Below are 144,179 nucleotides of genomic sequence, written 5' to 3'. Positions count from 1 at the left end.
ATCTCTGGTTTTTGTGGTTGTTGCTTGCTATTAGGAAAAATAAGCAGTGATCCCAAAGGTGGAAGTTTATTCACGGTGCTGACCATTGTGTATCCATGCCCTGTCTCATTGGGAATCCAGGCAAGGCTGGGTGTGCTGCTGGTTCTGGCAGAGTTCCATCTGAGAAGATGTCCCTGAGCTATCTAAAGCAATCAATGTGGAGGAAGAGACATAAATCGCACTGTTCCTTGCAAGCAGAGGGGGAGTGGGGTGGAGGGAGAGAAAGAGAGGTTGCAACCTAAATGATTTTTAATTATTTTCTGATTCACTACATCATTAGGGAGACAGGGAAAACTCTTAAGACTTAAGACACAGTGATCTAATGTCATTGATTTTCACATATATTTTATGAGTGATGAAATATGACGAAGCTGGGAGAGAAAAGCTTTTCAAATATGATAAGACCAGAGAATTACCAAGCCCATTTATTAAAAGAAGTCAAGTTATAGGCTCAGGCTGAGTTTGCAAAAGTCAGGCTTCAAGATGACTCCATGTGGGTTGGGCCTAAATGCTCACTGGCTTCCCAAACCTACTCTGAGTGTGCGTTGACTGCCCCCTCTCAATTATAAATTTAAGAATTATTTAGTCTGTGTCTACTAAAATGTAAATTTCCCCATATCACTCACCATCACATCCCCAGCCTCTAGCATGGAGCATGGCATATAACAGGCCCTTAATATATTTCAAATAAATGAAACTCAAGTGTCTAGTACTGCACTGGGTCCTTCAGGGACAAAGGCGTATGACTCTCTTACTGTCTTCATTGAGCTTATAATTATCAGGAGGCCTCTATGCAAAAATAATGTATCAAGAAACAAATAGAAAATGGAACAAATTATGCAATTAAGTATCAACAAACAGTGAGGTACTAGCAGTAACTAAGCAAAAGAAAAATGACTATTGGCTAGAATTACATAGCATGACATTACAGATGAAGTATGATGTATACTTAAACCTCTAGTGCCTACCATGCTGTCTTGAGCAATTATGAAGTCTTTAAACATTCAATCAAGTGGCTTTATTTCCAGTCAATAATCTCTCCATTTTTTTCCAAAGACGAAAGTAAGGAAACTTCAATCAACCCAGCTAAAGTACAAATTATTAGTCACGTTAAAATACCTGTAGTGAGGTTCACCATGCAAGGGCATATCTTGCATTCCAGCTCTGGACTTAGAATAAACTAGGCATGGCTGGAAAGATAGTAGAGTAAGAGAGACCAAATATCCCCATGAGAACAACACCGCCTGCCTGAGTTGGCGGCTCCCTCTCTAGAATGAGTCCAGGCATAAGCTGGGAGCAGACATAAAGAGGAGAATTCGGAAGGAAAGGGCAACTTCGCCATCACAAGGTTCATGTCATTCACATTGTTTTGACATTCTTGTCCTCCCCAACCATACCAATATCAAAAACTTAGGAAGAAATATCTATGAAACAATAATGTCAACAGCAACACTGTCATTTATTTGAGTACCTTCTACTCCAAACAATCAAGGATTTATTTTTAGTTCTTGTATTCTGACAACAACTCTAAGGGGCAATCAGTAAATTGCCCCTAATTTACTGATAGAGAATCTTAGGAACGCAAAGCTTAAGAATCTTGCCCAGAGTCATATAATCAGTAAGTGATAGAACTAGGATTAGAACTCAGATCTGACTGCAGAGACAATGCTCTTAACAGGATGCTACACCATTTTTCTCTCCTGCTGTGTTATTAAACTAGAGGTTTTGTAAAAAGAGAAAAAGGCATCACTTCTTTAAGGCCTACTTGGAAACAGAGTGCAGCCCAGGTAGGGAATGGAAGCCATTTCCTCTTCTTCTTTAGGGCCAAGAGACTCTCTCCAGTAACCAGGGATCCTGTGGTCCACAAGGCAACCATAGGTGAACTAGGTTTCAGAAGATAACTGGAGTTTACATGAGCAGTGAATTAAGCTTGGAGCCCTGGAGTCCTTGATATGGTGATGCAAAGGCAAAAAGGATAGTCACTTAAGAGGATGATTTCACAAAGCCAAGAGAATGATTGGCTACCTCAAATGAAAGAAAAAGAATTCAGAGTTCACTAAATGTCTGTGTTTGTGGCAGAGTGTGGAGGAGAGAACTGGAGAATTATAACTCCTTTCACAGAATTGGGGAATTCACATAAAAGCTTCTGCTATGATTGGAGACACATATGTGTGCATTACTTCCAGGCAATAAAGGTTAGAAGAGGTCAAAAAGTTTTGAAAATATGATCAGTTGAAAAGACTATTTTAAGAAAATGAATTTATTAGCGAAGTACAAGATAAACTAAAGAAAGAAGAGGCTGGAGTGAATGCCTTGGGTTTTCAGCAAACTTTAGCTAAGTAACAATCCATTAAAAAGTTATTATAATGCAAGAAATGTTAAAAATGATGATTGATAAAAACCTTTGGAGTGGATATAGAGTAGAATAGAAAGGTTTACCATGAGGTGTATAGCCTAGATTACTTAGAGAAGACTGGCATCCCCAATTTTAAAAAACGGAAAAATAAAGACAGATATCCAGTTAGGAGAAAAATTCACAACAATAATGGCTACCATTTATTGAAATATCACCATGTGTCAGCCATGATATCACTCTATAGAGTGATATCCAGTAATCTATAGACACTTTCTAATTTAGTCTTCACAAAAATTCTGCACTTTAAACATCATTATTCTCTATTACAAGCAAGGAAACCGAAGCTTAGGTTAAATCATTTGCCTGAAGTCACATAGGTGGTAAGTGACAGTGCCAGCATAATGAGGTCTGTTTTAGGTATGTCGAGACGGTGATAGAACATCATAAAGGACATTTTTAAAGACAATTTGGAAAATGAGGGAGAAAGAAAATCAACTGGAATTATCACTGCAGTGATCTTGTCACCTGAAGGTCACAGGCCGACAAAGACACCACCAAGAGTTGATACTTAACAGGGCACCCAGGTGAGGATGTAAGGCTGGAAAGGCAAATTAGGGAGCATTTTTGTGGACCTGAACCAAGAAAGATGATTTCTCTAAGAAATACCAAAAAACGGTAGAGGAGAAGGCCACGTGATAGGATTTTGTGAATTCCCATAAATCAAAGAGTAGTTGGCCATTAGGATGGCCATTACCAAAAAAAAACCAGAAAATAACAAGTATTGGTGACTATGTGGAGAAATTGGAATGCTTGTGTATTGCTGATGGGAATGTAAAACGCCACTGTGGAAAATGTATAGCAGGTCCTCAAATAATTAAACAGAATTACCATATGATCCATGAATTCCACTTCTGGGTACGTACCCAAAGAATTGAAAGCAGGGACTCAGACAGATATTTGTACACCAGTGTTCATAGCAGCATTATTCACAATAGCCAAAAGGTGGAAACAACTTAAATATTCATCGACAGATGAAAAAATAACCAAAATGTGGTACATACATACAATGGAATATTATTCAGCCATAAAAAGAATGAAATTCTGTTACATGCTACAACATAGATGAACCTTGAAGATGTTATGCTAAATGAATTAAGCCAGACCCAAAATGACAAACATTGTATGAGTCCACTTATATGAGGTACCTAGAGTAGTCAAATTCATAGAGACAGAAAATAAAATGGTGGTTGCCAGGGACTGGGGAAGGGGAGAATGGGAAGTTAGTGTTTAATGGGTACAGAGTTTCAGTTTGGGAAAATGAAAAAGTTCTGGAGATGGATGGTGCTGATGGTTGCACAACAACGTGAATATGCTTAGTGCTACTGAACTGTACCCTTAAAAATGGTTAAAATGGTGAATTTTATGTTATGAATATTTTACCACAATTTAAAAAAAAACTAGTTGGCCAAGCATAAAGTTGGAAGTTGAATGCAGGTTCTCCCACTCTGTGTTGAGTGTGTTGTGAAGAGGTGGGAGAGATCCAGCCATACTCACCCAAAGGACAATCTAACTAATCATCTTAAAGAGGCCAGTATTAGGAAAACAAGTTACAGCAGTGTGGTTGCTGATTTCTATGCTATGACCCAACTTATTAAAACAAAGAGACTGGGATTAACAAAATGATTTCAAGAATTTGATAGCAAATTCATTAATTTATACCCCCAAGAAATGTCACCTTCAGTACAGCACATAACCAGCTCTGGTCCCAGCATGACATCAGAGGAAAAGGCACTATAATTGGGATTAAGGAATTAAATAGCAAGACTAAAAATAAGGCCAAATTTCTTCACGGTGAGATTCTTCATCCTGGCACTGAGTGCTTCGGAGAGTATGCAATCTTGTTTACTGGAAGTATTTAGGCACAGGATAGGATCAAATCTTCTAGGGTAAGATAAAAAACAAGGAACGGATGTGATCACTCTGCAGCCTCCTCTCTGCCTTATGATCCTGTAGGTCATTTAGCTACATTTTGTTTTCTGTTAAGTGTCTCATACAGACTGGAGATTCCTCAAACCCTCTTAGCTTGAGCAAAAAGACCACACAGTGCTCCAACGCTATGCAAACACTTAGATAGGGGCTGTGGGAGAGGGCTTGGCATTTAGTGGAGACAAATCTCACAAACATTTCTCCTCTCAGAGATGTTACAACTCCTGACGGCTTCAATCTTTCATTTTAGAGATTTCTATTGATTGAGGGAGAATCACACACATTTTTGTCCACTGCACAGAGATATCAAAGCAAACTTTTCCCCTAGTGCCAATTCCCCAGGGGATGAGAATGATTGATTTTTATTGGTTCAGCTTCTAGGATACTCACATCTCAATCCAGCCAATTTTCTTTGGAGAAAGCCCGCTCCAGTCCACTTAATTGTATTTTCTAACCAAAGAGTTGAGAGAGATTTGTCATCTTTACAGTCCAGAGGAGACGAATCTCCAGACTCCTCTTCCAATTGTGTGAGCTTGTTTCTGAAGTTGGTAATCGAAGAAGGGAGCCAGTGCTTAGACGAAAAAAAAAAAAATCACATAAAAATATAAAGCTGAAAATACAGTGACTGAAATGCAGGCAAAAAAAACTAATCAGGGAATGAAGGAATTGAAAGGTCTGAGGAGAAACAATTTGCTCCACGCTTTCCTAACTTTTATTGGACAGCAATTACTGTAAGTAGTCTTTCATCGGGATCTGAACAAAGAAGCGCCAGGCATTGGCCCGCAATTCTGTGATCACATCTTTCTTCCTGTTTGCTTTTTCTCACGGGTCACTCTGTACTGCTAGGAACCTCTCATCACCCCCACCTTCATTTTAAGCTTCATTTAATCTCATATCAAATTTCCCATGTCTCACCTGTCTCAGCCATAGCTTTCTCTGGAATGTGGAAATGAAGATCCAGAGCAAATTAGGAATGCTAACCTATCTTGCGACTTTGGAAAAATCAATGCCTATGGTAAAAGGGAAGGTCTCTTCCATTCTCTTGGCAAATGGAAAAGGCGCCCAACCTGGCTTTCTTTTGTACGCCGCCACTTTCCAGCCCCTGACTATGCGTTTTTCCATGTTAAATATACAACAAACCCTGATAATTTGTTCACATTGAACCTCTCCAAACCTATATATTATATACTACGTATTTCTACTTTGTGCATGAATTTATTTTCATCTTCTGTATTATTCTGTAGACCGTAATATTTCTGCAGACCCAGTAATGCTGTTTGCTTCTTCCACAGCATCTAGCAAACACAATATGGGAAAGACGTTGGAAATGTTATGAGATAGTACATAAAGTGGTAACATCACTTATGTTCTTTTTTTTGGAAAAGCACACCAGAAATTGTACAAACCAAGTAGTACTAAACTTCAAAGAAATCACCAAAGAGTTGCTCAATTTTTCCATCAATCCTGTAATTTCCTTTTTTTTTTTTTTTTGTAACCTTCACAGCCAGTTTGTAAACCCAGAAGACAAGTTGTCTTGGTTTATGGTCAATCATAATTTTTGACGTATCGTTATTAGTTTATTTTTGACCTATATTTTTATATTACTCAAGTTCGTCTACTGTTTTATTTACCCCACTGTCTCAAAATTATTATTTTGATGACTTCAAAAATTACTACTGGTGATCTCCTCCAAGCAGAAGAATTTACCTTTACCAGAGTCAAAACGATGTAACTGCGGGTCTGAAGGTCATCCCCAAACAGGAATACAAAAGATTCTGAACACTGATAACATTTTTAGAGTACGTATGTGGCTGCTGAAGCTGGCCTGTGGAAGAAGTTATTGGGAGACAACTCTCCATGAATATTTTCACCTTTCTGCATGGTCCAGGCTTTCTGAGCAAAAGTACTACAACCTGTGTTAAAAAGATGATTGAATGGTAAACAATAAATTAGAGATAATGTATTGCTCCAGAGACTTATCTTTCCCAGAGCTATTTTCTTACATTCTAAGTGCAGTGAAGTAGAGAGTTCCCTCTCTCTCTCTCTTTCTCTCTCTCTGAATGTTAGGGTGGGAGCAGATGTGCCAGATATCCTGTATAAGCTCCAAGTCGCATAATTTTGGGGTCTATCTTCCGTGGTACTAAGGGTTCTGTACTCAATTCCACCATGAGTGGGAGGTTTCCCCATACCAACCAATTATCTGTGAGACCAGCTGGATGTCCTACAATTCAACTCAACTCTGACACTATCTACCTGGAGATAGCATCAGATGCCACAGCTTAAGGGCTCAGTCCTCTAAGACTGCCCCTCCCCCACTTTAGATGCCAGTCACAAGTCCAGATTGACACCTGGCCTTCTAGCCAACTGGCTATAAACTGGAGGCTCCAATGAACCCCCTCCTCAGGTTGGATTAATTTCCTAGAGGTGTTCACAGAACTCAGAGAAACATTTTACTTACTAGATTACTTGTTTATTATGAAAGGATATAACTCAGGAATATCCAGATGGAAGAGATACATAGGGTAAGGTATGGAGAAATGGCATGGAGCTTCCATGCCCTCTCCAGGCGCACCACTTTCCCCACATTTCCATGTGTTCACCAACCTGGAAGCTCTCTGAACCCCCTCCTTTTGGGTTTTTATGGAGGTTTCATTACATAGGCATGATTGATTAAATCCCTGACCGCTGGGGATTGATTCCATCTCCAGCCTGCTCCTCTCTCCAGAGGTCCAGGGAGTGAGACTGAAAGTTCCAACCCTCTAATCACTCAACTCCTTCTCCTGGCAACCAGCTCCCATTGTTAGGTGAGTTCCAAAAGTCACCTCATTAACATAACAAGAGACGCATTTAAAGCTCTCATGGCTTAGGAAATTCCAAGGGTTTTAGGAGCTCTGTGCCAGAAATGGGGACCAAGACCAAATATCTATTTCTTATTATAATTCACAGTATCACAGGTATAAACCCTCCTGCATGCTGAGGTAACATCAGGCCCTTAACACATCATCTCGTGGGTGATAGGGACATAGGGAACCAGCGCTAAGATGCTCTATGAGTAATAAATGATATATTCTCTAATACAGAGGTCTGGTGTTTCTGTTAGTGTGTGTATATATACACTGTTAGTGTGTATGTGTGTTTATACCTACACACACAAATTATATGTATACTCACACACACCCGTACATGGCAGGTTGACTTGTTAGCTTGCAAGTAGGCTAACATTTCAGGCCCATCACGATTTGGATGTAACAGAAGACAATAATCATTGTCACATCCTTAAGTATTAAATAAACTACATAAACAAGAGCTTAATGATGATGTAATTATTTGGGAGCCTTCTTTGGGGATATCGAAACCTCTGCCCTGGGTCCTGTATTCTTTCCTGATAAATGGTTTCCCACTAGGTGCAAGGTTGTATCATTGCCTTTGGGGCTACAACTTGAAATGAAACACCTTCTCAGTCCTCAAGGAGTTTATTTTCTATAGGTGAAGATAAGATATTTACCCAAATATCTTTAAAACAAAAGAAAAATTGTTTCTGTGAGAGGAATACATTTAGTACCAGGAGAGATAAAAGAAAGAGGCAGTTGTTATTTTTAGCTGTGTCCATTGTGGGTAGGAAGGGGATAACTGAAGTGTTCTCATGAAGGGAAATTTTTAATATCTATATCCATCCTCTAGGTAAAACCACAGAAGCCAAGTTTCTTGACTTTGTGGATAACATAAAGCAGGACGTGATAGCCAGTGGACTGGTTAGCAAAATCAAAATTCTGAAATGTTTCTACAAACCAGAATGACAGGAAAAGTTAACAAAATGAAACTGTACAGTTATAAATGTGGTGTAATAGGTGGGTTAACAGCAATGCTTATGGGGAAAAACAAAGAGTTGTAGCAGACTACATAAGCTCAATAGCAGTAAAAGTAAACCCAAACATTCCTCTTGGTGCTATTCCAAACCCCTTCATGTATCTGTTTACCTTGGAGGCTCACACAAACCCTATTAGGGCCACATCAGATAATTTTCACTGTTCCTACTGAATTGAAGGGGAGACATGGCGTCAGAACATAAGTGACTTGACCAACGTTGTGTAGCAATCAAAAAAGTGAGAACCATCTTTGGTCACATTAATTGAAGAATGACATCATGATCAAGAAGTCTCAGCAATAATCAGAATTCTGTGGTCAGTTTTAGGTTATGAAGGATTGTTACTGCACCAGGTCCATTTTTGCCCGCCACCCAGAAGCCAATCACCGAGACAACGAGATTGCAGACAGAGAGGGTTTATTAATCACAAGGCAGCCAAGTGTGGAAATGGGAGAATGAATCTCAAATCCACTTCCCCAAAAATAGGGTCTCAGGGATATTTATAGGGAAGGGGGCAAGGTGGTCTGAAATGATTGGAGGTGAGGAGAGATGAGATAATTGATGATCTGCGCAAGCGTAGTCCGGCTTCATGCCTCTTCTTAGGACTCATGGTCACAGAACGACGGCATTAGCATGCCCTGAGAGTGGAGTTCCAACCTCTTGCCATCAAAAGGTGGCTTATCGGACACTTGTCTGTATGTGCCCAGTAGATGGGTTGGTGGTCTCAATGTGGCCTGAAGTGGACAAGGGGTTCAGTTCCTGAAAAAATAGCTCAAACACCCATTACCATGGTGACCCTGGCTCCAGGAGGATGTTACCTATAGGAACCTAATGGGAGTAAGATAGCATATTACCTAAACAACACAATTAACAATGGGTAAGTTTATCATACAGATTTAAGTCCTTATCTTCTGTTCTGATAAATTTCTAGGTAAGGCCATCCCCCCCTTCTTCCTGGTACAGAGAAGAAGATACCTTTACAAATGGAGATTTTCTGTACAAATGTAAATGTCTCTCATAAAGGGTAACCAGAACTAAGAATGGGCTTAGCAGGACCCACCCAGGTACCCAGAGATGTCTATGGTAATGGCCTTTTCTGGGGGCAGGCCTCCCATCCCAAACTCCTTTGGTCAGTTAGTAGGGGTGGGGGTCAAATTGTCATTCAGGCAGAGGCGTATTTTGAGTTGGCAAATTCCAATCCCCCATAGTTACTAGCTGCTTAATCATCAATGGCTGTTTGCTGGTTTCAGGATGTTGCCAGTAAGGCTACACTCCATCCAGTAGAGGCAGTCAGGATGACAAAGGGACTGGACATCGTGGCATGTGAGAAATGTTTGGAGGAACTTGACCAGGAACAGAAAAGAGAGAAGAAGAACTACTCTCTGCAAATATCTGAGGAGCTGTCATATGGAAAGAAATTAGATTTGTTTTATGGAGGTTCATGGGGCAGAACCAACACCATTGTATGAAAGTTGCAGAAGGAAGACTTCAGATTACTGTAAAGAAGAACATTCTATTATTTAGAAGGGGGAAAGATGAGCTTGCAAGAGAGTAAACTCACCATCACGAGGCCGATTATAGCACAGGCTGCGACCAGTCACAAATTGCAGTTGCTGTAGGAGGAATTCCTGCCTAAAAATAAAAAGTCCATGGCTTCTCAGATCTCTTCCAACTCTAAGATTCTGTTACTTAAATAAAAATCTACAATATCAGGAAATTCATGTCCCAACAATAGATCTTCAAAATATGCTTGGACATTAAGGGCCCTGCTGACACGGTGAGTTAGCACCGTATTCATCTGAGTTCTAAAAACATCATAAATAGTCATAAGGCCACTCACATACCATGACTTTTGGGTTTTGCTACTCTTCATATCCCTCCGTGAATGAGAAAAGGGCTTGAATCATTATCCCAGAGAAGGTAAGTGATGAGTTTAAGGTGATATGGCAAGTTAGTAGTGAAATCAGAGCCAGAAAGCCAGTCTCCCCTTAGATTCATTGAGATCACAGCAATAATATCAGTAATAAAATGACTAATAATTATATAGATAGGATTTATTGTGGGAAATGTACTGCTTTAAGCCCGTTACATCTATTAGCTCACGTGACCCTCACACAAAAACTCTATCAGATGAGACCTATTATATCCCCATTTTATAGGTTAGGAAACTAAGAGGCAGAGAGGTTAAGTAACTTGCCTAGGATAACAGATACTACATGGCAGAGCTAGATTTCCAGCCTTGGCCATATGACTCCAAAACCTGTACCCTCAACCACAGGGCTATGATTTCCCTAGATCCACTTTATTTATGAGCGAGAAAGTGACAGTCCCTGTATTTTTTCTTCACAGCTTCTGTGGAATATGTTGCCGAAGGAATCCAATAATCAAGATTGGAACTATGAGAGCTGGAAAAAACTCTGCCTTAGGAGATATCTCCCTGCCTCGCTCAGCTCATCCCTCCAAATATGAAGCATGGCTGCAGAAGCCTCTTCTCACCAATGGGATGGCAGAAATTAACCAAGCAAGCTGCAAACTTGAGACTCAGCGGTTCTGATAATCAGACTGGACTGAAATGTGGCCAAGATTCAGCCAAACATGATGAGGGAGGGGTGCGCAATGTAAGAGTAGATAGCAGAATCCACATTTGACCCTTAACTGGAGTTTGAGAAAGACAAAACTGAAATAATAGGTACCCACAGATAACCGTTTATTCCCTGCCAGCACAACAGGCAAATAAACTGCCATTGGTGCCTCGAAACTTCATATAGGGTAATATTCCTTTAATGGAATGCTTTTAGAGAAGAGTCATAAAAATAAATTGAAAAGTGCTTTCTGCTGGCTACAGCTGGCATAAGCAGCATCTGAGCAAACAGGATAACACAAGGCTTAACTTAGCTGCGCCATTTTTATTACTCACCCGCGACAGGTCCTATGATAGTATAAATTCACTTAAAAAACGGACTCTTCCCTCTATCTTCTCCCCTCCTTCTCTCCACCACCACACACCCAATAGCCTTCTGTGTTAATTCTGAACAGCATAATTACAGGTCTTTTTATGATTTAGCTTTGAGACCAATTAGCTGATACTGCAAGCTTTTCAAACGCCAGCTTCCCTCTCTTGGCACTCCTTGTTCTGCTGGGATTTATCTGTGTGCTTGTAAAAGGCAAATGTTTTGTGAGGAGTGGAGAAATCGTGTCTGTTTGGGGATGGGTTCCCCTCCTCCCCCTCCTCTCCCTTTCTCATCTGCCTGTGCATCTTTGGTGCACCTGGTCTCTAAAATTGTCACAGTGTGAAATACACACCGAATATTCACGCTGGGTGCCCACGCTGCTTCTGATAACAGGTAGTTGCATCATAGAGCCGCCAGTCACGTCCTCCATGAATTGCCTTTCCTACCGGTGGAGCTGCAGACTCATGCTGGGCAGTGTGCTGCCACCATTTTGGAAAGTGTTAGCCACTGGCAGGAGGGGCAACAGTTCAGAAACTCAAAAAGGCACTGCCTGACAGCCCTGCCTCCTCCACTACATCTGCCCCTAACATCCTCTGCCCCACATTCATCATATAATAAAGCTACAAGATGGGCCTTGACATCAGATATTTAGCAAAAATCTACATAATCAACCAACAAGCATGAATCGTGAAAAGCCCTCTGTATCACTGGAGGATCCAGAGGTGAATAAAATAAGTTTCCTGCCCTCAGTGTGCTTTCGATTGAATGTAAGAAGACTCAACTTATTCACATAAAAAGATAACTAGAATACAAGGAAGGATGTGGTAAGTGCTGTATGGAGCAGGAAATAAACTCAGAAAGATTTTGCCACGGGGTCCTGAGTCATCAGAGTCTCCAGGCATCTACTCTGTAGCAAACACCTTACGAGTGTTGTGTTTAATCCTTACACAACACTTCAAGATACATAGAACATATAACTATATATGTTACACCTCTAACATTTTCCAGATGAAGAAGTCAAGGCTTACAAAATTAGGTAACTTGCCAAGTCACAGGATCCCAAAACTAGTAAGTGACAAAAACAGGTAATTTGATTTCTGTCCTGACACCAAAGCCTTTACCACCATTTCCTCCCTAGCTCAGCAGAAATGAAGTGTAGTGGGTATTCCAATGGGGGGGGGGGGTCGTTGTAGGGGGATGTGGAAGAATATTTGAAAAAGGAAAAGTAGACTAACTTAGAATAGAGGGATTAAAGAAGACCATAACATACTAAAATATTAAGCCAGAAAGGGATATAATGAGCTAATCCCAGATATATCATTAAATTAACAATTCAACAATATATTGGGATATTATGCAGCTATTAAAATAACTGTGAAGATCAGGTAGAACTGTGAGAAATGCTAACGCTATAATGTTAAGTAAAAATAATAATAAGATAAAGCAGGATACAAATTACTCTCCTGTTGCAACTATGTGAAAATAAGTATTGATAGCATTTTCACATAAAACTTAGTTAAAATTGTTTAAAAGGAAAAAAATAAGTCCATCCCCTGGGCATAAGCATGACTATATTTACACTGTTCCAGCCAGATGGTTTTCTCTCCTCTTCTAACAGATCTCCACAGAGGGAAATCTAATGCCCTCCCTCTGTTATTTTAGTGCCTTGTAATCCCATTCCCTCAAGTCTAGCCTCCATCCCCCTACTGATACAATTTCACCCCACAGTTGGTTTCCGTCTCGGAGAACAAACTGCTGGTTTAATACTTTTAACATGCTTTGGGTTCCAGAGACAGAGAAAAGAGATTGGCATTCTCTCCACCCTCTTGCGTTCTGCGTACCTGCTCTTGATACTTTTGATGTGATTGAGGGGGTGGAAGAAGGGGAAGTGATGACTGAGAAAAAAAAATTAAGCATCATAATTCACCAAACCTATTATTTTCCTGTCATATGGTTTTTCACGCTACTCACAATGATTCCACTTAATCTCCCAATATCATTTGTCTCTAGTAATTTTTAAAAGCTCCCATGCTCTAGAATCTCCACCTCTCCTCTGCTGTTGGTCAGTGGTAATGTCATATACCTTGCTGTTCAGATGTAGTTGCTATTATCGCCTCATCTCCTCCCACCTATCCTCATCCTAGAATAACATGACCCTTGATGAAGTTAAATAAACCACGTCCCATTTCCTTTTATGAGTATATATCAATAGGTCCTATCAAGAGAGGTCTTTGCCAGAGCTATCTGGTTCTCTGTTTCCAGAATGGCACCCAGCACTGTCACACCTGGTCAGTGCTTAGCTGGGCAAATGAAAACATGACCTTGACTGTGAAAGGATACAAGAGAGGATATGAGTAGATCAGTAGAAAGGAAGGAGGGAAGGAAGGAGGAAAGGAAGGAGGGAAGGGAGGGAGGAAGGAAGGAGGAAGGGAGGAAGGAAGGAAGGAAAGAGGGAAGGAAGAAAAAAAAAAAGAAAGAAAGGAATCAAAGCCTGGGTTCACCCGAGTAGAAACAGGGAGGCTATGAGGCAAAGCCAATAACAAAACCCATTGGTAAGTCCCCATATCTGTGGCAGCCAACTGGGAAAGGCAAAGTCAGGAGAGAAATCCAAGCTCAGAACCAGCTGTAAAATTTTCAAAGGAGAGAAAAACAGAAGCTTACTAAGGAGTGGCTGAATTATTCGGAAAAACTAAATTTTGCTGCTGCCCCTGTGGAAGGTCCACAGTCTCTCCCTGCCCTTGTCTTACCAGGAGGCACCCTGAACCTGATTTCTGACTTTCACCCAGGGGGAGCTCTGATACTGCCAGCCCCCAATCCACCTTTCCAGGATGCCTCTTTACTCCCTTTGCCCCTACTCACACCTTCTGCCTGCTTATACAACACCGCTTGTCATTCCTCCATGCTTGAGAGCTGCCTCAGCCTGGAGTTCAGTGCTCCACCTTCTCTATCCCAGTCATTCACAAGGCTCATTCTTTGTCACACTGTCCCCAGTACCCCTCAGCAATTTGTAACTCCATCTTCGAGGCTCCCATAGCATTTTGTAGAGACTTCTGTTGGAGAGCTTATCAGCGTGTTATAATTGCTTGTCTACATGTCTCTCACCCCAACTATACACAGAGGTACTTAAAGACTGACTGTACTTTTCTTATTCATCTTTGGATCTTAGCACGTTGCTTGGCACACCATAGGTACTCAATATATGTTTCTTAGACGAATGAATCAAACATAATTTATTCCATTTTCACCTATTGGCTCCATTCTCCTCTAGAATCTTGCAAATCAAGAGAGGTAATTCTCCTAAAACAAATAGTATGACACCTAGTAGATGGATTTATCACAGTTAACAGGCAGCCAATGGCCTCAGTGAGGAAAAATAGTTAGCATGCCCAGATACTGTGTTTCTGTTTAGCCCTTTATTTCCAGAGCTACTTGTCTAGGTAAGGACTCTGTCTCTGGGAGCACATGCAAATTCATTTTCTGAAACTAGTTCTGTAGAGTACAGTGCAAGATTGTGAAATTCAAAACACACCTGGGAAATTCAGACACGATCTCAATAATAAGAGCTGTAATCAAGGAAGGAGCCCTTACTTAGCAAATAATTTGCCTTGGGAGTAAAAGGCTGAACACGATGTTCTTCATACACAGGGACTTTAGCTGGCATTCCGTCTTCATTCTGCATAGACCTCGCTGAACGAATCACAAAAATAAGATATTTACACTATGCCCACCATCCATAGAAATGACCTTCCAATCAGAGAAGCAGGCAGTGGGGTGGGAATGAAATGTTTGAATCCAAAGAAAATGAAAAAAAAAAAGAGAGAGAGAGGACAAATTTAAAATTAAAACAAGTGTCATCCAAAGGCAAAGCAATTTGACTTGAGGGTAACATGGATGGTAATGAGTTCTGTCTTATCTCTGTGGTTATGGGGATAATTTGCAGACATCAGATTTTGTGATGTTACAGACACGATCCCCAACTTGGAAGAGAGGGGGGAAAAGTTGACGCAGAATAATATACTTGCACTGGATAAACAATAGCCAGACGATTGTATATCACAGGAAGATATAATGTCAGGTGTAGAATCAGATAAATTGCAAATAACAATGGAGAGACAAGGGAACTTTGAGGACTATCAGCAGATAAACCAGATGAAGTGGATAAAGACTCACTGGGTGGAGATAGGGGGGCAGGGTGGGGGTAGGGGGTAGGAAAGTGGGAGGAAGTAGATGGAGGAAGTAGCGGACTGGTGATGGAACATGGAGCGTGAGCAGCTAGATAAAACGCTACCCTCAACTTCCCAAAAGTCAGAGAAAATAAGAGCAAGAAATAATAAAGTAGAATGGTAGTAGTGTCGACTGTGATAAGCAGATAATTTGTTGCTCTGTACAGCCTGGGACCGCTTTCCAGAGGCAGGAAGAAGTCCAAGTTCCTGGACTTATCAGCCTGTGCAATCAAGACCAGAAGATGTAATGCAAAAAAAAAAAAAAAAAAACCACCCAGCAGGAATCATGGAGTGTTTGCACTGAAAGGGACCTTAGGAACTATTTAGAGCAACTTCCCTTTCCATGACGCCACACTCCTTTGGTTTTCTTCCCACCTTACTGTCCATTTCTTCTCAATGCCTTTTCTGGTTTCTCTTTCTCTATCCCTCTTCTAAATGTTGGAATGACAGCCCTGGGTCCCTTTCTCTATCAACACCCATTCCCTAAGTAATCCCATCCAGTTCTATAGATTTAGATATCTCAGTGCTGATGACTTCCATATCTGTATTGCTAGCCTTGACGTCTCTCCCAACTGAGCTCCAAACTTGTATACTTGGTATCTCCACTTCAATGGCTTACAGAAATCTCCAATATAAAATGTCTAGAACAGAGGTCTTGATTCTGCTTTTTCCACCCAAAGCTGTTCCTCCCTGGTCTCCTCCATCTAAATCAATGATACCTCCATCTACCCATTTGCTCAAGCCAAAAACATAGGCACCATCTCTGGTTACTTTTTTTTTTTTTTTCTTTCTTTCTCTCTTCCACAAACCATATCCCATCTATTGGCAAGTGGTGCTAATCGATTTGTTAGTGATAAATAAATGTCTCCATTCTATATCCACTGCGCCTACCCTAACTCAAGTCATCATCAGAGTTCATCTAAAGTAGCCTCCCAGCTGGCCCTTGCTTCTACTCCTGTTCCTTAAAGACCATTCCTTACACAGTGGCCATGTGATTTTTTAAAAACATTTTTTAAATAGTACAAATCGGATAAATATTTGTTAAATAATAAATGAGACAGAAAAATTGGGTGGGCAGAACTTCAGTGGAGTGATAACCATGAGTGAATGTAATTTCACTCCAGCAAAATGTTTCAATTGCGTAGTTGCCCAATGAACACCCAGTATCTCCGCTGGCCCTGCCATGTTCTCTAACATCACACCACTGTTAGGGGCTACTTTGAGTCTACATCTGTCTGCTCAATTAAAAAAAAATAGTAAACATTCTTTCCATTGGTCTCTCCTCCCTTACTTCTGGAACATCATGTCTAAATTTTCATATGAACGTTGCCAAAAGTCCGAACTTTTAGAAACCTCTGGATGGTTAACAATCTTGCTCACTTTTGTTTCGGATACTGAATAAAGCACAGTCATAGCTACAGAGTCTCTTGGCTTAAAAGAAAGCAGAGCAATTCAGGATTTTAGGGACTGTCTCATTCCCATTAACCCCTCTTCCAAATTGGAGCGGATAGGTCAGTGGTTATATCCATAGTTGCATTAAACCCATTAAGCTAGGGATGAGGAGGGGCGGGAGAGAGAGTTGTGTGTTTGCTTGCTTACGATGAGTGCTAGAACAAGGGCTCTAAATGCCTTGGAGGCTCTGGATTCTGAATAATATAATGAATGTGCCAGCACATTCATTATGTCATTATTCAGCCCAATAATGCTATCGCTGTAGATACTAAAATCTCTATTTTACAAAAGAGGAAACTGAGGCTCTGAGGGTAAAGTAGCATGCTAAACGTTACAGAGCCATGCTCTTTTATGACAAATCCTGAGTACATTTTAAAATGAGTGGATGGTGAAAACACCTCGCATCTGTCCCCTGAATGAGGTTATGGAGAGGTACTTTAGCAAGTTTACCCATTGTTACTTATTGGAAACCAAGGAACGCCCCTCCCTATCAAGGAAGTCCCTTGGCTGGCACTCTTTCACCTAGCTTCTGTGAGCAACAAAAGGGTCCCGGGTCATTGCATCACCAGAGTGTCTGTTTTCTGGTGCGAGATTTCCCAGCGGATCTGCAAATTGTCTTTTTGCCTCCTCATCTCACCAGGGCTGTTTCTGTGGGCCTGCCAACTAGGTGTCCTTGCTGCAGGGATAACCTCACATTCACACTCCCCGACCCACCCCGGGGAATGTCTGCTGATTAGACTGTGGGCTCTTCCCACTCGCAATTCAGTCTGAGGCCGGAGGCATTGTCAGACGGCACCTCCGTCATCTTCGGCTCTCTCTGCTGTGTGTTACCGTGCAGACAGAGGAAAATGACAGTTTTCATCATTTCCTGTTAAATGATTCAGTGCTGATTCAGCCAGTTTCAACTCCACAGCAATGCAATGAAGGAAAAGACAAAAAAAAAAGACCCAGAATAGAAGAGCAAATGTTTATCAACCATTCTGAAGTATTGTTACTGGTGGGCCCTTTCTTCTCCTTCTCTCAGAAAAGTCCTTGTCACCCTCTCCAAGGGCGTGTGGCTGCACTGGGGAGGCGCCTCCTCAGGTCTGTACCTTTACTTACCCTGTGTATGTCCATTTCAGGGGTTCTTTCTTGGAAGGAATCCATTGTTTCTAACGCCCCAGCAATGGGAACCTCATGCTGGAGTAAGAGTCAGCAGACCAGGAATGTACTGGCTCTGCCACAGAATGGAGCCATGACCTTGGGTCACTCATTTGCCATTTCTGATCTCAAGTGTTCTCTATAGAACAAAGATAACCAAACCCTCTTCAAATGTATGTGAAATACTTTGCAAGCTATAAAGTATTGGAAGAAAGCAAAATACAAGTGGGTTTCTCTCCTCAAATCTCGAATTTACTTGTCCTGTAGGGTCTCCCTGAGTAACGGCATGAGGGCAAGCTGGCCAAACAAGGGTTTCCATGCCTGAAAGACATCAGAGGAGAGTAATGCTCTGGACAGGCCCTGGAGGGAGGAAAGCTTGTCTTGGCCTCTTCTCACTGGCTGAGGGCAGAAAGGAGGGATCCTCACATCTCTTTTGCCTTTTAGGACCTTGCCTCCTCCGAATACTGTTTACCATACCCCAGATGGCTCATCCTATTCTCCTCTAGCCACTCCCCAAAACTCTACTGCTGTACGCACTCAAATTCTGCCTTCAAGAGATAATCCTATTTCTTTAATCCCTTCCAGCTCACTCTAATCCACACCAAAATGTATATATTCCTTCTCTGTCCTCCTCTACCTCAACTTTTAATTTGATATAGCTGATTAAGTTGTTCAAATAAGTTCATAAGTTTCTCCTTGAGTACCACAATTTACTTTGTCCAGACATCAAAGCTAAAGAGTAATTCCACGGGTGGGATTTGCCCTTTCTTTCCTCAACATTTTCATACGTGCTGTTATTCTTGCATGGGATAGCCTTCTCTCTTTCTTTTTCTCCCAACCTCTCCTCCTCCCTATCCCTAGTTAACTTGTATTCATATTTTAGGTCAATCTTAAAATCGTCTCCTCTGCACAGTCTGCCCTCACCTATCAGACGATATTCCTATGATACATCCACAGTACCTGCACTAATTCATAACGACCAGCACACCTGTAACTATTTCTCACTCTCTGTCTGCCCCACTGGGCAGGAAGGTCCATGGGAGCAGGGTTTATGCCTGTTTGTTGACTCCCATGTCTCCAAGGCTTAGTACTTTGGCTAGCACATAGTAGGGGCTTAATAAGGAAATGCTGAATGAATAAATTACAGTGGCATAGAAGATATTTTTATACAAACTTGGAATTGGAAGGACCTCAGAGGTCATCCAGACAAGTGTCTCCACTCAAGCCTGGCATCCCCACACCGCATCCCTAACAGAGAGAGGCAACCGGCTTCCACATGTACAGGAGCAGATATGGAGACATTACTCCTTCACAAGACCATTAATTCTCTCCTTTGGCAGTTCTAACTATTAGCAAGTTCTTCTTCATCCAAACTGGCTCAATGCACTAACTATTCCCTTCCTACCTTCAGGAGAGGTTACAGATGTTCTGTAATAAGCCCTGCAGTTGTGTCTGGCACTGACGGGAATAGTACCACTTGGGATCTCTTGATTTCCTTCTGAAGTCACTTGCTTAGTCCTGCTGCCTCCTGTTTCTATCCCACTGCCTGGTGTTATTTTTCCATCTTTCTCCCCCCTTCTTTCAGATGCAGGCTTCCTTAGGACTGTCTGACTTTTATTTCCAGATTCACCCCTAGACACTGTCTTTCACATCTCCACTGCCTCCATCCTCCCCATTTTATACACAGACACAAGCCCTGAACCTCTAATAGAATGTAGCACCCTGGATGCTCTCTTCCCTGAAAGGTGATTTGGGACATTGCTTAGAGTGAGAGTATTTTCTCTTGTGAAATGTAGACGTTGATCCTGGTGTGCCTTCTGGAGCCACATGTCCTCTCCATAGGGGACAAACTCCTACAATGACCTTCTTCTCCTCACACTTCCCCATCTGAGATTGTCTCTCTTCTCCAAGTCAAACAGTACATTATTTCTCATACGGCACGCTTTCCAAACCTTCCACAGCTTTGACCATCCTTTGCAGATGCTTATTAATTGGGACGTTCCCCCAGAATCACAAACCTCCAATCCTGACCCCAGCCACATCCAGCTGAGTCCCTGCAGTAACAAATAGGGCTGTGAACACTACTGGGCAGGTCTCAGGTTTTCATTTATATTCACAGAACACTAAGAAGGGTCCCATCACTATCAGATAATTATTCTTTCTCACAGTGGAATATGTTATGTTCAGCAAGGCAGAAGTTGCCCTGGGGGAGGACTAGGATATATACAATCTGCTCTATATTTAAAAAATGAAAAAGAAAGTGGAAAAAAAAATCCACAACTTCTCCCTTTCTGCGCTGTTAAGATAAACATCCTTTCCCCCAGTTACATAGCTTGAGCTGATGGTGAATACTTTTCTCCCCACAGAAATCACTTCTGAAAAGCAGACATTTAACATTTCCAATCTGTCTCTGAAGCTGAGATTAAATTACATTCTGTTTTGAAGGAATCGAAAACACACTTGTTAATATAATAAATGCTTTCTGTTAGTTCTAGAATTTGTCTTTGTTAGGCACATAATTCAAGAATTATCTATTATGGTAAAAAAAAAAATTGAGCCATCTGAGTCTGTGCTAATATCTGTAAGCAATAAATCTTCGATTTCCTTCATACTTCATTACTGGCGATACGTGGAGAGCAATCATTCCAAAATCAGGGCTTGCTTTCTGTTGTCAGACTATTGTTCATTAGGATTTATGGAGCAACAAAAAGGCATTTTCTTGATTTTCATAAGTTAAGCTAACAGTCCGGTGATGACAACCCCATTAAAACTCAGCAAGTTGGATGTTGAAGCCATGCAGTTTTATACTGTATCTATCATTTTTACAAAGCTGCTTTCTTTCCTCTTTCAACTTTCCGTAGAATCTTTTATCGATAGAAAGGACAGGAAAAATGTTTATTTACCATATATTTGTTAAGTCAAATACATTTACAGTGTATCTTACCTGACAATGTAAAGGATATAAAGCATTATGAAACTGACCGATTTTGATGCTATAGACGGACGAGATGGTGGGCAAATAGCATTCTCTTCCAAATGGACTCTGTAGCACTGGCTTTCTAATGCATTTCTCCCAGAGAAGGAGAATGGAGACCAGGGAAAGGGAAGCTCACTGTTAGCTGGCGTCAGCAACACACTTTCCTCTAGAAATAGCAGCCCTGCTCATCTCCAGGTTACCAGGTATACAGTCTACAACTTCACAACCTGTAGACTGCATATTGTGAGAGTTTGCTTGTGACTTAGACTGCTGGAAACATTCAGTGCCAGCTGAGACTTTGGGAAGAATGTGGGAAAGGAATCTCCAACTGGCAAGAAAAAGAGATTTCTTGGCTTTAAAGTCTTTCATTTAGAGAGCTCCCATTTGTGCTAAGGGAATCCTGTTAGGTATTGAGAGCATAGTTTATGCTCTGTGACTCATTTCTTCCTCAGGGCTGCCTATTGGATTTACCAGCAAAAGAGTTACCCAGGGCAAAATGTATTTTTTTAGGAAGGGAGTTCTTGTCATCTAAGAGTCAAATAGAAGGCTCTCAGGTCAGTGCCATCTTAAGTCAGCCTACAGCTTGCTGGTGGCCATGAGCTTGGTAGCAGGAACCTGAGAGACACATGTGGATGATGCTAGAAACAGAAAGGAGCTAGAAGAAATTTCATTGTAAGAAGAGGTGAGCTTCCCAAGCTGTGTGAATTAATTGTCAACTTGTATAGAGTCAGAGAAATGGGCTGAGTTCCAGAGATCCCAACAAAGTCTTGTGTCTAGGCATCTTCCATTATCTTGCCATTCTCGAGACACAGTGGGAAAGGGAAAGGAAAATGGAGACTAACATTTGTTGTACCCATTGTATTCTACACACTGTACGAGGCACGTTTATATTCGTGATCTGCTGTTTTCCCAAACATAGCCTCCATGAACCCAATGCTACAAATTCCAGCTGTGATGGTGAGACATGAGAAAAATGTGTGCCCAATTGTGCTTGATGTTCTGCCCCTGGGAGGTGACGGATATGGAGCCGGCAAAAGCACAATCACTTTGATAGATGACTGGCTCCTGGAGGCTTGTTTCTAAGAAATTCAAAGTCTTCCTGTGGGATTGCCCAAGATTCCAGAAAGCCTGAGCTTTGTTTCTTTCTGCTATCATTGTGGCTGAGGTCAAATGCCATCTTCTGTGTGACTAACTCCATTTCCTGAAATGAAAACCAGTAGAAACAGCTACCCAACACAATTGGCATGGGCCAACTGGTAGTTTAATTCCCCTATATACCAATGTGTGCCTCTCGCTCTCTCAGCCTAGTGGGTTAATGCCATAAAGTTAATTCCCATTAGTTCTATTATTACCCCTTATCTGGCTTCCCTTGGGGCACCCAGTGGAATATTGGAACACAGACTTTATTTTTGTTTTTTAGGAAACTGCCCTGTAATAAAATAATTTTAAAATGATAGATTATATCTTAAAATATATGAACAGCTTATGTTATCGCTTGCCTGAGAGGCTTCACCCCCTCCTGTTGGTTCTGACTCTGTTTCTGATTAAGGAAAAAAAATTGCTGTTGTGAGCATTTGGCTTCTGATTTTCCATAATTCTTATTTGTAAGCACTTTTGTGCTGGTACCTCCTTATAATTTACTAAGTGCTTTGCTCTTAAAGAGCACTTAGCAGAAAGAGGTGCAGGGAAATTACATCTGGCAATTATGCCAGTAAATTTAACTCCAGGACCGCGGCAGTATAGGTCATTCCTTGCTTCAAGTTTCCTATCCCTGCCACCAGCAACAGGTTGCCTACGGGCTGCTCCTGACCACAGTGAAGGAGACATGGGGTGATTGCCTGCTGTTAAGCTTTCATTTAGGGCTCTGATGGCCCTTGGAATGCATTAGCAAGACTCACTCAAGAACCAGAACAAAGATAATACAGCCAAGACAAAACTCAAGAAGCCTGCATTCCAAGAAGTCATGTGGTCTTAGTTTTTTGTGGCACCCACTAACTCAGCCCTCAAAAAAAAGAATGTAGCCAAAAATTTTTTCTCTGCCCTAAAGAATGTGCCAGTAACCTTGCCTATGACCTGTGCCTCCCCCTTGCCTAACCATTTCCCATGCCTTATGCATAGAACAACCATATAATATATCTCCAAACTTGAGCACTTTTGACAGTGAAAGAGGGAGCTACTGACGGTTACAAAGAAAATGAGTGCAGGGGCCCACCCAGTGGCGCAGGCAGTTAAGTGCGTGCGCTCCGCTGCGGCAGCCCAGGGTTCACCGGTCCTGATCCCGGGCATGCACTGACGCACTGCTTGGCAAGCCATGCTGTGGCGGCGTCCCATATAAAGTGGAGGAAGATGGGCACAGATGTTAGCCCAGGGCCAGTCTTCCTCAGCAAAAAAAGAGGAGGATTGGCAGATGTTAGCACAGGGCTGATCTCCTCACAAAAAAAAAAAGAAAATGAGTGCAAATAAGACCGCTGGGCAAACTGGAGGTCTGTGGACACTGTCTCCCATGCCTCCCACTTCTAGAGTTAACACGAAATAGGGATATAAAACAAGATCAAAGAAAGAGTGGTTTGAGTCATCAGCTCTGACTCCATTTCTCCATGCTGCCTTTCTCAAAGAGCTGGTGGTTTCAGCCTTCTTGCTGCCAAGGAGAGGGAAGACATTTGATACCATGTGTACTTCATCTTCTGAAGCATTAGCATGGCGAAGCATCAAACTGTGTGGTCTCTGAAGCCAGACTGTCTGAGTTTAAATCCTAGCTCCCCACTTACTAGCTGGGTGACCTTGAGCAAGTTACTTAACCTTCAATTGCTGAACCAGTGAAGAACAGAAAAGCCAGGAGGGTTACACCGATGGAAACCCATCTACCTGGAAACAAGAGGCAAGAGGAAAGGAGGTGGTCTCCTAGCAAGGGTTACCATAGATTAAATACCCACCAGCATCAGACCCTACATGATAACTTTAACCTTAACAACAGCTCTGCAAGGTACATATTTTCATCACCTTCATAATCATCATCACCGTTTTTTTGTCTATTTCACAGATGTGAAAATGGAAGCACTGGGACAGTAAGTATCTTCTTGCCCAAGGCCATACAGCTATCAAGAATTAGAATCCCAAGCAACCTATCTCTGACTCTAAAGCCCGCAATGCTTCTAGAATGCAATGTCTCTCAACTGGAGTAACATGTATACAACAGGGCTTTTCTGTTTCAGTGAGACCCCTAGTCAAACTTAGCTCTACTCGCCACCAGCACACACTTCCTAGAGAAGTTTAGCCTTAACCTGGAAGCTCTGCTTGTTTGAAGTATTTCTTCCTCCTCAGGACTTCAGTGACATACCTGTGTGACCTAGGATAAATTACTTAATCTCTCCTTGCTTTGGTTTCCTCCTCTATAAAATGGAGCTTATATTCACATCTCCCTCATGGGAGTTTTGTGAGCATTGAATAAGCTAACATATGCAAAACCCTTAGAACGATACCTGGTACATAGTAAGTGCTCAATATCTATTAGTTGTCAATATCATGCTCCCAGCTAGTTGGGGGGAATCAGAGAACTGAAGAGACAGTAACCTCCTGATTGGTTTGGGAAGAATGTGGGGAACTTCAGGATTCCTATGCCAAACAAGAAAGAAGTGGGCAGGACAAATAAAAAGATTCTCCTTTCCTGCCCTCATAAAGAAGCCCCTCAAGGGTATGGCCCACAGGCAGCATTCTCCCCTTCGCTTACATGGTAGCAAGCCATTTGTATACATTCAGCGTCATTGAAATCCACGTCTGCAATTTCTGCTCTTGCTGACACTCTCCTACTTCCATGTTGCCCACGTATTAGTGACATTAGCAGGCACAAGAACCCCACAGCCTTGCTGCTCCGTGTCTACCTGGAAAGAGCCAGAGAAAGCAGAATAGCCAAGCCTGAAAGACACACACACCTGGAGAAAGGTTCCTCATTTGTGAAATGAAGAGGTTGGACTCCCTGATGATCTCTAAGGCCCTCTCCGCTCCAACATTCTATGGGTCTGTAATTCGGAGGCACCCCTGGATTACCAGGGCTGAGCCAGCTGCATTTCTCATGCATAATGGGCTAGAGAGAAGCAATTGGTGGGAATTAAAGTCTCAAGTCCTGAGTGCTGCAGTTTGTCCTTGCTGCTTATTGGGAAGCCGAAGGTCATGCTTTGCCCGAGTCTTAAATATCAGTCTCATCCATAAACCTCATTCAGGATGCCTGGAGAGTCCAAGTCTCTTATTCAAGAAGAGAGAAAGATGGGGAGAGGACAGAGTGCAATGGAATATTTTAATACAGGCACTCAGCTTTCAGAGTCAAATCGCCTTGTTCAACTTTCCTTTGCAACTGTGCTGTTTGATCCCCTTGCCATTGGGCTGAAAATTGTAAAAATATTTAACCTGAAAAATTACATGCTGGATGTGGTTTTCTATCCACCAGCTTTTAGGAGGTATTAAATGTACTGGAGCACTATGATAACCAGAGACTATAGGCTGAAATCATCAAGGGCAATAGATCCTAGAAACAGGGATGAAGGTCGCAGGCTTTGTATTGTCCAGACTGTAAAGTGCAAATTTGAGAATGAGTGGGGCTAGGCGGGGTGCGTGCGTGTGCTGATTCTCCGTAGGGCAAAGTGCTGGTTTCCTGGATGTCACATTCAGTATGGAACTGGGCCAAGGGGGAGAGAGGTCTCTCCTAGTCCCCGAAGACCTAATTCAGTTCCACCTGCTGTTGGGATTCCACTTACCCTCAAGCAAGTCATGTCTCCACCATATAACAGTGGCATATTCAACAGTCTAAGGAGAGACCTTTGCCATGACTCCTCCTGCCAGCTGGTTAGGGAATTGCTTGATTCTGTCTATTCCAAATGTGTCTGATTCACATCCTATAACTTGGCTCTGAAAACACACCAGCAAGGTTCACTCACGATTTCAGGAGGTCAGCGATCCAGACACACGTGACCACAGCACTGAGAGGCAGTGTGAGGTTGCTAAGCACTGAGACCCACACCCAGACCGTCTGGGTTCAAACCTCAATTCTGTCACACCTTGACAAGTTACTTAACTTTTTTGACTCAGTCTCTGCATGTGTAGAATCCCCAGAGAATCAAATATAATTTACTTCAGCAGGTTGTGGAAAGGATTATATGAGTACATATGTATATATCACCTGGTTTTCTTCCTTCATTATCGTCAAGTGTGGGCTAGGCATATTGTGTCAGACACTCCTGGGAAACTCTTATAGAGGACTATAATGACTCTTAAAATCCTCCTTCACCACCTGAGGGATTTATCCCCTCAGCATCTGAAGTTTAATTCCAGTCTTTGCTGCTGCAGAAGAGAGAGGTTACTTACCTAGCGATTACCAGCGATTATCTCACTATCTTGGTGAGATCAAACTCTGTCTTGGTTTGAAAGGAAAAGGGAAGAAAACAGGAAGGTACTAAGTGCTGTGAAGTAAGGGGTGGGGAAACTGGCCGCAGGAAGAGGAGAAGGAGCCAGAACAGAGTTGCCTGGGGATCTGCAAAACACTTCGTTGATTTCACGGACTTGCTTCTCTGGTCCCACTGACCGTGCTCCCCTTCCATCTGTCATCAGAAACTCCCATGTCTATCCTTGCCTTATGCTCCTCGCCTCCCCTCGCCAGCTCCATCATGCCTTGTCTCCCCAGAGGCCCCTCAGAGCGGAGGGGAAGAAGGAGGTGGGATGAAATGGGATTTCATATGACTTCGTGGCCACCATCCACAGCACCAAGCCCTGCTGGTGATTACTAAACATTCAGAAATAAGCCTGGGAACACACTTTAAAATAGTGCTCAGACTCACACTTGAGCTGCATTCTCACAGCTGTGCAGTGAAGATTGGCAGGGAGGATGAAACCTGCCAGCTAGAAGCTTCTAAGGAAGGGGGCTCCCACCTCCAGTGGAAAAGGAGAGGGTGTCCCCTCCCATTGTGTCATTTGATTTCTTCCTCTTTGCAACTCCAAGCATATAGAGTTCTGCCAATGGCACACTTTATTGACTAGGAGATAGCACTTTCTCTGAAAAGTTTCAGATACCCAGGTGGGCAGGCAATGGATCCCCCATATTTCATCCCCTGTGTTGGGTTCCTTCTCCTCTTCTAGCTCTTATTTCTTTCCTCCTCCTCCAGAAAAAGGCCCTGGTTGTGCAGGGGACTTGAATTTTTGGAGGCGGAATAGATTTACAAAAGTAATACATCTTCATTGGGGAAAAAAATCAAATGGAGAATTTGTGAAGAAAAAAGCAGATCATTCCCCTAATGGCCCAACCCAACAAGTCCCCTCCTCAGGATCAGTCTTGTTAAACAGCCTAGCAGATATTTTTCCAGGCTTCCAGAAGCTTTTTATGTACACATAAGTTCATGAGAATAAATATAGCAACTTTTTTCAATAAAATAAATTTACATTATACTTATTGGTCTGCAACTCCACATTTGGCTGCATAATAGATCATGGGTATAATTGTTTCCTAGAGTTGCTGTAACAAAGTACTAAAAACTGGGTGGTTTAAACAATGGAAGTGTATTCTCTCACAGTTCTGGAGGCTAGAAGTCTAAAATCAAGATGTCCGCAGGGCCATGTGCCCTCTGATGGCCCCAGGGGAGAATCCTTCCTTGCATCTTTTAGCTTCTGGTGTTTTCCAACAATCCTTGGTGTTCCTTGGGTTGTGTAGACACATCACTCCAGTTACATGGCTGTCTTCTCCCTGTGTATCTTCACATCCTCTTCCCTCTGTGCCTGTCTCTGTGTCTAAATTTCTCCTTCTTATAAGGACACCAGTCGTATGGGATTAGGGCCCACCCTAATGACCTCACTTTAACTTCATTGCCTTTGTAAAGACTCTAGTTCCAAATAAGACCACATTATGAGGTACCAGGGATTGGGACTTCAACATATCTTTTTGCGGGGGACACAATTCAACCCAACACAATGGGCATCCTTTTGAATCTACTTCATTTTCTTAATGGCTACCTAATATTCCAGAGTTTTGCTGTGGTATAGTTTCCCATTCCCCAAATGATGGACATAAATTCATTTTTAATTTTCTGATATGCCAAACAGGACTGTAATAAAAATCATTATATCATAGCCCACATATTCTTATATTTGTCTTAGAATGGGTTCATAGAAGTAGAATATCTGGGTCAAAGGATATGACATTTTAAATTTTGATGGATATTGTCCTGCATAAAACTATATCCATTTGTACACGCACCAGTAGTGGCTCCCTTCCCTCCACATTTCCATTAACACAGGATAGCATCAATCCTTTATATTTCTGCCAATCTGATGGGTAAAAAGAAAATTGTATCTTGTTTAATAGGCATTGTGCTGATCTCTAGCGAAACTTCACATAATATGTTTATAATCCATTTTATTTCTTTTATTTAGTGAACTGGGTTTTGTAATATTTTACCCATTATTCCATGAAGTTGTTTATTCATCCAACAAATATTTCTAGAACATAATGTGCCAGTTAGAGTGCTGGATTGCTTCTATGTGTTTTTTTCTTATTGGTTTATAAATTTTTAGAAAGTATCTTCATAATGGAGAAATTAGTCCCATTTCTACAATATTCTTAAATTCTTTTCTTAGGTTTTTGGTTTTTATTTTGTTTCTGGTGTCTTTTGTCCTGTACAAATTATAAAAATTCACTTAAATTACTCCCATCTATTTTTTTCTTGTTTATTCTGAATCTCTGTTTAGAAGGTTTTCAGTAGTCCGAGATTATAAAAAGTATTCTGATATTTTCTTCTATTATTTTGTAATTTTGGTGGGTTTTCTTTGCATTTAAATTTTTAATCCATATGGAATTTGTGTATGTCTGATGTAAATTCATTTTTTTCCAAAATGGTTTGCTGATATTTAAATAGTACTTATCAATTATTCTGTCCTTTCTTTTACTAGTTAGCAACAAAGACATTAGCTTACATTTTATTATATACTTTCTGTTTTAGCCTCGGTTCCCTGAACACAAAACCTGAGAAGAAAGCTTGTGTGCATTTGAAAATGTGATCCCAGGAAATAGGAATTCATAAGCGGGGACTGAGACCAGGCAGGAGGGCAAGTTAACACTTGAATGCAATTTCAAGTCAGCCATCCCTACGGGCAACTGTTGCCTAATTCCCCTGAATCTTCTGAGAAACTTTACCAAATATTCTGGGAATATTACTAAATACTCTTGGAATGTAGGGGAGAAGCATTTATCCCTTGACTCCCATTCCTCATTGGCTAAAGTTGGCCCAGTGAACATTAACTCTTTTACAATTCCAGGTTGGGCATGTATGAGTGCAGAATGCTTTCTCACCTACATTCCACATGATATCTGACAGCAGAAAGTGAGAGTTACGTGGTGGGGACCAGAGACAAGAGCTGTCTGATTGCACCTACATGAAGCTGGTCAAAGCTTGCAATGCTTGCAACTTGTTTTTGCAGAAAGCTCTTGAACAGTGCTGTCTAATAGCACTTTCTGCAGTGATAACAATGGTCTATATCTGCACTGTCCAGTGTGGTAGCCACTAGCCCCATATGGCTGTTGACTCTTAACATGTGGCTATTGAAACTGATGAACTGAACTGTTAAATTTTTGTCAATTTTAATTAATTTAAATTTAAATGTACATAGCCACATGTGGCTAGTGGCTACCTACAGGACAGCATGTATCTGGAATAAGAGATGGAGGAAGAAGATTTTGAAATGGTGTATGAGTGGTGCCCGTACACATTTTATGATGTACCAAGCACCATCAAAATTTAGCATCTTCTATGATGTACTAAGATCCTTACACGTATTATCTTACTTAACCCTCACAACAACATTATGCCGTAAGTATATTATTATTCATGCTTTATAGATGAGGTGACTAAAGCTTAGAAAATTTAAGTAACTTTCCTGTGTTTGCAGAGCTAATAACTGGCTGGGGCCAGGATTCAAAACCAGGCAGTGTAATTCCAGAGGGTGTACTTCTAATCGTTATACTGTGAGCTTCCTTTTGCACCAAATTCCCTTATACACATGAATTCATATCAGATTTTTTATGCGTCTATTATGCACCAGTACCACACCATTGAGATACTACAGCTCTAGAGTATGTTTTGATTCCTGGCAGTTTTTTAGCACTCTATCATGCAACGTTTTAAAATATTTTGGCCATAACTGTCTTCCCCGTGTAGGCCAGAAGTAATTGGAAAGGCAGAGGTCAATTAAGATGCTTTGGGCTTCAAGTAATAGAAAACTCATCTAAAAATAGATGTTCGTAATCCCACATATTAAAAAGTCTATAGGCAAGCATTTCTAGAATTAGTTAATACAGCTGCTCAGTGGCTTAAGTTTCCAGATTCATTTCTTTTTCTACTTTTGCAGATTATTGGCATTTGCCCTGAAGTTTGTCCATCGTCAAAGATGAATACAGCACGTCCAACATCACCTCCTCACACAGCCAAGACCAGAAGATGTGGATTTGAGTAGGCAACTTATAGTGTCTGCTATAATGACAAAGGAGATCATGATTCAATTCAGAGACTATATAGATTTAATATTCAACAGAACTGAAAATATTCCAAGTTTGTTTTCTATTGACATATGATCTATAAGTAAAAAACAAAATAGGGGGAGAGTATAGGAGTTGGTTCAGGAAATCAAAGTAATTCAATTAAAGAACTTGATTCTTCTATATGTAAAAGGAAATCGTGTCTGAGGTCAAAAATGCACTGTAACTATGTCTTTCTTAGAAAAATTCTATTTTGCCACAACATCTTATTAATGCAAAGAGTTTACTTTCAACCCACTCAGCAGCAGCTCTCAGTTCAGATTTAAACCATAGCATCTTAAAATTTTAGATCTGGGGAAATCTGGAAAATCATATGATCCCAATTGTTCAAGTTACAAATGAGGAAACTCAAGCCCACTCAGAGTCATAATGAGGACTAGAACCCTGTTCCCTAAGGACCCTACCATGCCCTCTACCCCCTGGACACTTTCCCCAAGTGGAGAGAAAATGAACCCTAATAATTTATGATTACGTCTTTTCTGTGACTAAAACCCCTTAAACCACTTTTGACCCCCTCCTAAAACGAGCACTTGCTAACAGAGTCTTCAGAACACTACTACTGCTGTTATTCAGAGGATCTGAATATTGTCTAAATAATTTAGATTGTGTCTAACTCTTACAGACATTCTATGAGATTATTTGGGCATTCGATGGATGTTGTCATTTTAAAATCTGAAAAGACAAGTGAAAAGTTTGTTGTATATTTTTATTTAAAAAGGTCATGTGTACAGACTGTAGAGAACTTGGATATTTTAAAATAAAATAAAACTCAAAGAAACAAGAAGCACCCATTATCTACCATCCATAATCACTGTTAACATCATGGCTTATATCTTTTCATACTTTTGTAGTGTATATTTATAAGTGCATTTCAAAATAAAGAGTTATCATATTTCACATTTTTGCAGCCTCCTTTTTTAAAAATATGTCAAGATAGATCAGGATCATTTTCCAATCTCAATAAATAGTATACAGTTTGATTTTTTTAAATGCAAAGTATCATATATAAATAAACCACACTTAACCTAATCAATTCTCAATGGTTTAATATATAGGTTTAGTACTAATATTTTAATAATTTAGACACAAAATTCCATTCCAAAGGTAGAAATATGTATTTCCAAAGATATACACCTTGTTAAGGTCATTAATACATTTTGCCAAACTGCCCTCCGGAAAACTTATATCAATTTACACAGCCTCTAGCTGTGTGTGAGGGTGCCTGTCTCCCCACTCCCTTAGCCACACTCGGGGTTTGCATTCATTGTAACTTCAGCCAAGGGCAGGTTTGTAAAAGCCAGGCTTACCTTTGTGACTGCATTTTACTCGTCCCCCTTTGCAGCTTTCATGAATCCTTGTCTTGGCCAAAGCCAGGTGAAGGGTTTCTATCCTCCCTCAGCTGCACTGACATTCATTCAGCTAACAGTTTTGTCAAAAGGGCAAAGCTACCAGGTGTGTTCACTAGCGAGACCTGTTAGCAGTGGATCATGAAGAGGGTTTGAGGGGGAAATAGCAGCTTCTCCAGAAGCGCCTCTGACAGTCTGGAGAGAGGCAATCCTTCTTTAACTGCTTTCACCTTCCTCTCCTGCAGGTGATTTCCCTCCTGGCCTCAGATTTCCCTAGGTAGAGGCTCATTTGCATTTCCTTTTGTGCTTCTTGCTGGTGGACACACAGAGGTGAAACTGGGAGCAAATTTAACAAACTGGCAGGGGAATCTATTCCAGACTGTTCTGGAAAAGCTTGGTAGAGTAAAATATTTTATCCCTGCTAAATCAATGCAAACAACAGGGTGCTTTATTTCTTTCTATGCAAGCTTTAATAACCCAACCCAGTCATAATGAATTCTGGGGCAGAATTAATGTAAAAGAGTAATGGTGATTAGGTAATTATCAAGTACGGAGAGTATTTAACCTTCCCAGTGACAGGACTGCCTAAGACTACCTGATATCATGGATGCTGTCTGGAAATAATTAATAATTTAAAAATTATCCAATCTCTACTATTAATCAAGAAATAAGGATCCAGGAGCAGCGTCAATCATGCCGAGTTTTTCCTCCGTTTAACGTCTGCCAATGGGCTCCTTCTCTCTAGTGTCTTTGAATGTTTTGGCTTCTTTGATTTTTATTTCAGGCTGGCCAGATGTAAGCTGTTGCAAGTCTCTCAGAATATCTCAACAAGCGGAGACACATCACCCTCTAAAATTATCCACCCCGAGTGAAATGCCAGGGAGTGACCTCTGGCCTCTGCCTTTTTTAATTGCAACTCAAGCCATTTTTAAGCCACAGGCTGTGACAGTTCCATGTTCTGCTCTCCTTCACCCACCCTCCACTCCCCCTACCCTTCTTGGGCGGTCTACTCAAAAGAGGATGTGTGTGCGTGTGTGTGTGTACTTGTGTGTGTGTGTGTGTGTGTGTGTGTATTATGCACCATATTATGTCCTGATAAAAAAAAATAGATGTGCCTTCTCCCTGCAATATAATTTAATTCCACAACAAAGGCAACTATACGTAGATGGGCCTTACCAACCCATACATGCATGCGTGCCTCTGTGTACCCACAATTACGTGCACACACACATATTACATGGAGAGTAGAACAATTCATTATGCTAAGTGACAAAGTATGTGCTACAGGAAAATTCCAAGTACAATAACTAGAAGGGAGTTTAAAGGTCATTTTCTCCAACCCCCCTACAGAAAATAACCAGAAGACACTGAGAAAAGAAGCAACTTTTCCAGGGTCATACAACTAACTAAAAAGAGAAAAATAATTAAAATACAGTTTCCTAACTCGTGATCTCAGAACTCTTTTCCCTAAATGCAATAGGGTCCAAGACCAGGATATTCAAATAATATAGGGAATCTAATTACCAAAATATTTGCTTCTACTCATGCTGCGTCCTCCACCTAGAATGCCCATCCAGCTTCCTTCTTTGAGTGGCTGACTCCTTGAGACGCAGATCAAGGAGCACCTCCTCCAGGAGACCTTCCCTAATAAAACCAGGGTTAAGTTGAGGCCCCTTCCGTGAGCTCCCATTGCATTCTACGCTTAAAGTAACGCTTTTTGCATTGTTTGGCCAGTGTCGGTTTTCTGCTCTTTCATTTCTCCCTAGATTCTAATCTAAGGAGGATGCATATCATATTGTTCCGTGTTGTATCCCCAGCTTCTAGCCCAGGGCACAGTGCTCTATCAGATATCATCAAATTTTGCAAAATCTCATGGATCCAGGTTGCCATGACATGGGCAAGGGGGTGTATTCTCAGAAGAGTTTAAGCCAGATAATTCGTCAACAATCTGGGACAGGTAGACAAACAGGAAAGTAAATGGAGGTCACCACCCAAAGGTGTTCCTGAGAGGCAAACACAGCACTACCTCAGACAGTCTTACTCCTTCATGAAGCAAAAATGCTCATCAGAGTGAAGTCCACTATGGGCCATGGTAGGACAAGAAAGTGACTCCACTGAATAGAAAAGCAGAAAGGGAGCAGAAGGCAGCAGGGGAACATAGACGCCAATGGAGAGAAGTCGGGATGCCTACTTGGGACCTACAGCTTGTTTCTCTGGAGAGGACTATTTTAGGGGAAGGAGAAGGATCTAAATTTCTGCCTGTTGAATCACCTGACTATCTGCTTCCTATAGATCCAGGAGCCATGTGGCTAGTCATGGGATATAGATGGGGGGTGGGGGGATGAGAGTCTATGAAGTATACTCAGTCCCTAACCCAGTGCTGGGCTCTCAGAAAACAGACGATTACATGGCTTTTCCCATGTGTCCCTCTCTTCCCAGGCCTGAGTCATTAATCCTGCATCCTGGAGGTCCTTTACTCTTTGCAAATATCTGCTGAGGACCACTGGTGCCAGACATTGGGATGGGCACTTGATTCCACAGATCAGTGTTTCCTCAACTTCTGTGATCATAAGAATCATTGAAGTACTTTTTTTTTTTTTTGCTATTAATTACAGCTTCCTGGACAACCATTCTATATCTACTGATTTAAACTCTAGGGAAGGGGCCTGAAAAAATTTTGAACTCCTTGGGGAGTTCATACCATCAGACAAGTTTGGGAAACACTGGTAGAGATAAATAATATCAATAATAACAATGATATAAATAATAAAATAAATAAAGATATTGGCTCCTTCCTCCAGTGAGCACACAATCAGGGGAAAGAATGTTCCTTAAAATAATCATTCCTGACTCACAGGACACTCACCTTGCTTTCTAAGAAAACACATGAAAACAACTAGATTCTATTTGTTTAACTCCATGCTATTCATTTGTGTGATTCCCATGCCAGCATTTCTTGTGGGGGCCAACTTGGAAATCCCCAAATGGGGACAGGTAACCAAGGAGAGGACTCCAGACTAGCTCTTGAGAATGTTGGCCCAACTGGAGGATCCTTTGCAAAGCAGAGCTCAGGAAACAAAATGTAAACCTTTATATATAGAAAAGAGCTTCTTTGGGTTCTGGGGAACACTTGCAGGTAGTTTGGAGAATGAGGAAGAGTAAAAATCAGTCACCCCAGTGTAAAAATCAGTAAGAGTAAAAATCAGCTGACCCCAGTCAGCTTATGATAGATGAGACACTTAGTACACATTATGGAGATGAAAAAATCACCCAGCTTCAGCCAGTAATGCAGAACTTGGAGCAGCTGGGCAAATATTTGTCAGAAATTACTGGACAATCAAAATCCTATTTGGTTATAAAATGCGCATTGGCACCACGCTGGTTGCCCAGTGTCCTCCCTCTCCTCCCTCTCTGCCTCAGCTTCTCTGCCTCCTTATCCACCATTATCCCCTCCCTCTAGCAAACTCCTCCGCTTTCCACCCACTGGGCTTGGCTCTCTTTCAAGTGCTCTAGCTTATCATCAGTCCATGAGGCATTAATACATGGACACAATGAAGTTATTTCTACACGATGCCAGGATAATCAGAGCACTTGTTAAGGGGAACAGAATCAGTCTGAATGACAGTTGGTAGATACAAAGACTAAATGATGGACTGCATTTATCACCTTTCATCTAGTATATTTTGGTGTTAAAAATTATTAAATGTTGGGGATTACATGGTCCAGGACTTTTGTTTCAAATTTGTTTGTTTGCTTGTTTGTTTTGCCTTGTTTGGCAATGAGATCTATTTTTCCAGTGAAATATTATGGAGAAGCCTAACATACAATGTATGTAAGTCGAGCTGCTCTGGATAGATGAGGGGAAGGGATCAGATTCCTGCTACTTCCTGCCCTTGTTCTCACTCAGTGTTCCCTAAACCACCCCACAGGTGCCTAAGACTCTGAAACATCCTGTCTATAGTCCTCCATGCCCCTTGTCTTACAAATAAGGAACTCTAGACCCAGAGATTGGAATTGCCTAGCAGAATTCTTGCTAGTGACAGCGGAACTGGAGGCAGAACTCAGGTCTCTTGAATTCCAACTCATTGTCCTTGCCTCCATGCCAAGAAGCCAGCCTTAGCCAATGAGCCAAGGTTCCTCCATAAGTTCTCACGACCCCAGGATGGTGAGGCAGAGAGGCAAGAGGAGGAAGCAGATGTTTCTTAGGCCAGCCATCTAGTGCACACTGCATCTATTCACTGCTTTCTGTATAAGGAATCTCATTTCTTTGAGGTTCTGAGCTGGATTAAGGTCAAAAATGATGAGCTAACCCCTTCTAAACTAGACAGATATCCTGAAAGAAAATAAAATGGAAAGTTGCAGTTTTCATCCCTAGCCCACCATCAATTTCTGTGGACTCCAGACCCACCTATCAAAGAGGCAAGTGTTCACATAGCTCTGTGCCTTCCTTTTTTCATCCTCCTACCTCCTTCTCAATTACTGACCCAGTCCACATCTCTGCATTTGTATCTGTCACTATTCCCTTCCCCATCAAATATTCTTAGCTTCTGTTCAGATTCTTTGCCCTGCCTCAGAGAGCCTCTCCTTTTATTATCTGCCAATAAGGTATTAATACATTAGTTGCCTCAAAGTGCACTCTTTAATGAGGGCCATGGACATTCATTTAGCTGAATTTGATAGTGACAACACATTGACATTGGTAAGGTTAATGATCCAATGCTTTATTTCATTGAACAAGTTGAACAACACTTAGCACATTGATCCACAATGTCCTACAATTCGTCTTTGCTATTACTTTAATGGTTCCATGGCATCGATGCCCTTTAAGTAATTGGCGCCGTGAAAAGATGGACTTGGCCTTGTCACGTAGGATTAGAGTTATCCTGAATTGTGAAAGATTTTTGTCTTTTCTTTATTCTCTCTTTCCTCTCATTTTATGTTCTCCTGATTGAAGAGGCAAGAGAGGGCTCATAGTGGCCAGGAGGGCGAGTCTGGCTGGATAGTGAAGTGACAGAATTGGGCATGCAGAGATACAATGATCAATGTTTTCTAAGCCCTCGTATCCTTTCCAGGTCATCAGGCCTGCATGACTTTGGGCAGCCTCCTTAGACCTCAGGGTCTTCGTCTAAAAAAATGGGGATAATTAATGAAATCTGCTTGTTCCTACCTGCCTACAAATGATAGGTGCTAGTTTCAAGACGTGATGTTCTACCCCTGGTGCAAGGAGATGACAGAAGAAAGAGAAACAAGTAGGCTGGGATTTCACCTGAACCCTGCCCACGAGGACAGGCAGATATCAGTTTGGGGACACCATGTACCGAAGCTAACTCTAAGGTGACACCTGGGAAAGCTAGAAATAGAGTCTAAGATCTTAGTGAGCTCATGAGTCTGCCAGGGCAGGACAATGAGGTCCTGACCAGGTAGGCAGAACACACTAGTCAAGATTACAGATGAAGTCAGACAGGCCATCATTACTGGGGAATATGTCCTTGAGACACAGTTGTTGAGCAGGGCTGAATTCAAGACAGGCCTTCTGACCTGAAGGTGGGCCTTGGATGGATGAAATTTTGAAAGAGAGGCCCTGGCTGATGGGAAGATGGGCTCCAGCTGGGAGACCACACAGAGCTCAGGGTCTCTCTGAGTAGAGATATCTAATTATATTTTGGTAAGTGGGATTCTAATGGTAACTGGGCCATTGAACCTGGTTAAGTCTTAAACCTATAAACTCACTAGATTAAAAATTAAGTCTATTCAATGTCTTGCCTTAGTCAGGACTGGCTAAGTGTTTGGGAGAGGATGCAGAAACGGGTGAGCTCTGAGCTAGCGAGGGAGAAGCCTCATGGCCCGTGAGGGCTAAGGAGGCCCACACACAGAACCTGGCTTTACCACTTGCTTGCTGGCTGACTTGATTAATAAACAGACTACTAAAGAGCCCTGAGTTTCATTTTCCTCCTGTGCAAAAGAGAGAGTAACTCTATCCCACAGGGTTGTTGTGAAATTGGTTGGTATCAAGTGTGGGGTGGAGCCTGGCTGGGAGGAGAAAGAACCAGCAACATCAAATTTTTGTTTGAAAGGAATGAAATGAGGCAGAAGAAAAAGACATGAAATATGTCTAACATCATTCATTTCACAGACCTGCTATGTACCAGACACCAAACATGGAGTTGAGAAAACAAAGATAGACCATATGGTGTTCCTGCCCCCAAGATGCCCACAATCTAGGAGGAGACAGACTGTATATTTTGATATCAACTCTGAAATATTTAGTCCCCAAGAAAGGAAAAAATTACCAATCTACAGGAAGAAAAAGTGTGAGGCCTCTTTCTTTCTATCGTCTCACTCACCCCACCCCAACCCCAGCATATTTCTGATTCTGCCTAAGACTGGATGGGTGAGTTTAACTCTGGAGGAAATTATTAGGGAGCCACACTTGGCTGCAGATCTAAGCCATGGTCTCTAGTAAATTTTACCAATAAAGTTTATATTTCTATTTCCATCTCTTTGACAACTGTGTCTTATTTCTCTATTGATTCTGAATTCAATAGGGGAATAAAGGGGGTGTTGTTTATTGGTTTTCACAAAATCCAACATGATACAGGTTATTTTACTGCAGAAGTACATACAGAGTATAGAAATAATCATGCAGCATGGAGGGATTTATTCTACATGGGGTGTGGGTGTGTGTGAGCGTGTATGCATGCACATGGAGAAAGGATAAGTCAGGAAAGACTTACAGAAGCAGGGCTGGGCTGCTAACCAAAGGATGATTGGAAAAGAGAAAGAAGCGACCCAGACCAAAAGGACTGCATGTACAGAGAACTGAATGTGAGAAAGGGCACATGTAAAGAAACTTCGGAGAGGGTAAAATGATGTGCAAATTTTCAGTAGGAGTGTTAGCATCATTTTGTCAACATTATACTAAAGGATCCATATCTCACAAGGTAACATTTCTCAAAGTTAACAATGCCCTACTTAGCCAATGAAATACCCCATCAGAGCTGGCTCTGTGCAAACTGGAACGACACTGAGGTATCCTTTTGGGCATTGTTTTGCCTCAATGACTCTGAATCTTGGATTTGGGTCTCACCATGCCATTATCAGGGCAAACTTTGTAAAACTACAGTTTCTCCAGGTGGAAAAGGAACAGTATGACATAATCTCTAAGACTTCCTCTAGCCTTGACATTCCACGGAGCTCTTATCCTTTCACACTTTCTTTTTCCAATGAATTCTTCCTTGACCTTTCCAACTCTCAACAGAGCTCTCCAATCTCAAGATCTATATAGATTAATTATCAATATTTCAGATCGTACTTTGCCAGCTCTTGGGAGCATATCTCTGTAAAGCATCACTTGGCACTCATTTCATCCCTTCTTTATTATCACATACACAGAGGGGTATGGTCAATTTTGTAGAGAGGAAGCAAATATTTGGCGGAGCCAGTGCTTGGTTTTGAAATCAAATACAATTCTTGAAGCCCTTCTCTTTCCTTTAAGAACTCCATTACTCAGTAGTCGTACTTATAGATCCATAAAAAAGGTTAATGCCAAGATTGTCTCTATCCTGAAAATAGGGCAAGTACGGAAATGTTTATTCTTCTATGGTAGAGTTTCTCAATGTTGGCACTAGTGACATTTGAGGCTGGATAATTCTTTGTTGTGGGGGCTGTCCTGTGCATTGTAGGATGTTTAGTAGCGTCACCTGTCTTGACCAACTGGATGCCAGTAGCACTCCCTCTGCAGCTGTGACAACCAAAAATGTCTCCAGACATTGTCCAATGTCCGCTGGGGGTCAAGATTGCTCTCTTTGAGAACCACTGCTCTTGAAGGTTACATTCCCTCCACTAAAGTGATTGAATTGATCGTTAAGCACATGTGCATGTCCTCAGGGAGAAGCTAAATAAGGTTCTTCTTTTTGATACTATCCATTTCTTTGTTCATTCAACTAATGGAGTTCTTACTGGTTGTTCGCTACACTTCTTGGTTATTTAAATTCTCATTTCTGGATGCCTGACTCTATCCATTTAAGCCTGACAATGCTGATTTTCACCTACGTATCCTCAGTTGTTTCTTACAACAGGACCAAAATAGCCACTGCTATTGTTCGTCACCCTGAGGCTCACTCAGTTCCCGCTCTGTGCTTCCACACCTGTCACTCATCCACAGGAAATCGTATGCAACTGTGAAAACAGCAAGGGCCTGAAGGTAAGGCCTTGAATTCTAGTTCTGGTGCTGCCACTTCCTAGCTGTGTGACCTTAGAAAACTGTGAGCATCCCTGAGTGTCACATCCTGGTCTGCAAAATGGGAATGATGATGGCGCATTCCCGCCTACCCACCCTGTTGTTTTGAGGGAAAAGAACACGGCAGAGGAAGTGTTCTGAAAACTATGAAGCGCTGTACAAGAGATAAAGATTGTTATTATCATGATCATTATCTGTAACACAAAAGCTTCGGAAAGGAATGAGTATGAGCACAAGCTGCTTATCAAGCAGAGAGAAAACCAGCTGAGGGAGCAAAACAATAACCACCTAGATTGGAGGCAGGATAAGAATTAGAGGAGAAAGACACAGTCCCTTTGCTGATTTGGGGGCAACTAAACTCATTTTCTCAGGGAGTGTGAGCCTAAAGAGGCCCCAGTGTGGCTGTGAGATGGGGCTCTACTAGGCCCCTAGAGCAGAGCTGCTTGAGGGAGCCTGGGGCTCAGGCTTCCAAGTGCAGCACTTCCATGGAAAGGAATAATCATGAAGTTAGTCTGTTAACATATATCAGGTGCTTACTATGTGCCAGGCACTAAGCAAGGAGTGTTCCTGAGGATGATTTTATAAGCATTGCATCTAGAAAGAATGGTAGAGTCTATGCTCCTCTTATGGCCCAAGTGGTCCTGTCTATGCTAAAAGTCCAGTCTATACCACCCTGGTTGTCCAATGGAACATTTCTATACTCCATAAGGAGAAAATTGTGAGCTTTAGAAACACTAGAACATGAAACAGTATAGTCCATGAAACCGCTGATGTAAATTATGAAGTGCGTGTCATGGTTCTGTTATTTTTCTTTTTTTTTTTGGTAAGGAGGGTTGACCTTGAGCTAACTTCCATGCCCATCTTCCTCTATTTTGTATATGGGATGCCACCACAGCATGGCTTGATGAGCACTGCATAGGTCCGCGCCCGGGATCCAGGCCTACAAACCCCGGGCCACTGAAGCAAAGCGCATGAACTTAACCACTACGCCAGCAGGCCGGCCCCCCATGGTTCTATTTTTTATGTTATAATGATGATTTTGATGATAGCAAGCATGTGTGTAATGCTTAGTATATGCCAGGTACTAACCTGGACACTTTAAAGTTCACCCATTAATTAACACAAACTAAAAGTGAAAATAGATATGAGCACCATTGCACGGAAAGGCCTGCAACCCTCCCTCCCTACTTTATAACCATTTCCATGGTTCTATGCCTCTGGATTTTCAATGAAAGGAGAAGAAAATATGTCCAAACTGGGCAACTGTCCAGGCAGTATGAAGTAAGGGCACTTCCAGCAGTGGTGAAAATGACCACATCACATTCAATAGACCAGCGAGAGGACAGTGATAGCGGGTGAGGCTCGAAGGTGCATCATGCAGGGACAGAACCAGGGAGTAGCCACCTCGGGAAGAGGGACGAGACTAACTCATCAGCAAATCTGGAGTTAGAAACTCCACAGGAAGCTGGAGAAGATGTCAGTTTACAAGATACCACAGGAACTTCCCCTGTTCCACTCAGGTTGACATTTTAGGGGACAGAATCTTGCAAGATTCTTTGAGTGGGAAGAGAATAATTTAATACCTGTTGTTTGCGTGTGTGCAAAGGAGCATGACCTACTAACAGGAACGTCAGGGTCCCGTAAAGAGACATTTTCTTGACACTGAAGGAAAATGTTCTACCTCCCGACAAGAGCAGCATGGTGTTCCAGTGACATTTACTTTATGCCCTCCCCTCAACTCCTGACTAAAGACACCATGGTACCCAGAGATCTCAGTGTTTGTAGAGAATTGGTGAACACAAGTCATTCTGTGCACCTGGAATTTGTGATTTTTTTTATTTTGCCTAAGGTCAAGCCCTTCTTTCTGAGCCACCAAACATTTCATTTTCACTAAGACGAAATAGGAAGGAGGGGCAGCACTCATTGATGCACTGTCAGGAGGCATTGGTTTAAATCTGGAAGGATGGTCCCATTCATTGTGGGCGTGGCCATTGCTTTGGTCGTTTACCACCCTGACTTGACGGTCAGACTTAGGCCCAAGGAGATATCTTTGGCAGCTGAAGATTCCTTTTTAATGAAATCTCATTCCTCTCATATTTAAAACCACCTAAAAATTTATCTTTTTGTATGTGTGTGTACTCCCCAGTTCATCACTTTACATATCATTCCACTTAATCCTTAAAACAGCCCTGAGAAGCCAGGCATTATCATTAGTATCCCTATTTTACGACTGTTAAAATGAGGCTGTGAGCAAGCAAATAACATTTCCAAGATCAAGAAGCGGTGGAGCAGAATCTCCCTCTGAGCGATCTTCAGAGTTCTCGGACTCCGAAGACCTTGATCTTCACACCTTGCCGCACTGGATTCATTCCTTGGCTATAGGTTTGGCAACTTCTTTGAAGGCCTAGTCTGCTCTTCTACTAACCATGTGATCCCTTCCATGGCCCAGCTGAGTTTGGCGGCATCTATACTCCCATAACTCACACCTCTTAGGGCTGCTGCTTTCATACTTGCCTGTCAAACTATCAGAATGGTGCCTGTGGCTTCTGGTGCAGTTGCTTGAGACATAAAAAGCACCCAGGAGCCTCAGGATGGGGACAGCAGTGGCACAAAACCTCCTGATGTCAGATATGGGGCCTGTCCTTTCCTCACCTTCTCTTTTCTATCTAAATTACCCTTGATTTTGCGGCATCTGCTTCCTTCTGAGATGCATATGCTTCTCCCCCTAAATCTGAATGCCTGTTGAGTAGCCCATACAGAGAGCTGCATACAAATACACAGCTGAAAGTTGTCTTTAGAAGCCTTCCATAAATCAGATCTACAAGCTCAGCTAGTACATCTCCGGAAGTGGCAGATAGCAGTACAGATAGAAAATACCAGACCTCCACAAGTCATCTGATAGCTCAAAAGCTTGTCATTGTTCTAGGCACAGTCAGTGAGCAAGGCAGTCAGCAAGAAAACTCTTTCCCTGCTTCCATTGGATGGATCTGCAACCTTCCCGGCAGTGGAAGAAATAGGGAATCTGGGGTGTCAGGATGAGCCCACAAAACTCAAAGAGGGAGGATCAGATGATGCTCTCGTCTCAGTAAACCCCCATATCAGTTTATCTGCGGATCCCCCTATGCCAAGCTCATTCTGCCTCTCAATAAGTCACTAATGTTTCCACATCAGCCCACAAACCCTTCTAGGCTGTGAGGTCCTTTTGGACACAGGCTCTTTCTCACACATCTTTGCCACATGTCTTACATATACTCAGTATTGAAAAAAATATTGGTAAAATGAATTTGAGTTAGATGATTTGACGGTGTTGGTGGCCATGAGAAAATTCACAACAAGACAAACAATAAAGGAATAATTATTGAAGCCAAGACTACCAAGAGGGCCTAGTGTGAGCAAAGAAACATTATGGACTGAAGAAGTTAGCCTTTCTTGGAGAGCACAGAGAGAGGTCATTGCTGATCCCTTTCCTCTAATAAATGTCTTCTGGGAGCAGCCTGGGCAGCCCTGAGAGCCAGAGCTGGCTTCCAGGGGCCTATCCAAGCCAGGGTGGGAGGGTTCTCCTGCCTGTAATTTCAGTGTGTGGAGCCAAGGGGCAATTAGAGAAAACAGACTCTTACCGCAAGCCAGGAACTTTAAGCAGATTACCTTTGTTTTTACAGCTTTATTGAGGTATAATTGACATACAATAAACCACACATATTTAAAGTACACAATTTGATATGGGTGACCTATGTATATACCAATAAAATTATCACCACAATCAAGATGGTGAACATACCCACAACTCCCCAAAATTTCTTTTTTTTTTGGTGAGGAAGATCAGCCCTGAGCTAACGTCTATTGCCAATCCCTCCTCCTTTTTTTTTCCCCCTTTTTTTCCCCAAAGCACCAGTAGAGAGTTGTATGTCATAGTTGCACATCCTTCTAGTTGCTGTATGTGGGACACGGCCTCAGCATGGTCAGAGAAGTGGTGCCTCGGTGCGTGCCCGGGATCCGAACCCGGGCCGCCAGTAGCGGAGCGCGTGCACTTAACCGCTAAGCCACGGGGCCGGCCCCCCCACAAAATTTCTTTATGCCTATCCCCATGCCCCTCCTTAACCCCTCCCTGGGCAACCACTGATCCGTTTTCTGTTGCTATATATTTGTTTGCATTTGCTAATGTTGTTTTGTTTTGCTTTGTTTTTGCTAATAAGGAAGATTTGCCCTGAGCTAAAATCTGTTGCCAACCTTCCTTTTTTTCTTTTGCTTGAGGAAGATTAGCCTTGAGCTAACATCTGTGCCAATCTTCGTCTATTTTGTATGTGGGTCACCAGCACAGCATGGCTGACGAGTGGCGTAGGTCCTCACCCGGGATCCAAACCTGCAAACCCGGGCCACCAAAGCAGAGCGTGCCGAACTTAAACACTACACCACGGGGCTGGCCCTGCTAATGTTTTTAAATAGATGGAATCATACAGTATGTACTCAATAGTTCATTCCATTATATTGCTGAGTAGTATGTACCACAATTGGTTTATCCCTCCACCTGTTGATGGGCATTTGGATTGTCTCCAGTTTTGCACTATTACAAGTAAAACTGTAATTTTACAAGTAAAAATTACAAGTGAATATTTACGTACAAGTCTTTGTATGGACATGTGTTTTCATTTCTGTTGGATAAATACCTAGGAGTGGAATAGCTCGATCACGTGGTAGATGTATCTTGAACATTTAAGAAACTGTCAAGCATTTTGTAAAGTGTTTGTACCATGTTACATTAGCTCCAGCAGTGTATGGGAGTTCCAGTTCCAACACATCCTTGCCAACACTTAGTCAATCATTTTAATTTTAGCTATTCTAATAGGTAGTGGTATATCATTGTGGCTTTAATTTGCATTTTCCTAATGACTAATGACGTTGAATATATTTTCATCTGCTTTTTTGCCATCTATATATCTTCTTTGGTGAGTGTCTGTTCAAATTTTTTGCCTGTTTTTTAATTAGGTTGTTTTTTCCTTATTATTGAGATTTTAAAATATCAACTTTATTGAGAATTACTTTACATACATTTCAATGAGGTTTGAAAAACTTATACATCCCAGTACCTACCACCACAATCAAGATATAGAACATTCCCACCACCCTAAAAAGTCCTGCCTCCTTTTTGAGGGTCCATCCCTCTCCCTCTACTTTTACTCCTTTTTAAATGATGGCTTTATTGAGATATAATACAAATATCTCAAACATCAAATAATTCACCTATTTCAAGTGTACAAGTCAGTGGTTTTTAGTATATTCACAGATTTTGAAATCATCACCCTAATCAATTTTACAGCATTTTCATTACTTCAACCAGAAACTTCATACCCATTACCAGTCACTCCCCATTCCCCACCCCCAAACACTAATCTACTTTCTGTCTCTATAGATTTGCCTATTCTGGACATTTCATATAAATTAAATCATGTAATAAGTAATCTTTTGTGACTAGTTTCTTTCATGTAGCGTAATGTTTTCAAGATTGTAGCATATATCAGTACTTTATTTCTTTTTATTGCCAAATAATATTCTATTGTATGGATATACCACATTTTATTTATCCATTTATCAGTTAATGGACATTTGGGTTTTCATTTTTTGGCTACTATGTATAATGGTGCTATGAATACTGCATACAAGTTTTTGTGTGGATTATTGTGAGATAATCGAAAATATATATATTGGTCTCAGCCCACAGTTCCTGGCACAAGGATCCTAAAACCCTTGTAATTTCCTAAGGGATACAAGCACAAGGACCATCTTTTGTTCTATTGAGGCAACTCTGGGTGGGCTCATGGATGGCTCCTGGATGGGAGTGGTCACCAGAATGACCAAGCCATGATTAGAAGCTTGGAATTTTCAGCCCCACACCTTGCTTCTCCAGAGAGGGGAGAGGGGCTGGAAATGGAGTCAATAATTGGTCATGCCTACATGAGGAAGCCTCCATAAGATCCCAATACTAGGGGGTTCAGAGAGCTTCCAGGTTGGTGAACACATCCACACTGGGAGGGTGACACACCCCAAGTCCACGGGGGCAGAAGCTCCTGCACTCAGTACCCTTCCAGACCTCGCCCTATGTATATCTTCATCTGGCTGCTCCTCTATATCCTTCATCATATCCCTTAATAAACTAGTATATGTAAGTAAGCAGTGTTTCCCTGAGTTCTGTGAGCTGCTCTAGCAAACTAATCAAATCCAAAGAGAACCTCCGGTTTGTATCCAAGTCAGAAAGAAGTTGTGGGTAACCTAGGGACTGACTACTTGCAATTGGCATCTGCAGTAAGGGGTAGTTTCAGCCCTTAACCTGTGGGATCTGAGGCTATCTCCAGGTAAATAGTGTCAGAATTGGGTTAAATTGTAGGACACCCAGCTGGTATCATGGAAAATTGCTTGGTGTGGGGAAAACTCCCCACACATTTGGCGACCAGAAGTGTCAGAAGTGAAGTGTTCTGTGTAAAAGTAAAGGAGACAGAGGAGGAAAGACAGTACAATTACGTTTTATTTTTCTTATATACATACCTAGGAGAGGAATTACTAGGCCGTATGGTGATTCTACATTTAATCTTCTTTAGAAATTGACAGACTGTTTTCCAAAGATCTGTATCATTTTACATTCCAACCAGCAGTGTGTGAGGGTTCTGATGTCCCCACATCCTTAAAGACACTTAATATTATCTGTTTTTTTTTATTATAGCCATCTTAGTGGATATTAAGTGGCAACTCATGGCTTTGATTTGCATTTCTCTGATGGCTAACGATGTTGAGCATCTTTTCATGTGCTTATTGGCCATTTGTATATCTTCTCTGGAGAAATGTCTATCAAATCCTTTTCCTATTTTTGAATTGAGTTTTTTTTTTATTATTGAGTTGCAAGTGTTCTGTATATATTCCGGATATAAGTCCTTTATCAAATATACAATTTGCAAAAATTTTCTCCCATTTTGTGGGTTGTATTTTCACTTTCATGATGGTATATTTTGAAGAACAAAAGTTTGAATTTTGTTGGTGTCTTACTGAGATTTAAGAGTTCTATGCATATTCTAGACATACTCATATTCAACATATATATCCTTTATCAGATAAATGCTTTGTAAGTATTTGCTCTCAATGTGTTTTTTCTTTTCATTCTCTTAACAGTATCTTTTGAAAAACAGAAATTTTAATTTCCGTGAAGTCCAATTGATCAATATGTTCTTTTACAGATTATGCCTTTGGTATATTATCTCTGAAAATTTTACCTAATCCAAGATCACAAATATTTCATGCTATGGTTTCTTTTAGAAGTTTTATAGTTTAGATTTTACATTTTGGTCGATAATCCATTTGAGCTAACTTTTCTATATCATGCAAGGTATAGGTTAAAGTTTCTTTTCTTTTTAAATATGAATATTCAATTGTTCAGCACCATCTGTTGAAAAGACTATCCTTTCTTCACTGAATTTCCTTTGTACCTTTGTCAAATTTGTTGTCCAGATATATGTGGGTCTATCTATGGACTCTCTCTTATTTTCCATTGATATGTTTGCCTGTCTTTATATCAATATCACCTTGTCTTGATTACTTTAGCTTTATTAGCCTTGAAATCAAGTAGTGTTAGCCCTCCAATTTTGTTCTTTTTAAAAGTTGCTTCAGCTACTCTAGATTCTTTGCATTTCCAGTGAATTTTAGAATCAGTTTATCAACTTCTACAAAAAAAGCCTGCTGGGATTTTGATTGGGATTGCACTAAATCTATAAATCAGTTTAGGAACATTGACATGAGTCTTTTGACCCATGGTAAAGTATATCTCTCTGTTTAGGTCTTTAACTTCTCTCAACAATATTTTATGGTTTTATTGTACGGATGTTTCTCATCTTTTGTCAGATTTGTCACTAAGTATTTCATATTTTTGATGCAACTGTAAATGGTACTGTAACTTAACTTCAGTTTCTATCTATTCATTGCTACTATATAAAATTATAATTTATTTTTTATATTGATCTTATATCCTACAATCTTGCTAAACTCGTTTACTAGTTTTAGTAGCTTTTTTGTAGATTCCCTCAGATCTCTGCATCAGTGGTTCTCAACTAGGAGTGGATTTTACCTCCCCGGGGGCGGTGGGTCATATGGTAATGTCCAAAGACATTTTTGGTTGTCTCACCTTGGGGTAGGGGGTAGGTAGGCAGTGATACTGGCATCTAGTGGGTAGAGGCCAGGGTTGCTGCTAAACATCCTAGAACACATAGGACAATCCCCCATGACAAAGAGTTATTGGACCCAGAATATCCAGCAGAGGTTGAAAAAAATCTATTCTACATAAATAAGCATGTCATCAGCAAGTAAAGACAGTTTTACTTCCTCTTTTCCAATCTGCATGATTTTTACTTCTTTTTTTGCCTGGTTGTACTAGTCAAATCTGCAATGTTGAATAGAAGAGGAGAAAGCAGACATATTTGTCTTGTTCTTGATTTTAGGGGAAAAGTATTTAGTCTTTCACTATTAAGCATGATATTAGCTGTAGGTTTTTTGTAGACGGCCTTTATCAGGTTGAAAAATTTCCCTTCAGCTCCTAGTTTGCAGAGTTTTTTCAGGAATCAATGTTCCATTTTGTCACGTGATATTTTTGCATTTATTGAGATGATCATATAGTTTTTCTTTATTAGTTCGATAATATGGTGAATTACATTGATTGATTTTCAAATGTTAAACCATCTTTGCTTCCCTAGGATAAATCCCACTTGTTTAAGATATGTTCTTTTTTTATATTGTTGAATTGGATCTGATAAAAGTTTGTTTAGAAGTTTTGCATCTATGTTCACGAAAGATATTGGTCCGTAGCTTTTTTTACCTGTCATGTTTTTGTCTCGTTTTGGTGTCGAGGTAATATTAGCCTCAAAGAATGAGTTGAGAAGGATTGCCTCCTCTTCAGTTTTCCGGAGTGGCTTACGTAGAACTGGTATTGTTTCTTCCCTAAATGTTTGGGAGAATTCAGCAGTGAAGCCATCAGAGCCTACAGTTTTCTTTGTACAAATTTGTACCTACAAATTCAATGTCTTCATATGATAGATGGCTGTTCAGTTTATCTATTTCTTCTTAAATGAGCATCAGTAGTTTGTTCTTTTCAAGGAATTTGTCAATTTCATCTAGGATCTTAAACTTATAGGAATAAATTTGTTTACAATATTCCCTCAACGTCTTTTTACTATCTGTACATCTATAGTGATGTCACCTTTCATTTCTGACACTGGTAATTTGTGTCCTCTCTTTATTTCCTGATCATGTGGCTGGTTCTTAGAGATAATCAAATTGAAAAACCTTTAGCCAGACTGCTTTCTATTTTGGTGATTCCTGCTTTGATCTTTACTATTTTCTTTCTTTTTACTTTAGATTCAGTTGCCCTTCTTTACCTAGTTTTTTAACATGGAGGTGAGATCATGTGATCTGAGACTGTTCTTTCCTAATATTGATGTTTAATGCTATAATTTTTCTCCTACATACTGCTATAGAGCATCCCACAAATTCTAATATATTGTGTTTTCATATTCATTCAATTCAAAATACTTCTGATTTCTTCTTTGACCAATGGGTTATTTAGAAGGGCATTATTTAGTTTCTAAATCTTTGAGGATTTTCCAGGTATCTTTCTGTTATTGATTTCTAATTTGATTCCATTGTGGTCAGAGAACATATATTGTATGACTTGAATCCTTTTAAATTTATTGAAACTTGTTTTATGATCCAGAACATGGTCTATCTTAATGATCTGCAACAGAAAGCAGGTCCCTAGCCCCAGGACAGGCATTCAAGGGCAAGCTTCCATCTCTGAGAAAAACTTGATAATTTTCTATATACATGTAAAAAATATATATTCTGCTGTTATTGGGTGGAGTTGTTCTATAAATGTAAATCAAGCAGGTTGGTTGATAACATTGTTCAAGTCTACCTGTTCTTGCTGCTTTTCTATCTGAGATCTGTGACTTTGTAGTTTTCATCAACTTTAGAAAAAAATTTCTCCATTATTTCTCCAAATATGTTTTTTGACTCCACTTCCCCTTTCTTCAAGGACTCCAATCACATGTATATCAGGCTGCTTGAAGCGGTTCCACAGCTCTTTCCATTTTTTAAATTCCCCTTTTTTCTGTGTGTTTTATTTTGGGTAGTTTCTATTGCTATGTCTTCATATTTAAAAATCTTTCCTTCTGCCATATCTTATCTGCCATTAATCCCATCAATGTATTTTTCATATCAGACATTGTAGTTTTTGTATCTGGAAGTTCATTTTGGGAGCTTTGTATATCTTCCATGTTTCTACTTAACTTTTTAAACATGCACTACAGTTATGATAACTGTTTTATTGTCCTTGTCTAAATCTATCATCTATGTCATTCTTGATCATTTTCAACTGATTATTTTCCTCACTATAGGTCATATTTTCCTGTTTCTTTGCAAGCCTGATCATCTTTTATTGGATTCCAAGCATTGTGAATTTACTTTGTTGAGTGCTAGAGACTTTTGTCTTCCTAGAAGTATCCTTGAGTTTTGTTCTCAGTCATAGTTGAATTACTTGAAAACAGTTTGATCTTTCTGTGTCTTGCTTTTAAGATTTGTTAGGTGAGACCAGATCAGTGCTCAGTCTAGGGCTAATTATTCTCCACAACAGAGGCAAGACCTTTCTGAGTCTGCACCCTTTGCTATGCCTCGTTAATTATGAGTTTTTCCAGTCTGGGGGGTGGGAACAGGCACTATTTGCAGCACTGTGTGAGCTCCCAACACTATTCTTGCTAATACATTTAGATGTTTATTTTCTGGCCTCAGGAATTTTCCAGACACACATATGTTGATTAGTACTCTGCTAAATACTTAAGAGGAGCCCTCTGCGGATCTCTGGATCTCTCTATCTGTGTAGCTCTCTCATCTTCAGTTCTCTGCCTTGCAAAGGCTAACTGTGGACTCCTTGGACTCTCCAACTATTTCCTCAACTGAGCAAGTTTGTTAAGCTCTGCCTGGATTTCCCTGCCTGCGTCAGAGACTAGAAACTCCTCAAGGCAGTAAGCTGGTGTAATTGGAGGGCTCACCTCATTTGTTTCCCATCTCTCAGGGATCACGGTCCTTTGTTGCCTGATGTCCAATTTCTTGACACGATTGTTTCACATATCTTGTCTGTTTTTTTTTTTTATTGCTTCAGACAGGATGGTAAAACCAGTCCATGTTGCACCATCTTGTTCAGAAGCAGAAGTCTTTAACTACATTACTTTTAGACCTCACAACCACTTTATAAGTACTAAATCTGTATTGAAATTGTGCTTCTTTTACAGAAAGATAATTTGAAGGACGGAGAGGTTAAACGTGCTCAAGTGTGCAGAGCTCCTAAGTGAGGGATTTAGGATTCACACCTAGATCCATGTGACTCCAGGCTCTGTGCTCAGAGGCATCATAATACTTGTCTTTCTAGACTTGTGACATCATATTTGTGGACTTGCCTGTCCCCTGACCAACCTCAAGTCATGTTCATTTGAGGTCTATTTCTAACCACACTCAAACACCCTGTTACTTCTTTAATTCTGGTCCATTCAAGCAATGAGAAGTAAGGGAGGAGGGGATATGAATAAGTAGCCTCAGATCCCAGCAAGTAAGTGAAAGTTGGAAAAGGAGCTCTAGATAAGTGATACCTAGTGGTCCCATCTGGCCTTCAGCAATAGAAAGCCACAGGACAGCCATTCAAGGGCAGGCTTCCCATACATGATAAAAACTCAGTCAAATTAAAAGCAAGGCTAGAGAGAAACTTGGCTGAAGACCAAAACGGAATTGTTGTTTTATAATATGGTTTGCAAAATTGTAATTGGGCACAAGATAAAGGCAAGAGCCTGTTATCAGAACAGGTGTGCCATGGGTTAGGGGGTGGATGGAAGAGGAAAATGAAGGGCCAGAGTTAGTACTTGACATCATATCCTCAGCCAGAATAACAGGGAAATTGACTCAATGCTAAACCTACCATAAGACCATGTGAGATGGTTTAAGTCCTTCTTGCTCTAGGTCAGGATCTCAGAGCTAGGCAGACCTGAGCTAAGATGAAGAGAGGAAGATAGATGGGAGACCAACTGTGGAGAAGTGGAAATGAAGGTTTTGAAGACTTCTTTGCCCCAGACACTGTGCCATGGTCACTTTGGGTATCTCAGTGGAGACACTTGCATCATTAAAGAGCTTGGGGAAAAAATAGAGTCAAGGATATGCAGGAAGAGACTGAGAATAGTTCAATCCATGAGGCTGTGGTGACAAGTTCACACCTACAGGGGTGGTGAGGATTTGAGGAGGCAATTTTCATGCAGAAGATACATACAGCTGAAGGAGGACTGCAAAGTCTATGCTCCTACCAGAGTTTTCTGACTTGGGCTGGGGACATGAAGGCTTTGAGGGAGAAGGAACCCTTAGAGCTGCTTCAGTTCACAGAGACCTGAAGTTCTCTTCACAGAGAACTCACAGACACCAGCGAAGGTTCCTAAGTCAGGCTGGTTCCCAGGTGATATTTCTTCCGGGAAGTGGCAAGGAGGGATGCAAGAGGGACCATGACCCCAGAGGTGGTCACTAGGAAGGACATACCTTGGGGGATGTGGTTTATACTCCTGGCATAAGAAAATTAGGAGGTATCCTTGTAGATTTGAGAGTGTTTGACAAATGATAGTGGCATTTCTGAAGGTCATTTCATGGCTGAATCATTCTCATCCTTCAGGTCTCAGCTCAAATGTCTTCCTCTGAGAGGCCTTTCCTTACTACCTATTCTGAAGGCCTTCACTAGTCACTCTCAGACTCCTCATCTTGTGTACATCAACAGTTAAAAGCATGGCTCTCAAGCCAAGTTGCCTGTATTTAAATCCAGATTCTGTCACAAACTTGCTTTGTGAATTCAGGCAACTTATTTAATCTTACTTAGCTCCACTTCCTATGAGTAAATGGTCATAGTAGTACCTACCATCTATGGTTGTTGTGAAGATTAACTGATGTAATATTAGATTGAAACTATGAAATTTCCATTTTGAAGGGATCAATAGTGGCCAAATATCAATAATTTCATAGGGTTCAGCCTAAAATATATGTTAAGGCCATAGAAGAAGGCTAGTAAGCTCTACATAGAAGTGTTATCTATTGTAATTCAATCTGTAATTATTTTGTTTATGCATTGACTTATTGCTTATATCCCTCATTAGAATGTAAACTCCTAAATTAAACTTGGCCATCTTCCTTGCTATTGTATCCTGAGCACTTGGTGTAGTCCCAGGTGTATGACCATTGTCCAATAAATATTTATTAAACAAATGAATGAGCTATTTGTCCCTACCCCTGTAATGAAGGAGGGGCACAAGGATTCTGGGTGGGAGTCATATACTTAGAACCAAAAGGAACTCCTTAACTGATATGTCTCCATGGAGATGTAAGGACAAAAGTAAGGACTGCAGTGTTGTGGGCCCTCACCTCCCACCCTCTTTGCTTGCACTCTCAGCCCCCGCTGGCATGGACAGGGCTTGAAAAAGCTGGTTGGTGTTCCCCGTGGCCTTCGGCACAGTCATGTGCTACTGGGCTGAGGACAACAATCTTCACTTTCCCAGAAGAAGCAGAATTGCAAAACGAATAAATAAAAAATATGCACTGTGTCTGCATGTTTGTTTGATGATCTGGGTTTGTGTATTTCATGGCCATAATGACAGGGGTGAGCTCGGCTTTGGAGCCAAGTTCCCATCTTTATCTGGATCGCCTGGGAGACAGCCTGGTGGGACAATTAGCGAGCAGAACCACAGTGGGTATGAGTCCCCCTTATTAAATACGTGGCCCAGGATCTAGTGGTTCACGTTTTTCTGACATAAAAGCGGCCTTAGTGCAGGGTAATCTGTGCCAGCAGGTAGCTTTGCAGTAAAACATCAGTGTTTTCCTTGACTGCTTTCTCAAGGCCTGGCCACAGAGCTTGCCAAGGGGTGGGCCTGGGCTCCCTGCAGAGCCTCTGACCACAGATCCCAGTTTGCCCTCCCTATGCACTGGGTCCTCTTCTTTGCTTTGAAGAGTAGAGTTTAAAAAACAAAATACCACTCTGGTTTGTCTACCCACAGACACTTCTTGGAGGCAAGATGGGGGCTGGGTTTGTCCCTTTATGGGCAGGCTTTGTGGTGTCGTTACCCTAACATCCGTGCTGAGTCCCAGCGGCCCTGTAACCATGAGTCTCAGCCACAGCTCCCAGGCCCAGAAAGGCAGTTAAGGGAAGGCAGACTGTGTATGTCTATTACACCTTGCAACGGTTCTTTCGAGAATTTTGCTCCTCTCTCCCCATTGATATCTATGTCTCTGTGTTTCTCCTGTTTTCCCTTTTTCAGTTGGATTGTTAATTCCCCACACTTTTCCTCTCCCCTCTCAGATCTTTAGAGTTTCCCCTCCTTTGCCATCACTGTACTTCGACATCTGGACCAGCAACTCCACACAGGCCAGGTTTAATTTTCTGCCACTCACTCTTGCCCTCCCTGCACTGGGCCCTTCAGGCCAGGTAAGCGTTTATCCCTTTCCCAAACACTCCACATCCCTGTTATTTATTTTTTTGTGTGTGTGAGGAAGATCAGCCCTGAGCTAACATCCGATGCCAATCCTCCTCTTTTTTGCTTGAGGAAGACTGTCCCTGGGCTAACATCCATGCCCATCTTCCTCTACTTTACATGGGATGCCGCCACAGGATGGCTTGACGAGCACTGCATCAGTATGCGCCTGGCATCTGAACCCGCAAACCCCGGCCGCCGAAGTGAAGCATGCGCACTTAACCGCTGAGCCACCAAGCTGGCCCCCTCCATGTCCCTGTTATATCTCAGTTCCTTTCTTTATCTCACTCTCTCTGCCTGAAAATTCTTTCTTTACCTTATATACTTGTCAAACCCCAACACACCTTTTAAGTGTGAGCCCAAACGGTCACTTCCCTGACTCTTCTTAACACATTATCCCTTCCTGTTTCAACACTTTACTATTATAGGGGAATTTCTTAGAATTCTCCTACTAGAATGTGTGTTTCTCCAAGATAGGGACCATGTTTCATTTATTTCTGTATCTTTGTTTTAGGTGTGGTGCCTAGCTACCGGTAGGTACTCAATTAATGAAAAAGTAAGTGAATGAATGAATGAATGAATGAATCTGAGGTCTGTGGAGTGTAAAAGCTCAATGCTCCTAGATTCTCAACAATACCCTTCTCTCACCTAATGTATCATCTTGAAGAAAAAGACCTCACTTAAAGACATTCTTGGGCCTGTATTTTTCACTTTATTGCATCCAATATCACCCTTATGTGTGGAATACAAATCAGAAGAGACTATAAGGGGGTGTCCCCCAAATGGAGAGCCCCCATCCATTACTGAAAGTCATCTACCAGAAATCCTCTGCACTCTTAGCTCTTCAACCTCACACGTGGCATGTTAGAATGCTTCTATGTATCGTAGATTGCCCATTCCTGACAGATGTCAAGTGTGAGGAACTTTGCCTTTCAGATAGATGAAAGGATTTCCATAGGGGAAGGGAGGCAGTTGCTGGCCTTCAAAAGGAGCAAACAACCTACTGCCCTGGATCACTCCAAGTCCACATGGCTCATGTCCTCCAAGCACAACTCTTGTTAGCTCTTGTTTTCTTTTAAGTCTGCATTAACCATGGAAGACCTTAGTTCTCTCATCTGCCACATTCGGTTTCTGCATTTTTCATTACATTATTCCTGTATGTAGCATGGCCATGCTCCTGACTCCATTCCAATGGAAAGGCTAGGTTCTATTATATGACTGTTCTTCTCCTGGCATTTTGACACTTAGCCCATCCCCAGGCTCGCTATTCATCTCAGATTGTCTGGGGCAGTCCCAATTTACACACATTGTCCCAGTGTAATTATTAATAGCACCCCCCTTTCATTCTCATAAGTGTCGCAGTGTGGGTGATAAATTATATGGTCACCCTACTCATCTCTGGGTTTTCCTACTTCTGCCTCTGAACTGACAGCTCACTCACTTGTCACACCCACCTTGTAATATGCTGAGATAGGACAATTCCCATCCTGACCTACTTCTGTCTATGCCACAGCTTTTGGGTTGCTGGGCAGAGAGTCAGTGAATACGTTAGAATGAAATTCAGGCTTTCTGTCCATGCTCCATAGACAAGTATGTCTGTACTCAACACACACACAGACACACATTCACAGTTGAAACAACATTAGCATCCTGTTTTTAACAAAGGGACCTCCACATAGTAAAAAGAGAGGGAGGAAATTGTCTGGCAGCATTATAATGATAGATGTCAAACAGTGACATAGAAAAGAGTTATAAAGGACAAAAAAAGATACAGCCAACGGTGATCAGACCCTTTTCCTCCAATGGGAGGCCATTTTCCTTTCAAACCCCACACCATAAAGGGAAGAGATATTTTTGCACAGACAGTGGCACAAATAGCGCTCACAAGGTCTTCTCAGCAGATGCTCATTACCTAAGACAGCCACCAAAGAGTTCTCACCTAAGTCAAACCCTGTGAGCTGCTCACTTCACGGCAAAAGGGAATATTTGTCTGTTAACAGTGTTTCATCAGTGTGGCTTTCCATTCTGCCTCTTCTGAACCTTGCAGAAGCCTAGAGGCATTTGATCTGTTAAGCATTTTAGGCTGAAAATATCTCTTATTTAAAACGGCTTCATTACACCTCCAAAATGGCTCCAAACAGCACTCCAGGGTTACAAGCTGGTCTATGAATTATAACGTGGTGTGGGTATCCATTCCCACTCTCTAAACATTGCTGAAAACCTAATTCTTCCAAGAAGCCTTCCCTGATCAAGTGGGCTCAGGGTGAGGTGACTTTTTTCCTCTTAACAATCACTTCTAACCAATACTCCTTTCTAAGTATTCAAATCAGCACAGATAAATATGGACATAGTTCTGACCCCAAATCCAACTAGTCTGAAAGAGAAACTAATGTCCATCTCAATGCTCTTCTCTGAATGCCAGGGCTTCCCAACCAATACATCGTGACTGAGCCAATGATGTGCCAGGGTACTGATCCTCAACTCCTCAGGTGGCCAGGCTGGGTCCTGAGGCAGCCAGAACACATTGGCTATGGTCTCAGGGATTGAGCAGCCTCAGCAGTTTGACTCCACTAAACTATCCAATATTAACATTTCTATGTGTGCCACAGCACAAAAACATTAGGAAGCACTGCCGTGGATCAACACATGGCCCTAGGACGAAATATGAACCTTCAAGGGAATTAAAAGAAACAAATTTGTCATTAGTGTTATGATTAACAAGTCAAAAATAATAACAGCAGGTAGAGAAATGGAGGAATAATGTAAAAATATATCAGTTCTAAACAGAGTAATGAATACCTTGGGTGTTAACACTGAAAATAAATCATAGGCTGTCCACTTTGTCATTGATTCTCATAGTGTCTCATGTTCATTGTTGGTCAGGCTTGCATGACATTACCTCCTGATATCATACTGCCTCCTGATGCCATCCAAGGAATGTAACAGAAAGGCAATCTGATGTGGAGGAAAGAGTACTGGCCTGGAAATCAACCTGTCTCTGCTAATAGTGGTAAGATCCTGGTCAACTTACAACCTCTCTAGGTCTGTTCTTTCATCCATTCAATTAGGGAGTTGATGCAGTCCTTCTATCACTGAAATCTTTTTACCACTGAAATGGACTCTTTGACCATATGTGAACATCACTTTGACCGTTTGTGGAAATAAAATGAAATGGTAAGTATATCGGGTTTATTTAAATTTCAAAAACCACTATCACTCCATTCAGGTCTACTTTCTTAAGCCAACCAATAGTAGAGACATAATACAACAGTAATAGAGTCTTCTAGGGTTCAGCTATAACCAATTCTCCTCTCCTTCTAGGCACACAAGAGGATTCCACTCCCTTGGCCCCTTGCACTTAGGAAGACCATGTGACTGGTTCTGGCCAATAAACTGTGAGTGGTAGGGATGTATTTCACTTCCGAGTCAAAGAATTTCAATGCCAGTGGGAGACCCTCCAGCATACTCTTCTTCTGCCAGAATTATTGACAAGTCCGTGTGTTCTAGAAGATAAAGCAACAAAATTGTGCTCCATCCTGCTCACTATTGGAGCTAGGATTATCAGAAGGAAAAATATAAAAGAATAGAGAAAAGCAACCATATTTTTTATTATTGCAAAACACTCATCTTTGGTCCCCATCACCCAGTGTCATACTAAGACCCCTTCCTTAGTGAAGACCTGGAGTGGCCCTGATGAATTTGTCTTTTGCTTCCCTGCACTTCCATTATGATGTGGAATTCCAATGCCAGAGCCCCCATCAGCACCTCTCCTCAGTGGTTCGAAGTGGATTGAATTGTAGCCGGCAGCAGGGGGTGATAAATGTAGCGTGAGCTGCCTTTCCCTCAGCAAACTGCAAATTGCCTGAGCAGTACAGCCCACAAAAGGTTCCCGTGGAGTGAATTTATCTTGCATTGTCTAGTGGAGAGGGAAAGAGGAGAGACCAGCCATTCTATTTTTGCAAAGTCACATTCGATCTTGTTCAACGTGCAGTCCACACATCTTTTAAAGGGGGCTCCAATGGAAAAGAGTACCAGCCCAGGAATGTAGAACAGATAAAGGGATTTATTTTTAACGCTGTTGGAGTTCACGATCGTGTAAGCATTTCAATTTCAAGTCACTCACTCCTGAATAATAACAATGTGTTCTGCTGGAGTGCATGTTACATCACCCAATAATTCAGGATGGAGAAGACCATGCCATGGACCAGAGGGCACAATCATCAAAGAGAAAGCTCCTCTTTCTATAACACCTATTCATTCAGGAGAGGAAAGCTATGCTCCTATCAGTGACCTGAGTTCTCCTTGATCCTTGCTTCTGAGTTAGTATGCCTAAGTAGATTATTCCCTTCCAGATAAAATTCCATTAATACTTCATAGGACTGTCAGAGCAGCTGCCATTTTGGAATCCTCCCAAGTGTTGAAAAGTAATAAGAATCCTGGTATCTGACTAGCTTCATTATACCAAGCTTTCGAACTAGGTCTTTTGGGTAAATCTTTCAGGTATAGATCTTTCCCTGTCTCCTAGAATACTGATAATATTAACAGCTTTTCTTGAGAAAACAAGGCTTGTCATAGGATTTCATAATACTACTCTAACCCCAGGTCAGAAGATATGCTGTTCCCTGATCGTCTTGTCTTTTTCATGTTTTCAGATAAGTCCAGGGATTTTATTTAATTTTCCTTACTATCTGGAAAGCATTCTCTTCTCCAAAAGGCAGGACCAAATCCTCTCCCATTTTCTAGATCCACCTACTCAATGACTTCCCTTACAATTCCAGCCCACAGAGATATCCCTTCCACCTAAGACTGAGTACTTAGGGTCTGAAGCATAAGTCTTAACCCTCCTTATAAACACATGCTATCCCCCTTGTACCCTTCTTGGCGCTTTATACATAGTAAGTGATCAAAACTTGAACTGTCTCAGCTGGGGAGGCAGTTAATATAGTGGTTAATAGCTTGGGCTCAGGAATCACACAAAATCAGATTCAACCCCAGCCCCTTGGGGAAATTAGTGATCCTCTTCAAATTTCAATTTCTTCATTGTAAAACAGAAATAATGATCATAATATCTACCTCATAGGGTGATTGAGAAGATTAAATGAGATAATGTATTTAAAGGTTTAGCACAATGTTCAAAAATATTTGTAATACTTAGTAAGTGTTAGTTGTTACTATTGTTCTTAATCATAATTTATATAAACTCCTTTTGTTGCGCTGTGTCCTGCCATCCATAACCCTTTTAGCTGGAGCCTTCGGAGGCATATCCGTGACTCCACTCCAGAACTTATTGTACCTAGGGTTGGATTTATGGAAAATAAAGGCAGAAACTTCTTGTTACCATATTCTGGGACATTTGGTTAGAAGAATACCTCTGGAAAATGTGAGAAAAATGATGCTATAAAGAAAACCTCCAAGACAGAGTAGTCAGACAAATATCTGACCAGAGCAGAAATTATCAAGTGATCGGGACAGGAATCTTGAATTCAAGTTGTTGCCCCAATGAATTGGAAAAGCCATCACATAGATTATAAGGCCCACTCCCATAGATACTGGACACATATTAATAGCTGAGACAACTCACCAGCCCAGCACGCTGCTCATAGGTAGAAGTCTTCAGGGGAATCCTGAGACAGGCCTTACTACAGATGCCTTCCTTTGTTTAGGTGAAAACAGACTGACCTTTTCCCAGTTCACTGTGGCATTTGGGGAAGATATGGGAAAAAATCCACCACTCCATGGTGCATGGTTATTACGTATAACTATTTTTTATAGATGTGTCCATCTATCAATGGATGCCGATATTTTTTCCCAGATACCATAGCCTGGGAGGGAAACTCTTCTTGTACACCATGGATTTAGAAAGCAGGAACAGTCAAAACAATTCTCTTTTTTTACTTCAAGTCAGAGGCTTTTCCATGAAGACCATTCAAACCCCAAGTGGAGTGTTGTGCTGTCTATACCTGATAAGGGGAGAGCCTCCTCATCAATTAGCCAGAATCGGCTAAAACTCCTGCTCCAAATGCCAATTGGTCTAGCAGTGCTCTCTTCAGGCTTGAACATAACAGATCTTTTTTCTTCTGGCCTTTTCAAGCCGCAGAACCTGACTCCACATCCCAGCAGATCACATCCTGCCATCTGCTCCAACATCATCCAATCTCACCTGCACGGCCCAGCCGCTAGGGAATTTGCCTCTCACGCATGTGGTTATTTTTAATTAAAGATTTTCAAAGCAATAAACATTAACTCTGAAAACTTTACAAAAAAGAATGCTGAACAACAATAAGAATACACTGCCCCTTAGGTATGTCAAAAACCACACAGAGACTATAGCCCATTTGCAACTTTTCAAAAATAATATTTCAACCATCTTTATAATTAACAAGGTTAAAAAATAAGAAATGAAGAATAACAATCCAATTGAGTTAAAAATTGAGACTGTTTCACTATTTTAGTGGTGTTTGAATTCACCAATTTCTAGTCAGTAAGATGCTTTACTAAATTAAATTCCTTTCGTTTTGAAGTTATGAAATACGTTTTCTTTACATATAAGAAAGTTCCATTTGTCAATTTGCAGATGGACTGGCCCATTTATAATGGTCCTTGCCCTACACAAAAATGACCTGTGTGGCTCACCCATGCCTTGTTTTTCTGGAGGTCGAGATGGAATCAGACTCTCACCTCTCCGGTACTCTCCTTTTTGAGACCAATCAATGGTGAGGCCATAGACTGGTTTCCCCTGAGCTACATATTGAGGGGAACTGTCATACACCAGACCAGAACCAAATCCACAGCCCTAATGACAGTGATATTCTCTAAGCAGTGGGATTAGCCATCAACAGGGAATCAACAAAACTAGAGCTAGATGGGGTATAACTATACAGTGAGGGTGCTTGTGAGACACACCATGTGTAACAAGAACTATTATTTGTCAGTGACTCTTCCATGGGCAGAATCATCCTACACAGTTCACAGCATGTAAACAAGTTTAAATACTAGACATATTGAGGGACTTAAGTTTTAATATTTGTGGGGATGGAATAGGCCACAAAACACTAGAAAATATTATTCATTAAAGATAGAATAGACAAGTCACAAAAAAGGAAAGGAAATCTGGACAGCTAATAAGTATATGAAGTTATGATCTGCCTCATAATGAAAAAGATGCAAATTAAAACAAAAAATGCTGGGGCCGGCCTGGTGGCCTAGCAGTTAAGTTCGCACGCTCCGCTTTGGTGGCCCAGGGTTCGTGAGTTCATTTCCCCACATGGACCTACGCACCACACATTAAGCCATGCTGTAGCGCCATCCCACATAAAGTAGAGGAAGATGGGTAAGGATGTTAGCCCAGGGCCAATCTTCCTCAGCAAAAAAGAGGAGGATTGACAACAGATGTTAGCTCAGGGCTAATCTTCCTCAAAAAAAAAAATTGAAAACGTTTTAAAAAGGTGCTGTTTATGTCTACTATATTGGAAACATTTGAAAATAAAATAATAGAATAATAATAATAGCACCTACTATGAGTCAGGCCCTGCTCTGAGAAAAACATATTGACTCATTTAATCCTCACAATACCTTTTGAAGAGGAGGCTAGTATCACTCCATTTTACAGTAGAGGAAAGAAAGAGAAAGAGATGTTAAGTATCTTAACCAAAGTTTACATAGCAAGAAAGTGGCAGAGGCAAGATTTAACACCAAGCACTGTCAAGGAAGTGGGGAAATGGAACATTCATGTACAGCTAATGGGAAATCAAACTGGTGTAGCCATTCTAGACTGCAATCTGGAAACCCTTAGGGGCATTAGATATGCTTCACCCTATTACCTAGCAATCCCATCCTGGATGTATATCCCAGAGAAACTTTTGCACGAGTCCATAATGAGATATAGACACAGATATTCATTGTAGCTCTGTTTGTAGTTATTCATAGCTAGGTAAATGGATAAATAAAATATAATTTATTTAATATCTCTATTAATATATCTATATCTACACATTGCTACATATTGGCCAGCAATAATGAACAGAATAGATTTCAAAATATGATTTTAAGCAAGGAAAATAAGATTTATAACACAAAGCTATTTCTGTAATTTTTTTAGTACACACAACCCAATTTTTAAAGGCTATTCCTGTAAATAAGCAAATGAAAGTTGGGCCACAACGCTTGGCAAAGCTATGAACTCCAAGAAGATTCCACATCCTAATCCTCAGAACTGTCAATATGTTAACTTATACGGCAAAAGTCCCTTTATAGTTGTAATTAAAGTTACTAACCATTTGATCCTAAAATAGGGAGATTATCCTGTATTGCTGAGGTGCGTCAACGACCCCTAAAAAGCAAAGAAGGAAGCACAAGAGGAAGTGGGAGAGATTCTAATCGGAGAAATTCTAAGCACAGGAAAGATTCAATGCACCATTGCTAGCTTTGAAGATGGACAAGGCTACACGCCAAGGAATGCGGGTAGCTTCTAGATGCAGAGAATGACTCCCACCAACAGCCAGCAAGGAACTCTATGCAACTGACAAGCTGAAGGAGCTAAGAAGCAGAATTCCCTCCAGAGCCAAGGCCTGCTGAAACCCTTGGTTTCGACCTTGTGAGACCCTTAGCAGATAACCCAGCCAGTCTGCCGGACTCCTGACCTAGAGAAACTGTGAGATAATAAATTTGTTTTGTTTAAAGCTTCTATGTTTGTGGTCATTTGTTAAGGCGGTAATACTAATAGAGTCATCAAGAATATATATGACACACACAAGTGTTGGTGCCTACGGAGGGAGGGGTAGAGACATGAAGAGAGGGAATGGAGCAGCAAATGATGGAATAAAATAACAGATGTTGATATTAATATTGTGTCATGAATGGAGGATGCGGATTAACTCAATTCTGTGCTAAGATCAAAAAATATTATGCAGGAAAAAAAAAAAATGGCAACTCTTTGTCCAGAAAATTTCAAGAGCACTTTCTGGTCTAGGCAAGGTGCAATTCTTCGTGGAAGAAGAAAGTTATACTCGTTGTTTCTGGACAGGCCTGACATTCTCAGCCTATAGGACTTGGAGGGTTTGCTTCTGCTAGAAGTGGTCTTTCCCAACAGTATTGATGGGAAAGCTCAACAGCTTTCCTTAGGCTGACCTAAGGTCTCAGGCCCATGGAGAGTTTCCCTCATTAACCTCTGTCTATCCATCTTTTCTTCTTCCCCAGTTTCATTCTGGATCCTTCTCTCTGCACTGTGATATTTCTTATCAGCCTAGCTCATTAATTCTATGGACAATTTCATTCCTCTTTCTAACATTACCCCCAATCACACACAATTTCAGAAACCTCCTTCTTGGTCTTCCAAACAAGCATTGCATCTCTGCTCACAAATAAATGTGGATAATTAGAGCGGGGTTTGAGCGATTTGGAGTCAAGGCCTCTGTATGTCATGGCTTATAAAATTTAATCCACCAGAAGCTTCTGGCCAGATATCAATCAGTGTCCCTAAAGTGAGAGACGGGCCTGATGTTTCCACTGAGCAATGGCTATGCATGTGAACACACATGCTCACACACTCATACACACCCAGACCTACCATGGCTGTCCAAAAGACCAAGGGCAGGGAAAAGTCTATCTTGGGTTTCCAGAATCCCCAGGGGAAATCTCTGTCCCTGTCACTCATGAGTTCACTTTCCTCTGTCAAATCCAGGAAAATCCTACAAGCTCTGAGCCCTTAGTTGATCTGTGCCCCAATCCCAGATGGAGAAAGCAACCCAGAGCACCCGTCTGATTGCATTTGTGACAGTAATGATTCAGGAATCGGACACCAAGTCATTACCAGTGAATGAATTATTACTAGAAACAGTTACTGTCCAATAATGAAGTTAATGGGAGGTAATATGACAGTCATTAGACTGACACAGCTCTCTTCATTGTTGAAGAAAAAGGAACAGCCATCAAAGGCTGGCAACAGGCAGGCAGAATTAATCTATGCCAGGCAGTGTTTATGACACATCGCCTGGATTCTGTTCTTGTGGTCTCAGGAATGGGCCGAGCTATGATTAGAAGGTTCGTATTTCCTGTTGGAAGTCAGCATCAGCTGGTCAGAGGAGAGCTCCCTAGGCTTCAACAATGCAGACAGTCTTCAGTTCTCTGACCACAGGATGACCTTACACAAGGCTATGTTTTTGCATAAACTGTTCCCTGTGCCCACGTCTTTTTTCTTTTCATATATAAAATTCTTATACTTCCTTCTATCCTTAACTCAAATATTACTTCTAGAGAAAATTTTCTATAAATCTTCCATGAGGATTTAGCCTTCCCCCTCAGGATGTCCCACAGTGCCTTGTTTAAACATGTATGGTTACTTCCTGACGTTGCATTGTACTGATGTGCTAACACGGCTGTGTTTCCTGCTTCACTAAGGATGCCTCAGAGGCAGGAGCTGTGTGTTCCTCATCCCTGTATCACCAGCACCTAGGAAAGTACCTCTAGATTCCCTGCAAACCTCTGATGAAGGTGGAAAGGGAGGAAGCTGGAAGGATGGAAGGAAGGGAGGAAGGATAGAAGAAGAAGAGAGGAAGGAACCAAGTTTTTAATTCAGACTCTGCAACGTGTGACTGACAACAAATCATTTAATCCACCTAGTCCTAAATTTATTCATATTCTACGTGAAGGGGATCATCCTTACTGCTTCTGACTGCGTGGGCTGGGGGGTAGATAAAAGGGATAAAGTAGACATAGGATAGCACTCTAGGCTAAGACAAAAGAATTTATAAATACAAAGGATTTTTATCTCTATGTTACACTGGATAGAAACCACATTTTCTTGATATTGTATAAGAGTATCCTTCGGTGTGATTCCACACATCCTCGTTTGTCCCTATGTATGCTCACTGATGGGACTGTGAACAAACAAATCCAGCTTGACTCAGCAGAAAGAGCCAGAACTGTATGAGTAACCATGATACTCTTGCACCTGGAGAGTTTTCTTTCCCTTTAACTTCATTCACTGCGGTTGGTACAAAGTGAAAATCTTCAACGGAAAATTTCTAGTTAATGGCAAAACCTTTTGATAAGATAGAGAAGAAGAGAAAAAATGAAAGGCAATAATTATTCTCCTTTATTGGTGCTGGTCTATGGTGGTTTCCTGCAACACCACAAAATAAGACCTTGTTTTCCAGATGACCTACTGTGCCCTGGGAAGTGAAATCATAGAATTTTTCTGTAGGTCTGTAGGATCCTGAAGTGAGGAGGCTCAAAAGACTTGGAGGTGGCCTGAAGGGGGGAAGGAGCCAGAGAATGGGGGACTTCCTGTCATCTTTACCTCCACCCCCATTTCCTACAACCAGAGCTTTCTGACTGCCAGGCAAGGCAGAGGATGAAAAGAGACATGTCCTGAACTCTTTAGAACTGAAAACACTCCACATCATGAAATTTGAAAAGTAGAGACTAATTTCTTCTTCTTGAATATCAACTGGGCTTACATATTAATCAGGATTCTCCAGAGAAATAGGACCAATAAAATGTGTGTGTGTGTGTGTGTGTGTGTGTGTGTGTGTGTGTGTGTGTGTGTGTATGGAGAGAGAGAGAGAACAACGAGAACGGCGAGGAGAGAGATTTATTATAAGGAATTGGCTCACACAATTATGGAGGCTGAGAAGTCCCAACATCTGCAGTCAGCAAGCTGGAGACCCAGGAGAGCCGATGGTATAAGTTCCAGTCCAAAAGCCAGCAAGTTCGAGACCCAAGAAGAGGCAATGTTTCAGTTCAAGTCTGAATGCTGGAATAGACCAATGTGCCAGCTCAAAAATCAGACAGGCAGCCCGTTCCATCTTACTCAGCCTTTTTGTTCTATTAAGGTCTTCAATTGATAGGATAAATCCCACCCACATTACGGAGGGCAATCTGCTTTACTTAGTCTACCAATTCAAATGTTAATCTTATCCAGAAACACTGTTACAAACACACCCAGAATACTGTCCGGCCAAATGTCTGGGCACTCAGTGCTCAATCAAGTTGATGCATAAAATTAACCATCACAGCTTAGAACTCCCTTCTGTCAACCCAGAATCCCTACTGTGGCAGCACCAACAACCACAGGTGGGGATCCCAAGGCCTGGAGGCATGAGGATTTCCTAGTTACAGTGCACATAGCATCTCCTCTAGAACATTGCTCAGGGTACAAAGCCTACTGCCTCAGCAAACCTTTGCTGCTGCTGTGACGCTACATGGAAGCTCATTTCAACATGTAAGCTCCTTGCAAATAGGGACCATGTCCATCTCATCTTTATATGCTCCCATTTCTCTTTATGTTATTCATAACATCAAGAAAGAGCCTGGCAGGGGCCAGCCTGGTGGTGTAGTGGTTAAGCGTGCGAGCTCCGCTTAGGCGGCCCGGGGTTCACAGGTTTGGATCTCGGGCACAGACCTATGCACCACTTATCAAGCCATGCTGTGGCAGGCGTCCCACATATGAAGTAGAGGAAGATGGGCACAGGTGTTAGCCCAGGGCCAATCTGCCCCAGCAAAAAGTGGAGGATTGGCAACAGATGTTAGCTCAGGGCTAATCTTTCTCACCAAAAAAAATAAATAAATAAAATAAAAATAAAAAATAAGAAAGACCCTGGCAACCAATAGGATCTGTTTCTAAAACTGGTTTCACTTCTCCTTTTCATGCACCCAACACTACAGCCCAGTTAACCACTAGCTATTCCTTGGGTAGTTCTCTTGCTTTTATACTTCCTTGCTTTTGTACAAGTTGTCCCCTGAGCCTGGAACATCCTCAGCTTTACGTATTTCACAGCCCAGTTTAAATACCACCTGGTGACTATAATGACATCTACTATTTGTAAGCTCATCCAATGAGTTACCAGCCTGGTGGTTGTGATGATTAATTTTATGGGTCAACTTGACTAGGCTATAGGATGCCCAGATAGCTGGTAAAATATTATTTGTGGGTATGTGTGAAGATTTTCCTGGATGAGATTAGTATTTGAATAGGTAATCTCATCACCCTCATCAATGGGGGTGGGCATCATTCAATCTGTTGAGGAACCAAATAGAACAGAAAAGCAGAGGAAGGGTGAATACTCTCTCTGCTCAAGCTGGGACATCCATCCTTTCCTACTCATGAACATTGGCACTCCTGCTTCTCCAGCCTTCAGACTTAGATTGGGACTTCCCATCAGGTGCCCTGGTTCTCAGCCTTCAGTCTTGGACTGTAACTACATCACCAGCTTTCTTGAGCCTTGAGCATGCAGAAGGCAGATAGAGGAATTTCTCAGCCTCCATAATCACATGAGCCAATCCCTTGTAATAAACTCTTTCTATATATCTCGATATATCCTATTAGCTCTGTTTCTCTGGAGAACTCTGACTAACACAGTGGTACAACAGGATCTCATCCTAGCTGGAAGCTTCAGTGTTGAGTATTGAGTGTGCCCTGGGCCAGATTTAGTCTCTCATACTGGGTTGTGTGAACTAGGCTGCCACTCTGAAAATTTTGTATTCTTCTCTGCCTGGTTAGTCTATTTTTCCTGTGTTCTAAGTATAAATACTCCAGGGACTAGAGCCTCCCCTGAACTCCAGCTTCTACCAATCTATGTGGGTATAGACCAAGTAAGACCAGGGAGCAGAGCAGGAAGCAGGAATCTACTCCCCTGACACTGACACAAAGCCTCTCAAATAAAGAAAACACTCTGTTCTCACCCAGTTCAGCTCTAGGCAGGAGGATCTCAAATTACATCACTCTAAGGTGGTACCAGGTTGGTTAAGTCAAGGCCAGAGACAGCCCTGCAGCTTCAATTTTCACAGGGCTAAGACAATTCTACAAAGTCGTTGCATGGACCTGGTCCAGACTTGGCAACAGACACTGCTTATGTGTTTGGGTGATTGGGTGGTGGTATTAACTTCCCAGAGGCCAAGGAACTCCAGGATATAGATATATGAGCTATTGCAGTGAAAGTGCATATTCTTGGACTAGTGCTAATGGCCCTAAGGTGTATAGTATCTTGTTAAATCCTCATCTATGCAAAATTGCAAAAGATACCTTAAGTAACTGCCGTTTATACCAAACCACTCACCAACATGACTTTATTAGCAGCCACAGACATGACTCTGTGCAATAGCTTCTTCCTCTAGGGTGACTGTGGTACCTGTGACCCCAGCTCCAACTACACTGCCTGCTCGGGCCATTGAATACGGAATTGGAGTTGGCCTGAGACAACTCATTTGTAATGACTAGAGCATTAATTATAAGTAATTTGGAAAATGTCTTGGTGACTGTGCATGCATTGAGTGGAACCAATTAGACTGGTGAAGCCAGGCACTTAGGAGGCCAGGCTTCGCAGAGGGCTCAGGTGAGATGGTAGCAGGGAGCTACCCAGCCACTGCCTGGCAGTCCTGCATTAGCAAGCAGTGTCCTCTCACCACGGCTGCCTTGAGCCGAGCTAGTGATATTAAATAGAAGGGAATGAAGCATAGGACAGAGTCTGAGAGGAGAAGAAAGTTCCCATTATCTTGCAAAATTAAACACACTTCTAAGAGTATGAAGGCTATTACCTGCTATTATCTGACATTAATATACAGGAGCTGATAATGGAAATGGGTTGATGATCTCTCACACTAAATTGGCATATACTTAAGCAAGACACTTAAAATAAAGGCAAAGCAATTAGCAAATGAGGTCAAGTGCAGATACATCCAATCTCACTCATGATGGAATTTGCCAGCCTAGCTTGTGATCTACTAGGTTCCCTAGTGGGGAAAGCAGGTATTCAATAGGTACCTCTTCCACCAAGGCTGTTACCAGTACTAGAGCAACTTCACTAATTTCACTCCTGACATCCCCAAATCTCCAAACTTCTAGAAAGTTATATTGCAACTAAATTCCTATTTCCTTTCCATTTTATGACATTTTTGATATAAATAAATTTGCATCATGTTTTGACATCTTTTAGTATCAAATCTCCTTCATCCCCACATTTCATATACCTTTGGTTGTCTTTCCAGTATTTGTTTCCCAATACAAGGGTTGGCAAACATTTTCTTAAAAGGGCCAGTTAGTAAATATTTTAGGCTTTGTGGATGATACAGTTTCTGTTGCAGCTACTCAACTCTGCCATTGTAGCTCAAAAGCAGCCATAGACAATCCATGCACAAAATAAGCATGGCTGTGTTCCAATTAACCTTCATCTACAAAAACAGGCAGGCGCAGATTTGGTCTGTAGGCAATCGCTTGCAACCTTTGTCCTACAGAAACTGAGTAAGAGAGAAGATTTTCCTGACAGTGCAGCCTGTCTAACCTCTGTGGACTTCCACGTGAAGGAACACGTTCCCCACGACTATGAGATTCAAGCAGAGGGAGTTGGACCACTCTGGCTCTAACCCTAATAACAATGCTGACCCAGAGCCGTTCTGTTAAAACTGAAGTCAGGTCGAATCACTCTTCTGCTCGCAGACCCCATTGGCTCCCCATCTCACTTAGCATAAAAGATAAACCCTCAACATTGTCTGCACACCCCCCATTACTCTTTGACCTCATTCCCTTCTACTCTCCCCTCTTACTGTTCCAGTCACTGGCCTCCTTGAAGTCCTCCAGGAAGCCAGGAAGACTCTCCTTGGGATCCTTGAACATCTCTCTGCCTGGAATATTCTTTCTCCAAAAATCTACATGGCTCATTCTCTCACTTCCTTCAGGTCTTTACTCAAAAGACCTTCTCAGTGAGGCCTTCCCTGGTCACCCTATCTAGCATTTTACCTGGCAATGCATATCCCCTTTTCTGCTTCATTTTTGCACTTAGCACTACTTAGCAAAAATACATATATTCACTTACCTTGTGTTTATTTCTGTGTCCCCTCACTCCACTTGAATATAGGCTTCTCAAGGGCAAATTGTTTACTGCAATATCCCCATTACCTGGAACAGTGTTCAGAAGATAATCAATAAATATTTGTTAAATGAATGCATCCTGGCCCATAATCCTTAGAGAATCCTCATTATACTGAGGGATTTTAAATTAAATGAGGCTTCTCTTTTGTCTCAGTATCCATTCCTATTCCACCCTAGGCATCTGCCTGCCTGGGAAAGATTAGAAATTGCTATAGAATGAACATAAAGAAAATAACTGAGGTAATATTCAATTTTGAAAGTCAAAGTCTAGATCGTTGCAGCTCGACAATAACAGGCAAGCCAGGCTATTGTCTTGAGAAAGGATTGTCCAGATCTCTTTATCTCCTTCTTTAGCACATCAGCATCTGGTCTCAATCAACACCTGGACTCAATTTTAGGCTTTTTTCTACTGTATGAAGGCCTATTCTGTGAGGAGAAGCTATTGCAGAGGGAGGAGAAAGAATAGCCCACCCCATGTTGGATCCTGCGGATGGTGGGAAGGAAAGGGATGAGGCACAGAGAGTGGCACAGTCACCCAGCTTCCCCTCTCTGGACTTAGGCACAGAGAAGGAGGAAGTAAATTAGATAAGCTGACAGGAGCACTAATGGGAGGAGCCATCTATCCTGTTACTTTTGGGAACTCTAGGAAGAATCTTGCTAACAGGCAGCCTCTCCCCGTCCTAGGGCTTAGCAAGAGATAATTACTGTAACGTGCTCAAGCAGAGGGCAGCCCTGGGTTTAGGTTGACTGAACCACCAGGAGTTCCTGGGAGGTATGGCTGCTGAGTTGAGATTCACTGGACCCCTCATGGCAACGCAAGATGACCCCGCAGTAGGACCTAGGAGCGGACCTTCCGGCCAGCAGGCTGACCAGAGATGTAGCACGAGGCTCAGTAGCAAGATGCCAGGGGGAGCCAAGGTGAGGCCAAGTCAGCAGGAAGCTCCACTGAAGGTGCTGAGTGGCACCACCACCCACTTCTGCATCAGAAGCAGACAAGGCACGTTAACCCAGTGACTAGGCAGACAAGGGAGCTGGCACCTAGCACTAGCGGGAGGACCCAGCAGGAGGGCTGAGGAGCAGTTCCTCACTGTAGCAGATCTTGACTAGATCCCACTAATCTTGGTTCCCCTTGAGCACACAGGAGACTACATTTACTAGCCTCTATTGCAGTTAGGCTGAGACCTTGTGACCACGTTCTGGTGAATGGAACGTGAGCAGTATCAATGTCCACCATGCACAATTCCTTTATGCATTCTCTCTCCCAGAAAAGCACTAAGGTCATGTAGTGGAGAGAGAGAGATTTTGAAGGGAAAAAAAAAAATGAAAGGAGCCCGGATCATTAACCGCTTTGAGCAAAGCCGCCCTTCCCACATCAAACTGTGACATGAAGGAGAAATAAACCTTCTTTGTGTTAAGACACTGCGATTTGGGGAAAGGTTGTTTGTTGTAGAAGCTAGCGTTACTTGTCCTGACTAACATATCTGCCCAGTACCAAGCCACACACTCCTCCTCCGTACGCCCAAAAGCCAAGAAGAGAGAGAAGCTCCATGAGATATTAGACTTTGTTTTTGCCTAGAGAGAGATTGCACATTACCTTAAGGCATTACTTAACTTTTTAACTTTTAAAATTGGACTACAGTTATATCAGACTGAACATTTAGTTAATTTATTTTCCCACTAAGCGGAAGTTCAGGAGAAAGATCAAGTTAATTACAGAAAAAAGTAAAATTTCATATTTTATTGTTTTGTATATCTGTGTTAGGCTGAAAGTTAAATTTGTGATCCCATTACACATAATTTGGTAGAAAGGTTTGAACAATAATCCTGAGATTCTAATTCTAGCTTCTGAGATTCTAATACGTGAAAGGGAGGCTTGGGTACAGGAAAGTATAGAAATAAGGAGATGTGCATAGGGGCTATACACAGGACTTTCAAATCAGTCAAAACATAGTTTTGCTCAGCCTCATATGAATCTGTGACCTTGAGAAAGTCATTTAATGAATTTGACCCCCCTTTTCCTCACCTTAAATGGGCATAATATTATCTCTGTTGCAAGGATTAGGTGTTACATTGTATACACATCTCTTAGCCCAATGCCTGACACGGCATACTTGCACAATGATTTCCAGCTAAAACAATTATAAAAATCAACAAAAAGGAAAGGCTGAGAGAATTCCAGAAGTATGGAGTTGAAACTTTTATACTCTAGGTCTTGACTCCTGAAGGAATGCTATATTTTTCAACACTTAAGAAATTTCTCTCTTCTCTAGTCTGTGTCTCTCTGTCTTTCTGTCTCTTCTCTGTCTCTATCTCTGTCTCTGTCCCTGTCTCTCTCTCTCTCATACACACACACACACACACACATTCCGCATATAACAATTTTATTTGTATTCAAATATGCAATTGAAACCTTCTGCAGAAATGATCAAATCCTGACTTGGAACCTCACGAACTTTCAATTCGATATCATAACCTTGCCTCCTTCCAAACAGTCGTTTGGGACAAGTTTCAACACCCTGTTGAGACTCCATTTCCAATAAAAAACAGGTCTATTTTCTCGTAAGTGCAACGTGACCCCACTTCACCACTGAAGGGACCGATATCACTAAAGATGTATACCCAGAGAATGGATAACCACCTATGTAGGCTGTTGGGAGAGGGAAAATGATACACATTTTCTGACTGCCTTTAATCTGCCCAGCTGTGAGGAATAAATTCTTGCTTCCTGCAGACTAAGCGCCATTAATTTCTGAAATGGAGAACCCACTTCCCGAATAAATGGTGTCAACTGTGAGTAAACTTTGCTGCCAAGGACCCCCTGGGCACTGGACCACAACCTTCTCACTGCCCCCACTATGGGCAGACAGCATCTAAGTGCCCTTCTGCCTGGTCCTTGGTTCTTCCTGCCGTTTCCAACACCCCTTGGAAGCTCAAACCCTAGCCCAACTGGCGAAACTCTGCCCCTCAGTTTACCTCTTTCCCCAGAGATAGGCCCAGCTTTACAGCCTGAACATGAACTTGAATTGCTCTCTTCAAAAACAATATCTCCAAAGAGAGGAATTATTGTCTAGAAGCCACTCTACAACTTCGTGTCCCTATGGCCTTGGTCTAGATCCACCCAAAGTTCTGATTCTTCCACCGCCTGGCCAGTGGTCTTGGCTCATGTCCCATCCCCAAAAAGAGCCAGCAGCACACTCCACCACTGCAAGAAGGAGGCAGAATGGTGGTCGAGCAGCTGAATATGCACGACATTGTGCTACACACTTTCATCAGTGAGTACATTTCTCACTCTTTTTGAGTATATTGCACCCTTTTTAATATAAAAAAAGTTTACCTCCACGTGATAGTATTTTGAGTATTTGCTGATTGAAAAATACATGACGAGCACCGAATTATCCCTTTCACCCTCCTCCCTCCCCCTACATGTGTGTGGTGATGGGTTGTAATTAGTATTTTGGTGGTGAACATGATGTAATCTATGCAGAAATAGAAGTACAATGATGTACACCTGAAATTTTTACAATGTTATAAACCAATGTTACTGCAATAAACAAAAAATTAAAAAAAAAAAAATTGAAGGCATAACGATGAGCAGTTACTATGGATTTAATTACGGCTTTAAATGATTTTTTATTTTATTAATCCCAAGAGCATACGTATATGTATATGAATATGTATAGACATGTATATACATATTCATACATACCCCAATAGTGCATGCACACGCACAGACACACACATATATATACACACACACATATATTTTAAAATAAGTTGTACAAATAAGAGCAAGACATTTTTTACTCCTTCTGCAAACCAATGCTTAGCATACTGCATCGAGATTAATCTTTGGCTCTCCCAGGTGACCACAGCTCACAGGTCGATTCTTTACCACTAAGGCATGGAAACAGGTAAGTGGTAAGGGCCTTAATTTGATTTTTCCACCACTTTACAGTTGACATCTGACATTTCCCTGCATTTACTTAGGTTGTGCACAATTCCCTCCTCACCAATTAACTTTACCCCTTTTTCCCACCTCAAGAAACCACGTAAAAAGGCAAGCAACAGTGGCATTAACACAGAGATAACCTTTATTATACTTGAATCTATAGAAAATAAAAGACTTGTTATTTACAAATGTTATTATTTTCATTATTATTTTAAAGGAATTATATAGTTCACAAGTGATTGTGGCACACCAGGATATCAAGACAATAGACCTGAAGCCACTGGATAGATGGTTTCCATCCGAATGGTTCTTAAACACCATTTATCAGGTGTTATTTTTGCCAGGAAGTTCATGGACACTGTCTCACTTGATCCTCACAGTAACACTATAATGAGTTTATTAGAGAGGAAACCGAGACTGAGCGAGGTTAACTATCTAGCCCCAAATACTAGGGTAAGTAAGTGGTTTCAAATTCAGTTCTGTTACCAAAACGCTTGAGGTTAACCATTATTCTTGACTACTTGTTTTTCTAGAGTAGTCTTAAAGGGAAGTGAATTTTGACCACCACTAAATTATTTTGAGTTTTTGCCATTACCCTATTATTGATATAAAAGTCTCAATGAGGTCAACAGTTAAGATTCTCCCACTGATCAAAATTTTTAAAAAGCAGATCTGGGTTCCAACTGGGCCACTCAGGAGGTCCATATGTTTCTCTGCTTGTTTATTTCAATACCTTCAATGCAGTATGTTTAGTGATTAAGATCTCAGACTCTAGAGCCAGACTGCTGGATTCAAGTCCCAACATCACCTCTAACTAACTGAGAAGACCTGAGCCAGTTACCTAACAACTCCATGACTCCTCATCTATTAAATGGTAAGAATAATGTACCTCTGTTATGAATTAATATAGGTAAGCACTTAGTACATTGCCTGACACATGATAGGAACTATATGTTTTGCTATTATTATTTCCAGTTATCAAGAAATACTGTGCATTGAATATATGTCAGTCTGCCGTCTTGAAACAAAAAGAGAGCTAATTAAAAAGACAGTGAGATAAAGACAGCTAACATCTAACAGCTACTATCCATCTGACAGGGATTGTACAGCCTCTAAACACTCAGTGAGGTGGGTTTTACAATATGTGAACCCATGTGCATATCAAGCATTAGTTGTACCCATGGCAGCATGAGTAAATGGTGGAGCGCGGATGCAAACCCCGTTAATCTAACTCGAAAGCCTTACTTCTACTCACAATAACATGCTAGAGATCTTCTGTAATTTTAACCAAATTCAGTGACATTTGGGCAGAGACTCAAGAGAAAAATCCCATGAGGACAAACATGGCTCTTTGCCATTTCAAAACACCAAAATGTGCACATTACCCTTCGCATTTACATTGGATTTAAACTATGCCTTTATATTGGATAACATGTGACATGAATTACAAATGAGGACTTACAAAATGTTGGACTCAATGTTGGCCATGGAGTGGGCATGAACGATCCCTATCTCAAGTAACTTAGAGTGTAGTAAAGGAGATAAGACAGACACAAAAATAACTATTCAATTCATCTTGAGTTTAATGTTTGGTATGATGGATATGGGAAGGATTATCCCAGATAGAGAAAAGAATTTGAGCAAAGACACTGAAAGAGAAAAGAAAAGAGCAGGGTCAGTTTGGAGGGTAGTGAATGATTCTCCTCACAAAGTTAGTTAGAATTTCTGAAGTCCTGGTAGGAAATCGGGTGGGAAGGCAGAGGTAGGGAAGATTTGGCTCCACATCAGACTACAGATACCAACACACAAAAAGGTCAAGTGATTTGCTGAATCTTTCAATAAATTAGCACATCCAAGAACTGCAGGTCCCTCAAACCAGAGGCTTCAGGACCTCAGTCATTTCTCCAGGGGCATCACCCAGGGTACACCAGGAATCAGGATCTCCATCCGTGAAGAGGTTGGCTCATTCGTCATCTACAGCAATTAGAAGTCAGCTGCATTAGTTTCCTGTGGCTGCTGTAACAAAGTACTGCAAAATGCATAGATTAAAACAACAGAAATTTATTCTTTCGTAGTTCTGGAGGTTAGAAGTCTGAAATCAATGTGTTGGCAGGGCCATGCTCCTCCTAAGGCTCTAAAGAAGAATCCTTCCTTGTCTTTTCTGGCTTCTGGTGGCTCCAGGTATTTCTTGGCTGGTGGCAGCATCACTCCAATCTCTCCTCCATCTTCATTTGGCCGTCTGCCCTCTGTCTCTGTGCATGCTCCTCTTCTAGTAAGAGGAGTCATTGGACTCAGGGGCCACCCAAAACCCAAGAAGAATTCATCTCGAGATCCTTAACTAATACGTCTACAAGACCCTATTTCCAAATAAGATCACATTCTAAGGTTCCAGGTGGACACGACTGTTTGGGGGACACTATTCAACCCACTACAGTAGCCATGAGAACAAACGTGCAAGAACCAAACACCAGGTTCTGAGGAGCCAGCTCAGCAGCCACCTTGGCTACCACTTCCTTGATGCCAGGCATAACCAATGACAGCCCTCAAGTGCCCACTCTGGGGCCCCACAGGATCCCTTTATCCTTATCTCATTTCTGCCAGCTTTGCCTCTCTCCACAGATCGGGGAGGCACATTCCAAAGGTCACAATCTTGAAGGGAGAATGAAATATTTTGAACACATGCTCCATTGAGCAGGAGCCTGAGGAGACAGCTCACGCTTCCCTCTTCCCAGAGGGCTGTCCTCGACTTGTGGGAAAACCCTCAGAGGAAAGTGCGAGCTAGGGAACCGTGACCTCCCATTAGATGCGGTGGCTGGAAAACATGACACACAGAGATAAGGAGCAGAGGACCGAGGGGAACAAGCCTCTGGGGCACCATGCTCACTCTCTCATCAGCCCAAATGACACAGAGAGCAGGGCCAGGAAATGGATCTTTTCTACTGGTATCTAAGTGACAGTCTTGACCTAGAAACAGGTGGGCGGCAGCCGAGAACACATCCCTCCAGAGTGAGGCCAGGCTCAGGAGACATCTGATTCTTCAATCAATACCACACGCTCAAGCATTTCGTTTTTCCCTAATTGTTTAAAACAGTACTTTTTAAACTGAGCCTGTGTTTAGACTTCTGGGAGAGTACGAGTCCCCTGAAAATGAATGCTAACTGTTGTGTGTATTCACTAGGCATTTTTCAGAGCATGGGGTCTAAGGTGTTTTTCAATACTCAAAGGGGTCTCTCACCCCCAAAAAGTTAAGAACCACTGGGGTTCCCTTCTCCTCTACGAGAATTTAAAATTCCTTGAAGGGGTTTTTGTTTTACGTCCTAAATATAACACTAGAGGTTAGGGAAGAGGTGTCGAATAAACTCTTAATTTGTTGATTGATTTAGATTTAAGATCAATCAAAGGTCTTAACCCCCTCCTCCCTGCTTCATCACAGATCTTTTTTGGGGAGAGCCCTGACGTAAATTACTGAGATCAGAATGGGGAAGTTAAGATGTTTGCTCCCTACTGTGCCTGACATTCTGTAAAATAGAACTGTTCACAGAGCAGATAATTGACATCTTGGGTCTGGCTGGTCAGCATTTAATGGAACCCTTGTAGGCTGCTGCAAGGGAGGCTGGGACTGTCGATCTGTTTGCTGTGGAATTCGTTGCTTGATCTTTATCTAACAAGAATTACTAAAACATTAGTTAATTCCATGTATTGTTTCAATGATCTAATGGAAAAACTGTCCTGACTTGGTAAGCTCACATGTAAAAAAGGCAAACTCGACAGAGGACGAAGCAATTTGGCTTGTTTTTGCATGGCCCGTGAGCTAAAAATGGTTTTTACATTTTTAAAAGATCGTAAAAAGAAAAACAAAAACAAGATACCTCTACCATTCAACAAAAATAATAATCTGCAACAGCAAAGCATAAAATATTTACCATCTAGTCCTTTACAGAGAAAGTTTGCTACCCTAAGCCTATATTATAATAAAATGAAACTTGGCTCCCCAACCACAGTTTCAAAAATTGAGATAATATAGAGTACGAGTTAAATCACAGGTTAATCATAGTGGAAGTGACTGTGTTTGAATCCTGTCTCCACCACCTACTAGCTAGTGACCCTGGGCCTCACTCTCTTTATCTGCAAAATGGGGATAATGAAAATACCTCCTCAGTGCGTTGTTGTGAGGATAACATGACAATTACCCTGTTAAGGCACTCAATAGACCAGCACACAATAGAACTAGCACTCAATAAATGCCAATATTATTGAAAATGCATTTCATAAAAACACTTTCAGGCAGGGAGAGGAATCTGAACTAACACATCCTAAAAAATAAACACTGTTCAGTGTTTAAACACTTTTAGTGAACAACACACTAGAAATGTCCTAAATCTTAGAGAGACCTCAAAATACTATCTAACTCATCTCTCAATCTTGAAGCTGATACAAATCCAAATTTTATTGATGAGAAAATGGACCTCAAAGAGGTTAACTTATCAAAAATCACAGTCTCCTGCTTCCTACATCAGAGCGCCTACTGTAATGTGGAGAAATGATGTCTTGTCTACTCATTTAAGATGTGTTCATTCATTCATCCATAAATGTTTAAAGAGCAGCTGCCACACGCCAAGCACTGCACAAGGCACTGGGGACATGGGGCGGGGGCTCTGCCCCCGTGAGTGGGACAAAAGGAGGCAGACAAAAAAATGAGTGCAAAAGATTAAGCGCAACAGGTGCTAAAAGAGAAGCCCATTTAGGGGAAAGGGAGAAGACTGGACTCTGAGCTGGGGAGGTGCTCACCAGACAGAGGGAACAGCATGAGCAAAGGCCCAGGGATACAGAAGGACCCAGCATGTTCTGGGAACTTCAGGGAGTTTGGGGTGAGGGGCCGTGATGAGGGTAGGTAGGAGCCAGAGTGTAAAAGGCCATGTATGATATGCTGAGGAGTTTGAACCTCCTTCTGAGGGAGCTATCTTTGGAGTCTTGAGCAAGAGAACATGGTTTACACTTCAGAAAAATCACCCTGGAAGCAGAAGGGTGTGTGATGGGTGGGAGGGGAACATACTGGATGCAGGGAGATCAATTAGAGGTCTACTGTAAAAGACCAGATGAGAAAGAAAAGCAGCCTGAACTGGGGCAAGAGCTCCCTAGAATGTCAGAGAGAAGAGAGGGAGAGATAAGTGAGGCTAAAGGTGGAGTCTACAGAATTTCATATTTATTTAGATGGTAGCATGACAAAGGAGAAGAAAGAGTATAAGATGAGTCCTAGATTTCGAGCTGAATGAGTAGATAGTGGAGCGATTTACTCAAAAGGGAAATAAAAGGAAACAATGCTGTTTAGGAGGAAAGATCACTTGGTCTGTTTGGGATGTGATGGATTTGAGGGACCTGTGAGCTTCCAGGTGGTGATGTCTGGTGTCCAGGACTGAGGCTCAGGCTGAAGATCCAGGCTGGAGACATAGATGTGTAAGAATTACAGACACAGGAAACCGGTGGAAACCTGGAAATTGATGCAATTTTCATGTCAAGTGAGAACCTAAGGAACACCAGCATTTGAGGAGTAGATGAAGGAAGAGACCACAAAAGATGAACATACAATTGCAATTGAGAAGAAAATGTCAAGATGGTGAAGCAAATCCAACCAAAATGCCATCTCCAAAGCCAGGGGAGGTCAGAGATTCAGAAAGAAGGGAGTGGAGACAACGTCGCCTGCCGCACAAAGGTCTGAGCAGTTGAGAAGTGAAGAGTCTATGGGGTTTGGAAACGAGAAGGTCTCTGGTGAGATTTGTGGGAGTGAAATGGGGGTGTAGCCTGGTCGCAGGACTCTTTTGGAGTGTAGGAGGTGGCGACCAAGTGGATGAGCAGGTGGAGTGATCCTCCTTGGAACTTGGCTGGAGGGAAGCTTGGGAGAAGAGAATAATGAGACATACAGGACGAGCTGCTGTTGCTTCTGCCTGTTATTTCTTTTACCATTTTCCTTTGCTTTTAAGATCAAAGACACAGAAGAATTTTCATAGGCTTGGGAACTGTACCAGCAGAGAAGAATGTTTTGGAAATATATAAGGGGGAGGAGAAAAGCAATAGAGCAAGGATTACAAAAAGGTGAGAGAGGATAGGTCAAGGGTGCAGGCAGAGGTGGACATGCTCTCTCTTTCTACTCTTCTATCACTCCCTTTCATCCATTCCAGTGTCCACTGAAACATCACCTCCTTCAGGCAATCCTCTCGATATTTATTTCTTACAGTGCTTTGATTAATAGTCCTCGCTCTGAAACCACATTTCTTGAAGTCATATCCTGGCTTCACCACTCACTAGCTATAGAGCTTTGAACACGTTACTTTACCTCTCTGTGCTTCGGTTTACTGATCTACTGAACAGGGATAACAATAGGACCTCCTTTAAAGGATTACAGGTGAAATTTAATAAGCTAAAGTACATAAACTACACTGAACAGTCCTAAGCATTCCATAGATAATAAATGAATTGAGATTATACTCATTTTTTTAACTATATTTTTCCATGGTAGCATTTATCACTATTTTAATTTAACAAATAATCACACAATTATTTATTTAACTCCTGACACCTTCAGTTGAATATAAGATCCCCGAGGGCCTGGGGCAGTCTTTTTCCTTTCTCATTGCATTTTGAGGGACCAGCAGGAACTAAGCCATCAAGGAGTATTTGTGGAGTCAGTTGAATTTCTTTGACCAAGAATACTGAGGGGGTGGAAAGAGGGCGATAGACAAGATGCACCAGGAGGACTAGACTAAAGAGGAAGTGAGGGTTGAAGGGGCTTGGTGACTTCGGAAAACAGTCTAATGAAAGCAAAAGAGGAAGCAAGTTCAAATAATAAGAGATTTTATGAGAGACTGACAAGTATTTGAAGTTTAGTGCCCATTCAAAGTAAAGAGAGAAAAAAGTTATTTGTGCTAATGTTACGATGGTGAGATAGGTTGATAAGACATGTTCCTATTAACACATCCATGTGCAATGGCAAGGAGCATAGTGTCTCAAGTCAGCCGGAAGGGGTTGTACTCAGACTCCTCCCTGCTTCTCTAAGTGTGAAAAAGTGCCACCATTACTTCAATTCTAAAATGGGGAAGATAATACCGTCTGCCAAGTTTTGATGAATAAATGAAAAAATATATATAAAGTATGTGATACCTGGTAGGTATTCAATAAGGGGTAGCTGCTCTTACAATAATAGTTATCATGCACGCAGAGTTGTTGTATTCCTGAGCAACTGTATGCAAATCAGTCGATACTTGAAATGCACTGCAGTGTTTGTTCCATAAAAGAATCTCACGTTGAAGCCTTTTGTAAAGCATAAAATTACTCTGTGCAGTAATGACCCCCCTCCCCATTATTTAATTTGTGTAGCTCTTTTATGAATGCTGGAGTATGGTAATACATAATAATGGGACTATACTATTGGCACCTATGGGTAAAATTATACTCCTGTCTCAAGGGTCCAGGTCCCGCCTGGGACAATTACCTGGAGAAGAGTCCTGTTGCTCAGTCTAGAAACTAGAAGTGAGGAGAGAGTCCGATAAGACAAAAGAACGATCTTTTCTCAGATTTGACCATGAAGGGGTTATGGCGTTTAAGAGAGAAGTCTCGGGTAGTGCCTTATAAAACCTGGATTCACATCTTGACTCCACCACTTACTAACTCGTGAGGCCTTGAACGAGTTAATTAATCTGTCTGAGCCTTAGTTTCTTCACCTGTAAAACGGGCTAACCCCTCACATAGGGTTATTGGGAAAAGGAAATGAAATAATGCATATAAACCACCTCACAGAGGCCTGGCACATATTAAAGGTTAATGAAGGGCAGGCGTTTCGTTCTCCTTCCTCAGCAAACCCCCCATGCAGACTAAGATGTAAGAAATAAGAATCCCAGGCAAAGGGCCATCTGAGGTTCACAAGGCCTTGGTGGTAGAGGGTGGAAGCCGCAGCCCCTGCAGCAGGCAGGACGTAGTAGCATCAGAAATCCATACAGGAAGGGACCCAGGAAATTTAAAATATGGCTTATATTTCCCAGGCTTCTTTCACTCTTGTTCTCTCTTAGTGTTTAGTAAAGCCTTTCCAAAGGTCCATCTTGCCTGTCTGGAGGCAGGGGGCCCAGGGAAGGCGTTTGGGCCTATCTCGGGCCAGAGAAGAAAGAGAGAGCAAGCCAGCAGAGTGGGCCAACATCCTGGGAGATCCCAAAGCCAGAGGACCCCAAGCATGGCCATGTGGGCAGCACTTGGCCTGTGGCCCCTCCCACAAGCTAATCTGCAGGGGTTGAAGTTTGAATTCATAAGGGAGGTTTTTCCACTTACATCTCTCCAGTTACCTTCTAAGTAAATTTAACTGTTTTGTAGTCATGGTTTTACTTAAGACACACTTGAATCTGCCCAGGGCTTCTTGTCTCATCACCTAATCGTCAGATGAAAAAAAGAGGAGAAAGAAGGCGCAGGGCCATTATCTACAGACGGGCAGGACAGGTGATCAATGTCTGCCTGAAGCCCCTCAGCTCCCCCTCTCCCTCTCAGTTCCTGTAAGTTCAGCTGCTAATCTTCAAAATGCAGCCCGGATGGCCAGCCTCCACAGCCCTGGGAGCTGCGGGCTTTTTCCTGTTCATCAGCCAGTCCTTTCCTGGGGCTGCCTTTCCAAAGGCCCATTGGCCCCAGCAGCCTCTTAGTTGCTGGAAGACAGCCCAGCCAGGGCCTCAGGCAACACATTCTTGCTCCCGCCCCAAGCTCCCCTGCCCTACTCCCCAGGTTTAATTTCATTTTCATCAGAAGTATAGAGAAGGACATTTTCAACAGATCAAAGGGACATAGTGAGCATGAAAGAAACACAGCCGCAGGGCAGGAGCAGGTGATGTGATACCCACACAGAGAGACTAGCTGCTTTCAGGGACGCTCAGGGGGCTGGGAAACAGTGTGGCCTGGAGCCCTCTCAGGGAGACTGCAGAAATCTGCAAACAGACTCAGTGCAGTCTGCAGCTTGGGGCAATGTTGCCCTGACTGAGTCTGTTCTTCAGAAAAGAGCCAATTCTGGGAGCACTGAGTTCATCAGCCCCAGAACCTTCCTACCCCTCTCATCCCCCCTGCCCCTACCACTGTGCAGCATGCTTCCCAGAATTAAGAGAAGCCTAAGGCACTGTTCCATTATCTGCATACCCCAGGGGTATACAGTAGAGTTAAAAAGATAAGACAATTAGGGGCTGGCCCCGTGGCATAGTGGTTAAGTCCGGTGCATGGACCTACACCACTCATCAAACCATGCTGTGGCAGTGACCCACATACAAAAAGGAGGAAGATTGGCAACAGATTTTGGCTCAGAGCAACTCTTCCTCACCAAAAAAAAAAAAAAAAAAAAGATGAGACTATTAAAATCAGTCAATAATATTAACTTACTTATTCAGAAGTGCAACCATACAGAACACAGGCATAAGCAAAGAACTCTGAATCACAATATATGTCAAAAAATCCCTGCCCAAAACAGGATTCTGGGCTGCTGGCAGTTATCCATATTTTGATCTAAGTGGTAGTTGCATGGATACTTACCTTGTAAAAATTCGTGGAGCTATGCATCTATGATTTGTGCACTGGGCTCTATGTTATATCTCGATTTCTTAAAAAGTTCACAAAATTCCTGCCCTAGAATTACAAAATTTTATATATGGGAAAACTCCCTTTGTCCTCCCTCAAGCTATTTACTCTTGTTCTAAATAAAATTCACACAAAGTGAATGACATAATTTCTTTCTCATCAACAGTTGTCATAAAATAGAAGCTATTGGATGTAGGGAAGGAGCAGCAGTAGATTCCATTAGTCTCAGGTATGTGGACAATGTGAAAAATCTGGCATAAAAAAGGAGATGGAGAGAATAGAGAGGAAAAAAACAAAACATAAAAATCAGACCCAAGAAGACACAAAATAAAGTTATATCAGCCTTCTTAGCCTAGAAGTAGATGGTTCTATAAAACTACAAAGCCCTGAGAAAGGATTAAAATCCAGCCTCTCTCCCTAGCGGTGTGACCTTGGGCAAGTCATTTAACCTCTCTGATCCTAGCATCCCCATTTCTGAAATGGAATTAATAGTAATGCCTATCTTGACAGGTTGTTTGAAGATTAAATGATGTGTCCACATGCAATACACAGTCACAGATTATTAGTTTCTAGTATTATTATTTGGGCACATTATAATAGTGGAATAAAATTTCAACCAACCATCCAACATACTGTGGTAGACTCTTAGGGAGACATCAGGAAGAAAATACGTTCCTTGCCTTCAAATGGCTTATAATCAAATGGGAACAGCACATAAAGATAAAAAGCTCAAATTCAAGTCAGAACATGACAAACATTTTGAGAAGAGTACTCCACAAAAAGGAAAAAAATGCACATGGTGCTAACTATATACCAAACATTGTATTGAGTATTTTACATATATCGATATATTGAACCTAAATGAAAACCCAATGAGAGAGAGAGTATTGCTATCCCCATATTTAACAGATGAGAAAGCTAAGGCTTAGGGCGTTAAGTAATTTTCCCAGAGTCATTAAGTAGCAGAGCCCTCAAATCCAGGCAGTCTGCTTGAGTGCATGCTACTAGCCATTTATCTTATCTGGGCTATGAAATTATGTAATATATATTTCCTGGTTTATCTAAAGTAAAGTAAGTCGCGTCTGAGTGAGGGCCTAAAGGGTTCTCTATAGGTAAATGCCAGAAATCAAGTCCAACAATATTCTTTTTACTTAATAATCAATTTTATTGAGGCATAATTTACATGCAATAAAACAGATCCATTTTAAGTGTATGGTTCAGTGAGCTTTGACAAATGTATACCCTCATGTAACTACCATCCCAAAAAAGACAGAGTAATTCCATCAGCCCAGAATGTTCCCTCCTGTCCCTTTGAAATTAGTTCCAGCCACTCCCAGACCCAGGTAACCACAGATCTGTTTCTCTCATCATACATTAGCTGTGACTATTCTAGAATTTTATGTAAATGGAATCATACCATATGTATCTTTTATATCTGATTTCTTTCACTGAGCATAGTATTTTTAAGATTCATCCATGTTATTGTATAGATCCATAGTGTATTCCTTTTTAATACTTAGTAGAATTCCATTATTTGAATATATTACAATTGGTTTATCTATTCACCATTTGATGGACATTTGACTTGTTTCTGGTTTGGGGCTATTATAAATAAAGCTGCTATGAATATTCAGATACAAGTTTCAGAAAGGACATATGTTTTCATTTCTTTTGTGTAAAACACCTCAGAGTGGAATTATTGGGTCATATATTAAGTATATGTTTAACTTAATGAGAAACTGTCAAACTATTTTCCAGAGTTATTGTACCATTTTACATTCCCACTAGCAATGCCTGAAATTTCAAGTTGCCCCACAGCCTTGTCAGCACTTGTGGTTGTCAGTCTTCATTTTAACTATTCTATTCAGTATATAGTATACATTATGTTGCAGTTTTAATGATGTTGAGCATATTTTTAGGTGCTTTTGGCCATTTGTACTTTTTTCGTGAATGGAACTTTAGCCATTTTTTAGTTGGGATGCTTACTTTCTTATTATTGAATTGTAAGAGTTCTTCTGGATACAAACAAGTCTTTTGTCAAATATACATAGTCTGAATACTTTCTCTCAGTCTGTGGCTTATGGGACAACAACTGTTTGATACTCTCCTTTCTCCTTGAAAAAATATCCAAATTGTATTTTGAAAGAAGGGAAGAATGTAGACAAATGGGAAAAAAAAGTGAGAATAAACATAAAGATAAACAAACATAAAAAACAAATGTTTTAAGCCCAAGGCAGGTTCAAAGTCAGAGGTGTATAGAGATGGAGATAGAGAGGCAAGTCAGAGCCAGGTCACAGAGGCGATCGACTCAGAAATCTGGAATTTATTTTATCTGCAGTGGGAAGGTTTTCCAATAGGCAACTGATTCAATCAAAGCTCTGCTTTAGGAAAAGTACTCTAAAAGCAATAGATAAAAGTAATTTTGAAGGCCAGATAATAAAGGTAGGGAATCCAGTTAGCAGACAATTTCAACAATCCAAGTGAGAGAAAATTAGATCCTGAACCAGGGTAATAAAAATAAGCTATAATTTGTAGGACTCAAAGACTCAAAGATCTTAAAGACTCCTGGAGGTTAGAGATGAAGGAGCAGGTTTAGATGATGAGGACCCTGAGGTTCTGAACTGGGTGACTGACAGACTGATAATGTCGTGCCACAGCCAGAAAGGTAAGAGCAGGAGCTGTTTTGAAGAAACATACGAGTCAGGATTTGGACTTGGCTTTGTGTGGCTTCTGGGACCTCTGAGAAGCCATGCCTGCCCCGTAAGAAGCTGACATGTTTTATTCTTCATAGAGAAATGGGCTTGGAAATATGAAATCAGGGGTCATCTGCCATCTGCAAGGAGAAGATCATTGAGACCGTTGGAAAACAATCATTCTGAAAAAGAATGATGAAATCAAACGAAGAATTTCAGCGACATTGAGGAGTAGGAGGAAGAACGAGAATAGGTTATGGAAACTGAAAAGAAAATGGTGCAAAAAGTAGAAAGAAAACTGAACAATTCAGTGTTGTGAATGCCTAGGAAAGTTGCAAAGAGTGGGATGTCAGTGTTGTCAAATGCTTCAAAGAGCTGAGAATTTGGAACCATTGAGAAAAGTGTGCATTATGTTCAACATACTCTCTGCTCAACATACCCTAAGAAAGAGAAGTGTGTCATATTTTTTTTTAATTTTCTTTTTGTATGCTATATATTTTTGTAACATTATCAAGTTAAAGTAGTAAGCTTGAGTTAACTTGTAAAATCATTTATGTGAGGAATTCTCTGATGGCAAATGAACCAGTGAAGCTGTTTTCAAACTTTTTCTTTTTTCAGCTAGATAACCCTTTCTTCAAACTAAACTTTACTAAGAAGCCTGATTTCTAAAACAAATAGAAGTTGCACTGATTAAAGATAACGGAATGGGAGAAGAGCCTCCACTACCCTATATAGATTGATCAATAGATGATAGACAGATTGATAGGCAGATAAAGACAGATAGAGAAATAGATATAGATGATAGATAGATGATGATGATAATAGATAGATAGATAGATAGATAGATAGATAGATAGATAGATAGATAGATAGATGATAGATAGATAGAGATAAATGATAGATAGGTAGATTTTAACCCCTTCATATTCCTGATACAATGTAGTCTCCATGAGAGCAGGGACATTATCTGTTTGGCTCACCATCTTGTTATTAGAGCCTACAACAGTGCCTGAACTTGTTAGCACTAAACAAACACTAGTGAATAAATGAATCTGAGCCTCCCAACAGTGGTAGAATAGAGAAGAAAGAAAACTGACATTTATTGACTGTCTACTATATACAGATCTCTGGGCTATTTGAAATTATGTGAATTTACCATCTGTAACACCAACCCTGTAAGTACATATTATTATCCACATTGTATATGTAAGGAAATATCAGCTTGAAGAGCTTTCCAAAAGACACATAAGTTGGCAGCCCTAGAAATCCAACCGGAAAGCATTTAGTGCCAATATGCATGACCTTTCTTTCCTGCACCACCCCATCACACCAGTCTTCCCATTCACTTGTGGATAGTAACCTGGCCTCTGATGGCTGCTGTGGTACAACTCAAATAAGCTGTCTGACTCCCAGTTGAGAAGCTCATTATGACAGTGGGAACAACTGGGAAAGGAGAGAGAACAGTAGAGCAGCAGTAATAACTTGGTTCTTCTTGTTGATGATGTAGGTGTTTGGGATGAGAAGATTGGTGGGGCTAACTCAACAAAGAGTAAACTCTGTTCTAATAAAAGGGAAATGCTGTGAATTCTGTGGGCCAACTCAACGTGCATGCATTTGCAGCAGGATGTCTGGGGGGTCTTTAGCCATTGTATCAGTTATCTATCGCTGTGAAAAAAACCACTCTGAAACTTAGGGAGTTAAAAGAACAGCCACCAGTTTATATCACAGTTCTGTGGATGGGTAACTTGGGCTGGGATCAGTTGGATGGTTCTGCTAACCTGAGCCAGTCTTGGCTGATGATGGCGAAATTTGTAAGTATATGTATCTACGGTTAGCTGCTAGGCTGGTATATTAGTTCACTAGGGCTGCCCTAACAAAGTACCCCAGACTGGGTGACTTAAACAACAGAAATGTATTTTCTTAAAATTCTGGAGGCTAGAAGTTCAATATCAGAGTGTTGATATTGAAGGGTTGATTTATTCTGAGGCCTTTCCCCTTGGCTTGTAGATGGCCATCTCTACTCCCTGTATCTTCACATAATCTTTCTTCTGTGCACATACACGTCTATGTCCAAATTTCGTCTTCATATAAAAACATGAGTCATATTGGATTAGGGCCCAACCTAAAGATGTCATTTTAACTTAATTACGCCTTTGAAGACCTACCTCCAAATACAGTTACATTCTGAGATTCTGGGGGGCAGGACGTCAACATATAAATTTTGGGGGAAACATAATTCAACCCATAACAGTCAGCAGTCGGCCAGATGATATGAGTTTGAACTGGCAGGGCTCGACTTTGCTCCACATGGTCTCTCATTCTCCAGAAGGCTATCCCGGGTTAGTTCACGTGACAGTAGTTATAGGTGCCCCAAGAAAGAAGGAAAAAGAATTCAGGGCCTCTCCAGGCTCGAGCTCAAAAACCAGTATGACATCACTTCTGCCACATTCTACCAGCCAAAGCAAGTCGAAAAACCAGATCCAAGGGATGGACACCTGGGGCCATTTTTGCAATCTGTTATAGCCATTCTCCTTCCTTCCCACTCCCACACCCCAGGGAAACCCATATAATACAGTTTTCACTATTAGGCTCAGACCCTTGAAAAACTATGATTCAGTGAAATTTGTTCTTCAACTCCATCCCCACACCAACTTCTTTTCAGTGCTTCTCCTCTCTCTCCAACTTTCTGGCATACCCTGCCTTCCCCTTCTTTATCTGAAGAGAAACTGGGCAAATCATTCAACTTGAAGGTAAATGAATAGATTAAAGGTGACGCCCCTTTCTGGGGAAATGCATTTTGGTAGATACCTAATTCTTAAGCTAAGGAATGGAGCACTATGGCAGAATTTCTGCCAACGCCAAGGAGTAAGAGAAACTTCCTTAAACCCATGAAAATTGCTTCTCCAGGTGGAGCAAGAAAAGTCTTTTTTTTGCTTGCTTGTTACTTTCGACATGCTGAGCACATAGCCCCACATCCAGTAGCCACTCAATAAACACTAGTGAGTGTTGTAGGGCCTAAGTGAGAGCGAAGGTTCCAGGGTCTTTTCTAAGGTGTGAGTGATAATGGAAGAATAGCATGGGCTAGAAATCAGAAGATCTGGGTCCCAGGTTATTCTTAGCTACCATTTGATGGCTGAATCTTACACAAGCTATTTTTAGCTTATCTGAATCTCAGTTGTTTTCTCATTTGCAACATGAGAGATTTAGTGAGACAATCTCTGGGATTGCTTTTGATTCTAATTTCCTATGAATTCTAATAAAGTCTGCACGGGAAGAGAGCTATGGTCCAACCTCTCTCTCCCTAGCCAACCATCCATCATTGTGTTTACTCAGCATATGCAATCCCTACTCAGCATATGCAATCCCATGCCTGGCTGGCACTGAGTCTGGGGCTCTGAAGTAAGTGAATGTTACAATATGACCAGTCAGGAACGAGTCAAAAACTGTGCTAGGTTGTCTAGATTCTTGTAAGTGGCTCTGGGGAGATAATAAAACTATTAAGTTTAGGCAGAATTGTTGGCAGGTTTCTATCCTTCAAGTATTTTCTGCCTCTCCGAATAGTAATTAGGGCTCTAAAAGGTTGGAGTCCTTCATTCTCCCACTCTCAGCCTGTTCCTCCAAGCAACAACCATGGCTAATGTGTATTTCTCAGTGTATACATTGAAATGCAGCCCATTGTATACATTTTCTCTACATATACAAGACATCTGTCTGCCCTGGATATACACAGCCTTCTTCCAACTTTAAACACTGGTCTGTATATACAATGTGGGTGGGTTGGGTTCGGACCTGACCACGACAAGGCCATGCACCCACATATATTTAATGGCCCTGTCTTGACAATCTGCCATTACAACAAATGTGAAAAAAAATAAACAGAGACAGGACTCTTTTTTTTCAAACTCAGCATCAGAAGTTATTGAGTGATCTTGCTGTGCAATAGCCAGAGGTAGTGTGAACAAAAGGAGACACTCAAAGCTCTACTTACTGCATGGAAAGTAGTTCATATGCTTTATCATCTCTTAGGACTCGTCAAACTCAGTTAGTGGGGTGACACGGATTGCCTCAAACAGCGTTTGCTATGCATTTGTTTTCCAAACACACTACACCTTCTTTGGAAGGTTAATCTCAAGAGAGAAAATGTTTGGAGGTTGATTGGGGCTTACCAAGTCTCTCCCCTTTAAAACCCAGGCTCTAAAGGAAAAACAGGAACTGAGTTCAAAGGTGGATCGCCTATCAGAGCATATCTAAGCTTTAGCTCAGCTTCTGCTAGACATTAACTGAAAGCAAATAAGACTTTTTTTTTAAGCAGAGAATTTATTCCTGTTCACAAATAAGACTGTTTCTCCAGTTACCTTGAGGCTCCCAAATTCAGTATCTCTGATCTACAGGACTGTACTGATTGCCTCCACAGAGATAGCACGTGGCGTGGAATTCCAGTGGGTTGTCCTGAGACCTTTGAGCGTTCTTTCATTGCAAGGTCATTGTTCTGAGTATTATTAGCACAGCAATAAAGAACATATGCACAGCAGAGTTCAAGACAAGATGAAAAAGGAAAAAAATGTCAGCACCTTTTTAACTTCTAGTCTCTCCAGCAATGAATAGGGGTACAAGTAGATACAAAAAAAGAAAGGAAGGCACCCTCCTGGTTCTGGAAGTTGAAGAGACTAGTCCTGCAACAGCTCAAGCGTAATATGAGGCAGGATACAACTGAGTGTTTACATGGACTGAATGGTAACAGACAACACAGGAACTTGAAGAATTTTAAGAAGGTGAACAATTTTTTTATAGGGTAGCAAGGGAAGATGTGTAGGCAGAATCCTAAGATGGCTTCCAAGATTCCCACCCGCTGGTGTGCATGCCCTGTAAAATCCATTCTGCTTGAGTCTGGGTGGGCCTGACCTAATCAAGTGAGCCTTTTCAAACTGGCTCTAGAGGTCAGCGACAGAAGAAGTCAAAGAAATTCCAAGCAGATGCTCTCTTGTTTGCCTTGAAGAAGCAAACAGATATGTTGTAGAGATGGCCACATGCAGGAAATGGGGGACAGCCTTTAGTAGCTGAGAGAGGCTCCCGACTGATGTCCCCCAAGAAAGTAGGGACCTCCATTCTAGAACTGCAAGGAACTGAACTATGCCAACAACCTCATGAGCTTGAGGACCCTGAGCTCCAGAAAGGAAGGAGACCTGGATAAACCTTGATTTCAGTCTTGTGAGACCTTGAACAAAGAACCCATCTAAGCTGTGCCTGGACTCCTGACCTACAGAGAGATAGAGAGACAATAAATGGGTATTGTTTTAAGCTACTAAGTTTGTGGTAATTTTTAACACAGCAATAGAAAAGTAATGCTTCTTAGAGGAGAAATAACTTAAGCAGAGCCCACAAGAGGATGTTGACAACTTGAAGAAGTTTGAAGGAGGTAGGAAGCAGTTATGCTGTGGAGAAAGGAAGAGGTGGGTAACATAAGCAGAGGCCCTGAAGTAATTAGGCACATGATACGATATGTTTAAGATAATGTCATGAAAAAGGAGACCCTCACCTTCTTATTCCTCATTTCGATGCTTGCAACATGTTTACCTGGTGAGCAGGTCATGAGTCATTATGCCCATTACACTTGAGAAAACTGAGGTCTATGGATGTTCACAAGTTGTGCATTGACATATGATTAACCAGGGGCAGAGTTAGTGTTCTGAAACGAAAATCTGATTGAAATATATGAAATGCTTTTTATTCCTGTGACCTAGAAGATAAAAATCCAAATTCCTCAACCAGCATGTAGGCCCTTCGTTTATTTCTCATCACTCAACCTCTCTGTTACACTCTAGCCAAGCCAGACTCCACACACACAGGCACATACCCTCACATGCATTCCTGCATGGGGCAGATCGTTCCCTCCATATGGATTGTCTTTCCCTACTCTCTCCCTCCCCCACCCAGCTTCCTATCCCAAGCTTGCTCAGTTATGTAGCTTCCATTCTTCTTTGAAGATTCTAGTCAACAGCAATTTCTCCTCTGAAGCCTTCCCGTGTCCCCACTTAGCACACCAGGCACAAAGTTTCCTTAGTGATCCTATAGCATATTGAACACACCTCTGGTAGCACTTAATAATGATAACAGCAATCATATTACTAATAGCTCACATTTACTGGGTGTATTTCTAAAGCCATGTACTACACCTTTTTACAGCCATTATCACGTTTTACTTTTATCACATTTTTTACGTGTTTACATGCTTTTCTACTAAGTGGTGAATCTCTCAAAGACAAGGATGATGGCTTCTTCATCTTTGTATCCCCCAGAGCTTTGTAGAGTGTAGAAAGCACTCAAAATATATTTAATAAATGAGTTAAAAAGAGTCAGAAGTAGGGCTGGAATTCAGGTCTATTGATCGTGGTGCAGTTATTTGCTGCCACACCATCATAATAAAATGAATGTATAAGGGCTATGTGAATTTATAAAATACTATGTGAATGGAAGGTAGAAGGTGCCAACCCAACTCCCTCTTTCTGTGCTCCTCCTCATCTCTTGCCTGTGTCTTGCTGCCAAAATAATTTTAGATTATGTGAAAGCTTATCAGCAGTGCTTGTCTACTTTATTCAGCCCAGGAACCCAGAAATATAAAGAGGAGTGTATGTGTGTTCATGACAGTGGGAAGCATCATGAAGGCTGGTGCCTGGAGAACCGGGGTATCTAGCAAACAGGGCATAGCAGTCTGGACACATGTGTAGAGAACCCAGAATCCTTTGAACACCCAGGAATCCCAAGCAGCAGAGGTAAGCGAGCTCCCAGGTGAGGCACCCACAAGACCTCTGTGTGCTTGCCAGTCCTTAGAATTCTGTGCTGAACTCCAGGTATTGCTTTGGTGAACAAAGCAGTCGATGTGACTCTTAAATGAGCGATAACAAACTCATTATCCTCTAAGTCAGTAGAATTCTCCTTATCCAAGTCCTGCTATTTAGAGATAGGTAACAGAATCATTCTGTGTGGTACTATTCTAGCCTTTGTCTCTTGCTCTTGTGTTTAGGCAACAGTTGAATATTAAATCAGCTACCAGTCAACATTGTGCTCTTTCTCCTGACCCCAGGGCTCAGCCAGAAAAATCAAAGAAAGACATTTTTCCTCTCAATTTAATACAACAGACTCTATCAGGATTTCACATTCCTTATCTTTTTTTTTTTTCCCAAATAACAAGGTATACAATTCTTTCCTTGTCTTGGTTTGCCAGTGACTTTCCCCCAAACCTCCCTCCTTCTCACTCTCTTCACTGCCAACTCCCACCCACCCCACAGAGCACAGCTAGTAGAACGTCTCTAAATGTGAGTGGGCAGCACAAGCAAATATTTGATGGGGTGAGATTGGAAGAAAAACAAACTAACATCGAACTTGCATAGTCAACACTGGGCTTAGAAAGAGCAAATCAAGGCCAATTAAAGGTATAACCCTTAGGAATAATTAGCAAGGCTCTACCTTATTTTCTATGGAGGAGAAAACATTCTTATAGCTTTTTACCTAAGGAACACAGGAAAATAGCCTATTCTTTTATATTGTTTGAGAGTAATTCTTGCCTCCACCCGGTTCAATTCAAGAAACTTTATGTAAAGCAGGAGCAGGTATCAGAAGTGACACAAAAATAAGAAAGAAATAGTCACTACCCTTCAGGAACTGACAATCTAGTAGCAGACTATGACCGACAAATAAATAAATAAAAACTCCAAATAAAACAGAACCAGGATAAATGCTACCTTAGAGATGGAAGCAAAGAGATGTGTGACTAGGGAAAAGTAGGTTTATTGGGTCAGTATTCTGATGCTTCTCAGCTTCCCTTATCCAGAACATGGGGCAACCAAAAGCTATTCCAGTTCATTTCTAAACAATAAAAAAAAATACAATATTTTCTATTATAAAGCTGCATTCCTAAGAAATATCACATTATCAAAAATAGCGTTATAAAAATAATTATTCTCATAGGGGAAAAAAAGGATTAGAAATAGAGACTTTTAGATATGTAATAACAGTTACTTTTCCTCCAGGAATTTCAGCAATGAAAATGTTTTTACTAGGTCTAAGTGTATTTTATTATTTTAGGCAATACATTGTTTCATCAAAACTGACAAAAACAAACCTAAACATTCCTGGGCAAATCTAAGCAGTACATAAGACAAGCCCAAAATAAGTTTTGAGACTGTGAAAATCAATTACAGCCCCATCTGGGGCAGATCATCTTACTCTTTGCTAAATATTCTAGTTTCCAACTCCCTGTAGTGCCCCTCCCTGGGAAAGGATGATACACACCTGCACTGTTGACTGCAGAGTGACCATGTGACTTGCTTCAGCCAATGAAATGCAGGCAAAAGAGATCGGTGTCACTTCCAAGCAGAGGTTTTCAACAGATGTCTTTTTCCCTCTGCCACCACTACCAAGAGTACCCCAGCCAGAGAATGATCCTTCAGCCAAAGTTCTGAAGTAAAGATGACCACGGAGCAGAGCCCCACCAACTCGAGATGTGGTCACATAGCAGAGAGGGAGAAATAAACCTGCATTGTTGTAAGCCAGTAAGATTTAGGGGCCATTTGTTACCAATATAACCCACTTTATTCTGATTGATACACAAGTACAAGAAATAAACATGAATTGAGCAGATAGCAATCCAAATAAAACAAGTCAAATAAAACAACTTCGTATAAGCCCGGTGGTGTTTCCCAATTGTGATCCTTATTAGCAATTATAGTCTATGTAATGCTCCCATTTTTTGAAGACTCTGTGCTAGACACTTTTCATACGTTATCTCATTTAATCTTTTCAACAGTGGTAGTGAGTTAGATTTAAATCTCCGTTTCATAGATAAGAAAACTGAGAGCCAAAGAGGTTAAGTGATCTGCCAAATGTCATTTACCTGTTAACTGCCAAAAGCAGGAATTTAACTTATCCTGTTTGATTCTAAATTCTACTTTTGTCTCACTCTTCCATAGGGCTAAGTAAGGAATAAACTGACTGGCCATACAAAATGACCTCTGAAAACAACTTTGAAGTCATAAAAAATGGAGTCATACTAATGTGATCTGAATAAGTTACTTAGCTTCCCTGAGACTTAGTTTTCTCATCTGTAAAATGGAGATAACATTATCTCCAGTGCTGTTAGAGGATTAAATATACATATAGTTACCAGCCCCTGTCTGGCACATATCAGCACTCGATTAATGACTTTTGTATAGTCGGTGGCAGTCCTGATACAACGTAGGCACACTTGGACTGAAAAGAGAAAGAGTCATTCTCTTTGGGGTCCCTAGAGAAAGCAGCCCCTTCCTTGGTCCTCATGAGGCCAGGGCACAGCAGAGGCCTAAGTTGATAGAGATGCAGTGCCAGGTCATGGGGAAGGACGGGAGTCACCATTGAGGAGACGACCACAGGGCCAGTGCAGGGCAGTGACAAACCTAACTCCTCCCTCAATCTAATAGGCCAAGCACAAATGGCCAGGGACAGACGTCAGTAGGCCCCCTAACAGATGGACCCATGAAATATAGGGACAGGTTGAGCACCAATGGCTAGAAAAAGAGAGCTTTGAGGAACAGGGCCTGGCTCCGGATAAAAGCAGTGAGAGATAGCTGCAAACAAGAGCGAGTTTGTGACACGCAGTGGCCCCTGACTAGCAATGAGCTGAAGGAAGCAGCTGATGGGACTAATGACAGGAGGTAATGATGATGAAAAGCACTTAAGCAGTGGGCCCTCAAGTAGCTGCTGTTGTTGCTGAAAGGCGTCCGCCACCGAACAAAGCAATTAGTCAGTCACCCCGCCACCCAGCCCCTCCTCTGCCCGCCTCCGTTTTCCCACCTTTCCAGACCTCAGACCATTCATCCCTTTGTCTCACCAGCCCAGACTGCAGCAGCCCAGACCCAGCAAACAGAAATGCACCAGCTGGAGCCCAGCCTATAACGTCTGTCTCCCAAAACAGCAGCTCCGAAGGCGGCAGGGTTACAAAGGGGGGCCGGCCTTGGAGGGACCTCTCTGTCTCTGCGGTTTTGCCATGAATTTTATGTGAAAAAGTTACCTGTGTGTTTATATAGTTCAGTAAATGGCGCTGGCCTTTTCCCGTAACACAGAGTAAACCCACTGATTTTTATGGCTGGGAAGGTGACTTTAAGTTGCAAATTAGATAACAATTTTGAGTTTGGGTATTTTTCTACCCAAAAAGAACGATTGAGTTCTTGCTCTTGCTTCTATTTAAGACTTACCTCAAGCATTTCCATACTTGGAATTCTTCCTTCATCCATGCAGACTCTGCTCTTCAGGACACCCCCATTACAGCAGTACTGCAACATAATGCTATATGGTAACGCTTCTTGTCTGCCTTTCTGTCTTCCTTCCTCTTAAGACTATGAGCTTACAAATGGCCAGGACTATCTGTATTCCTCTTTTGATCCTCAGTATCCAGCACATGGGTGCTACATAATACCTCATTCAAGTTTCTGAGATAACGCAACTTGCAAATCTATAAAGTAGGGGTAACCATATATACCCATCCTACGTTCCAGTTTGGTATTTGGGGATCGAATATGAGGGCAAAACTGTTTGGAAATGCACAATGATAAATGAATTACAGATGTTAGACACTGTGCATCTCTGCTTTTCTCATTCATTCATGCAACATTTTTTGAGCATGTTTTATGCACTAGGCACTATGCTAGAACAGATGGAGCCCCTTTTTGAAGCTCCCCCTACTAAACTCACTGTCTCATCCCCTCCAGCCCTGTACTTAGGCTCTGGCCATGGCCCAAACCAGTGAATCCACTCTTGATGGACTCTGCCTCCCCTTGCTGATGTCTATATCAAAACCCCAACCTTACTGTCTGCCATCAACAATCATATTTTGAGTGCCAGCTATAAGCAGGACATGGGACCAGGCACGGAAAGAAGGAATAAAATATATAATGAGTAAGGTGTCAAGTGTCTCCCACAAGAAGATAGAACATAATATAAACAGAAAGTAAAAAGAATTGGAAGATATACACTAAAAACTGATGTCGCAATTCAGAGAAGGGAAAGGTTTCATTAACTGACCCAATAGAAAAGACTTAAGGAAGGAGGTGATATTTGACTTTGGACATGAAGAATTAAAAGGCTTCAGGAAGCAGGCATTACGCAAGGAAAGCTATTCTCAGAAAATTAGAGCTATGAGTTTCCTTGGAGCATCAACTCTCAACCTCTTCATTGCACAGATGAGGAAATTGAGGCAAAGAGAGTTTCAGTAACTTGCCCAAGATCACTTAGCTAGTAACTGACAGTGTTGAGATATAAGCTCTGCAGCTCACACTTTGGCCAGGAAATGATATGACCAGAATCTGCTTTAAGCCAAAGACTAAGGAGCATAAGAGACAGAAGGCAAGAAAAATGAGAGATGAAGAGTGGATGGGGAAAAAGAAGGAGAGAGAATTAAAACCAAAGAAAAACTTTTAAAAATCCCAGAAGAGGGGAGACCATTTAGGAAGCTACTACAAAAGTAGAAGCAAAATATTGAAAACCCAATCAAAGGTAGTAGCTGCAGGAATGGGAAGAAATGGATAATTCTGAAAAGCTGGTATGTGAGTCCATTTGGGCGGCTATAATGAAGTACCATAGACTGGTTGACTTGTAAACAACAGAAATTTGTTCCTCACAGTTCTGGAGGCAGGAAATCCCAGATCAGGATGCCAGTATAGTTGGGTTCTGGTGAGAACCCACATCCTGGTTCATAGATAGCCGTCTTCTAGCTGTGTCCTCATGCAGCCTCTGGGGTCTCATTTATAAGGGCACTAATCCCATTCCTGAGGGCTCCACCCTCGTGACCTAATCACCTCCCAAAGGCCCCACCTCCTGATACCATCACCTTGGGGATTAGGTTTCAATACATGAATTTGGGGAGGAGACAAATAGATGGGTTTGTGGACACAAACAGTCCATAGCAGATAGGTTAAAAGACTTTGATAACTGAATGTAGTGAGACAGAGGAAGAGTAGAATTCCAAGATTTCAAGCTCAGGGAACAACTTAGAAAATAGCTTAGAAATCTGTATTTTTCCTAAGTATACCATCCCACTCCCCAATACTGCCACAGATTATGAGCAGGTCTCCATCAGAAGCCAAAACCCACCCAGTGCAATTTTTTCCTGCCTTGTGAGAAAAGAATGCTAGCAAATGGAAAGTCAGGAAAGAGTCTTCTCACTATTGGTCTCTTCTATCATGGCAGTAATACTACGGAGCTAGTAAATAATTGATCTCAAACGAATAAGTCGCTTTTAGAGTTGTATAACCCATCACACCTCACCCCAGGGCACATTCTTATGCCATTCTGACTGCTCATAGGGGCTCTGGGATGTGCAAATTCTTCTAAACTCTGTCTCCAATAAGAAGACACCAGCTTTGTTGAGATTCAGCCATGTTCAAATCTAGGATGCGCCCAAACACGACAGAGGCATTGTTTTCTCTCCCTCAGCCCTCCGTATGTTAAAAGCATCTATTAAAATGTGTCTGGGATGAAAGCTACCCAACACACTGTCATTAATTTAAGGAAATAAAATTACACCATATGAAGGGTTGTCACAAGGAAGATGGTGACCAGCTGTTCTCCATCTCCTCTGGGTTAGAATAAGAGAAAGCGGGAGGGAGTTCAATTTGAAATTGAATTGGGAGCCGGAACTTGACAGAAGGAAGGAGGCATAGCCAATGAGGACTACAAGGCAGACAAACAGTGGAGTTGTAGCGAATGAGAATATGAGATTATCATGGGAGTGGGGAGGGAAGGGATTCACTCAGCCCAAGGCAAAATGAGGTTTTATTTTCTCTCTCCCCTTGGGTGCCTAATGGCCTTAGAGTTTCTCTCTTTTTTCACCTCTTTCTGGAAAAACACTGCTTTTTCATTTTCACTACGGTTAGAAACAATTGAGGCATTTTCATTTTAATATATATCAAAGCCTTCCAGTAAATGAATGAAGCAGGAGGTAGGTTATCAGAGGCCCCTTCTACAAAGTAGCTCATAGTCTTGCATAGCATCCAGTCCAGCCTTGCCTAGAGAATTCAGAACCTGCCTGGATATGGAAAATGGGCAGGATAGGTTTAAAGTTCCTACAGATTTAAGGAATCTCCAATTCCAAACTGGCCAAAGGCTAAATTGTGAGTAATCTAGTTCATTTGTCAGTCACAAACAGATCTTGCACTCTCTCTGATATCCCACTTTTCCTTTCATTTTTAGACATTCAGAGCCACAGTCCCCATCAAAATGTGTTTTTATCAATAATTTACATCAGCCATTTACTCCTAGTAAAATCGCTTGTTTTCTCTCTTCCAGTTGTACTTGTGTATAAATGTGACTCTCACTGGGGAACCCAGATGCCTGGTTCTCATGTCAAGAAATTTCAAAATACCAGCAAAAGAGTAGGGAGATTTTTCTCTGCAAGAGATTCCTCCAGATCCTGAAATTGTACAAGGAAGGAAGCAGTTTTGCTCTAGCTGCTTCTCAGAGCTGTTCCATTATAATTGATTCTTCATTACAACTGAAACCCCATTAAAAGTGGAAGGCAATCAGAACACTCCTCAAAGTGGGAAAAAAAAAAAAAGAATCGGCCTCCCCCACTATGATATCAGATGAAGTCTTGGGAGTTAATCGCTGCTGTAATCACAAATGCAAGTTGGAACTCCTGCAATATAGAAAGAAAGTAAGGCAAATACACAGATATGTGCACTGTCCCTGAAGGAGGAACAGAGCACTGGAGGTCTTCGGAGGAGGGCGGGGGTTAGAGTTGGTCGGACAGGAAAGAGTACATGAGAGAGGTGGTATTTAGTAAATATCAGGACAGTATTCAGTAAAAACTAGGTTGAGATTCAACAGATCTCCATGGGGTAGGGGTTCAGAGAAAAGCATTCGAGGCCAGCAGAGCAGCACGCACAAAGGCGTGGAGATGGGGAAGGCTGGGCCAGGAGGGATGAGGAAATTATCTCAGCTGGTGCACAGGGTAGGACTAGGGGAGCAGTAGGGAATGACCCTGCAAAGGTAGGTCGGGGCCGTGCCTTAGATTGTCCTGAATCCCACCAGGATGAGGAGCTTATACTTCACTCAGTTGACATGGCTTGGCTTGAAATTTTTGAGAGAGAAACAAGTCAGGTATGGCATAAACCACAAGATCCAAGTTGACTCTTCATTCCTTTCATGATGAGTTATCTAATTCTTTTACCTGTTAAAAGAATTTTAAGGTTTTACCTTCACCCTTGGGTTTAGCCTTCCTGATCTGGTGACACTTTGCCCGGAGTGACCACAGATTACCTGTTTCTGAAGCCCTCTCTAACCCCGCTCCTCCGTCCTTTTCTTCTTAAAGTGCCACAGTCTAGAACAGAAGCAGTTCTAACTGAAAAGAACAGAAGGAGAAACACTTATGAATAATAATCCTTGGCATTCAGATTGCCACTTTTCTTGAAATGAGGAAAATTTCAGTTGAAAACCTGGCATTGCCCCCAAGTTGAGGACTGTGATAACCAATAGGAGAACTAAGAGCCCAGTGAAGAGAGGGGGTGAGGGAGAAATTAATTCCATAGAGAGGCGTGAAACCTTGGAGTCTGTGTCCCTTTCAGCTTAAAGCAAGAGACCAAGGGCCTCTGCTTTCCCCAGCAACACAAGCAAGCATGAACCCAGTCTCCAGATCAGTGGGAACCTTGAAAACGGTAAGGTCAGGGAGCCGATCTGGTCCCCTCCAAATCAAAGCAACATTCATTTTGCATTTAAGTGTTATAAAGTTGATTGATGATAATTTACTCCCCTGCTGACAATCTATGTCAAAGTTTCAGCCTCACGGAGAACGGTTGTGATCTGAACTCTTTCAGGGGAAAGAAAAAAGAAGGAAAAATGAAAGAAAGAAAACACACACAATCCCCATATAACTCCAGCTCTTTTAATGGACAAGTTGACAGAGCCCTTAACTGGCATCTCTCTGGGTCCCCACCATAATTACAGGCTGGAAAGGAGAGTTGTGTTTCATGTGATTAGAGACTGTTTGTGCTTCTGTCCATTAGGGAACAAAGGGGAGGAAGCATTTTCAAGAATTTGACGCCAAACATTTTTCACCAGGGAATTTTACTCAATTACTTGCAAAATAATCTCCAAGATGGTCATTTCATCATTAAAATGTTCTTCTAAAAATTTACCACAGACTGGTTTAGAGCTGATTTTGATTGGTGGCCCCTTGGAAATTATGTGTTTGATTTAGTACAATCCTCTCCTAAAACCATACCAACCACGCCCCCTTCCCCATCGGTGTTCCACTTAATTGAGTCAGCCTCTCACTTTTCGTCTGCCCAGACATTGATGAAGATATACAGCACACAACCCTTTAGCAGTTCCCTTTCCCTCTTACATCAAGGGAATCCATCAAACCTGGAGAGAAAAAAAGCCCTGGGGAGGCGAAAAGCAGGGGGAGGGGAGCTGATCACCAGCAGCCCTTTCAGAAAGGACTAGAATTAGGAAAGAGTTTTCTTTGCTGAGAGAAATGCCTTTATAGCTTGATGTTGGTGATATGGCTAGTCCAGTAGGGAATGGGAAATAGGAGAAAGAAACCTATACCCTTAAAACTCAAGAACTTACAGGGAAATGCATTCCTAACCTATGTGATCTCTTCCAATATTGTATCATCAATGGCCCAAGTGTTATCAAAATTTCTATCATATACTTCATTCTCTCCTTTAACAACTAAGTGAAATGTAATTCTGATCACACTTCTGCTATGTAGCTCTTCTTAGCTACTTTATCCTATCCTAGTCTCTTCTTTCTCCAAAACCTATTTTCACTTAGGGTCCCTACCACAAAGTCTAGCTTCTCGTTAGTCAATGTCCCTCTCTAGAGCAGAGCCCAGAGTTGTAGAGACTCTGTAAGACTGGTATAGATGCCTTCATAGTACCAGTTATGGGGGTGTGTCAGCAGAATGTGGGGTGGAGGGGTGGGATATACAACCTCCTTGAACATCTGCTGCATAGACATCCCTTCTCCAGATAAAGACAAACAGGTATATTTCTCACAGGGGGAAGGAAGTGGAAATTGCCACTTGGAGAAGGGAAGGAAGGCACTAAGTGAGAAGGAGGCAGAGGAATGGAAAAGGGCCCCTGGAGCCTGCAGAGGGGTCTGCTTTCCCATGAGTTCCACGGGGCTACTACATCAAAGGGAGAAAGAGGAGATGGCGCCCGTTCGTGTGTGTTTTGGAAAGATGCTATCACGAAAGGTGCTCCTGAATCAAATTAATACAGCATTTTCTGTGGTTGGAAATGGATGTGGAGAGTCTGTGTGTACAGAGAAAAGGCATCTGTGGAATTGATGTTCTCCCTGAGTATGGAAATTTGATTACCAGCACCATAGCTACCCAGGGCATGTCAGATAGGAAAGGTACAAAAAGGCCTTTCTTTTGTAGCTATGGGAAAAAATAGTTATTTTTCTATCCTGGTATCTTTACATGCCTCCTCTGTTACTCCCTCCTCACCAAACACACACACACACACACTTTGTTCATTCTCTCCTCAATAATTTATGTTTTTGCTCTCTCTCATATTGTCCCCACCCCAGCCTGTAATGCTCATTCTCTTCTCCCAAATTAGTTAAAACCTATCAAGCATTCACTGTTGCGCTGTAGTGTCATCACCTCCATTAATCCTTTCCTGATGGCTTTGGCAAAACTAGCATTGTCTCCTCTCTGAAATCCTACTGCATTAAAAGTCTGCTCTGTGTTCCCTAGCACATGCACGCTGTGTGTGTGTGTGCGCATGCACACGCGTGCACGTGCGTGCATGTGCGGATGCACACACAGCATGCTGTTCCCATTGGAACCAAAGTTTCTTGAGCTCTAGGCAGCAGGACTCCTTAAACATACAGCTGGTCTCAATAAAAGCTAGTGGACCATTGAGTGTTGGATCAAACCCAGGTGGCTATGGTTGTCGCCCACGATGTCTGCTATTGAACCCTAGGAATTTGGAAGAGATCATATTCTCATTTCCCTTCGTCAAGGACAAAGGGGACTTAGAAAGATGAAGAAGAGCTTTGGGAGCTCTCTTCCCTTTTCCCGATATCCAGCCTTGACTCTGCCTTTTCCTTTCCCAGCGCCCCAGGAACTTGCTCACCTCCCCCGCCTCGGGTAGAGTATAAATGCCATTTCCTATCAGTACCAAACCAAGGACAAGGACCCTCCAAAAACCTTGGAGTCATGGGATCTCAAGCAGTCCCACCTGGACAAGGCATTCCTTCCACTGCAAAATTAGCAAACCATCCTCTCCCTCCCATCCTCAAGTTTCTATCTTTTCATAAAAATGGGCGGTTCAGTTGTTTCCCAAGTTTTGGGAAAATTGCTTCGGCTCTTCCTTCTATAGCTTTAACTGATTCTTTCCCAAACAAATGGAACTGACCGTCTAACGGGTGACACTAGAGGTAAAGAACTCGGGCATGCTTGACTCAGCACCTTCTTCTAAAGAGAGTGGGTGCGCTCAGTTCTGCTCCTGCTTCCAAATGACGGGCGGGGTGACCTGTGGCCTCACAGCCATGGGCATGGAGGCTCATGTCTCTCTGTTTCCACGTTGAAGGATTAACAGAAGAGAGAGAGTGATTTTCGTTAAGTTAGACCATAGATACAAACCATTCTCAACTCTAGTATTACCAATAAAAGATTATGTTTTGACTTCTATGTTTTATTCCCCTTTCTACTTCTCAATTGATTCAAAACTCAGGGAAGACTTAAGGGATGAGAGCAATTATCACCTTGAAAACCCCAACAATTGACGCATTGATTGAGAAACCTGGAGACAGGTACGGGCTGGCATTTGGAAATCAGAGTAACACATGGAGAACCAATGCTTCTAGGCGGTTAGAGGCAGAGGCACCAGGCTTCCATGCTTTGGTAAGTGTAGGCCACATGAGATTTAACCTTTGTAGGACAGAGCAGCTTTCTGTGGCTGTGTTCATGGGCAAGTGGCTGCTTTTGTTAAAGGTGCCAGGCTACTTTTAAAAGGCTCAGGCCTGTATTAACAGATGCTGGAATTTTCATACACAAACTCAGTGAGTCTTGAAAAGAACAGCATGGGCTATTCAGGCCTCTGCCAATACTTTTTCACCTACAAATACAAACGGCTGTACTTAGAGGACCAGAAGTGACACCCTATATTGTAAGGCTGAAAGGCTAACCTGCAAGATAGGGTATATGTTCTATAATGCTCCTCTTCCTCCTATTTTGAGTAGGAATCATTATTATAATTTTTTATTCTATTTTACTTCTTTATTACCATAATTTTTTGGTTTTTATCTCTAATTTTACATTGATTAAGTTTACCATTTAAGTCTATTGGAATGTAACCAGGGGAGAAATGGACATTGCCTGGAGATTGAAAATAAGTATTTAAAGTGGCTCTTTTGACGTTAACTCTAGATGCAATAGCAGGTCATGACATCACATTGTCTTCTAATGGGAAGAGGCTGAGTGACTGTGTCTATGTGTGTGGCAATACTAATGATAATAGCTACCATTTATTAAGTGCTCACCTTCTGATCATTTAAGTGCTTTACATGTATTTATTACAGCAACCCTGTGAGGTGGTTGCTATCATTATCCCCATTTTATGGGTGAGGACAATAAGGAATACAAAAGTTTAAGTAACTTTCTTACAGACATAATAGAACTAAAGTAGTAGAGCTAAGATTCAAACTCAGTCAGTCTGACTCCAGAATCTACACTCTTCACCACTAAGCTTTAAAAATAATTATTTATTTAGACAGGGACATTTTTTGGAACTAAAGATGTGAGAAGAGAAAATAAGGAACAGACTGTACTAGACAATTTTGCAGGGTCTTCTTGCCCATTTTTCCATCTGACCATAGCTGATCAAACCATGGTAGACACTTGACACAAGAACCATGGATACATAGGCTGATGAGCATCTTATGACTAGCACCTGAATGACAAGCTAGTCAACCAAATTTTCTCTAAGGATTTAAAGTAAGATACATGGAGATATTTGCCAATATTGAGGGTCAGTGTTGGAACTGGAAGGCTATATAATTTTAGGTACCAGGATAACCATTTGGGACCATATGGAAAATGCATATGTAGAAAAAGCCGGTTGGTGGAAAGGAGAACAGAATAGAAATTTAGAGAAAATCTGAGATAAACATGCAATATCTGAGAGAAAAAACTTATTCTTTGGTTTTCTTGAGCTTCCTTGAGTGGGTCTGCTCTTTTCCCTTGCAATCTAATTAGTCCAACAACACAGCTTTACAATTGGCTTTCTATTGTAGTTACCCAGGACCAAACACAATGTCTGGGACACAGTAGGTGCTCAATAAATGCTTCTCAAATGAAAGAGTAAGAAAGATTGATCCTCGATAAACACAGAATCCAGTTACCCTATGCTGAATAACCAGGTGGTTTTCTCAGCATATCTATTGTTTTCAGGTATACAGCAGAATATTTTTCCAAACACTTTATTGGATACAAGGTCTTGAACCCCCTACCCCCAAGTTTCTGGCTCTCATAGACACTGTAAACCTTGGGAGAACAATCATAGTTGTGTTTTTCCTTCATAATCTAAAGAGACTCTGATACTGCCTACCACCCCACCCCAAGTAGGGTTGCCAGGTAAAATGCAGGATGCTCAGCTAAATTTGAATTTCAGACAAATAACAAATAATTATTTATTATGTGTGTCTCAAATATTGCATTGTACATACATATACTAAAAAAGAATTCTTCGTTTATCTGAAATTCCAATTTAACTGGGCATCTTGTATTTTTATTTGCTAAGTCTGGCAATCACCAAGGGTCAATTTTCCCCCAAATAACCAGGCCAGATTCAAGACATCCAGTTCTTGGAGTTGTCTTCTCATGACATCTCAACCCACATAGAAGATGGTGGATTCCCTCTCCCCATACCCCATCCATCCACAAGTGCATAGGTGCATATGTGCATACATACAAACACACATACACACACAGATCTTACAAAAGGATGCCCTAATACTTTTTGATGCTTAAGATGTGGAAGTTACTAGATTCAAAGCGTTGTTAAGCTCATTGAAAAAAATCCAAGTGGACATGGCAAAAGTTGACCATTTTTTTCTTCACTTTCAGTGAGAGGGATCTTAGTATCACCAACATAACTTTCTCTGCTCCCAAGGGATACTCAAGACCACTTTGCTAGACTTTCTCTAACACAGGAAAGTGTTTTAGCAATTCTAACCCTAAACTGCTACACTGACCGATTCTTCAAATTATGAGCAAGAGGGCCGGCCCCGTGGCTTAGCGGTTAAGTGCTCACGCTCCGCTGCTGGCGGCCCGGATTCGGGTCCCGGGAGCGCGCCGACGCACCGCTTCTCCGGCCATGCTGAGGCTGCGTCCCACATACAGCAACTAGAAGGATGTGCAACTATGACGTACAACTATCTACTGGGGCTTTGGGGGAAAAATAAATAAATAAATAAAATTAAAAAAAAATACTTTAAAAAAAAAAATTATGAGCAAGAGTCACTGATACCCACCCTTCCCATCAGGACACCTGTGGCATCGAAGAATCCCTCCAGTGGGATTCTACCCCACCACACAGCTATGCTTTCTTTGGGAAGAGCAATACAGAGAAGAAGAGGTAAGGAGTCATGGTCTCGAGGCTTCTTGCAGCAGCATTTCCCCGGAACCATCATCACCCACTCCTGCCATATACAACTCATGTCTAGGGATATGGAGTCATCACCCCTCTCCCACCGCCATGTTTAGAGGATGCAAGTGAGAGGTAGTCTCTTCTAGTCATGTTCATGAGCCCAGATGGCCTCTGGGCCAAAATCGTATCTTAAATTCTTTATAATTTATTTAAGGCATTACCAAACTTCCCTCATTTGCCTCATTTAGTCCTCACAGTAACCCTGCAGTGTGGCTATCACTACGCCATTTGCAAATGAGGAAAGTGAGGCTGCGAGGAGCTCAGTCAAGGTCCTTGTGCAATGTCACAATGAGACACTAGTAGGTTAGGATCAGGTAGAGCTGGGAACTCTGGAACCGCCTTTGCCCTGCCCAGCCCAGAGCTTCTCCCCACGCCCTGCATCTGACTCAGGTAAGAATGTGTGGCCTGTGTGATGAGAAGGTTTTCTGGGAGATGTAATGTCCTCTCTCTGTGTGAAGGTGGGGCAAAGCATGGCCCCACTTGACACCCAGGAAGGCAGAGAAAATTAAAAATACATTTCCCAAACGCATGAGAAAGCACAGTGGGTCAGAGGAGGGCTGGGATTCAGAGATGCCCAGCTCCCAAATAGACAAATACGCCTGAGCCAAGGGCAAGAGGTCTGCTTGTCAGTTATCCAGGACACACCAGATTGCTGCAGAGGGTACAGGAACTCCTAAACCAATGCACTAGATGTTAAATGAAGCAATTAAAGATGAAGGGGACATTTTAATTACCAGGCTTGGCCAGCTCCAAAGGGGCCCAAGTTTCAAGTGAATGTGAAGACTCAATTATGCTGAACGAGAACAAGTCACCTGGCACCATGGGGCTGATGATCTGGAAGCCTGAGGTGGAGGGAAGGGGATGCAAATAATACAAAGGAGAAAAGAGATGTCACGTGACAAAAAATTCACAAGACAGCAGGAAAATGCAAGAGATCCATAACATCCTGAAGTGTGGGACGAACCTGCCCCTCAAAGGAGAACAGGCAAATTAGCCCCATTAGCTGTTTTAAAAATTCCCCCCTCTCTTCCCTCTAATGGATATATGATTTTCATTTTTTTCAGCTTCAAATATCTCATGAACTTTTCACCTTTCCATCATTCCTAAACCAGAATTTCTGCTTACCTCTATCACCAGCAACCCCAGGACAGATGCCCCAGCAATTCTGGAGCTAGCCTGTTTTTTCTGGAACCTTCCAAACCAGGTTCACGCTAAGACACCCCAGGAGTAAGGAGAAAGAGTGACTGGTGTTGGGGGTGCCATATATCATTTTTCATTTTTTTGGAATTATTTCTTTAATGATGATAATTAAAACTCTAATTTACACAGAATTACAGTATTTTCTTTGTACTTTCTTTCTAATCTGTTTTAATATAAATTGGAATCCAAAAAGCAAACTTTTGAGTAAATACCTTTTATATCTGTGAGAGATGTGTCTAAAGAACCTCACAATTTCCCAGATTTAAGGTTACCACTATTTTATGTACCATAAAACGCTACATGTCTACGAGTAGATCTGTTTTCAAGCAAATGCAGAGAATCAGCTAAGCTCACCCTCTGGTCAAGCTATTACCATCATTCACTGGCCTTGCAGCATGTTGCATTCAGATAAGCTAATTTGTTAGCTCCAGAGCAGAAACCAGAACCTAAATATCTGGACTTCTAGTCCTAGCACTTCCCCCCAGGTGACATGACATGATATCTTTGGGATTTTGCCTAATTTCTAAAAATAAATGCACAGTCCAATTAACCCTAGGTGGATTTCTCATAGTGTTTCATTTTTTCCAACTCCTAGGCTGACATATTTTGGCTCCACATTTTGCCCAACTCTAAGAGTGTCTAGAAATATAGATAAGAGTTACTAATTTACTCGTCTTCCCGTCTCCTTATTTTCACAGGACCAGGGCCAGCTAAGATCACTGTGTGATATTAAGAGGGTGCCTGCTCTTTCTCCACGGCAGAGGGGAGGGCCTACAACCCCCTTGGATGGAACTTGCCTCACTGCCCAGCAGGGAAAATGCTCTTTCAGACTGAAAGTCAGCAGCATCATGGGAATGAGCTGACAGCTGAATAGGAAAGGAGACAATAGTTGCTTAAGAAGAGCAGGCCAGCCTCTGAGAAACAGGCCTGCCCGTTAATGAGTGGAACCATCCCTATGCTGCAGGCTGGGAGAAAGATGGAGCGCCTTTCAGGGAAGACACATTGTCTTCAATTCCCAAAGCAAAGACCTGCTTAAAAAAATCTGTGTCCCAGAATCACAGTCTGAGAAAGGTCTTCTACAGGTCAAGAAGTCCATCCCTCTGCTTTCATCATTTTAAATATCATCTAAACAAAAGTATCTATGCCTATGATTGAGGGGATGGGGAGTGGCACCTGGTATATTCTAAAAACTCTCCAAGAAGAAATATGCCCCAACACTCTCATTTACTCAGCTCCATCTCACCTCTCATACTGACAGGAAACAGATGTACGAAGTTGTCACCACTGCTCTTCACAGCCCCTCTCATGCCTTTTTCTCCCCTTTCCCACACTTTTTGCCATCCAATCAATTTGTAAAAAGCAGTCCTTCCACATGCTCTGAGACAGCTATGAAAGCTTTGTTTTCATTTTGACAGATGGGGAAACCGAGGCAGAAAGAGTAATTGAGCAAGGGACCCTGGGGGCTGGTGAATTCTGGTTCCCATCCTTCCCAGGCCTTTCAATCTTACTTCTCCACGGAGCAGAAGAATGGACATTCTGGTTCTCTTTCCCCAGGTAATTAAATCAGACCGTCACCACTTCAGTAAAAACAACATTTGTTTAGGGAGGAAAAGGGGCTGCATCGTGTGGTACAGACTTCCCTTTGAGCTGTCCTGACAGTAACAGCACCGGGCCTGTGTGTGCCCGCTGGCTCCCCTTTGTAGTAGGCGCCATTCATCATTGCCTTTTGGGGCGGCTAAGCACAGGGCTGGAAAGAGAAAAAAAATGACAAGAGCTTCCAAAAACACAGTGGTGTTTTTCCTCTTTTCTTTTCCTTTTCATTTAAAAGTCCGAAATGTAAAGTGCTGGGCTCAGTTAATCAGAGGGCTAATGCTTTCCATTTCAAAGGTCCTTTAATCTGAGGAGACAATTCAGAAACATCTCCTCTCCAGGCATCCTCTTTCCCATCCCATTAATAATACACCAATGCTGCCCTAAATTGAGTCGGAGCAGTTGGGGTGGTGTGTGCAAATTCACTCATCCATCCTCCCAGGTCTGTATTCAAACCTGCTACTCTCCTGATCTGCAAAGAAGACATCATCCTCTTGAAATATACTCTGCAAGTCTACCCTGTTTTAAGAAAGCCCAATACACAAAGCACTCAGCAAACAGGCAAATCTTCCCCATTACCAAAGGTTTTGGAAAACATGAGAACTGCCAAAGGAAACCTACACTGGGAGTTGAGAAGCCTGGGTTCAACTCATTCATCTATTAACGAATGAGTTTATTTGTTCTCCTCTAAACGAGCACAAACTGTGTTCCAGACCCTCTGCTAAGGACTGAGGTTAAAAGGTGAATAAAACACAGATCTCCCTGAAGCATTGCAGGCCTGGCTCAGCCACTGATCAGTTACGTCCTTGAGTTAGTTGCTCAAGCAATGTGGGTCTCAGATCTCCCTTTCGAAGAAGAAAAATAATAGCTGGCTTCCCTCTAGCTTGCAGAGAGAGAAGGTAGTAAACCTGTGCATTTAAGTGTTTCTTTACAGATCATTAACTACTATGGGGAATGGAGGGTCATAGGAATAATAGAATTTTTGAGCTAGAAGGAACCAAAGAAATCAACTATCCCAAGCTTTTCATATGAGAAGGGAGTCTGAGAGCTAAATGTTAGGAGTCACTGTCTGTTGAAAATCTATCAGAAATGAAAACAAAACATCTTTGAAATAATGATGGAAAACAGAGGTTTAGGTTAGGCGATTTATACCAATTTTTGGGCATAGGGGCCCTCAGGAGTAGCAATCAGGAAAATTGAGTTCTAGTCTTGGATTTTTCACTAGCCAGCTAAGTCTGCAGATGGATGCTTTAACATCTCTTGAGTCCCAGTTCTGTCACCTGTAAAAGGAGAATTGCAGATGGTAACAACATGGTGCAATGGGAAGACAGTGGGCTTTCGAGTCTTAGAGATCCGGGTTTGACTTCTGCCTCTGTCCCATTTTAGCTGTGTAACCTGGGGTAAGTTACCTAAAAGTGACTCTCTGAACCTCAGCTTCCGCTTCTGTAAATTGGACATAACTCCATCTCCCTAATGGGGTTGTTAGGATGAAATATGGCAAAGCCTATAAAGCACTTTGAACATGGTGAGTACTTTTAATGAATGTTAATTCCCTCCCTTCCTAGATGACCTCTTCTAGTATTAAAATTCTACGGCTATGAAATGTCTCCTTAAAATGTGATCTCATGGAAGTATATTGGCTTTACTACTTTCTCACCCTACAAAGTAGGGAGGAGCCAGACATTTCTTCTTTTTTTTTTTTTTTTTCCTGAGGGGATCAGCCCTGAGCTAACATCTGCCAATCCTCCTCTTTTTGCTGAGGAAGACTGGCCCTGGGCTAACATCCGTACCCATCTTCCTCCACTTTATATGGGACGCCGCCACAGCACGGCTTGCCAAGCGCTGCGTCGTTGCGCACCCGGGATCCAAACCGGCGAACCCCGGGCCGCCGCAGCGGAGTGCGTGCACTTAACCGCTTGCGTCACCGGGCCGGCCCTCCAGACACTTCTTCTAATAAAAGATGGAATGAAGATTCGAAAGTGTGACAACTCGCTCAAGATCTCAGCAGGTTAGCCACAGAAATGGGAGTTGAACTAGGTATCTGCTTCTAGCCTGGAGGCATTTCTCGAAGCAGCCATCTGTGGCTAAGAGAGGGAGAGGGAGCCTGCTCACTTCAGCCATCTTACTATGAACTCAAATGGTTTAAAAGAATAGTAAAGAAGAGAGAAAAAAACTCGTATTTATGCTGATGGTACCATTTGTACCTCATCTAAGCGTGTCAGTAGTCCCATGGGGTAGTAAGTATCTCATTTCATAGATGAGAAAATGGAGAAACAAAGGGGTAAAGGAATTTGCTCAAAGTTTCCAAGACTAGTGAGCGATAAAGCCAGAATTTATCCAGATATAAAGGAAGTGTTCTTACCTCACATCGTGCAGCCCTGGAGTAATCACCATGGTGCATGCATGTGGGGTAAATCTTTACTACCAGCAGAGATCTTTGTATCACCCAAAAATACTCAATTTCTAAGGCCATGCAAGGAGTCTTCTCTTCTACTCCACAATCTCATTCATGGTCTTTGATATGAAGCCCCAAAGGAGTATTTTCCAGTCTGAAGTTTCCTTATGCCTTTCTCCTACACACTTTCCCAGAGCCAAAGAGAAAGCTGAAAGGGATCTGGAGCTTCTGGGGACAATAGTCAACACCTCTGACCATCCTTAGGTAAACAGACCTGGTGATTTCATAGGCTTCAAAGAAAGGACTTAAGAGGCCCAGGACTCGGGAGCATGTGTCATGCTTTAAGGCTAAAACCAGCAGCTGATGATAAATGAAAAAAGACTTTTCAAACAGAATGAATGTAAATGAGAAAAGAAGCCCCTGGTTAGGGAAGTTATTCTAGCAAGTGGCTATATAAATGTCTTTATATTGTTATTTCCAATATTAGTTTGTTGTTCCTCCATGAAAGCTGATTTATTTGAAATGTTATTACTAGAAACACCCTAATCTTTTGGTAATAATTCATATACTGGAAGATTACAGTTTTGGAAGGCAGCCCAGTGCTGTCTGGAATCCTATTTATGGATTAAAGGATTTGAACAGCATTGCAAGCAAGATCTCTAAAGAGTAGGATAATGTAAACCTGGTTCCATATAAAATGCTTTACCCCAGCTATAGTAACCCCATTAAAGTCAGATTGTTAGAGGACACTGGGCACGAGGACTTTCATTACACTAAACCAGGATATCACTGCCCCTAAAGAGCAGGGATTTTTCAAGCCCAATTGCCCCTTGTTTTGACAGACTATGCTTAACTTTTCATTTTCCCTCTCTCCTAGGACACACCAACCTCACGTGACAGGTCTTGACTTTTTGAAAGGCTATATCCAGGTGAAGGAAGGAAAAAAATAATTTGTCACAGCAAAGGCAATGGTTGAGCTAACGTGGTTTATCCACAGAGCTAGGATAACGCATACCAAATAGTTTCTGTTCTTGGAAACCTTCAGGTTAAGATTGATCCCACTCTACCAAAAGTGCTCCTTTAGTAAGCAGTCCAGGCCTTGATGCTGAGGAACCCAGGGAAGACTAACTAGACCTGACAAAAGCAGGCAAGAATCACTGTTGACCATAGTGAGGACAAAGCGCTGAACAGACCCAGATGAGTTACCAAGACGAAAGAGCCTGGCATGCTCTCTTTCCTTTGAGAGCTCTTGGGGAGCCCTGATACTCTGACAAGTAGTGGAAAGGCCCTGGGAGATGGACTCAGGTTCCACTGGTTCCACTATTTATTGGCTGTGCTGCCATGGGCTGGTCATTTAACCTCTTTGAACCTTAGCTTCTTCATCTTTAAAGAGATAATACCTACTTGCAAGGCTGTTATGAGAATTTAACAAGGTCATATATGACGAATGTCCAACACATAGAGGGGGGTGAAGGAGTGGCAGCAGCACCCATAACTGTTATCAGACAACTGGCACAATGTAGAAAGATGGTCACCAGTTTCTAAATCAAAGACTCTTAATTTTGTATTTCACTTCTCTATCACAAACTCCTATAAGGAGCTAAACCAAAAGTGCTATTAGAACAGGCTGGGGCTCAAGAGAAGAAGAGAAACAGTGGGAGGGAGGGAGGAGAGAGAAAGGATAGACCAACGTCACATTCCCCTTCAGCAAAGACACTGCTTATTAACACGGAGTCATCAAGCATCTCATGAACATCATCTGCCACATAAATAATGGATAATAATTCTAATTATACCACCATCTAAAACTTGACTTAGGAAGTCTTTTTTTTTCCCCCCATCTTATTTCAGTCACCTCAACCAGATTCTATTTTATTTTACGATTTCCACCCTCTGTTCAATGATTCAGGTTGGGTTCTGACTTTAGACACACTACAGGAGGGAAAGTTCCTTCTCAGGCCCATTGGGAGAAAGGGAACCATCCTAAGGCAGTTGGAGGCTTGAGAGAAGCATAGAGCAGTATTTTTTAAAAGGTAGGCTTTGGCCTACCTCTGTTAGAGTCGCTGGGTGTGTGTGTGTGTGTGCGGGGGTCTTTTTTAAAAATGCAGATTTCTGGGTTCTACCCCAGATCCATTAAGTCAGAATATCTGAGAAGGGGCCCTGAGGAGCTTGAGGCACGAAACTTTGAGAATGGCTCTAGTCTAGGCATTCTTAGGGAGGAGCCAGTGGGTATAGTGTCCGTTTTAGTGTCCTTCAGGACTTCCAGGGAGCATGGTGACAAAGGACATTTGTATTGTGTTTTACTGTTTACAAAATGCTTTCACAAACATTATAGCGACACTAAAGAGTGTGCATACAAACAAAACAAATATATCCATACTGCAAATTATTTGTATTGATAAACAATACAGTACACCTCATCGACCCAGCACAGTGAGAGAAAGGGCTGTTCTACATAAATAAATTTGCTAGAAAAACTAGGATTTAACCCTTTGAATGCCAAGCATTTGAGAAAATTAATCATACCAGTATTTCTTTGAATGACTCATACAGCCCCTTGCCTTAAGAAACGAAGGATCCCCAACATGATTTAACACTATACTGATGTGGGGTCACCATTAGCAGCATCTGCTTTTGCACGGAGCTGTAGAAGCAATGACGTGCGGGGCGCTGATGCAGAGTGATGCGCTCTGGGATCCAGTTGTGTAAAACACTCTTCGTCCTGACATTTGACAGCCCCAAGCTTCAGGTATTTTGCTTGCCATTTACAGTTTTTCTGACTTCTCTTTGAATGGGCTCTCAAATGTCACTTCCTGCCAATAGGACAAAAAGCACTCTCTCTCTCACGCTTTCTGATTTACCATGTCTATTCTAAGGTAGAATAAAATTGAGGAAGTCTTATAATTGTAAGTACAGTGAGAGGAAATCAACTCTGAGTTTTGTGAATAGATGGTCCTTAGAGAAATATTCATGAGGTTGAGTGTGAGTTCTATGTACTGTATTTTATCTGCTCAGAGGCCTTTCTACCAACTTCTGGATTCAGTGGTGTTCAGGGAGTTGAAGTGGGTCTGTATCTGACCTCTGGCTAGGTGAAGTTAATGGTTGCATAGCTCTGAGGCTCTCAGAGCCAAGTGCCTGTTTACTAGAAAGATCATGACCAAGGACCTGGGGCCACTTGCCTATTTACCACCAGAGCATAGAGGGAAGGGACATGGAGAAAGAGGATCACTCAGAATGAGATTTAATATTGCTGGGTAAATTAGTAAGAATTCTTTCTGTTACAACTGTCAGATAAACGACTTATATTAAAGAATAAGAGGGGATTTATTAGATCACAAAACTGGCAGTTTTCTCTCTCTATATATATAGCTCTTGTTTCTGCTTCTGTGTGTGTCGAGAATGCTCTTTTCTTCTGCAGATTGACTTTCTCCATGGAGCAGGCAGCATACTCTGCATTCAAGTCATCCTATCTTAGAACCCAAAGGAAAGAGAGGCCTCTTACTTTCCCACTTTAATATAGCAGAAAAATTCTCTGATTAGACCAGCTTCAGACATATTTCCACCCCTTGTACCAATCACTTGTAGAATGATGAATGGCCAGGTCTAGATCATGTGCCCATTCCTGTGCTGAAGGATACTTGATGCTATGATTGGCAGCCCATCATAATTATAACATTGGTGTGAGGCATGAGCAGCTCTCCAAAGGAAGTGGGAATTGATCTTAGCAAAAGAAGAGGGAGAAGATGCTACAGAGATCAAATAAGAGATGTCCACTGTGGTGAAGCAATGGCTCAAGGCTCTCCTGATGAGAGCACCACGGACATCCCAGGTAAAGCTGAGGAATCATGGCTCCCCATCCACAGGGGCTAGATCAGGGGGCACTGGAGCTGCAGAAGTGCCAGGGTACATAATGCTGAGCCACCTCTCTCTGTGGAATCCCCAGCAGGAGAATTTTAGTGAAGAGAAAAATTTTATTTCAGTGACTCTGCATCAACCGGGAGACTAGGCTATGCTGTGGTAACCAATAACCTGCAAATTTTGGCAGCATTACATATGAAGCTTTATTTCTCAATACTAGTACATGCCCATTACAGGTTGGCAGGAGAGTTCTGCTCATCATTGTCCTCACTCTGGGACCAGGCTGACGGAGCAGCCACCAGCTGAGAATCATGTCTCAGGTCTAAGAGCTTCTGTCTGGAAGTGACCCTTCCACTTATTTTTAGGCAAGCAAATGCAATCCTATCATGAGTCTGGGAAATTTTTAATGGACAACATAATGACTACCAAAGATTCTGCAGATCCCCCAGCCTCAGAGGAAGCAGAATAGAGAGGGGAAAGAATGGTTCCTTACCAGGCTCTATCTAGTGAAGGTAGCACTTTGGGTTCACTCCCACTCCTCCATCCCCATCCTCGGCATTGCCCCACTCCACTGGAACCAAATAAAGGATTAAGCCTTCCTGTTCATTTTGATGCTGTTATGGTAGGGAAAAGAGAAGCAGAATCTTCCAACTTTTTATTGGAATACTTAGAGAATGTGAGAGAGAACAGAGCTATCTTGGCCATGACATGATATAGATATAGATAGATATAGATATAGATATAGATATAGATATAGATATAGATATAGATATAGATATGGATATGGATATAGATATAGATATAGATATGGATATAGATACAGATAGACATAGATAGATACAGACACAGATATAGATATAGATATATCTGATTGGCAATAAGAGTAGAAAAATCTGGGAGAGGGTAGGGAAGGGATCTAAATTTCTGAACAGGTTTACCTGGGAGAGACACCAGAGGTGATATCTATTCAAAAAAGTGATCCCCTGCTAAACCCAGTGAAGTACCATATGTAGCACTATATATATATATAAAAAAAAAAACCTCCCAAACTAGCAGAGAAATAAAGAAAGAAGGGAGGGAAGGAGGAGAGGAAGAAAGAGAGGAAGGAAGGAAGGAAGGGAGGGAGGGAGGGAGGAAGCAAGGAAGGGGCAAGGAAGGAAGGAAAGAAAGAAGGAAAGAGTTTAATTGTGTGCAATTAGCCTATATTAGCATAGATCAGGCATCATTCATCTGGCATTTGCTAAGCACCTACTTTATTGATCAAGTACTAAAGTTAAAAAGACGACTAAGACACAGTCCTTGCCTCAAAAATGTGATGCCTTGCACACAGGCAAGCAAACAAAAAACATAAAAAGAGGGTGATACTGCTATGTCAGAAGCAAGCCCAAAGGTTATAGGCACCCCAAGAACAGACACCTAGCTCAAACCTGACCCATGCCAGTCAACTATGAAGGGCATCTGAATGAGGGAATCTCTGAGCTAGTCCTAAAGGATAAGTAGAAGCTAGCCAAAGAAGGGGAAGTGGTTTCAGGGAGAGTATTCCGGGGAGGAGGGAGCACATTTGAACAGACTCCCGGGTAAGGGTTGGGTTTTACAAGTAGGTTGGTCTCAGATTAGGATGGGAAGTGTGATGAGAGGTGAAATTGAAAAGAACAGTCCATCAAAGGCCTTTTTTGCCTTGCAAAAGAATTTGTATGTTATCTCGAGATAAATGAAGAGAATTTTAAATAAGGAACTAAAATGGTTAGAGTCACATTTTAGAATACTCACTGTGCCTAAATTACGGAGAATGGGCTGAAGAAGTGAAAACAGGAGGCAGGGGCGGGGAGCAGTCAGGGGACTCTTGTAGTAATCCAAGCAAAAAATATTGAAAGCATGAACTGAATCTGTGGGAGCTGAGAGAGAGGTGGGCATCAACAAATCCCAGCCCTAGTCAGTTACTTAGGGAAAGCAGGTACTTGGGAGGGAGAAAGATGGGACCTGGAGTTCTTTGGATCAGGGACAGCATCCTATTTATTATCTTCCTTGGGCCATGCTGCTAAAATGGTTTGCTAAGAACCACAACACTGAGAGAGTAAAGATGATTGGCGATCATGTCTCCCGTACCCTGTCAACTTCATTCTCCTACAAGTTATCAATTGCATGGTATTGAAGAGGCCAATTCAGCATCACCCAGAGGTACCTCAAATAAATAACAGAGGTGAATAACTTGTCTGGTCAAAAAATATCCAAAAGAATCAGGTAGACTGTACCTGTGGTAGACTCATGCTTAGAGGCATTTAGGAGCATCTTTCCGTCCATCCCCACAGAGCTTATGCATAGCTTCACAGAGCTTGGGTATGAGTCTATGTGTCCATAGAAAACAATGCAATGTGCAAATAGAGTTATTGTACCACTTCACAAACCATAGTCTATAAATAATGATATTTTTTGTCTTAAACAATGTACTAAAATGATGACCACTGCTCAGTACTGGACTCTTTCCAAGACATCCTGAACTCAGCCCATCAATGAGACCACAGCAGCATCAAGAAGGGGGAGCTTACACCTCAGGGCCACAGTCACTGCAGGAGATGCCGAAGTGCCATCAGGAACAAGATAAGTAGATCTGTTCTCCTTCCTCCTGGATTAGAAAGGGACTCAGCTTGTTTGAGGTAAAAATCTACCCAAACAAAACAAACTTATTATAATGGGCAGGAGGAGAAAGAATAGCATCTGGACTCGTGGAAAATGAGGGAAAGGAGAAAATTCAAAGAAATTCCATTCATCTGGACATAGAGCCCTTGTTTTCAACTCACTATCTTTATTTTATTATTTGAGAAAAACACCACTGAAGAGTGGGATATAGGACAGATAGTCAGTCTAATAAAATGTATAGTCTCAACATCCTTTTTTCCACTTTCCCAATCTACACTTGTATTTCAGGAATAGGCCTGCACTGCTTTAGAAAGAGTCCCTCTGCCTTGTGAATAATTTGCAGAGCCTTCTCAAGTCCCCAGCAACTGGCTACTAGCTCAAGGGCTTAATGGGGAGTGCAGGACTCTGAGATTGGATCAATATAAGTTTCCAGCAACATCCAACGTCTCAGCGCTCAGCCAAACCACCTTGTTACCCCTCCATCCCTGCTCTACCCCAGCCTGTGGCGGTGTTGCTTTGAAATCCTATATGATCAGGCAGGACTTCTCAGCTACATCATTTTCTTTCTTTTTGAAGATGGTGGTCAAGCATGGGTGCAAGAATGGCAGCTGTAAGTCTTCCAAGGCTTACAGAAACAGGTCTTCCATCTCATCACCTGTTTCAGGGGAAACAGCTGAAAGCACATGGAGTCTTGTTTTGTGTGGATATTAAATGTATCACTATGCATGGTCAAGGTACTGCATTGCTGCCTTTGTCCTCTACTTGGCATGTTGCCAGGGAAGGGAGGGCCTCAGGATGTAGGGCAGGGTGAAGGATTGCTCAACTGAACACTTTGATCAGTCTCATGGACAGAAGGATTTGATACCCTTAACTGGAGTGATTTGAAGTACTTCCCTAGGAGTCCCCTTTGCTTCTAGCCCTAATCCAAAGTGTCTCCCCATCAGTTCTCTACAATGTCGGAATGTCCACCATAACGGTATCATTCTTTGAATAATATTGCTTTCCAATAGTCTGCTATTAAAATGTAAACTAGCCTCGGAAGAATCTTGGCTTCAGGCTTTAATCAGCCATTAGCCTCTCAAGTTTTTACCTAGCAAAGCTGAGATATATGGAACAGGATAGAAAAAGCTAGGGTTATTGAGCTACTGGGTACCCAAGTGAGAAAAGATGGGATACAGCAGGTCTTACTTTACAACGGAAAAGGAGCATTAATAGAGAAGGTGGGTAGATAATAAAGGTAAACAGTAGCTCCTATATCCCTCATTTAGCCATTTGTTCAAGGCCAGTCTTGACCCCGCGTTCAAGCTCTGCTGGATTTTAGGTGCTGCTAAAATTTCGAAAGAAATTCAGGACAAAGGTTCACTCTCAAGTACAACTGAGCGGACATTTCTTTCTAACAAAATGGAATGTGAATTGATGTTTTTGTATCAATGTATCAATGTAAAGACATCTCTATTTTTCACAAGGACCGTATCAGCAATTCTGTCAGACTTTCAGTAAACATTAGCTTGTTGGCACTTTAATTTTATCTTCTCTGCTGGCACATCTACCTACCCCCAACTGCGGAAAAAAAGCTTTTCTGTCTAGTCATTAATGATGTATACACAGTCACTTAAGAGAACTGGAGGAGTCGTTCTTCAAGGAAGCAGGTTTTTTTCCTCTATAAAACAAATAATTGCCTCCAAGTGTATATGCCATTTAAAGTATTCTCTACCTTGGGCTTTCCAGTACCCTTCCCAGAGAAATAAGATCTCAGTGGAATGTCACATTTTTGACTGAACTTAAGGAAGTAGGTTTAATTTGGGAGAAACAAGAGCTTCTTAGAAAGGAAAGCTGCTAAACATTGCAACAAGTTACCAAGAACAATTTTGGGAGCTCCTTCTGCAGAGATCTGCTGAAATGGGATGCAAGAGAGGTGCATAGCAGAGATGAACCCAGGAGCTCACTTCCAAAGTGCAGGCTCCACAATCCTAAATCATGGGCCTTCCCTTTTGGAACCTTTGACAAAGCAAGAAAGCAGAGCATCTTGTCTATCCTGTCTTCCTTGTGTGCTGAGAAATCTAATGAGATAAAAGCCCAGGTTTGCATAAGAAGTAAATCAGAGGAGTCTGGCTCCGTAAATTCTGAACAGAGCCCATCTTGATAAATAAAATGTGACATTCATAACAAACAAACCAAAAGGCAGATAAAGGATGAGAGCCCTCAGCATTAATGCTGGAAAACCTTTGGCGATAAATAAGTAATATTATAATAAAAGATATTATAATGCATTGTCATTGGTAGGGAGAAGTGTAATATAGTCTGAGGAGGAAGATAGATAGCTCAAGTTGTTTCTCTGACAGTGGGAGTAATAGCTATTGAATGTTATGCTTAGCATATCATCAAATCAGTGTTAGCAGGCAAGACAGCCCTCAAGCCTTCCTGAAGTCCACATTCAGCCTTTTGACATCAGCAAGAAAAAGGCCTGGAACACAGCTCACTAGGGATGGATGGCCTCAATTCAAACCAAATCAGAAGAGACAGAGCTTCCCCTCGGCCCTCGGCCCTCAACCTGAAGTGGAAATGAACTTGGGGGTGACTGGAGAAAGTCTTTCTTCAGCATCCTCTGTACTCGCCATCCCCAAGGGGCTCCTGCCAGTTGCAGGAGTCAAGCTATAAAGCTTGAATTTATGTAGCATTGGAAACTTTTCTGAGGATGATGGGGCCAGTTCTCTTTATACATTAAATAGCCGTGGACCAATTCAGGTTTCCTTTAGAGATGCTGAAAATCCTCCTTCTTCTCATCTCATCAAAAAAAAAATCTACACATGGCTCTACCCCATCACCTGAAATTCCCCCATTATATATTATGTAAGTTATATCCCATCCACCCAAAGAAGAAGAGAGAGCCACGTGCATCTACGAGACAATAGAGCCTGACCTCCCACTTTCACTAGCTGGAGCTGTGCAGCCTGGCTCGTTGTGGGGACAGGAAAGCCAGGAGGCAGAAATAATTCAACCAAGCGCTCGCACAGGAGGGGGTCTTCACTTGTGCCAAATGCATGCAAAAAGCACACTATTTTATTTACCTTCTTTTTGGTGTATTAGTCGCCAGGAAAGCCCACTCACAAAATATCCTGGGCAAAATGTCATTTTCAAGGATTCAAAAAAAAACTAACATAATGAACTAAGGGAAGTTTACATGCATCCAAATGAATTTTTTCATTCTGAAGCAGCCTCCGGGATGGATTTGAGAAAGGATCAGGAGGACAGACCTCAGCCTGTGCTTCCCAGGAGCTGTAACTGTGGTACTAGAACCTGAACACTGCTACTTCTGGGCTTCACAGCCTGGAAGAATAGGGATCTGGGACTCTGTGTGGCAACTGGGCTCAGAAAAATGGAGGAGGATGACTGGAGGAAAAGATATATATGTCTTATTTCTTGAGAGGACTCGAATGGACACAAGTTTTTCTTTCTTTCTGTCTTATCCTCAAGATGGAAATTCCATTGGAAATCTCTAGCTCCCTCCCTCTACCATCACTGCCAATCTCAGCGATAGAAAGAAGTGTCCTTCACTCCCAGAGGATACTAGGACCCACCACCTGTCCCTGTTGTATATAGAAAGAGAATAAAAGGACTCCAAGAAAAGCTCTGGGTGGAGTGGAGGGTGAAGGCAGTATGTGAGTGGGCACTTGGGGAAGGATACACTGACCAGGGGAGCTGACTATTCCTTTCCTTCCTTAGGTCCCGGTTCATTAACCTTGTAGAGAATAGAGACAGACATTGAGAATCTTCTGTATAGAGGGTTCTGTGCTAGATGTTCCGTGGCATACAAAGGCAGCAGATTCCCTGCTCTCAGGGAAGAGAAGAGATACACACTCTTGAAAATAAGAACCTGACCGGGCAGTACAGGCTTTGTTCCTTCAGAAGATCAGCAAACTTAGCTCTGATGCACATGGCCAATTTCCACCCAATGTAATGAGCATGCTCAGGAAGGGCAGCTTGGAACAGTGGTTAAGAGCATGAACTTTGAAATCTTCAGTACTTGACTCTGCATCTTACTTTGACTACTTACTAGTTCTGTGGTGCTCAGCAAGTTATCTTAAGCTCTCTGAGCACTAGGTTTCAATATATAAAAAACAGACAACCGTTGTTGCTACTTCATGGAACAATTTAATGAGTTAATGGATGTAAAGCATTTAGCCCAGCATATAGTAAATGCTCAATAAATGTTGGCTGAAAGAAGTTGAAGATGCGCCAGGCACTGGGCTCAAAGCTGGCAACACAGATGGGTAATGTGTTGCTCTCCAGAAGCTTAGAGTCTAATAACTTAGAGTCAAATAACTGTAGCAAGAATGCAAAAACACATACTGAGCTACTTGTTTTTCTTAAGATGTTAGAAATAAAATAACTTCCTTTGTTCAGATTGTTTCTTTTAAGTGAATTTTTGAGACTGGGAGAGTTCATCTTCCAAGTGTGCACAAATGAGGTAAACAGTTTAATGAAAGGTCCCTGGATAGAGAAGTAGGGCCTATGATTCTAAACCATCCCATCCCAGTTCCATGTAAGGCTAGGTGTGTGACCTGTGGAGGTTAATGAGTTAAGTAATTAAAATATTAATTAAGTACCTATGATGAGGCAGGTACTATGATTGGTGCTGGAGATATAGCAGTTATGGCATAAATTACTAGTGTTCACCAATATCCATATTCCCCTTTGCTTCCTGGGCACACAACTGGACTATATTTTCCAGCTTCCCTTGCAGTTAGGTGAGGCCATGTGACTTGAGTTCTGGCTAACGGAATGTGAGTAGAAGTGAAGTGTTCCACTTTCAGGTCCACTCATAGAAACATGCCACCAATGACCACTTTCTCATTCCATATCCACCAGCTAAACTGGGAGCCCTTCAGGGACCCAGAGGAAGATGCTGTCACAGATAGAGACTTGAGTCCTTGAGTCCTGGGCCCATGTTGGACTGTGATATGAATGAGCAACAGACTTTTATCCTGCTAAGTCACTGAGATTTGGAGGTTTATCTGCTACAACAATTAGGGTTATTTTCCGTATATAATAAAGCAATGAACAAGATTGACTAGTCCCGGGCCTTGTGGAGTTGACAGACTCTTAAAAATGAACAATTAAATAAGTAATTATAATGTAGTGTGATGAATGTTAGTGCAGTGAAAAGACTGAGAAATGAGAGCAGACAGTTGGATGACCTAAACTATCTAAGAGTTAGGGAAATTCTGTCAGAAAAGGTGCCATTTATGGCGAGACTTCAGAGATGGTGTATTAGTCAGCTAGGGCTGCCATAACAATGTACCATAGACTGGGTGGCTTAAACAACAGAAATGTACTTCTTCACAGTTCTGGAGCTGGAAGTCCAAGATCAAGATGTCAGTAGGTTTCTTTCTGAAGCTTCTCTCCTTGGCTTGCAGACAGCTGCCTCCTCACTGTGTCCTCACATGGTCTTTCCTCCATGTGTACACGTCTGTGTCCTAATCTCCTCTTCTCATACGGACACCAGTCATATTGGATCAGGGCCCATCCATATGAGCCCCTTTTACCGTAATTATCTCTTTAAAGGCCCTGTCTCCAAATACAGTCACATTATGAGGTAGTGGGGGGTTAGGACTTCAACATACGAATTTGGGGGGAACACAACGCAGCCAGTTGGTAAGAGTTAGCCAGTTGAAGGATTAGGGTGACCTCAGGTTCTCTATCTAGTCCAATGATGAGAGCTGGCACAGGGAAGGCAGGAAGATGAGAAAGAAGCTGAAATTCTAAGGGTCAAGGTGCTAAAGCTATTCAAGGCAGGATTCAGATCACAGCCTGACAGTAGTGCTTTGTTCGCAGATTTGGAACTTAAGATATTAAAAATCAAATTGTGGGAGGGTAGGAAGCAGCAGCATACCTTGGCTCTCTGGAGATGGAAAGAGATTGATTGCAGCTGTGGTTTGTGGACCTGGAGCCTGCATGGGGCTACTATGTTTGCTAAGAACTCCCAAGAGGGTCTTTTAGAGTAAAGATTGGCCCCACAAGTCAGACCACAAGAACGATAGCTACCTGGCCATGCACAGAGATTGAAGATCAATGGGTGAAAGATCAATCTGAATAAATGATCTATTAATACATACAACAGGTTCCCAGCAATTAATCTCCAGGAGAATGACAGCCCGCCAGTTACAGTGAACTGCTGATGGTGATTGACATAATGGGATCGTCTGCAGCTGCCAGGCTGCTGAGTTAGTGATATTCACATTTATTTTCCTGCTTGAATTGAGCGGTTTCTGGGGCAGCCCTGGAGTTTGGGGCTGAAAACGTACTTCTCAGAAGACCAAAATAGTCTCTTCTAAGAGAAGGTGTACATGAGCACATCCAGGACCAATGTCAGATCTATTGGAAGAAAAAAAGAGAGGGGCCTTTCTTTTCTCCCTAGTGATTAGTTGGACCTTTGTAATATGAAAGTTGGTAGAGGGATTTGGAGAACCTTGCTCAGAAATCAAGAAAGTTACCACACATTTGAAGGCTGTCGTTGCAAAAGGAAAAAACTGCATATCTGTGAGAAATACATTCTTTAGGGTATTCTTTTTCCCCTTGATTCTTTTAGAAGAATACCATGAACCAGCCTTGTGCTTCCAAAATACTTGGCCCCACACATTTGGTCTTCTAAACCTAGAGTCTTGAATGTCTGCCTAGCGAATCCCTACTTATTCTTCACAGCTGGTCATCATCTCATAACCTCCTCTAAAAGATCTTTCCCAGGTAATTTTGATGCTACTCCCAAAATAGAGCCCAAATCCATCCACCTATCTCCATGTCCACACCCACCATCTTAGTCCAAGTCACTACTATCACTTGCCTGCGCTACTGCAAGAGCCTCCTACCCTGTCCCCCTGCTTACAGCCTTAGCCTCCACAGTCTCATTGCCACACAACAGCTAGAATTAAGCGTTTTAGGTATAAATCAGTGCATGTCACTACAATTACACTCAGAGTAAAATTCCATCTAGCACTCACCATGGCCCACACAGCCCTACAGAAGCTGGCTCCAGACTGCTTCAATGCCTTGATCTCTCACCAAGCTCTCCTGAGCTCCCATTGCACCAAAAAGAGATCAGACTTGTCCACTCCATGGAGCCTTAGATTTGCTATCCTCCCGCCCTATAGCCCTCCCTTCCCAACCCCCACAGATCAGAGCCTCCCACGATTGGTTCCTCTCAGCTCCTCAAAGCTCCTCTAAGAGGCCTATCTAGATGAACCCACCACAAGTAGCTCTCACTTCCCACCCCAGTCATTATCACATCACCCTGTTTATTTCCTTCACTGCACTATCACTATCTAGAATTATATATATTTTTTAAGCTGTTTATTACATGTCTTTCCCCACTAGAAGGTAAGCTCCATAAAAATAGAGAGCTGAATGAGATGGCTGTAAGAAAGCCAGGGGAGACACATGGACCTGCTCTTTCCATAAGGGAAATAAGCCACTCTTGGTTCTAGTATTATTCGCATTTCCCAGCATGCAGGCGAGCACCTGGCATGAAGCAAGTGTTCAAGTAGTTTTAGAAGGAATGAATGAATGGCATAATCAATCATTTACTCCTCTGAATTTCTGTAGTATTCTATTCCCATCTCTATAAAGACATTCACTACAGTAAATGCAGGGATTTATCAGAATCTTTCTCTCATCCTTGATTATGAGCTCCTTAAAGAGAGGGTTGTATATCATGAAACGATGTGTGCTAAAGCAGAGAATGTAGTGTTACCCGTGGTCAGTACTTCTTAAACTCTAATGGGTGCATGAATCACCTAAGGGATCTTGTTAAAATGCAGTTTCTGATTCCTAGTCTGGTGGGACTCAAGATTCAAGATTTCTAACAGGCTTCCCAATGATGCCAATGCTGCTGATACATGGCATATTTTGAGTAAAAGGCGTTATGTTGAGTGGATGCTTTAACGTTTTTCCTTCTCTTTATATTTGCTACAGAGTCTCAGACCACACCTGGATGTGAAATACACATTAAATTAGTATATATTAAGTGAACGAATAAATGAATGAGTCCAATATGCTCAAATTTAAAGGAAATGAAACTGAGTCACAAAGAGTTAAGTAACTTGTTTACCTAAGGCCTCACAACTAGCCAAGTCTGGTGGAGGATCCCTGCTGCTAGAGCTCTCTCTATGAGTCACAAGTCTTCCTCCTTCCAGCTGCCTCCTAGGATTGAGGTTTAGATGCTCAAGGACGTTAAGGATGCCTGCTGAGTGCAGAGGACCTCCCCACCCACAACAAATGTCAAAGACGGCTGCGGGGACCCCTGACAGCAGGGGGCCATTGCTTGGTCACTACCCAGTGCATCCACATCCCTGCAGGTTGTCAGGGTTTCTGTGGTCTGTCCACACTGGAGGGGTGTCATCCCAGACACACTTCTGTGCCAGCAAAGCAGACAGACATTCCTTCTCGGCAGAATCTGTCATGTTTACAGGACACATAAGCCAACTGCTGAGAGGGGTCTGACTGAGACCTGTGAGAGAAGACATACAGTTTTATTGGGCTGAAAACGAAAATCCCCACCACCTGGGGTTATGCGGGCGAGGATGCAGAACCAAGGGGAGGAGGGCCCTGCTGCATTCCTCCCAAGAGGCTTGGAAAGCAAGGACTGCACTGCGGGTTCAGCTTCTGCTCCAAATTAACACAGACACGGTTCCACCTGAGCAGATGGGTCCTTCATTCATGACCCATCTGACAGCCCTGGAGCTGGTTGGGGACTTTCCTACAGAAGTACTCACTATGATCTCATACCATGGGATCTGCTTGAGAAGAATCCCTGTCTGGCTAGCAGGCAGCTGAGCACAAACCATAGCCCAAGAGACAGATGTGCACAGTTGTGCCCATTCCCCCAGCAGCAGCACAGGAATTGCCCTAGGGAGAGAATGTGGGACACACAGAAGAAGCATATCTTGCCAAAAACCTGACCCGACTTGGACACTTATTTCCAAACTCTCTCCTTTCACCATTATGTCCACCCACATTGGTCCTGAAAACCAGTGATTGTCACCTTGGTCCTCCCGACCAGACATTCAGAATGGCATCAGGCCAGTCTTGCAGGGAAAACTCAGGAACCAACCCCTTCCAAATTCTCAAGAATTGTATCACCCCCTGCTTCCCAGATGACTCTGAGCATGTAGGAAATTTGCGAGATTCAAAGGTTGACATTCAGAGAACGTTCACCAGCTATTATGCACCTTTGCTGTGAGCAGAAGGAAAAGAAAAGCACAAGTTGTCCACGGTGCATTTCAGTCAGATAGAGGGATGAACTTCCTGACTGTGAATAACAGCGAGATCGTGGAATGCGAGCTTCTTTTCTGCAGCACTGACTGATAACGTGCTACTCAAAATGTGGTCCAGAAACAGCAGCAGCACCTGGGAGAGTGCTGAAAATGCAGAATCTCAGGCCTCATCCCCAGACCCAGATGCTCCTCTGACCAGGCTAACAGTTACAAGCCTGGCCAAGGGCAAGGAGATGGACCACTGAGGATTCAAGTTTCCTGGGATTTTCTCATTGAAACCCTTTCCTCCCCCTGCCCTGTTTATGGGTCTCTCACTCTGCAAGAGCAGAACCTGCATTTCTACTTCATCCCAAGGACACAGCAATATTTGAATTCTTAGGCATAGACAGCAGGCAAGTGACATAAGCTCGAATTTTCCCCATGAATCAAAAATAGATCCGAGAGTAGCTTCTTTCCTTTACAGAAAGAGCAGGATCCATTGTATCTCCCCTTGCTTTCTCACAACCATTCATTCAGCTCTATCTTCCCTAGACTTTCCCTTTTCTTCCTCCCTGCTTCCTTAACTCAGAAAAGTGGCTGGCAAGGAAACCTGGCTTATCAAGGCAAGGGGTCTCTATGCCTCTGAGGGTTTGGTCAAGTGGTTCAGACCAGGAAGGAGTCCTCCTTGATTCCATCTCTCCAGATGGCTTTTCCATTCTGGTCCATCCTTACCATGTGCTGCCTCACACTTCCCTTCTGCCTGAGGCTCCTCCAGAGCTCTGGGCTGTGTGTGAGCACATTCTTCTGTCACTGCATATGCTCACCCTCCCTAGTGTCTCTGGCTTTAACCCCTCTCTTGCCTGGCTGCACACCACTCCTCTCCTCAGGGAACCAGAAATGGCAGATGGCAGCTTGGTGTTCGAGACATCTTCACAGGTGAGTGCATATGCCCTGGTCTGGAAAGAATCCCATCGGCCACCCCTTGGTGGACTGAAAATATATCCTCTTAGAGGCTATGGTGTAGTGAGAACCAATCAGATTGGCTGGAGTTCAAATCCCAGAGCCACCATTTAAAATTTGCATGACCTTGAGCAACCACTGGATGTAATCTTTTTCTTTGGATTCTTCATCTGGAGAATTGAGGATAAAAATATCCACTTCCTAGCATGATACCTGACGTATAACCCATCAGTTTTCCTAGGCTTCCTCTCTTTCCACAAAACCTGGTTGACTGGGTGCCGGGTTCCAGATTTTCTGACTGTCACTGGTTCCGGGTATGCAGGCTACATGCCTCACCCTTTACCCTTCACACCCATAGGCAGTCCTTTGTTCCAAAGATCACATGCGGCTCCCAGAAATGGCCTCTCCTCCTCTGTGTAAAATCATTTTGGAAATTTTAACCCTTCACAGATGAAAGAATTCACTATTGCCACTGTTAGAAGCTTTGGGACAGCAAGGGCTCCCAGGACCCTAGGGCACACATCCACTTGCCTACACCCAGGTGGTTCTCTCAGGTGACTCTGTCCTGTGTTTTTAGCCATTACCCTACATCTTCATTCCTGCAAACAAAATCTGGACAGATCCATTAAGATTTAATTAATATTCTACAGTTAATCCAAAATAATTATTGTGGTCTTTTAATTAGAGATTGCTTTTGAAAAAAATGAAAACTGTAAGAATGGTTATATAACAGTTTCTTTCCTCAGGGAGGTTTTGACTTGATGTTCTCAAGAGATGTGAACCCAACATAACAGTTTTATTAGCTCTTATTAAAGCTTTGATACATGCACTTCAAAGGAGTGGCCGTTTTCCTTTTCATTTGAAGTGCAGGAATCTTCTCTGGCATCTGGGCTGTCTGGAGGGGCAGCTGCTTTCTGTAGGTCTCGGAGCTGAGACCCTGGAACAAACAGAACTTTCTGACAATCCCAATCTTCCTAAAGGCATTTATTTCCCTTCTCTGAATCTGCTTCTACAGAGTTATGGGGTAAGGGGAGGGAAAAGGGAGGTAATGTGAACAGGGGCTTCCATAATCAGGGCCAAGTACCATTTAGGGGTCAGTAAAGGCAGCCTGGCCTAGAACACAGATTGTAATCTTAGGGATGGAAGTAATCATGGAGATTCCCTAGCCCACTCACTCATTCTCTGTTAGAATCTTCTCAGAAGCATCCTGGTCCTCAGGTCGTCACCTAACCTCTGCTTTTAAACCTTTCAGTGAGCAGGTGCTGGCTGACTCAGAAGTCTTCTTTATCCACATACAGATACAGCCAGCTATATTTTAAAAATCTTCTGTACATTGAGTCAACATTCGCTTTCCTGTCACACCACTCATAGGCCCTTGTTCTGCCCTCTCAAATACACACAATAATCCATTCATCTTCTCCGTGAGACTCTTTCAAATGTCTAAAGCCAGCTGTTGTTTCTTCCCAAAATGTTCTCTTTCTAAATGCATTGCCAACTTTCTCAATCAATCTTCTGTTGACAAGATGTCCAGACACTTTTCAGAGTGCTCTGGTCTCCATTCTTCTGTTTGTTAGTGTCCCTCCTAAGCATGGAGCCCAGAACTGACTACCATGATCTGAGGGACCTCTAACTAGGATAGAGGAGGACAGTTTGCTCTGCAGATAGGTAAAGCCTGGTAAAGTGAATGGTCAGCTAAAACCCACCCAGATATTTCTTTTCTTTTTTTTTTTTTTGTGAGGAAGATCAGCCCTGAGCTAACATCCATGCTAATCCTCCTCTTTTTGCTGAGGAAGACCGGTTCTGAGCTAACATCTATTGCCAATCCTCCTCCTTTTTTTCCCCAAAGCCCCAGTAGATAGTTGTATGTCATAGTTGCGCATCCTTCTAGTTGCTGTATGTGGGATGCGGCCTCAGCGTCCGGAGAAGCAGTGCGTCGGTGCGCGCCCGGGGTCCGAACCAGGGCCGCCAATAGCAGAGCGTGCGCACTTAACCGCTAAGCCACGGGGCCGGCCCCAGATATTTCTTATATGAACTACACGCGAACAAATTCTTCCCCATCCTCTATTTGTGAAATCAAGCTTTCTTTCAAACTGAAAACCAAGGCTCTACTTTTATCCTTGTTAAATTTATCTCGTTAGTTTCAACCCATCTTTCCAGACATCAAGATCTTTTGAAAGTTGTTTATACCGTTTGTCATATTAGCTGACCTCTGCTTTATGTCATCACAAATTCGATAAGCACATGCTCAGTGTTTCACCCAAGTCACTGATAAATAGTTGGAACATGACAGGGACAGGCAAAAGCCCTTTAAGTTGCTGCTAGAGACTTTCCTCCCCTTAGGCATCATTCCAGGACTCTCTTTTGAATGGTGTTGTCCTATCAGCTGCAAATCCACATACAACCTGTATTTTTGAGGTCATTCTGGAGGATATCAGGAGAAACTCTGTCATCAGCCTTACTATATTGTTATTCTCTATGTCTGTACTACCTGCCCTACCATCACCATCCCTGTCTGCCAGTCTAATAAAGATGTCAAAAAAGGAACTAAGGTTATTTGACATGACTTGCTTTTAGAAAATCATGGATGCTTCTAGTGATCATCTTTTTATTTCTTATGTGTTCACAGACCATCTGCTTAATAATATGCCCTAGGACTTTTCCAAGAGCAAGCATCAAGATCACTTGCCTATGGTTTTTGTCATTCACATTTCCCCTTTGTGAAACCGAGGACAGCATTTGCCTATTAATCCAATTCCTCATAATTGCAGAGGAGAGTGTCAAGACAGCCAAAGACTGTATAACCATATATTCAAATCAGGGTCCAAAGAATTGAAGAATTTGCATTTTAAAACATATTTCTTAGCCAAAGAGAGATGCAGAGTTCAAACCTCAAAGAATTCTCCTGAATGTCTTAAGGATTTGCCAGGTAGGCCTGACTAGCTGTTAGAAGACCTAGGATAAGGGTAGAATTCTAGCTTTATCTCCAACTAGCAATGAGTTTCTCTGGTCTCAATTTCCCCATCTGTAAAATGATGGGATCTATTCTAGTTCTCAGTTTATGTGACTTAGGAGATTAGTTGCTAAGGACAGGTGGCTGGATTTACATACAAGGGTCTCATCCACTCCCTTTTTTGGAGAGTTTAAACAGCTATGAAATTTTCATTTGTCTTCTAGACACAAGAACACACACACACACATGAGCATCCACAATCATTAGCTGTTTTTCTTTCTGGTATGTGCATTTGATGAGAATAAAACCAATTGTTTTAACATTATGTTATAATGAATCTGCTCTAGGAACAGCTTGTTAACAGCATCATCTGTCAAGAATGTATTACTAATGCCTTTTAAGACACGCTTTGTAATATGTTACTAGAGAACAGCACTGGATCTAGATAACATTTATTAAATATTAGAAACATTGTCAAATAACTTCACTCATAAGTAAGGTTTGAGGGATTTGTGTGTATTAACATACATGTATATTTTTAAGGAGAATAATGAAACTCAATGTGAACAGAAATATTCCGTGATATTCTGTCAAATTCAACGTACGCTATTTATGTTCCCTGAGACATTCTAGGGCATGTCGATTTAGCCAAACAGAACTGCAGCAAGCAAAACTCGGGGAGACCAGAAAGACACACACACACACACACACACACACACACACACACACCCACACCCACACCCCAGCACTAGCAAAAGGCTATTGCCAAAGAGAAGATTAAGAAAGAGGCTGTAGAATTTAGCCCAAAGAACTAGGAAGAACCCCCTCTAGACCATTACAAAGATGATGGGGGTATCTATTCTATCTTGACTTCCTATCTTAGATCTAGGTGGAAAGATAGCACAGTTCTCAAGCCTCATGGCTTATAAGAATCACCTGCGGGGCAAGTGATTTCCAACCTATACCTGCCTAAGTCAAAATTTAGACCTACCCTTCCGGTGGGACCTAATTCCTAAGCATGTTAATTTTGAAAAATCTCTGATGCAAACCTCTAGTAGATTTGATAGGGATTCTGAATCCCCCTGCTATGACTGCTGCCACACTTGATAAATATCGAGGGAATATTTAATGCACGTAAAACACTTCATTGTACTGAAAGGCACTATGATGGAGCGGTTGAGTACATAGGCTCTAAGGCCAAACTCCTTGCGCTCAAATACTGTCTCAGCTATCTTCAAGCATCTCTGTACATCTATTTCCTCTGCCATGAAACAGGGCTACTGATAACATTACAATGGAGAGAAAATGAGTTAATACACTTTGGGTTTTGGTTTATGGTGAGCATTCAAAAAAGTAAACTCATGGGCCGGCCCCGTGGCTTAGCGGTTAAGTGTGCGTGCTCCGCTGCTGGCGGCCCAGTTTCAGAGCCCGGGTGCACACGGATGCACTGCTTCTCCAGCCATGCTGAGGCCGAGTCCCACATACAGCAACTAGAAGGATGTGTAACTATGACATACAACTGTCTACTGGGGCTTTGGGGGAAAAAAAATAAATAAATAAAATTTAAAAAAAACAAAAAAGTAAACTCTTTTAGGCAAATGTTCTCTTAATTTCTAGGATCTGGGTTGGCACATGTAGCTCTTTTCTGGTGAAACTGTGGCCAGCTTAACCACGCACTGCTTTGTATTTGACATTCTTCCTGTCCTGTTTCAGTTCCTTTTTACCTCAATCTCGCTTTCCTGGGATTGCCTCTCCCACATACACATGATGCATTTGTTGCATTTGCCATAAGTTTGGCCTCAGGGTCTATTTCCCAGGGAACTAGACAAAGACTGGAAGATTACCAAGGTGGTAACCAGATAAACTGGCAAAGGGTGTTATTATGCTTTTGAATAGAAAACAAAAGTATCCATAGTTGGAATCTGAATAATTGTCAACGGTGATAAGCAGCATGGTTTGCCTTGGGCTTGAGGGTTAAAGTAGGGGCCAACCTAGAAAACAGTACCCACCTCATTCGTGCTTCTTCCCCTACACCCCGGTGAAAACTGCCAGAGGAAAAGTTCAGTTCAAGATCAAGAAAATCTTTTCCCTGCTGACAGCCCTGGAGGCAACTAGTAAGAATGAGGCTGGTTTCAGGGGAGCCCAGGGACCTTAGAAGGTTGCTCTGGAGACCAAGTCTACATTGGAAGGGGATGAGAAGCTCCATAATATGAGAACTTACTTGAGTCTCCAGGAATTGTTCCTAGGGCACTCAAGATCCACCTAGGAGAAAGATAAAGCCCATGAAAATCCAGGAGTCTGCATAGTTGAACTGCTTGATCCAAGGTCTCAAAAGATGGATTATTTCTGGGGCCGGCCAGGTGGCGCAAGCAGTTGGGTGCGCGCGCCCCGCTGCGCAACCCAGGGTCCGCCGGTTCGGAACCCGGGCACGCACCGACACACCGCTTGTTGAGCCATGCTGTGCTGGTATCCCACATAAAGTAGAGGAAGATGGACAGGGATGTTAGCCAAGGGCCAGTCTTCCTCAGCAAAAGAGAGGAGGATTGGCATTGGATGTTAGCTCAGGGCTGATCTTCCTCACAAAAAAAAAAAAAAAAAAAGGATTATTTCTACTCCCAACTCAATGCAGGGCAAAGGCTATTTGCACAGGTCCTGCCTACATTCCTGAAATTGGTTCAGAAACTGGAGTGGCCTGAACTCAAAAATGGGATCCTTCACTAGATGAACCTGTCTGAGGAAGGGAGGATGGGGAACAGGGGCTGAGACTCCTAGACAAAGTTTGTACTGTGAAATCACCGGATTCTATAGAAAATCTTTCTGCAGCTCAAACATTTGCCTAATCAGATTTGTGGTCAAACACTAAATATGTGGGATTCCAAAGAGAAATCAAGGGGAAGGGCTATGGTTTCCAGAGTTTTGTCTAATGTTAAACCTTCAGCCCTCGGGGTGGTAGCTGCAGAACGCAAACGCGAGCAAACACCAGTAGCAAGAATCATTTCTCTCTCCACCTCCTCAGTCTGCCCTCAGCACTTACTCTCCCTGCGTCTTCCTGCATGTCCTAGACCTGCTCACCATGGCTCCCGTCCACACAGGAAGGGTATAAGGAGCCCAGTATCAAAGCCAAGGAGTGCCTCAGCAACGAAGGTCCCTATTGCCGGCACCACACATCCATGGCCCTGCTTTTCCTTCCTGGTTCCATCTCTGAGCTTTAATATATCCACTGGTTTCTAACATTTTGCCTAGGACTTGAAATTTTCTCTCTTCTTGTACTTTTTGTATCACGTTTTTTCCATATGACTGGATTTGGCCCTGAGCTTACCTCGTTGTCTTTGTCAGGTACGACTTGACTCTGGCTGACCCACCTGATTTAACAGCCTTCTCCTGCCCAGTATCAGCAACTGAATTTCAACTCTGACCCTATACTCCCCAAACTCTCCATTCACACACATACACACATTCCAAAATGATAAATGACCCATTTTGCGACAGAGTTCTAAAAGAGACAAAAATCATCTAATTCTGTTCATGAGTTTCCAAGCTAGATCTATTTTCCCCATCATGGAGAGAATCCTTATGAATCACAGAGACAGCCCAGCTATACTCAGTGCTACTCAGCGCACAAGTTCTTTGGTGAGAGAAGACCTAAGCAATGCTCCACGACCCTACTGATGTCAAGCTGATTTATCCCCAGCTCCCTCTACTCTGTAAGCCAAACATCAGGATCCCAGAAGCCTCATTTTGCTGTTGACAATAAAGGAAAAGAGAAGTGATCCTGGGAAGTAGATGAAATCAGAAAGGAGAAAACAAATCAAAGCTGCCTCCAGGTCTCCATTTGCACTAGACCCCACTCCCTACCAGCATCTGAGCCCAAACACTGTTGTGGGTGGATTCTCCCAGATGAGGCAAAAAGTTGTTTCTAGAGCCACCAAATTCACATTACTTAAGCAAGATTGAACTGTTTAAAATTTTGGTGTTGTCTGCCAAAAAAATAATAATAGGAAGTTGTATAAAGCAGAATGTGCTGACAGCAGTAATGTTTCCGTAATAATTCATGTGTAGTAGATGATTCTCTGGAAGTCAGCCCAGCGGGCTAATGTAGATTGGGGATGCTCTCCTACTGATGGCCAAACGATTGATTGGCATTTCTGCTCCATCATGAAATCAGCTCGCAAATGAAGTGGAGGTTGTTCCAAAAGGAGAGAAGTTGAAGAGAAATGAGGGAATGAAGGGTGATGATCAGTGATAGGCAGGGAACTTTGGGTAGAAAGACCAAGGCAACATTTAAAAGCTCAGTTTCCAATCTAAGCTAACTCTCATCTTGATTTTCTGCCATAATTAAAAAAAAAAAAAAAAAAGCTAACTATCTAAGGGTGACATTTACATATTCATCCTATCTTCCACTTGGAACCAGATCTCCCACCCAAGGAAAGTAACTGCCTCTTTCCAATTGTTCTGCTAGTAAGATCCATACAGCCAAGGAACTCTTCTCTTGGTGCACATAGAACTGAGTGGTTATTTGCCTCCGTTCTCATTGGTAGATGTGCCATCAACTCTTGATATCAATGAGTTTCCCAGTTTCCCTGTTTCCCCAGGCTGGATTCACCCTACCGTCCGGGTTGCTTTAGGGTCTCCTCTGCCCATGAGTCAGACAAGGAAAATTCATTTCAGAATTATGATCTATGGAGCATAATTAGATAAGAAATATGCTGCGCCCTAACTGTGTAATGTATAACAAAGCAAAATGGGAATAAATTTGTAAATTGTATACATTGTTTCCTGAATTTAACGTGGATAATTAAAAGAGTTCCAATATCCTCAATGTTTTGTGATTGAAGAGAAGGAATCAGTGAGAGAGAATTTACAAAGGACCTACCAAGTGCCAAGCACAGGGCTAGGTACTTTTTATATGTTTTCTCACTTAATTTTCACAGCAATTTGTTAAAGTCGGTAGTGTTACTTTAGATAGGTTATAAGTTAAATCAGCAGTCTCCAAATGGTAGCCATTAGCCACATGTGACAGTTGAGCACTTGAAATGTGACTAAGCCATTGTGTTGTGTGCTGTAAATGTACAAATATACACTGGTTTGAAAAGTGCGAGAATTGAAGGTAAAATATCTTATTGATAATTTTTAATATTGATTACTCATTGAAATGATATTTTGGAAATGTTGGGTCAAATAAAATATACGATTCAAATTAATTTCACTTTTTTTTTTAATTTTTTTTAAATGTGGCCTAGAGTTCAAGTCTCCACTTTCTCTAAATGCCTTAACATCCTAATCTCCTCTTCTTCTTCTGAGAGTCAGTACAGCAAGATGACTCAGAGAACCGGGTCAATCTGGGTTTAAGCCTAGCTCTACTATTTATGAGACCTGTTTCTTCTTAAGTTATTTAATTGCCCTAGTCCTTAGTTTTCTCATCTATAAAAGGGCTTAATAATAATTAATTTGCAAGATTGTTATAAAGATTAAATAAAATGATTTATGTAAAGCAGTTATTACCATTCCTGGAATATAGTAGGTATTCAATAAATTGGGATTGTTATTACTGTCTGTCAAAAGAAGTGGTCAAACAGATGATGACTAATGGTTCTTTAAATCTGTTATTGAATAATTGTGTGCCTCTTACCACAGGGATGGTCATTCAAAATCAGATTATGGATACAGAAGAAGCTTTTTAACAATTGCTGGCTACCCTGTTGATGTATTTATCTGTATGGATTCAAAAGATTCTCTGGGATTATTTTAGACCTTTGGGAATAGAGGTATGAGGATATCCTAACTCAGACCAAGTTTCATCTGCTCCCTGCCACCTATCATAGGGGACCACCCACATCTAATCCTGAGGATAAGAATATAGCACCAACTATTTCATTGACCACGTCACCTATAGTGCCCAAGGCCTGGAGAGTGTTAGGGAATCGGTGAACCTTCCGGGGCAACACTCAAAAGCTTGACTGAAGTAACAAAAGTAAAAAACTAAACAGAGGACATCTTTTTCTGTCAACCTTTCATGTGGCTCTTAGAAATAAATGTAAAATCTTTAACATTGTCTGCACGACCTGTTAGGATCTGGCCCTCGCCTGCCTCACCAGCTGTATTTTCATACATCTCCCTCCTCCTTTACTCTGCCCCAAGCAAGGTGGCCTTCATTCAGTCCAATATGCCAAGGTCTTTCCTGCCTCAGAGCCTTTGCATACGATGTTTCCTCTTCCCTCAAATTTTGCCTAATTAACTCCTAGTTATCCTTCAGCATCTACTTATATGTCACTTCCAAAGAAATATTTTCCTCATATTTTATTCTAATATCACCTTGATGTTTCCTTCATGCACCTTATGGCCCTGATTAAAATTTTACTCTTTCTTTCTCTCTCAGGATCACAGCTCTCTTTTTCTTTGCTGCATCTCCAGTGCCCCACACATAATATTTATGCAACACTGTTTGTTGAATCAATGTATAAATAAATAGACATTGGCTGTCCAAAGTGGAATTCATTACTTGTCTACATTTCTACTGCCCATGTTTTCTGATTCTTTCCCTTTCCCACTCCAAACCCTCATGTCTAGAACTCCTTCCCTGGTTATTCTTCAGCTGGCCCTACGCTCACCCAGCAGGTTGAAATAGATGAATCTTTCTATGGACTGATGATGCAGCCGAGGGAAAAGTTACAGAGAGTTCATCAGTGTGCAAGTAGACTACAAATAATAATACCAATAGCTGATATTTTTAGCATTGGAAATATGCCAGCTGATGTATGATGAATATGATGTATATCACCTCATTTATCCTTTACAACAGTCCTACAGGATAGAGACTTTAATTGTCCCCACTTTGCAGATGAACAAACTGAGACCTAGATTAGGTAATTTGTCTGAAGCCATATAGCAGCTAATCGCTGAGAAGATGTTTGAAATAAATTTGGTCTAATTCCAATACTCATGCACCTAATCTTTAGAGTTCACTGTCTGTCTTAGCTTCAGGCACCAGCTTTGCCAGCTAACTCTTGTTTGACCTTAGCTGTTACACTCTGCCTGCCTCCCAATCCATCTAAGCCCCTCTCTTAAGGAGGAAGACCTTAACGGCAATGTCTAAAAACAATCCCAAATTCAGGCAGAAGTTATTTTTTCCTCAACACTCTGACACTAAGGATGGACCAATCTTTTCTCTGTTTCTCACATCTAGCATTTCTTTACTAGATTTCTATAACTCTTTTTTTTTAACCAAGGTCATTATGATTCTTGAACTTAATCAGGGAGTCATGTTTTTTCCTTTACACATATCATATCTATAACCCCAAATCTGAATGGTTTGTCTAGTAAGCCTTCACATATTGTGTTTCTCAGTTTTCTGTTTATTTTCTTTTCCTCTTCTTAAGCAGGTTCTCCCATCAGACATCTCCATCCAGATACCAGGTTCTAGTTCCATCTCCCATCCTTCACAAAAAATCATTTTGTTTCCCCCTTTCCTTTCTTGGGCAATGGTTTGCCAATGTAAATTTATGTTTATATGTATGTTTATTTGATTTACATTTGCAAAGCAACTACATTTGCATACCTCTTTTCCACAGCCACATTTCACAGAATGTTAACCAAGGCATGAGTCCTGAGCACAGGGCTGAGGGAGCATTTTATTGGGGAGCTGGTCTTGTTCAAATGCAAATACATTGTCACAGATCATCACATTAGCAGAAAGTGGGATCCTAAGAGATCTGGACAGAAGACAGACCAGCTTTGATAGGATAAGTGGGAACCTTGTACAAGGCAGCTGGTGGATGAGGGGGCAACACGGCTCCTGGAGGTGGAGGTTGAATGGACACAGCAAAAGGGCTGTGCGAGCCTTAGGACACTGAAAGAAGAAGGGAGCCAAGTGAGGTAGTGGGCACGTTGTTTGAAAACGTGAATAGTGAACTTCAAATTTTTATTCGGTCTGGTCCTGAAAATACCATTACCATTAACTTATCTCTAAAAACAAATAAAAAAGAATTGGAAAAAGATATAATTGGAACGAGATTCTTATAGGAGAGGTCATTGGTCACAGAAGACCTGGGTGGCTCATTTAATCTGATTAGATGGCATATACAGAGGATTATCTATGAAATACTGCGGATCTAGCAGAGCAGACATAATTGCTTGGGTTTCTCACACCATTTAGGCCTGGCATCTACACTGGTTTGGTAAACACAAAAGAGGGGTCTGCCCATATTAGTGAGTGTTCTAGGGAAGGCCTACCTTGTGGGGTCTGCACCCTCCAAACAAATGCTAGCTTTCCAGCTTCTCCTGGGAGTCACCAGGCATCCCTGTCTCGGGTAAAGCCTGTGGGTTTTAAGTTATAAACAAAGCAATCAAATTGACTTCTAAGTGCCATAATTTGAGTTTAGGTGAACTGTTGTTTGAATGAGAAGTGTGAGAAAGGTTTTTAGAGACACAATTTGAGAGCATTGATGGGTTATGTGTGCATATGTGGCCAGGGCATGTATGCCTGGCTGCTCTTGATAAGAGCCATGACCATATCGAGTTTATAGCCCCACCGAAAGGAACCCTTTGGCCCTCTTCCTGGGTCTGCCTGATGTGAAAAAATACAGTCTTGTCTAAGCCACTGCTGTGACCCCCAAAGAATGGTTGCTACTTGTGTCCACCCAGATCCCTTTACCCGTAGATGTAGGCATTCCTCACTGCGCATTGGCTGGGTATCAACTCACAGCTCCCTCATTTGCAGAATTGCTTTTGGTTAAGCATGAGCATCACTAACTCTGAGACTATCCTCTCCCACCACCTCCTGAGGTACAAAATCCTAGAGCCTTGCCTCAGATGAGTCATGTTTTGTATGTAATTTGTGCTTCAAAGCTTCCCCGAGGGATTAGAACTGAAATGAGTGTCGAGGTGAGAACATGTTCTTGCTCAGCCTTTCCCCCGCCCTACCCTGCTCCCCTCACTCCCCTTCCCCCAAGAGCACACCTCCAAAAATGTGATATATACTTACAGTGAAATATTATTCAGCCATGAGAAAGAAGAACATCTTGCCATTTGTGACAGCATGGATAGAACTTGAAGGCATTATGCAAAGTGAAATAAGTCAAATGGAGAAAGACAAATACTATATAATCTCACTCATATGCAGAATCTAAAAAAGCCAAACTCATAGAAACAGAGCGTAGAATGGTTGCCAGGAACTGGGGAGTAGGGGAAAAGGGAAGATGTTAGTCAAAGGGTACAAACTTGCTGTTAGAAGATGAATAAGTTCTAGGGATCTAATGCACAGCATTGTGATTATAGATAACAATACTGTACTATATACTTGAAAGCTGCTAAGAGAGTAGATCTTAAATGTTCTCAGCACAAAAAAGAAACCGTAATTATGTGACAAGCTGGAAGTGTTAGCTAACACTACAGTAGTAATTATATTGCAATGTATAAGTGTATCAAATCAACACATTATACACCTTACACAATGTTATATGTCAACCATATTTCAATAAAGCTGGGAATAAAATCATTTGTACAAGGATCCCTATCTCAGGCTCTGCTTCTAGAAAGCACCCTTAGTGGCATTGCTCTCCTGCCCTTGACTAGACAAAGCTGTTCTGGAGCTCCAGCCTGGGCAACACCCAATACCTCCCCAACCCCACTCAGCCCTCCCTGCCCCATCCAGCTGCATGCCCTGTGAGCAGGAGGATGTGGCCCGTGCTCTGCCCTGGGCAGGGAGACCCACTGAGGACCCAGAATGAGGCTGGCTTTCCTTTTACTCCATCAGGTCTGTGTCCTCTGTTGGATGAAGAGAGTCTGCACTTGAATTCACCTTCAGAATTAGGAAATGAGTTTTTGACCTGACTGAATCATGCTACTCCTCCTGCTCCTGGAGTCAGGAGAGTCGGCAGGGAAAAGCAGAGTTCTCAACTCTGCATGGGATGGAGGCCAAGTCCAGTCTGAGTCATTTCTACCCAATACTAAACTGTTCTAACATCTCTTTTAAAGATTCCCTCCTCAGTGGCAGCAGGAAAAGGGTGCTGAGCTGCTCCTTTCTGTTATCAGATCTCCCTCTGGCCATTCTCCTATGAACCAGGTGATGAAAAATAGACTAGGGCAGAAAATTGGGAAGGGGGATGCTGGTCAACATCAGACGTATATTTACTGAGGTTCTGGGTGCTCAGGAAGTAACACCCCATGCTTCCCCTCTCAAGTTTAGAAGAAAGAAGACTCTGAAAACAGATGGATAGAGAACAAAATATCACCTTCATCTTTGGTAAGTTGTGTAGAAAACAAGACCATCCTTAATATGGTTTGCTAACACTTCATGCCTGAACAATACAACTTACCAACCCCATGTGGGCTGTGCGGGCCAACCTCAGGCCTCCCGTGTAGTCTCCTGCTCAGTGGAGAGCAGGAAAGAATGCATGTCTCTACAGGCAGGCAGGTCTGAAAGTGAGGAAGAAAGGAGCTGAGCTCAGTTTTTCCACCCAAATTCACTAACGAAAGAAATCACTGCTCTACCCCTGGGGCAGAGAGAGGGAAGGATGGAGAAAGTGATACTCTATCCATGGTTTTGAATCTTTTCAATCATTACTAAATTTCCCTTGTGGGGGAAGGTATGACCAGCATTTAGTGGGCAGGAGTGAGGAATCCTAAACGTCCTGCAATATGAGGGACAGTGCCATACAAGAAAGAGTGGTTCCACCCAAAATGCCAATAGCACCCCCTTGGGAAACAAGTCTCTCTACGTGGAAACACAAGGCAAGGAGCTTGGAGGCTGCCCCCGCCCTCACGCTCACACACCATTGATCATCTATAGATTGCAAAGCACAAGACACTGACTGGACTTAATCAGGGAGAAACAACACCAGTTTCACAGCCTGCAAAAACCCAGGAGACACAGACCTCTGTAGAGGAAGGCATGGTTCCTGCACTTCCTCTAGTTTCTGACTCCAGAATCAGAGCAGAAGTTGGACAGCTGGTGGCCTCTCCCGAAAGAGAAGCCCAATCCAGAGGTGACAGCTTGGCCAGCTGCAGGTCATTTCTGCTGAAGCTGCAGGCAGCTGCCTAGAGTTCTCACTTCCCTTTCTTTCTTCCCTTGTCTCTTTCCCTTTTCTTGAGGACTGTGGTTCTTCTCTGTAAGGTTAATTACTTGCCTGTCATTGTGTCCACGACTCTCTCTGTCAGCTCCCTCTGCTTAAGGACCAAAGGTGTCAGAGGGAGAATGTCCACTCATGCTAGACACACACACCCACCTGCTTGCTCCTTTTCTGCTTTCAAAAAAGACGAGTGTTCCCTTGGCATTGGCCTTTGGGGGCTGGGTCTGTAAGCAAGTATTCCCAGAACCGTTGCTCAGTCATCTAACTCTGCACACATTACTGTGTCTGGCCATATTAACGGGGTTATAAATATGTCTGGTAGGAGTCTGAAGTTCAGAATTGATGAGTGTGATCAGCAAACTACTCAAATAAACATGCTTATTATCGAAGCCCAGAGAGAGCCACGATGACATGCAGAGAGAGAGTTCACGCACGTCATTTTCGCCTTCATTTCCTAATCTTATCTACTTTTATTTCATGCCACATGAAAAATGGATGGGGAGCTACTTTCTATTTTTGATGAGTTTTCTCTTTAAGAATTCTTCCCTCACCTGCTGCTTCAATAAGCGTGACACCAGTGTCCTCAGAGCCGCTCACACCAGGCCAGGCCAGCCACAAAGACAAAACCAACACCCGGGGCCCAGGAGAGGTGGAGGCGCCAACTTTCACAGAAATAAGAAATGGGCACTCATGGAGTCAGCCAGCAGGCCTAGCAGAGCTCCATACCCTCAGCCTTTCCCAGCATCTCAGTGACTAAAGGAGACATTGGCAAGTG

This window comes from Diceros bicornis, chromosome 4 (genome assembly GCF_020826845.1).
Source record: "Diceros bicornis minor isolate mBicDic1 chromosome 4, mDicBic1.mat.cur, whole genome shotgun sequence".
Classification (NCBI taxonomy): domain Eukaryota; kingdom Metazoa; phylum Chordata; class Mammalia; order Perissodactyla; family Rhinocerotidae; genus Diceros; species Diceros bicornis.
This window is presented reverse-complemented; position numbering follows the sequence as displayed.